This window comes from Mesoplodon mirus (genome assembly GCF_964341445.2).
Source record: "Mesoplodon mirus genome assembly, chromosome: 14".
Classification (NCBI taxonomy): Eukaryota; Metazoa; Chordata; class Mammalia; order Artiodactyla; family Ziphiidae; genus Mesoplodon; species Mesoplodon mirus.
Window position 1 is genome coordinate 44,916,078 of NC_138990.1, and position 144,179 is coordinate 45,060,256.

At 41.5% G+C, this 144,179-nt stretch overlaps 2 protein-coding genes and 1 long non-coding RNA gene across 3 annotated transcripts in view; 2 read left to right on the forward strand and 1 right to left on the reverse strand.

The window, feature by feature from the left end:
- Window positions 1–34,396: 34,396 nt before the first annotated feature.
- LOC309815474 lies at window positions 34,397–38,195 on the reverse strand. The gene is made up of 3 exons (XR_014295884.1): window positions 37,907–38,195; window positions 35,206–35,275; window positions 34,397–35,070 (listed from the first exon to the last, which is right to left on the reverse strand). It is a non-coding gene; the product is annotated as an uncharacterized lncRNA (long non-coding RNA).
- Window positions 38,196–38,303: 108 nt separating this feature from the next.
- On the forward strand, window positions 38,304–115,926 carry RAB10 (RAB10, member RAS oncogene family). Its single transcript, XM_082642344.1, has 6 exons — window positions 38,304–38,923; window positions 90,156–90,216; window positions 103,991–104,129; window positions 108,152–108,241; window positions 108,587–108,688; window positions 113,443–115,926. The coding sequence occupies exons 1-6, from the start codon at window positions 38,797–38,799 to the stop codon at window positions 113,524–113,526; spliced, it is 603 nt and encodes a 200-aa protein (XP_082498470.1). The 5' UTR covers window positions 38,304–38,796; the 3' UTR covers window positions 113,527–115,926.
- A 22,409-nt stretch (window positions 115,927–138,335) lies between these two features.
- Window positions 138,336–144,179, forward strand: part of GAREM2 (GRB2 associated regulator of MAPK1 subtype 2) — a gene marked incomplete at its 5' end in the record, with an annotated part of 13,529 nt that continues 7,685 nt past the window's right edge. Inside the window, 2 exons of the mRNA XM_082642521.1 lie at window positions 138,336–138,447; window positions 141,423–141,563. Of these exons, the coding sequence (XP_082498647.1) occupies window positions 138,336–138,447; window positions 141,423–141,563 (253 nt within the window). The remainder of the gene's footprint in view (window positions 138,448–141,422; window positions 141,564–144,179) is intronic.

The window sequence follows — 144,179 nt, forward strand, 5'->3', positions numbered from 1 at the left end:
TGAAGAGTTTTGATCAAATATAGAATTGCGCAACCTATTTTTAAGAAAAATATTATACTTATTATTGACTCCTTTTCCTCTTCCCCTCTATGCCATCCATCAAAAAAATCCTATCTGGGTTCTATCTGCAAAATCTATTGATTCTGTCTCCAAAATGGCCATTCTAGTCCATGCCACCTCACCTTTTGCCTGGACACTGTGGTAGCATTTTAACAGGAATCTGTAATTCCACCCCGCCTAGACTCCCTCCTCCACAGGACAGCCAGAGTCTTCCTTCTAAACTAGATACCAAACCCTACCACTTCTGGCTCTCAACCTTCCAATGGCCTCTCATCACTCTCAGAGTAAAATCTGAAGTCCCTTGCAAAGCTGCATTGGCCTTCTGTGATGGGTCCCTCGTTACTTCTCCCGTTTCGTGTCTTCATCTTCTCCCCCTCTCTCACTCTGAACTAGTAACACTGGTCTCCTTGTTCCTTAATCCTGCCGTGCTTTCCTCTGCCACAGGCTTTTTCTCCCATGGCTACACATGGTTTCTCTCTCTCACTTCATTCAGCTGCGTTTTCAAATGTCATCTCCTCAGAGAAGCCTTTCTTTTTTTTTTTTTTTTTTTTTTTTGCAGCACGCAGGCCTCTCACTGTTGTGGCATCTCCCGCCGCGGAGCACAGGCTCCGGACGCGCAGGCTCAGCGGCCATGGCTCATGGGCCCAGCCACTCCGCGGCATGTGGGATCTTCCCGGACCGGGGCACGAACCCGTGTCCCCTGCATCGGCAGGCGGACTCCCAACCACTGCGCCACCAGGGAAGCCCTCAACGTGGTTTTGATTTGGACTTCCCTGACAACAAATAAAGTTGAACACCTTTTCACATGCTTATGACATGGCACTTCTGTGTCTTATTTTGTGAATTGCCCCTTCAAGTCTCTTGGTCATTTCTCTACTGGGTCACTTTTTTCTTACTGCTTTATAAGAGTTCTTTTATATTTTGGCTTTGAGCCTTTTATTGCTTCCATGCATTGCAAGCATTTTCTCTGTGGCTTGCCATTTCATTCATTTTTTTTTTAAATTTATTTTTGGCTGTGTTGGGTCTTCGTTGCTGCGAGCAGGGGGCTACTCTTCGTTGTGGCGCATGGGTTTCTCATGTGGTGGCTTCTCTTGTTGCGGAGCACCGGCTCTAGGCTCGTGGGCTTCGGTAATTGCCGCACACGGGCTCAGTAGTCATGGCACGTGGGCTCTAGGGTGCACAGGCTTCAGTAGTTGTGACTCGCAAGCTTAGTTGTTCCGCGGCATGTGGGATCTTCCCAGACCAGGGATCAAACCCATGTCCCCTTCACAACAGGCGGATTCTTAACCACTGTGGCACGAGGGAAGTCCCCATTTCATTCTTTTTATTTTATTTTATTTTATTTATTTATTTTTAAATTTTTAAAATTTTTTTGCAGTACGTGGGCCTGTCATTGCTGTGGCCTCTCCCGTTGCGGAGCACAGGCTCCGGACGCGCAGGCTCAGCGACCATGGCTCACGGGCCCAGCCGCTCCGTGGCACGTGGGATCCTCCCGGACTGGGGCACGAACCTGTGTCCCCCGCATCGGCAGGTGGACTCCCAACCACTGCGCCACCAGGGAAGCCCATTTCATTCTTTTGGTGGTAACTTGTTATAACCAGGATTCCTTAATTTTCACATAGACACATTTATCAAATTTTTTCTTTGATTAGCACTTTTTGCATTTTACTTAAAAACTCTTCCTCTACCCCAAGATCACAAAGACATTCTATATTATTTTCTAAAAGCTTTATTGTTTTGAATGGCTACTTGAGTTTATAATTTATTTCAGGTCACTCTCTGTACTGAACAGTTAGGATGTCTCTGATTTTTTTTTTTTTTTAACTATTATAAATGTCGTGGGAACAACTCCCATCACTCTCCTCCGTCTCATTCAGCCCCTCGGGGACTCAGGGAAAGGAAGTGGAGGTTGTGGTGGGGTGGGAGGTATTGCCCTCCTGGTGGGCTATCCTTCTAGCTTTGCTCTCCTTCTTAAATTTCAGATCGCATCTCCCACTGCCTGCCGCCTTCCCTCTGGAATGCTCGCCATCATCACCGACTTGAGGGGAGGCGCCTACAACAGAAACTCGGGACACCTGAGTTGAGGCCAAACTGGGACCACCCGGGCATTTGACCTTGACAGGAAAAACAACCGAATCTCTTTGCCTCCTCGGGCTCTGGTGTAGATCAAGGCGCAGAGTCCCGCATCTCGAGACTGCCCGTCTGGTGCCCTTTCCCCTGACTCACACACCACCAATCAGCAGTCAGACCGAGGGCCTGGCTTTCACATCCTGGAATGCTGCAGAGGCGCTTTCCTGGTGTGATTCACGAACAGCAAGAATGCTTCAGTCTGACTGGAGACCGACTTAGGGGAGGGGGACCGGGTGTCCTCAGTCAGGAAGCTGCCTCGGAGCCTCCCAGTCCCCAGAGGTCTCTGTCTTTCTGTGCTCATACTGTCTTTTATCCAGGAGGGTCATCGTGTCGCCCCCTTGAGAGGGTATTCACGCCGTCCTCTTTGCTGTTATTTCCCGAGCGCTGCTGTTTCTCCAGCTGTGAGCAACTCCTGGTCAGGGAGCAGGCCTGTGTTTCTGTGCTCGCCCTACCCCAGAGGCTGGACGGGGCTGACACTCCCTGGCTGTGAGAATGAGCCATCAGATGATGTTTGTGTGGCACTAGGTCATCAGCACACTTTGTGGTTAGAATCACACCTGGAGGAAGGGTTCCAAAATGAGCCAAAAGACCCACCTCTGTCCTGATGGTTGGCTGACCACTGACACAGAGGAGTGACAAAGGAGCCTGGGCAAACTCCCAAGGGCCCAGGGCGAGTAGATCTTCAAAGACCAAGCCTGTCTCACTGGCAAAAGCTCAAGTGTCCCCTGATATAGCCCCACCCAAAGGCCACGATGCCCGCCATGGGGAAGTTCATCCCCTAAGAAGACCCTGCCTGGACCCTCTGTAGGTTTAGAATCTAAAGGAACAACATCAGTACATGCTGGAAGTGGAGCAGGCCCCACACTGAGGTCAGGAAACCTGAGCTCAGGCCTGGCTCGGCCACATCATGCCTGCCTGGTGACACCGGACCTTCTGGTGACTTCACCCCTCTGAGCCTCTGCCCTTATATGCCCAGCGAGGGGCAGCCCTGCCCGGCCCCTGCACAGGGATGGTGTCAGAACAAATGACACAATATATATTAAAGTACTTTGAAAAGCGTAAGGTGTTATAATGACATAAAGGATTATTAGAAAGAAAAGCGCTGAGAGATGAAAGGAGGGGCCCTCTGACACTTCTCAAGGTAGTTTCCTCAGTAGGAGGAACAATCCCTTATTTGTTCAGTGCTTGATCATTCACAAAGGTTTCTAGGCTCTTTATCTCACCTGAGCCTCCCAGGAACCCAGTGAGGCAGGGCAGGTTTTCTCCTCCCTGACCACTGAGCAGGTGAAGGAAAGGAGGCTTAGACCATGATTTTCCCATGGTCCTATAGTCACAGACCTAGAACTAAACCCCACCCCCCCTTTTTAAAAATTAATTATTTATTTGGCCACTCAGTTTGGAGGATCTTAGCTCCCCGACCAGGGATTGAACCCATACCCTCGGCAGTGAAAGGGCAGAGTCCTAACCACTGGACAGCCAGGAATTCCCCTTAAACCCCCTCCTTGTAGCTCTGAGTGCTCCTTATGATGGGCCCGTTGTGGTGCTCCCTCTGTTTCGCTTGCTGCAACCCCATGGGGCAATTTCCCACAAGAGCTGTGTGAACACATCCTCTCAGGCCTCCTATGACTGGAAGGGGTGAGGAGGGAGGGGGAGAAGAGGGAGGCGGGATGTGGTTATCCAATGAGCAATGCGAAGTTATTAAAACGTTTTAAGCAGAGAAATACTATGATCAGGGCTGCGCTTTTTTTTTTTTTTTTTTTTGCTGTACACGGGCCTCTCACTGTTGTGGCCTCTCCCGTTGTGGAGCACAGGCTCTGGACGCGCAGGCCCAGCGGCCATGGCTCACGGGCCCAGCCGCTCCGCGGCATGTGGGATCCTCCCGGACCGGGGCACGAACCCGTGTCCCCTGCATCGGCAGGTGGGCTCTCAACCACTGCGCCACCAGGGAAGCCCAGGGCTGTGCTTTCAAAAAAAAATGCTTTCCTTCTCCACCTCCTCCTTCCTTTCCTACTCCTTTTCTCCCTCCCCCATCTTCTTTCTCCTTCTCCTCTTTATTCTTCATTTACTTTATATAATTCCCTAGGAAGAGAAAGAAAGGAACATTCTGAGACCTTCCATCACCAGAACCCTTGGGGTTCCCTGACGGGCTGGCTCTTCGACTTTATAGGGTGCCAGTGTTCAGCCCAGAACTCAGGGTCCCGCCCAGAGACTCCCTTCCTCATGGGGACAGTTCTAGGAGTTTCATACTCCAGGAGCAAGGCCAGGATTCAGTGAAGGAGTATCATGTAGCGGGCACGTGCCCAGACTGCTTGTCTCCCCAAAGGCTGCAACCAGTCCCTTGGGTGCCTCCCTGGCCCTCTGGGAAGGGTCTTGCTTCGAGAACTGCCTGGAGTGGCCAGAACCTGAGATCCTGGCCATGTGCCCTTCTCTACTGGGTGCCTGCCATTCAGAGTTACACACTCCCCAGGCCACTAGCAAATGGCCAGGTGATGATGTGTACATCCTGGGGTGCCCCTCCAGGCCGTCTGGCCCCTCTTACTCCCCAGCTTCCTTAGGCTACTGGCCTAACTTCCTTCCCATTTGTCTGTGTCCCTCAAAGATCACATGCCTGGCAGCTGAGTCCCTAGTGGGAAGCTCTGGGGAGGATGTAAGCAGAAAAAGCAAGTGCATTTGCCTGCGTGCGTGTGCGTGTGCACGTGTGCATATATGAGCATGTGGCGTTTGGGAGGAAGAAGTGGACACTGTCTCTGTAGAGAACTTCTGCCTAATAGATCTTGCTCAGGATCGTACCTCCAGCACAGGCAAAGTAGTTGGCTCTTAACAAATATTCTTTGAATCAATGAATGACTGAACAACAAATGAATGAAACAAGATTAGAGCTGGGGAGTATCTGCTGCCTGGATACGGCGACCAGAAAGTCCTTGGAGACCTTGCTAGCACACTTCTAAGGAGAGCCAACAGGGCAGGCATGGTGCTGAGGGTGGAGGAGTGTGGAGGAGGTGAGCCAGGAAGCATGGGCAGCTTTTAAGGAGTTTGAACGGAAGGAAGGGAGGTGGAGGGGAGCTGGAGGTGGGCTGGGGATGGGAGAGTCCGCTTGAGCTGAAAGGAAGAGTCCGGTAGAGAATGTTACTGGCCGCAAGGCCTTCTAGCACCCTTGGACACATCAGATCTTAACCTTGCTGCTTCCCTTTCCCAGGCTAAAACCAAGCTCTCTTTTCTGTGGCTTTCCTTGAACACAGACCTTACACCTTGTCCACATCAGGAACTGTTCGTCACCCGGTTGGTCACTTCTAGACGTATTTGACAGAATTTCCATTGGTGCCTTTACTCAGCTTCTTTGACAGTGGCCTTGCCTCCCTGTGGGGTTCGCAGGGCACTCCAGCTTCTGCCAGGTGTGCCCTCCCTCCGAGGAAGCAGAAGGACCTTGTCGGCAGATGCAGAGAAGAGCAGAGGAAAGACCACATGTGCCCCAGAGGTACAGAGGGATGAGCCTCCATTTTTGACTTCCCAGTTCCCCACTCGAGCTAACTCAATGAAGCTTCTGTTCCTTCCAACCAAATGATATTACCAACCCACAGTTTGTTTCCTTTTCTTTGGCCTCACCTCATGGCATGCTGGATCTTAGTTCCCCAACCAGGAATCGAACCCGTGCCCCCTGTAGTGGAAGTGCAGAGTCTTAACCACTGGACTGCCAGGGAAGTCCCCAGACCCACAGTTTGGATGTTCCCACCTGAACAAGTTCAAAATGTAACCACATACACGCCCCCTTAATATTCCCAACCAGGTCCTTCCCTCTCAACCACCCTGTCTCTGTCATCAGTACCAGTATCTGGAGCTATATTTTTCTCGTGCCCTCATTCACGCAGGAAGCATCTCTCACCTCTCCACCCGCCTCCATCCGTATCCCTACTGCTCTATGCCGTCCTTCCTTACCCTAAGCCTCCATCTCACTACCAGCTTCCTTCCTGCATCTCTGATGTCAAGGTCTCTCTTCTCCATTCCATTCTGTAATCATCACCTCCACATTATTTATTTTCTTTTTCATTTTTCAAAGGTACACATTATATCATGTTTTTATACAGAAGAGAGTAAAAAACATATATGCATAATTTAGAGTGAACGTATGTGGGCTATAACCATTTCCCATGTTGAGAAACAGAACATTGACTGTACCAGTATTTTCTGTAAATGTCTCTTTTCAATTGTTCAAGAATCTTTTTTTTTTGTAGCATTAAAAAATATTTATTGGAGAAGGGTTGATTTACAACGTTGTGTTAGTTTCACAGCAAAGTGAATCACTTTGTATATATGTATACATATACATATATCCACTCTTTTTTAGATTCTTTTCCCATATAGGCCATCACAGAGTATTGAGTAGAGTTCCCCACGTTATACAGTAGGTCTTTATTAGTTATCTATTTTATATATAGTAGTGTGTGTATGTCAATCCCAGTCTCCCAATTTATCCCTCTGCAACCCCTTTCCCTGCTGGTAACCATAAGTTTGTTTTCTACATCTGTGACTCTATTTCTGTTTCATAATTAAGTTCATTTGTTTCATTTTTTTAGATTCCACATATAAGCGATATCATATGATATTTCTCTCAAGAATCTTCTGAGGCTCCCTATTCCTTGTCTAACTTCCTAGCATGTCTTTCAGTCAGGCCCTACCAGGCTGACCACACCATGCGTAATAATCCTTTTCCACACTACCATCACTCCAGTTATTATACTTAGTTTAAGAGCACAGGATCAGAATTTAAATATATGGTCTAAGCTTTCTGAATCAGCCAGGACTCTGTTAGTAGCAAGTAACAGAAATCAGATTCAAACTGGCTTAGAACAAGAAGGGAATGTAATGGCTTACCTCTCAGAAAAATCCTAGGATAATGCTGGCTTCAGGCACAGCTGGATCTAAACACCCAAACACCCAAACAATGTCAACAGAAAATGGTCTCTTGGCTCTGCTTTCCTCTGCATTGGCTTTATTCTCTTCCCCAGTTTTCCAGCAAAGGTTCTCGATGTGAGTCTCATTGGCCTACTTGGGTCACATGCCCTGAACTACTGTGGTGGTAGTTCAGTAGTAGACCAGGTCTGGTTAGGTCCACCCCGGATTCAGGGGTGGAGTCAGAACACTGGTTGGTCTGAGTGGAGAGAGATGTTTTTCCGAGGAAAACCAGGATGCTAGATGCAGAAAATGGGAGAGAGGGAGGCTGAGCAAACAAAATCAACAGACTCTCTCCAGTTTTCACTTTTTTGTGAGTGGGAATCTCTGTTCTGTCAAATGCTTGAGGCTGCTGAGATCAAAAAAAGAGCAGGGCTATTAAGTTTCTTTGAAAACTTTAAAATTCAATGGAAATGGGAGTGATTTTGAGGGTGAATATTTCTTTGCCTTTTCCTCACACTGTTCATCTGTCCGGAATGCCCTTTGTTTGTTTATCCCAAGCCTACCCTTCCTTCAGGCTCTGTCCAGCAAGAATTGTACATTTCCTAGCAGCTGGAGCCTCTTGGGTACATGTGGATCCCCTCAGCCCACATAGATTAGCATTTAATTAGATATGGTCTTTCATTATCTTGTTTATTCATTTTTTTAGGGATATTACAGTTTATTTGATAGTTCACACATGGATCATCAACACTTATGGATGAACTGGAAACAGTTCTGAGTCCCAGGATCAGGACAGCTCCTCCCTGCCTCCTGGGATGCTTCACACGCTCACTGTTGCCCAGCTGGTGTCTGCTCAGGGAGTTCATGCTAATTTTCATTTTGGCTTAAAATAGAAACACAAAATCATATCAGTTGTACTATTCCTTAGGCATTTCACATGCCTTATTCTCCTCTCTCTGATTACTTAGTAGCCTCTTTGAGGGGAGACCCTGTGTCTCTTGTTCTCTGTTCCTCATAAGCCTCAAGACACAGGGAACACATTTTAAGTGTGTACCCCTGTTGATTGATTTAAAAGTTGACCTTGGGCTTCCCTGGTGGCGCAGTGGTTGACCGTCTGCCTGCCGATGCAGGGGACATGGGTTCGTGCCCCGGTCCGGGAAGATCCCACATGCCGCGGAGCGGCTGGGCCCGTGAGCCGTGGCCGCTGAGCCTGCGCGTCCGGAGCCTGCGCATCCGGAGCCTGTGCTCCGCAACGGGAGAGGCCACAACAGTGAGAGGCCCACATACCGCAAAAAAAAAAAAAAAAAATTTCACCTTGTGGGAATTCCCTAGCTGTCCAGTGGTTAGGACTCCACGCTTCCACTGCAGGAGGCATGGGTTCAATCCCTGGTCGGGGAACTAAGATCCCGCATGCCACACAGTGTGGCCAAAAAAAAAAAAGTTGACCTTGTGAAGAAGCAGAAAAATAAGCCAAAAAGCTAGGTTGGAATGGTATCTATTCATATCATAGTTAACTTAGTCCCAGGGCCAAATCTCCAGTTGACGTCTGATCTCACCATGTACACTCTAGTCCCAGAGTTCTGGTGCAACCATGGAACCTTTCCCAGGTTCCTTGCTTTGGTTTTTGTCTCCTTCTGAGGAGGTGCCATCTTACCACATCTTTCTTTCTTTCTTTCTTTTTGTTTTTTTTGTGGTACGCGGGCCTCTCACTGTTGTGGCCTCTCCCGTTGCGGAGCACAGGCTCCGGATGCGCAGGCTCCGGACGCGCAGGCTCAGCGGCCATGGCTCACGGGCCCAGCTGCTCCACGGCATGTGGGATCTTCCCGGACCGGGGCATGAACCCGTGTCCCCTAGCATCAGTGGGTGGACTCTCAACCACTGCGCCACCAGGGAAGGCCCTCTTCTTTTTTTTTTTTTTTATACTGCTTTACTGGGGATGTTCCATCTTTTTTGCCTGATTAATTTCTAATAACATTATCATTAGTTTTTGCTATTCTTCTAATTCAATTTATTTTTATTTTATTTTTTAAACTTTTTATTTTATATTGGAGTAGAGTTGATTAACAATGTTGTGATAATTTCAGGTGTACAGTGAAGTGATTCAGTTATACATATAAATGTATCTATTCTTTTTCAAATTCTTTTCCCATTTAGGTTACTACATAATATTTTTTTTTTTTTTTTTTTTTTTTTGCTGTACGCGGGCCTCTCACTGCTGTGGCCTCTCCCGTTGCGGAGCACAGGCTCCGGACGCACAGGCTCAGCGGCCACGGCCCACGGGCCCAGCCGCTCCGCGGCATATGGGATCCTCCCAGACCGGGGCACGAACCCGTATCCCCCGCATCGGCAGGCAGACTCTCAACCACTGCGCCACCAGGGAGGCCCAAGGTTACTACATAATATTGAGCAGAGTTCCCTGTGCTATACAGTAGGTCCTTGTTGGTTATCCATTTTAAATATAGCAGTGTGTACATGTCAATCCCAAACTCCCTAACCTTACCACTTACTTCTCTAGAGCTACTCCCTTTTTTGCCGGAGCCAAGAGAGAGTCTCGCTCTGTCATTCCCTGGAACCCTTCCATCAGTCCCAGTTTCTACTTTAAGGGATATATTGTCCAAGTACTTTTTGTCCGAGTAACTGGAAGAAAGGCAGAGCTTGAACATGAACCTCTCCTTCCAGAAGAGACCCTGCCCTCTCTGACAGACGGTGGATAGTTCCTTCTAAACCAACAGGTAGCCCTACTTTAACCATTTAATGCCCTTAACAAGCATACCACACACACACACACACACACACACACACACACAAAGTGTAATGAGGGCTTATAGACAGAGTGTCGACCCAGAAAGTATCATTCTTTCAGAGGGATACCCTTCACTCTGGCAGGTCATGGGGAGGTATGTGGGGGAACTGGGATGTTCCTTTCACTTTCTTGTGCCTTCAGAAACCACTTCCAGTGCCTCAATGACACAAACCAAGGTGTTAGGTAGGTGGGCACAGCGTCCCATCCAGAGTTACCAATTTTCCCAGGCACAGGAGTGTGCTGAGGCTGCAGGCGAGAGGAAGCCCAACATAGAGGAAGGACAGGGCGTTGGTTCCTCAACTTGCTGAGACCAGAGTCGTGTAGCAAGACAAGCTGGAGCACACTCAGCATTTCTCCTTCCTGGCTTGGGTTTCACCCCGGCCCCACTTCAGTGGCAGCCCTGTTGGCTCAGAGGCTGAGGAATCCAAGAGGAGGAAGCTTGTAAAATCCCTCATCTAGTAGGGGTGGGGGCAGGGTGGAGTTTTAAAGTAAGCCTCTGTCAAAATCTGAGTCAGTTATATTGTCCCAGTTCTGGATCTGCTTCTCCTGATTCTCTACCCCACCCACCCTGCCCTCCAATCACAGCAAATTTCGTATCATCCCTGACCATTATAGGCATGGCTGCTGTGTACAGATTGATGAGTTGTGCACTGCATAATTCCTGGAGGTGCCATTCCCACAGACAAAGAGTGAAGAGCAATTCTAAGAATCATGTACAATTGTACCAGGTAGCCCTGAGCCATGTCCTTTCATGACTTCCTTTCCATGTATTGCTTTCTTTGCCAAGAATGCCCCTGTTTGCCTTCCCTCCCACCATATTTTCACCTGGTGAATCATCAAACACTTAGCTTTCAAATTCCACTCAAATAATGTTGATGAACACAAATGTAACAACCGAATGCTTTTAGGAATGCTCAAAGCCATTGAGAAGAAAACCTTATATACAGGAGTCTCAAACTGGCACACTGTTAGCTCATTCCACCTGGTAGTTTTATTATGTCTGTAGCGTGTTCTGAAAGGCAGTGTAAGTAAAATCCACCAGAATGGCTAAAAAGAAAAAGACATAATAGCAAGTATTGGTGATGATATGGAGCAACTGGAGTTCTCATATAAACCTAGAAGGAATGTAAATTGGGATAACTACTTTGGAAAATTATTTGGTGGTATCCACTAAAGTAGAAAAGATGCCTCGCTTATGACGCAGCAGTTCTACTCCTGAAAATACATACATATGTACACAAAAAATATGTGCAAACATGATCATAGCAGCACTATTCATAATAGCCCCCAAACTCAAAATAACTCAAATGCCCATCAACAGTAGAATAAATAATGTGGTATATTCATAAAATGGAATGTTACACAGCAACGGAAATGAATTAATTATTGCTTCACATAACAACATGGATGAATCTGACAAACATGTTGAGTGAAAGAAGCCAGACATAAAGTACATACTACAGGATTCCGTTTATATAAAATTCAAAAACATGCACTGTGGTGCTACAAATTAGAACAGCGGTTATTCTGGGAAGAGAGGTAATGACTGGAAAGGAACATGAAGTTTCTGGGGTGCTAGTGATGTCCTATTTATTAATATGGGAGGTGGTTACACAGGTGTGTTTATTTTGTGGAAGTTTATGGAGCCATTCACTTAGGATTTGTACATTTTTATGTATGTTTGCTATGTTTCAATAAAAAGGATCACTTAAAAGAATAAAAGCAATGTCTACTTTTGGCTATGATGAAGTAGCAGGACCTAGATTTATCCTCTGCCTTAGTCAATTATAAAATTGAACAAAAGATATAAAACAATGGTTTTAAGACTTTGGATAACAGGCGGGACAGTGATCCCAGAGAGAATGAAAACAAATGAGATGAGTCCTACCAATGTCCCCGCTCACTGTCTGGAGAGAGCTTCCAGGCTACCACAGAGAGAGAGAGAACTATTGAAGAGCTGGTGTTCCCACCAGCCGGAATAGAAAGACCTCCCAACACACTGGGCATAGATACCAAGCCAAATTAGCTCCCATCTAAGAGGTGTTTTGGACCCACCTAACAAAGCTTAAAAGCGCACAGTAAAAGGATTAAATTGTTTCCAAGTAACAACTGCATCCCATATTAACTACCCAAATATCTAAAAGAAAAAATCCTAAAACAAAAAAAATATACTAGTACCCAACAACATAAGATTCAAAATATCTGGCATCCAATTAAAAAATTACCTATCATTCAAACAAGCAGAAGAAAAATCAACCAATAGAAACAGATCCAGAAATTATACTGCTAATTGTAGATAAGGACATTAAAACAGCTACTATTAATACATTTCAGATGTTCAAGAAGGTAGAGGAGAGCATGAGCATCATGAGAGTGAAGTAGAAGATATAAAAGAGGCCGAAATCAAAATTCTAGAGATGAAGAATACACTGAATGGGATTGATAGCAGATTAAACATTAAATAAGAAAAGATTATTGACTGTGAAAACATAGCAATAGAAACAATCCAAAATAAAACACAGATAGAAAAAAAAAAAAGACTGGTTAAAAAAATGAACAGAACATCAGTGAGCTGATATAGCTTTAAGCAGCCTTACATACATATAACTGGAGTCCCAGGAAGAGAGGGTGGGGTGGAGGAGAGGACAGAAAAGATATTTGAAGAAATAATGACTGAAAATTTTCCAAATTTGATGAAAACTAAAAACTCACAAATCAAAGAAGCTCAACAAACTCCAAGCAGAGAAAACATGAAGAAAACCACGTCAAGGCACATCATAATCAAATTGCTAAAAAACCAATGATAAAGACAAAAATGTTGAAAGCAACCAGAGGGGAAAAACAGATGATGTGCAGAGGAACAAAATAAGGATGGTAGCAGACATCTTGTTGGCCTTGATGCAGACCAGGAGGTAGTGGAGAGACATCTTTAAAGCACTGAGAGAGGACTTCCCTGGTGGCTCAGTGGTTAAGAATCCGCCTGCCAATGCAGGGGACACGGGTTCGAGCCCTGGTCCGGGAAGATCCCACATGCCTCGGAGCAACTAAGCCCGTGCGCCACAACTACTGAGTCTGCGCTCTAGAGCCCGCGAGCCACAACTACTGAAGCCCACGTGCCTAGAGCCTATGCTCTGCAACAAGAGAAGCTACTGCAATGAGAAGCCTGTGCACCACAATGAAGAGTAGCCCCCGCTCACCACAACTAGAGAAAGCCCACATGCAGCAACGCAGACCCAGTGCAGCCAAAATAAAATAAATAAATAAATAAATTTATTTTTTTTTTAAATGAAGCACTGAGAGAAAAACTGCCAACCAAGAACAAAAATATCTTTCAAAAATGAAGGTGAAATAGAAATAACAAAAGCTGCGACTCTGCTTCCAGGTGTGACAGATTAAGATTTTACCACATGAATCTTCCCTACAGAAAACAGTGGTAAAATCTGGGCTCAATACCAAAAGGAACTACCTGAAGATACTGGAGACTCTCTACCTACCTCTCAGACCCACCTCGCTGACTCATGAATGGAGCACACAAAGTAGCCCAGCTAAAGGCAAACTGAACTGAGGCTGGAGCTGGTACTCTGCCGTTAGTGGAGAGTAAACAGAAGCAGATAGACTGAGCCCAAGGCCAAGTGTGTCCCAGGTTGCACACAAAGGGCAGATGGATTCACAAGGAAAAACACACAGTCCTTATGGCCTGGGAAACCAGAAAAAAGAAGCCAGGAAAACAGTGAAGACTGAAGACAGTAGAACTTCAGAAAGAAGAAAGAGAAACAGAGAGGAGATCTCCAAACTCTCTCTACTCATATCTCTTACTGATTCTTGAACCACATATGCATGGAACAGACTCAAAGTAGCTCAGCTAAAGACAAATGACATGAACAAAGGATGAAGATGCTGCACAAGAAACAGGATTTGCCATTCCAGCCCAGTCAAGAAAATTCCCTGCTAAAACAAAGGAAATATACTCATTGGAGAAAAATAACTGTACCAGTCAGGGCTCTCCAGAGAAACAGAACCAACTGTGTGTGCATGCATGTGTGTGCAGTATCTATTGAACAGACACTTCATAAAAGAAGATATGCAATGGCCAATAAGTACATGGAAAGATACTTAACCTCATTAGTCATTAGGGAAATGTAAGTTAAAACCATAAGGACATACTGCGTCATTATGACTCACTAGAAATGTTAAAAATAAAAAGGCTGACAATACCGAGTGTTGGCAGGACTGTGGAGCAACTCTCAGTTTTTGCTGGTGGAAATGCAAAAATCATACAGCCACTTTGGAAAAGAGTTTTGCAGTTTCTTATAAAATTAAACACACATTTACCCTAGAGAAATGGAAAAGTGTGTCTTACAGAAACATGTACATGAAGGTTTGTAGAAACTTTAGTTAAAATAGCCAAAACCCAGAAACAACACAAAAAGTCCATTATTAATGGAGGGATAAGCAATTGGTGGTATGCCCATTCAATGGTATGCAATTCAAGAAATACAACTGATACATGCCCAATAGAATGAATCTTACAAGCATTATGCCAAGAGAAAGAAGCCAGACACAAAAGACTATAGAACGTATGGACCCATTTATATGAAATTCTGGAAAAGGCAAAACAACAGTGAGGGAAGTAGATAAGTAGTTGCCAGGGGCCAGAATTTAGGGGGAAAGGATTGACTGCTAAGGGCCACAAGGGAACTTTTGGTGTAATAGAGATATTCTATATCATGATTATGGTGGTGGTTACATATCTGTATGCACTTGTCAAAAGTCATTGAATTGGTAAATTTTATTGTATGTAAATTACACCTCCATGAAGCTTACCCCCCAGAATTAAATACATAAAGGCCCACATTATACACGTAGATTAACTCCTTGCCTCCTGTCTCCAGCATGCATACGAGTTTGCAATCCCTGACTAGTACTTTATGTTTTCAAGGCTCTTTCACGTGCTTTATAAACACCAGAATTTGCCTTTCAAAACTTGTCTCCTTGGAACCCAAGAGGAAGCAGAAGTTATACAACTTGTTAAGATGTAAAAAGAGGGGAGGAAATACATAGGGCAAGGCCAGGGCTGCCCCTAGGTTCTGCAAGTTAGGAAAAGTGTCCCCTTCCTCAAGTTAAAAACATTTTAAGCTAGCACATTGTTTGCACAAGCCATGCAGTAGCGTGTGCTGGCTCAAATCCTGGGCTTGGCCCAGGCAGCCGGTCAGGGTCCTAGCATGAAGCATCCGTGGCTGCATTCAGGTCTACTCACACCCTTGCTCTTTCACTCATAATCTAATGCTACTTCTTTCCCTTTGTCAACTTGTGAGCCCACCACAACTTCATCCTTCCCCCTGCTTCCTAGGTGAACTATGTCAAGTTTAGAGTTGGGGGAGGAGTGAGTGTTAGAAGTTGGGCCTCTGAGAGCAGCGAGTGGTGAGAAAAGAGACCTCAGGTCCACCCACCATGCACTTGAGACAGACATGGCTGGGCACTGGCTGTATGTGCAAGCGTTTGCTGTCAAGTCTGTGCATGGCTGTGTATGCAAGTCGGGGTTTACACAGCAACCCTCCTGGGTTGCTCCAACCAGGAGGCCTAGAATGTCTGCAACTGCTTGCCTATTCTCATTCAGGTTGGTATATGCCTGTCTGGCCATGAAAGTTGCCTCCTTCAATGCGGTGCCTTTGTGGAGTGCACTATCTGAACCACTGTACCTGGTGGCCCTGGGTAAAGATTCCTAAAACCTCTCCTTTGGGCTTCCCCGGTGGCGCAGTGGTTGAGAGTCCGCCTGCCGATGCAGGGGACGCGGGTTCGTGCCCCGGTCCGGGAAGATCCCACATGCCGCGGAGTGGCTGGGCCCGTGAGCCATGGCCGCTGAGCCTGCGCGTCCGGAGCCTGTGCTCCGCAACGGGAGAGGCCACAGCAGTGAGAGGCCCGCGTACCGCAAAAACAAACAAACAAAAAACCTCTCCTTCTTCCTGAGGAAAAACCCCTCCCAGTCACCTGAGAAACAATAGGTAGAGGTATCAAATCTATTTTCTTTCCACACCTTCCTGAATGCTAGTTATATGATACATGTCTCAGAGTCTCCCTGCCAACTTTTCCACACAGCACCAGGAGGAGCTCTGTGGGCGCAGATGAGCAACCCCTACTGGCTGCCTACATCCCTGCGGCCAGGCCACCTCCTACAGCAGTCGGAGCCTCCTCCGTCCCTCATACCTGACCACCCAGAAGCCTCCTTCTTCCTTCTGACACCTTCTCTCCCAGGATAGCACAGTCGTCAGTCTTTGTATAGTTCACACTGTTGCTAACAAGTGACAGGAGACCTCAGCCTAGCGCAGCCCCTTCCTAGGACCCTCTCTTTTCCATTGTGCAGATGTTGGGCCTCAAAGAAGGAACTGCCTTTTATGCTTTAATATTCAAAGGCTCATCTTTCCATTACATCTTGTTCCTTTATTTTTTTAACTAACAAATCTATGTTGAGCAACTACTGTCTGTCATGTGCTGGCTAGATGTCAGCAATATTTCAATGAACAAAAGATACATATAAATATATACTGGACTTCCCCGGTGGCACAGTGGTTAAGAATACGCCTACCAATGCAGGGGATACGGGTTTGAGCCCTGGTTCGGGAAGATCCCACATGCTGCAGAGCAACTAAACCTGTGCACCACAACTACTGAGCCTGCACTCTAGAGCCCGTAAGCCAAAACTACTGAGCCCACACACCACAACTACTGAAGCCCGCATGTTCTAGGGCCCACACGCCACAACTACGGAGCCTGTGAGCCACAATTACTGAGCCCACGTGCTGCAACTACTGAAGCCCGCGGGCCTACAGTCCCGTGCTCCGCAACAAGAGAAGCCACTGCGATGAGAAGCCTGCACACCACAATGAAGAGTAGCCCCTGCTCACTGCAACTAGAGAAAGCCCGTGGGCAGCAACGAAGACCCAATGCAGAAAAAAAAAAAAAATATATATATATATATATATTTTTTTTTCATGTCTTTATCTATTACATCAGGTTTTTTCGTTTTTGTTTTTGTTTTTTGCGGTACGCGGGCCTCCCACTGCTGTGGCCTCTCCCGTTGCGGAGCACAGGCTCCGGACGCGCAGGCTCAGCGGCCATGGCTCACGGGCCCAGCCGCTCCACGGCATGTGGGATCCTCCCGGACCGGGGCACGAACCTGTGTCCCCTGCATCGGCAGGCGGACTCGCAACCAATGCGCCACCAGGGAAGCCCTACATCAGGTTTTTAAAACAACCTAAGGACAATTGCCTTTACCAAATATTTTCTCCTCCCTGTGTTCACTGTCAAGGTAAATCTTTGCCCTCCAAAACTAAGTTCAAATAGCAAAGAGATTGGAAGGTACACACCAGCAAATTGTTATCAATGGTGTCTTTATGGGTGGCTTTAAACGCCCTTTGTTTCTGTATTTTCTCAAATTTCAACAATTGTTATTTTTGTAAAGAAAAAAATAATAGAAGTTACTTTAAAGCAAACAAAACCTCAGTTTAAATATCCCCTCCTCAGAGACACTTTCCTGATCACCCATCTCTCCACTATGACTTAGGAACCCTCTTCTGGACACACAGCACCCTGCTCTTCCCTCTCTCCTCACCCACAGGAGAAGCACAGGGATCATTAGTGTGCGCCTCCTCCCTTGGACTGTGAACTGAAGGGCAGGGACCACGTCTTATTCATTTCTGAGTCCCCAGCCCCAAATTATTGGTGCCCAGGAGGAGTGCAGAAAATATCTATTCAGTGAACAAATGGATGAGGTTATCAAGTCATGGCCTAGGAAACACCACTGAGGTCCAGGGGCTAGACCTCCAGCAGTGAAGGAGGCAATGGATCTCACTGAAACACACCCTCTCAGGGTCCAGGTCAGACTAGAAAGGAAATTTGATGTTGAACCCTCTGAGATGGGGCTAAAGCCTCTTAAGTCTTCCAAGTGAGTATGGGAGGAGGAGGTTTATAGAACTTGAGGTATAGTTGAGCCTGTGGGAAGGAATTCAGTAATCCTAGGTGGGGAGTGTCACAGTTTGAAATGATCTATTGATTTGTTTGCTTTTCAGTTACATGGTAGCCCTCATTAGTGTGTGCACTCCATGAGGATAGGGATCTTATCCGACTTGTATCACAAGGGCTTGGACCAACGCCTGCTGCATGGATGGCACTCAATAAATATTTGTTGAATTAATATTGAATGAATAAACTCACTCTAAACCAGACTCATGAGGGAGAGACCAGATACAGCATTATTCATTCATCCTGTAAAATATAATTGACAATAGGCCTGAAGAAACCCCAGTCAGCACGTTCTTTACTCTGTGGGAAGGCGTAGTTTAGAAGCCAAAAGTAGATCTGAGAGTTGCTTGGTAAATAGAGTCGGACAAAGTGACTTGGAAGATCTTAAGAGATTGTGTCACTGTGCTGTGGCACCCCGATGAGTCATGCTTTCCCACACGGGGACAGACCTCCCTTGCCAAACAGGATCCTGCCTTGCCCAATGCTGCCATCCCTTTCCTGTCACTGTAGGGGAAACACTGACAGTCTGTCCTCCCCCATTCTTCCTTCTCCGTGTTCCTTATCAGTAATAATGCCTCAGTCCTTTAGGCTTGACCTCATGTTACAGTGTTGAGGATTACACAGTGTCCCTTATTGGTTACATTTTCCATTGTGGCTTCCCAGGGAGATTTCAGCCACAATTTCACATATCCTGCTCAAGATAAACAATCCTAGACCCCAGATCAAAACTTTCCACTAACTGAGCTGCATAGTCACTGGACCTCAGTTTCCCTATCTTTAAAAGATGAAATAATAGAAATTTTTCATGTATCTCACAGAGCTGTGAAGCCAAAGAAATTGAAGACTATGAATATGAGAGGCTTAGAAGTTGTGCTTTGACCCTTGCGATTAAAGTTCTATACCAGATTTGCCGTTAATGAGCTACATGACATTAAGTCATTTTTATGAGGTACTTAGCCCAGTGTCATGTTCTTAATAAGCCTTCATGAGATATGATATGATAAATCATATTACATGGCTCTATGACCATGGGATGAACTGAGACACCTCCCACTTTCCCAAGGAGAATGCTTGAGGAAAAGCAGTCGGTTGCTTTTCAGGTAGCTATTGTACTATTGCTTTGTTGAGTGTGTATAAACTTGAAACCAGGGACTTCCCTCGTGATCCGGTGGTTAAGACTCCTTGCTCCCAATGCAGGGGGCCCAGATTTGATCCCTGGTCAGGGAACTAGTTCCTGCATGCCACAACGAAGGATCCCACAGGCCGCAACGAAGATCCCACACACGGCAACGAAGATCGCACCTGCGGCAACTAAGATCTGGCACAGCCAAATAAATAAATAAATAATTAAAAAACCAAAACCCAAAACAAAAAACCTTGAGACCATAGTTGAATGGTTTGGGAAAAAAGGAGGAATTTCAAATTAAGTTGTATAGTGGGAGAGATGCAGAGAAGAGACCTGACAATAGGGTAGCAAGGGAGGAAACTTTGGGCAGAAGAACAGGTCTAGCTAGTCAAATGGAGGGATATAATTAAGTTTTTCATTGTGGTGTGTGAAGTAATCCTCTTCTACATCTTCCCATGAAGCCTTCAGTAAAATCTTATTAATCATAAGTATTGTTGAATTTGAATGTATTGGGGAGGATACAAACAAAGTGCTCAGGCTGGCCTTGATGTTTAGAGGGAGTGAGAGCAAAGCCAGTCATCAATTTAAAAATGAGGAGGTGAATTTATGACCCTATGGGCTCTTCCATGTCTACTGTTCTATGATTCTATACGTGTAAGAGACAGAATGTTCCCAGGAAATTCTGATGCAGTAGGTTGGGGTGGGGCTTGGGCATTCCCATTAAAAAAAATTTCCTCAGGTGATTATGATGCACACCAGCATTGGGCATCATTGTACACATGCTCATCATCTTCTAGTCAAATGTTTAATCACCCACAGAAAAATCACCCTCATCCCCAATCTCCATCCAGCATGTCACATTGCTGACAAAAGCAATTGGGGTATGATCAGAGAATATAAATTTACATTAATATTGCTCTAAGTAAAACATGTTTACAAAAACAATGTTGTATCCATGGAGGAAAGCATATAACAAATGGCGCTGGGACAACTGGATAGACACACACAAAAGAATGCTGTTGGACCCCCACCTCACACCATATTAAAAAATTAACTTAAAATGGATCATATAACACACATTGTAAAGCAATTATACTCCAATAAAGATGTTAAAAAATAAATAAATAAAATGGACCATAGACTTAAATGCAGGAGCCAAAACTATAAAGCACTTCAAAGACAAAATAGGAGTAAATCTTCTTGACCTTGTATTAGGCAATCCTTTTTTTAGACATGATACTAAAAGCATAAGTGAGAGGGGGGAAAAAAAGGTAAATTTGACTCTATCAAAATTTAAAATGTTTGTGCTTCAGTGGATACCATCAAGAAAGTGAAAAGAGTGCTTCCCTGGTGGCGCAGTGGTTGAGAGTCCGCCTGCTGATGCAGGGGACACGAGTTCGTGCCCCGGTCCAGGAAGATCCCACATGGCGTGGAGTGGCTGGGCCCGTGAGCCATGGCCGCTGAGACTGCTCGTCTGGAGCCTGTGCTCCGCAATGGGAGAGGCCACAACAGTGAGAGGCCCGTGTACCGCAAAAAAAAAAAAAAAAAAAAAAAAAAAAAAGTGAAAAGAAAACAGAAAATAGGAGAAAATATTTGCAAATCATATATCTGATAAGAGACTGTATAAATAACTCTTACAATTTAAAAGGACAACACAAGTCAAAACTAGGCAAAGGTTTTGAATATACATTTCTCCAAAGAAGATACATAAATGGCAATAAGTACATGAAAAGATGCTCAACATCATTAATAACTAGGGAAACACCAATGAAAACCACTGTAAGATATTACTTAACCCATTAGCATAGCTAAAATAAGAAAGACAAAATAACGTGTTGCTGAGGATGTGGAGAAACTAGAATGCTTATATGCTGCTAGTAGGAATTTAAATGGTGTGGCTACTTTGGAAAATAGTTCGGCAGTTCCTCAAAAACAGGAAGTTACCATATGGCTCAGCCGTTCCATTCCCAGGTATGTACCCAAGATAACTGAAACACATGTCCCACAAAAACTTGTACGTAAATGTTCACAGCAGCATAACTCATAATAACCAAAAGTAGAAACAACACAAAGGTACATCAATGATGAATATATAAATAAAATGTGGTTATTTCCATAGAATGAAATATTATTCATCTGCTACAACATGCAAAAACCTTAAAAATACTATGTTAAGTGAAAGAAGCCAGTCACAAAATTCCACATATTGTATGATTCTATTTATATGAAATGTCCAGAATAGGCAAATTCATAGAGACAGAAAGTAGATTAGTGGATGGTAGGGGTTAAGGGAAGGTTGTGGGGGGAATTGGGGCTGGGAAGTGGTGCTTAATGGATACAGTTTCTTTGGGGGTGATGAAGATGGTTTAAAATAAGATGGTGGCAATAGTTGCACAACTCTGTGACTATACTAAAAACCACTGAATTGTATATGTTAATAGATGAATTTTGTGGTGTATGAATGATATCTCAATAAAGGTGTTTTTAAAAAATGTTGCCTATAACATATGACCATACAAAAAGTTCTTATACAAAATGGAACATTTTAGATTATGCATTCCATTGCTCAACCAACAACACACACTCTATTAGTCAGGACTTCTTTTGCAAGTGACAGAAATCCAGTTTAAACTGGTTTAAGAAAAGAATAGAATGTATCGGCTCATGTAGCTGAAAATTACAGGGGTTGCTGGCTTTAGGCATAGCTAAATCTAGAGACTCAAATGATATAATCCATCTTTCCATCCCTCAGCTCTGCTTTCCTCTGTGTTGGCTTCATTCTCAGGCAGACTCTCCCCAAGTGATGGCAGGATGGCCACCAGTGAATATGGGATTACAGCCTAATTTAGCAGGGAAAGAAAATGTGTTTCCCAACAAAAATCCAGAATTAGACTTTGACTGTTGTGGCCTGGGTCATGTGTGTGGAAAGGGGGACATATTGCCCCAGCGTTATGGTAGGGGACAAACTATAGTGAGTTACTGTTGATGCTTTCAATTTCAGAATTGGATTATTTAGAACAAGTCACCTTTGGGTGTTTTGGAAAAGAAAGATGGATACTTGGAACTAACATTAATTCACTTAAACAAATGGATCAAAGCTCTTAATTTAAAAAAATAGATTGCTAAAGTGGCAGTTAAGGGTAATGCTTGGCATTTTGCATTTTGATCATTGCAAGGCACTAGACAAGTTTTGTTTGTTTGTTTGTTTTGCGATACGCGGGCCTCTCACTGTTGTGGCCTCTCCCGTTGCAGAGCGCAGGCTCCGGACACACAGGCTCAGCGGCCATGGCTCATGGGCCCAGCTGCTCCGCGGCATGCGGGATCTTCCCGGACCGGGGCATGAACCCGCGTCCCCTGCATCGGCAGGCGGACTCCCAACCACTGCGCCACCAGGGAAGTCCAAGACAAGTTTTTCATGATATCTCTGTAAACAAAGACTGGATAATTGAGTTAGTTGGAGTCATGTTTCATTGATCAGCCATTTCCAAAAAGAACTGATGAATGAGTCAACCTAGTAGATCTTGGTGGGTCACAGAGATCTGCCCTTAGTGCTGACCTGGTTGACCTGTTTATTAACTACTTAGATACAGATACAGAAATCATGCCTATTAGATGGAGAGAGGTTACAGGACTAAGAGCAGTTAATATGTTCGATGACAGAGGCAAGACTCTAAATAATTTTCTTTTAATTTTTCTTTAGGATAATTTCAAACCTTCACAGATTTAGACATTATAGTATAATAAACCCCATTTACCAATCATCCAGCTTCAACAATTTTCAACTCATGGTCCATCTTGTTTCTCCTATTCTCCCACTCCAACTTCTCTTCCCTCATTTTATTTTGAAGCAAATCCCAGACATCTTATTTGTTAAAAACAAAACTCTAACACTATTATCACACCTAAAAAGAAAACTCAATAATTCCTTAACATAATAAAATATCCATTTTTCAAATTTCCAATTGTCTCACAAATATTTAAAAAAAGTATTTTTTGCAGTTTATTTGTTCAAATCAGGATCTAAACAAAGTCTATACACTGTAATTGGTTGATATGTTAGGTCTCTTTTATTCTACCAGTTGCCCTCTCTACCACTTCTTACCTTGCAATTTATTTGTTAATGAACCAAGATAATCTTGATAACAAAATGACAGTTAGTAGAGATAAATAGATGTAATACTAAAATTAAATCTTATAAAGTCAGCTGTAACAGTACAAAATGCTGGAGACACCTGCAGTTCGTGAATAAAGGTCTAGGATTTTCAGTTGGCCACAAACCTAAAATAGTCAACACTATGATATAGTTGTCAAAGTCCCAATATATACTTAGGTTACATTAACCCCAATATATATGCACACCACAAGATGTGGTGGGTCTTTTCTACCATACCAGGTCAAATCCTGCCTGGAATATTGTCCTGATTGTTGCTCCCAACCCAGTTTTTCAGAGGGACTGAAAACTGGCGCACTTAGACAGAGCCCTGATCCTGGTGAGAGAGCTGAAACACACTTCCTTTGGCCAGAGAGCAGCAAGGGGAGAAGGGAGTGGGAGAGCTAGCTGTTTATTTGGGTGTGTGACTCAAGGAAGAGAGGGTCATTAGAAACTGGGTATCCACAAGGAGATGGTGCTGGGAGAAGGAACATTCTTCTGGAACATTCACATTCAGGAGTTTTGAAGCTAAAGAAAGGGAAGAAGAAGCTCATTAGTTAGTGGGCGACACAGAAATAATCAGGTGTGACTGCATGGTGGTAGCCAAGGGAACAAATTGAGTGTGTAGAATCATGGCGTCAGGACAGTGGTGTAGTGTGGTCTGGGCTGGCAGATGATCAGAAAACGACTGGCCCATGTGGGAATTATGGGAAAATAGGTCTGAGTACCCAGAATTGAGACACAAGAGCTGGGGCAGCACTTGGTTTCAGGCCTGAAAACTTTGATGTCAGTCCAATTTGAGCAGAAGCCAATCCCCAGGCAGAGTGAAGGAAACTGATGGGTGTTGTGCACCTACTAAGTGCTATACATACAGAACATTGTCTGACCCTCACAATAAACCTGCAAGGTAGGAATTTATTCCTACTTTACAGACATAAAAACTGAGGCTTGGGACTTCCTTGGTGGTCCAGTGGTTAAGAATCCACCTTCCAGGATTTCCCTGGTGGCGCAGTGGTTCAGAATCTGCCTGCCAATGCAGGGGACACGGGTTTGATCCCTGGTCTGGGAAGATCCACATGCCGTGGAGCAACTAAGCCAGTAAGCCACAACTACTGAAGCCCACGCACCTAGAGCCCGTGCTCTGCAACAAGAGAAACCACTACAAGGAGACGCCCGTGCACCGCAACGAAGAGTAGCCCCCGCTCATCACAACTATTGAAAGCGCGCAGGCAGCAACGAAAACCCATCGCAGCCACAAGTAAACAAATAAAATAAATAAATTTAAAAAAGAATCCACCTTCCAATTCAGGGGACGCAGGTTCAATCCCTGGTCGGGGAACTAAGATCCCACATGCCGCGGGGCAACTAAGCCTGTGCCGTAACTACAGAGCCCACGCACCACAACTAGAGAGCCTGCATGTTGCAACTACTGAGCCCGTAGACCGTAACTACTGAGCCCACAGGCCCTGGAGCCTGGGTGTCACACCTAGGGAGAAGCCCACGCACAGCAACTAAGAGCCCATGAGCTGCAACTAAGACCCGACGCAGCCAAAAAGAAACAAATAAATAAATATTTTTAAAAAACAAAAAACTGAGGTTCATAGAGGTCAGTTACTGGCCCAAGGTCATGAATGACTAAGTGGCAGGGCCAGGATTCAGAACAGGTGGCCTGGAGGCCAGAAGGATAGAGCTGACATGGGGGAAAAGGTACCCTTAGTGACTTAGCCATGGGGTCAATGTCTGGATCCTCCAGTTGCGGTGCCAGGGCACCAACACCTGGGGAATGTATCGTGTCAGCACCTGCTGTAGCTTCACATCTAGACCAAGAAGTGGGTATAGTAAGAGGACAATGGGGAGGGATGGGCTGGGATTTTGGGGTTAATAGATGCAAACTGCCATATATAGAATGGATAAACAACAAGGTCCTACTGTAGAGCACAGGGAACTATATTCAATATCCTGGGACAAACCATAAGGGAAAAGAATATAAAAAAATGTATATATATGTATAATTGAGACACTTTACTGTACAGCAGAAATTAACACAACACTGTAAATCGAATATACATGAATTTAAAAAATTAATTAAAAAAAAAAAGAGGACAATGAGCATTCTCCACAAAAACACAGACCAAGAATTTGGTCTCCATATTGCCCCAGCCCTGGTCTCTTCTGGGTTTGAGCCTAGGCGTGGAATCCTCCTCTATAGGAGAGGGGAGGTGTCTTTGTATTTTCCTCCGCTTTCCTCCTAAAGCAAATCCCAGTCACCAAGCAAAGGAAGACTATCTTTGGTAGATGGTGGGAGATGCTGAGGCCCAGCTCATCCTTTCTACCCAGGCATAGATTCCTGAGCCCTGTCCGTATCTCCAACATCTCGGGGGGTGGTCTTCAGCTCCCTTCAGAGCTGACAGGGGCAGTGCAAGGGTGGGAACCCCAGATGAGAGTAAGGGAGCAAGAAGCCACCCACTGAAGAGGATGCTGGGACGGGGCAGGGCTGGGCTGGCCCAACCAGTTCAGCCCAGCCAGGAAAGGGCAAGTCAGATCTGGCTCAGCAAGGGGGACTGGGTGGGGGCGTGGTGCTGACTCAGGGCCTGGCAAGTCAGGTGACAGCCAAGGACAGCTGTTGCCTGGGTGTTTTTAGAAAACTGGCTGCCAAAGGCTCTCTCATGGGCTGCTTCTGCACCTACTCAGAAGCAGGCATAGAAAACGGGGGCATCTTCTTTATAATAAGCTGTAGGCATGGGGAATTAATAACCCGACCATACCCTGTTGATTCTTGCTTTAATGTACCTAGAGAACAGGAGCAGAAATTAGTCGAGTCTTCTGAATTCCCTCTGAATCCTTCGAAATTCACTAATCTGTTCCCCTTAGATCTTTTTTTTTTTTTTTTTTTTTTTTGCTGTACGCGGGCCTCTCACTGTTGTGGCCTCTCCCGTTGCGGAGCACAGGCTCCGGACGCGCAGGCTCAGCGGCCATGGCTCACGGGCCCAGCCGCTCCGCGGCATATGGGATCCTCCCAGACCGGGGCACGAACCCGTATCCCCTGCATCGGCAGGCGGACTCTCAACCACTGCGCCACCAGGGAGGCCCCCCCTTAGATCTTTTTAGGTACCTTACCAGGAATCCAGTGCAGAAGTTAAGAGAGCAGGTGCAGAAGTCAGGAGGGCCTGGGATCAAAATCCAACTTTATCACTTATTATTTGTATGACTTTGATCAAGTTTCTTTTTTTTTTTTTTTTTTTTTTTTTTTCTTTCTTTTTGCGGTATGCGGGCCTCTCACTGTTGTGGCCTCTCCCGTTGCGGAGCACAGGCTCCGGATGCGCAGGCCCAGCTGCCATGGCTCACGGGCCCAGCCGCTCCGCGGCATATGGGATCCTCCCAGACCGGGGCACGAACCCGTATCCCCTGCATCGGCAGGCGGACTCTCAACCACTGCGCCACCAGGGAGGCCCTGATCAAGTTTCTTAACTTAAAACAAAACATACTTTTAATTACGGAAAAATTCAAATATATACAAGTTAGACATAACAGTATGAATTTCCATATACCTGTTATCCAGCTTGAACAATTATCGACCCATGGGCAACTTGTCTCATCCACATCCTACTCATCTACCTCCCTCCAATTATTTTAAAGGAGATCCCAGGCATCATCTCATTCCATCCCTCTTTATTCCTTTAAACTCTTGTTTCCTCATTTGAAAATGGGAATTATAATAATCCCCACCTCAGAGTATTAATGTGAGGTTATGCATGTAAAGGGCCAGCACAATGTAGGAACTCAGTAAATGACAACTTATAGTATTAGATTAAAATATAAAAATAAGAAACGTCTCTGCTACCCTCTCATCTCTCTGCCTGTGCCCTTCTTCCCTCTTGGTGACCCTTCCTTCTATCTGAGGACTCTCTCCCCTGGTCAGTACTAGGTCCAGTGCTGACATCACAGAAGGGTTAGGATGACTGCCCAGCTGTCCAGGCCTCAGGATGGGCTGGGAGCACAGGGTGCTTGAGCCCTAGGGAGGGAGCTGGAGGAAGGTAGTGGAGACACAGGAAAGAGGGATCAAAAGTTCAGCAGGCTGGGAATTCTCTGGAGGCCCAGTGGTTAGGACTCTGTGCTCTCACTGCTGAGGGTCAGGGCTCAATCCCTGGTCGGGGAACTAAGATCCCACAAGCTGTGCTGTGCAGCCAGAAAAAAAAAAAAAAAAAGTACAGCAGCCTTGGGAGAGAGACTGGCAGACAGGGGCAAAGTTTGAGCAGGTCCAAGTGGCAAGGGCAGCAGAAGATAGGAAAGAGAAAGTGGACATGGTGAGAATGTCAGGCAAAGCTGGAGTCACCCTAGGAGTTCTACCAGAAACAAGTGTGTCCGTCAGGAATCTTGGTTGCAGCACAGACTGACTTTGGCAAATAGAAGCAGAAAATAAATTTACTGAAGGGCTATTGGGAAGCTCTCAGAATTACTGGGGAGGCTGGAGAACCAGGCTGAGGAATTGGGGCACAGAAACAGGCCACACATGCAGTCTGTTGAGGCCAGACAATGAGGTCATCACTGCCCTCTCTAGACACTAAAGAGATTCTGCAGCCGGCAGCAGGGCCAGCATTGGACGGAGGATACACCTAGCTCTGGGGCCCACAGGTGCTCTGGAAACCAGGTGCTCCTGCTGTACCCCACTGCCTTCTCAGTACACACCCCACTGTGCCTGCTTCTTTGTGTCCTAAGCCCCTGTGTCAAGATTTTGGGCTGGCGCTTGAGACTGGTAGAGCCCCACTCATGTCCCCACAGCCTAGGTGTGTGTTTGGGGGTGCAGTGGGGGTGGGTGCTGGGGAGGAGAAGATAGTGGGAGGAGGGCTCTGCATACTGAAAACTCACGTGGAGAGTTTCTTAGGCAAAGAAGGGGGTTCAACGCTGGGCAGCCAAAGACCTGTCAAATGTCCATTACACAAGGAAGGGAGTGTGAATATGGGTGAGGGGTGGCGGACTGGCACTGGTAAGAACAAGGCAAAGAAACAGGATCTCCATGTGGCTGTCAGGGACACCAGAGCCCTGAGGGAGGGCAAAGGGTAGCGGAATGCTGGATGCACAAGCTACATGGGAGAGAGCCTCGCTTCCTCCTGGGGGTATTTTGGACAAAAGAGATGGCTGAGCTCAGATATTATCTTGGCAGTGTCTAATTCAATTGGTATGTAGCATGAGGGCTTTTGATACCCTGCGCTTCTACCCTCTCTCTGGCTCTGGGAAAGAGGTGGGGCAGCCTGCAAATAACTGGGTGCTTAGTCTGAAAAGCTGGGACCAGACAGGGCTGGGCAAGGGCTGACAGGGACAGCTGAGAGCAGAGTACAAGCTTTGTGAACAGGCAATTCCATGAAGTCTGAGCTTCCGTGATCAAATTAATCTGCCACAAATTTTAAAATCTGCATGACTATTGTTATGCTATGTGTCAGGCATAAAAGCAAACAGCCAGAATCTGTGTTCTTTTTATCAAACCAAACCAAATATTTAGGGTTTTTTCCCCTCACTTTACTATTATTCTGATATCTATAAGGAGTATCAGTATCAGTTTCCTCTATCTCCATGTACAATGTTAATCCCTTCCTCACTTTTTTCTAAAGTCCTTGTTTATTTAATATTATTATTATTATTATTTTTGCTGTGCAAACATCACCACCATTTATTTCCAGAACATTTTTATCACCGCAAAAAGAAATCCATGCCCACTAAGCAGCTGCTCCCATTTCCCCCAGCAATCATTAATCTGCTTTGTGTTTCTGTGAGATTGCATATTCTGGATATTTCATGTAAATGGAATCACACTTTATTCCTTTCCATACATGTGAAAATAAAATATTTTCATACTTATGAATCATATAATATGGCCTTTTGTGACTGGCTTCTTTCATGTAGTGTAATGTTACGGTTCATCTGTGTTGTAGCATGTATCAGTACTGTATTCAAATAATATTTTGTTTATCCATTTGTCCGTTAATGGACATTTGTGTTGTTTCCATCTTTTAGCTATTGTGAATAGTCCTGCTAAGAACATTTATGTACAAGTTTTTGTTGAACACCTGCTTTCACTTCTTTTGGATGTATACCCAGGAATGAAATTATGAGGTCATATGGTAATTTTATGTTAATTTACTAAGGAACTGTTAAACTGTTTTCCACAGTGTCTGTACTATTTAACATTTCCACCAGCAATGAATAAGAGTTCCAATTTCTCCACATCCTTGTCAACACTTGTTATTTTCCCTTTATTACTAGAGCTATCCAGGTGGATGTGAAGTAGTGTCTCACTGTGGTTTAAATTTTCATTTCTTAATGACTAATGATGTTGAGCATCTTTTCACATACTTGTTGGTCATTTGTACATCTTCTTTGAAAAAATGTCTGAAAAGACATTTTCTGACATGAAATGATCTGAAGAGACATTTTTAATTTTTTAATTTAGATTTATTTTTTGGCCGTTCTGTGCGGCTTGTGGGCTCTTAGTTCCCCAACCAGGGATTGAACTTGGGCCATGGCAGTGAAAGTGCTAAATCCTAACCACTGGACCGCCAGGGAATTCCCCCTCTCGTTTTATCTCATTTTATATTTTTCCCTTCTTCCCTTCTCAATGTCCTCTCCCTCCACAGGTTCCCTCTCTAATGTTGGATGGGTGTTATTAAATACCTATGAAACTTCATAAAATATAGTTTTGCATGTTTTTAATTTACATGAATGGCATTGTACTATAAATCAGTTTGTTTCCTTTGTTTCACTTTTCTATGTTGCTGAATGTGTAGCTAGTTAGTAGTTTAATATTGCTATAAGGTATTCAATAGCATGTGGGGTAAGCCATGGGCAGGCCTGCTATAGGCCCAATAGTACGACAGGAATTTTCTTTTCTTTTAAAGTATTATTAAAAAAAATATTTGTGTATATATGTATTTATTTATTTGGCTGTGCCAGGTATAAGTTGCGGCATGCGGGCTCTTAGTTGTGGCATGCAGGGCCTTAGTTGTGGCATGCGGGATCCAGCTCCCCGACCAGGGATCGAACCCAGGCCCCCTGCATTGGGAGCACGGAGTCTTAACCACTGGACCACCAGGGAAGTCCCCAACAGGAGTTTTCTTACATGGTAGATGGTAGACCCTTGAATGCTGACCCAGCCCCGCCCCAAGCCTAATCTTACAAAAACTTAGTCCTGACTGAACTCATTAGACAAGTTTTTTCCCTCTGAAAAGCCTGCTCTGATCACCAGAATTAGGGCATGTTTCTGTGGGGAACTAGGAAGGCATTGTTCTTTGCAAGTTTGCTAATTTATTAGTAAACTGAAGTGATAACAAAGTTGACTTGGGTCTGAGTTGTCATATTAGCCAATTTTCAAACCCAAGCCAACTCTTTATCATCTGGACTAACTCAATTTGCATCCACAATGTTTTATTTACTCATCCCCCTAGCAAAAGACACTTAGATTGATTCCAACATCTAGCTGCCACAGAGAAAGCCGGTGATGAATCTATGTGAGAATTTCTCTTGGACACACCCAAGAGTGGTATTGTTGAATCACAGGCATATATATCATTTAGTAAATATTGCTTGATTGCTTTCCAGAATGGCTGGACCAAATTTCACTCACATCAGCTATACATGAGAGTTCTTGTCTCTCTACACCCTCACCAACACTTGGTATTATCCATCTTTCTAATTTTTGCCATTCTGATGGGCAGAAAATTTTACCTTATTGTTGTTTTAATTTGAATTTCTCTGATTACAAGCAAATTTGAACTTTTTAAATAATATATTCTTTTCTTACATCTGTGAATTGCCTGTTCCTCTCCTTTGTCTATTTTAGATTTGTATATGTAAAATGTAATTTATATGATAATTTATTGAATGGCTTTAGTAACTTAATGGTTACAATGCAAGGTTGATCTGGAAGGCAGTTTCTTTTTTTTTTTTTTTTTGGCCGCATCTTGCAGCTTGTGGGACCTTAGTTCCCCCACCAGAGATTGAACGCAGGCAGTGAAAGTGAGGAGTCCTAACCACTGGACCACCAGGGAATTCCCCGGGGAAGGCAGTTTCCTCTCAGTCAGGTACCAAACCACCTCAGCCTTACAGAGTATCCCAACTGGCCCTTACTACTATAATAAGGTAATAGCCTGATCTGGGCATTTTCACAGAGTTACATTATCAACTCAAGCACAGTGTTCAATTATGGATGCCACGTTCGAAAAGGGACATGTGCATATCAGAATGGTGGCACTAACAGTTATCTGAGGGTCATCTAATTTGAAGAGGGTTAGCTTGGAGCAGTTTAGAGGAAAATACCAATGCTATCTTTAAATAGTTGAAGAGTTGTCAAGTGAATATAGGGGAAGGTTTATTCTGTGTTGCTCCAGAGGACAGAATTAAAACAAACTGATGATATAACATGGAAGCACACTTAGACTCAGTACACTCTTCTGTCAGAAATATCCAGCCCTGCAATCAGCAATCAGCCCTGCAATCAGCCTTCTTGGCATCAGCAAGCTCACTGGCAGTGTTCACACAGAGGCTGGACAGGCCATAGGTTGGTTTCGGCATTTCTTCACAGAGCAGAAATCAGTTTAGATGACTTCCAAGCTTTTTTCTAATGCAGACACAATTCAACCTAATTAATATTTATTGAGCCCCTATTACATGCAAGATACTGGGCTGGGTATTATAGGAGATACAACAGTGCTTCCTTAGATGGTTTACATCTTATGGGGGAAGAGAATCAGTATTTAATGAACTGATTGGAATGCTAAGAAATGGTCTAAGATGACCCAGCTAAAATGAGACGGAACAACGATTCAAGATCAGATCACTGTGGGGACTTCCATGGTGGTGAAAGTGGTTAAGTGGTTAAGAGTCCACTTGCCAATGCAGGGGACATGGGTTCAAGCCCTGGTCCAGGAAGATCCCACATGCCGTGGAGCAACTAAGCCTGTGTGCCACGACTACTGAGCCTGCGTGCCACAACTACTGAGGCCCACGTGCCTAGAGCTCGTGCTCCACAACAAGAGAAGCCACCTCAATGAGAAGCCTGCGCACTGCAACGAAGAGTAGCCCCTGCTCGCCGTAACTAGAGAAAGCCCGTGTGCAGCAACGAAGACCCAACACAGCCAAAAAAAAAAAAAAAAATCAGATCATTGTGCCTCCATTACACCATGCCATGAATCTACGAATTTATGTTAAGTGTAGCTTCATACTTCTTGTCTTGGCAAAGGGTTAAAGCATTCCCCTCTTGTCATTGTCTTTTTAAGTCTGATGAAATCCTCTAGGTCTTGATGCTTGAGATACAGTTTTCTGGAGAGATATCTAAGTTTCTGTTCCATTGGGGTTCCAAGTCTTTCCTTGCAGACCTCTTTCCTCACTTTGCCAATGCTCCCCTGGGTTCTGCCTTTAGGAAGTGCCTTTTTTCTCCAACTCTATTCTGTCCTAACTTTTAGTGGCTTCTAGGGTTTTTTCCAATCGTCTCATGCAGGTCAAGTTGCCATAACCTGTGCTCTCTGCCCTTTTCTCTCTCCCAGTTTACCTAAAGCCTTTTTTGCTCTTTAGAGCTCTGACCGCTGCTACAATAAATATCCCAGTTTGCCTTTGACAGTGGGAGTGTGCCTTATAGCCCTCTTTTGTATTGATCCATCTGGGGGTTTACTATGCACCTCTTCATGTTAAAAGAGAACCACTATGTTTGTTCATTTCTTTTTTTTTTTTTTTTTTTTTGCGGTACGCGGTCCTCTCACTGTTGCGACCTCTCCCGTTGCGGAGCACAGGCTCCGGACGCGCAGGCTCAGCGGCCATGGCTCACGGGCCCAGCCGCTCTGCGGCATGCGGGATCCTCCCGGACCGGGACACGAACCCGTGTCCCCTGCATCGGCAGGCAGACTCTCAACCACTGCGCCACCAGGGAAGCCCTGTTTGTTCATTTCTTGGTGCTCTCCATTTTCTAAGTAAAAAATGAATGCGCAGTTATTACTTTAATATATAGTTGAATAGCCAATTATTAGCAAATAATTATCCTTTGCCTTAGATGATTCTTTTGTTTTCCTTTAGACATTAAAAAAGAGATTAACTTACATATTTATATTTTAATATGTAAATGTAAATATACAGTTCCTAGTGTGGTTAGGGTTCCTGCTTGACCTATAATCACTTTTAGAAGAGACATAGAGTTGCAAAGATGGATTTAGGGGAAGTTTTTCCCTTCTAGGAGATCACTATAGATTAACAGAATGCATTACTTGTCTCAAAAATATGTGATTTTTTTTTAACTTATGTCCCTCTAGATTTGCTTTTTTCAACAAGCCAATGATCCCCAAATGGAAAAAGTTTTCTCAGTTCTTGTGGTGGTAATAACATTTCTGGACACTAACTAAAGGCCAAACATTATGTCTCATTTCATCCTCACTCAACCCTATAGTAGTTTTTATCTTGTTCCTACTTTACAGATGAGGAAACAGGTTTAGAGAGATTAAGTAACTTACCCAAGGTCTCTAACAAAGTGACAGATATAGAATCTTAGGTCCCGCCACCTCAAGGCCCATGTTTATAACCACTGTGCTGGACCAATTGCTCCAACAGAAGTGAGTAGAGATTCATCTGCTGGAATTGATGGTGGGAAGATTTTTTTTTATCGGGGGAAGGTGTCTGCTGCCTTCAGCCATTGTATTTCTTTCTTTTGGTCTCCTTTTGATGATTCCATTAAATCTTCACAGCTTGTCAGTTCCAATTCTTGTTTCTCCCTGTTTTAACCTTTCATTCTCCTTCTGACCTATTCCTGTTCTTAGTTCAACTTCCTTTGGCACCATTTTTTGTCCAGGATGGCTTGTTGCTTTGATCATTTTTAAGTATTCTAAGTTTACTTGTAATTTTCTGCTTTCTTTTTCCTTATGGTGTAATTCATTGCTCTTATCTCTTAGTAATAATAGTAATCATTTATATTTGCATAGTGTTTTACACTATATAAAGTACATTTATTTGCATTATCTTATTTAATTTTTTTTTTTTTTTTTTTGCGGTACGCGGGCCTCTCACTGTTGTGGCCTCTCCTGTTGCGGAGCACAGGCTCCGGACGCGCAGGCTCAGCGGCCATGGCTCACGGGCCCAGCCGCTCCGCGGCATGTGGGATCTTCCCGGACCGGGGCACGAACCCGTGTCCCCTGCATCGGCAGGCGGACTCTCAACCACTGCGCCACCAGGGAAGCCCTCTTATTTAATTTTTAAAACAGTTTCATGAAGTACTATATTCTTTTGATGTATGAGGCTTAGTGAGGTTAAATGATCACAGAGCTAGTCAGTAGCACAGTTGGGTTTTTAAAAATTTTTTAATTTATTTTTGGCTGTGTTGGGTCTTCCTTGTTGCGCTCTGGCTTTCTCTAGTTGCGGCGAGCGGGGGATACTCTTTGTTGTGGTGCACGGGCTTCCCATTGCAGTGGCTTCTCTTGCTGGGAGCATGGACTCTAGACACGTGGGCTTCAGTAGCTGTGGTTCACAGACTCAGTACTTGTGGCTTGCAGGCTCTAGAACGCAGGATCAGTATTTGTGGCGCACAGGCCCAGTTGCTCTGTGGCATGTGGGATCTCTAGCTTTCTCTAGTTCCGGCGAGCGGGGGCTACTCTTTGTTGTGGTGCATGGGCTTCCCATTGCAGTGGCTTCTCTTGCTGGGAGCACGGACTCTAGACGTGTGGGCTTCAATAGGTGTGGTTTGCAGACTCAGTACTTGTGGCTTGCGTGCTCTAGAGCGCAGGCTCAGTATTTGCGGCACACAGGCCCAGTTGCTCTGCGGCATGTGGGATCCTCCTGGACCAGGGCTTGAACCCGTGTCCCCTGCATTGGCAGGCAGATTCTTAACAACTGTGCCACCAGGGAAGTCCCTGGGAAGGCTTCATTCTTAACAAGAACAGAGAGAACAAGGGGCAGAGAGATTAAAGAGGAAGAAATCAGGGAGAGAGACTGGGAAATATATGTGGGAAGAATGATAAAGACAATCCTGAGTCAGTATCTTTTCATGCAGGGATTTCTTACATGTTGTAGAGGCGGGTCCTGAAAGTTGAAGCTGAAGACTGGAACCATGAACTGGCCAGCTGTGCACTTTCTAGAAAAATATAGAGACAATACCTTAATTACTGGTATGAACATATATATATACCTATTTTCTTTCTTGGCTTTGCAAATATTTGGACTAGATTCTGTACAGAGCAATTTTTAAAAACAGGTATAAGCTCCAAGCTACTACTACTAAATTGGCATTTTCTTTCACTGCTTCAATTATTATCAAATATTACTTCGCAACTCTAGGTATACCTTTAGGCTTACATAGACTCCCATTTTATTCTTATTTTCTAGAGTGAGAGATCATGCCTGATCACTCTAGTGGCCTTCAGTGGTAGACAGGGCTTGAGGTTTAGGCCTCACTGCAGCAAAACCTTTAATTAATTTTAGGGAATCCAAACATTAAGTACTGGCTGAGCCTTCCAATTCTCACCTTCTTGCAGTATGATGTCCTGTGGAGGTGTTCTTCCCTTTTCCCTTGCGCATATAGTGGCCGGCTCTGCCACTGCCAGTGTGACCTCTGGCAAGACCCTAACCTCCCTGAGCCTTAGACTCATCTGTAAATTACGTGCAGGAGTTGAATTATGACTTAAAAGATATTACAGCTCTAAACTTCTAGGATCCTGATCCAATACTAAATAAACTTCATTAATAGTATAATTAATTACTAAAGTTCCAGAATATTGAGTGCATGGAGAAAAGGCTCTAACTGATAAAACTGTTGGAAACAACTGGGATAAACAAAGAAGTTAAAAATAAATTATTTTTCATTTTTAGTTGCCCACTGTCCCCAACATTTATGTAGTAGAACTAATTAGGCTTTCTATGTTTAAAAATCATAACTTTCTAAAATGCTTCACAACATTGGGGCTTGAGTTAATCGTAGTTCTTTTGAAAGGAAGAATCACATTAATACTGATGATTTTCCTGAATGTTATGACTCTGAATTGATGACAAACCTGTGAAGCACTGATCATAGCTCATTTTGTGATTTGCATGGCTAGGCTATTTTAGAATTGTGGCATTATTCCTAATAAGGCATTCCCAATTGGAGAAAGAATGATTCTTAGAGGATAAGGTTTAAATGACAAGAGCAATCCCAGAAACAAACTGGAGAGTGAGATTAGAGAAGACAGGCATCTTCAGAAACGAAGCTTTAGGGGTAGTTGGAAAAGAAGAATGTAAGACAAGTCTCCAAAGAATGGGAGACTGAAATACGATTACCCTACTGCCTAAAGAGTAATTTTAATTACATATTAAATACACAAACATTTTGGTGGTGGTGGGGCGTAAAAATGTAGTTTTTACTTCTCTCGCAATCCCTGTTTCTTGGGCTCTCACTGTTGTGGCCTCTCCCGTTGCGGAGCACAGGCTCCAGACGTGCAGGCTCAGTGGCCATGGCTCACGGGCCCAGCCGCTCTGCGGTATGTGGGATCTTCCCAGACCGGGGCACAGGACCCGCGTCCCCTGCATCGGCAGGCGGACTCTCAACCACTGCGCCACCAGGGAAGCCCCGATCCCTGTTTCTTGCTTTCCAGATGTCTCAGGGTTTTCTCCTGTATCGGGTTGAACCAGCCCACCAGGTTCAACTACTCTGCCATCACATCCTAGGTGGGCTTCGGAGCCATGACGCACACTAAGAAAGGTAGGGCAGGAGTATGAACATTTAAACTACAAAAAGGAAGAAGAAAGGAAAGAGAGGGAAGGAAGAGTGCTAAGCATATGAAAAGAAAGTGCAAGGAAAAGGCAGCGGGGTTGGGGTTGGCTTCACTATCTCTCAATTTGGTACACTGGTGGTTCGATTCTGGCAGCAGGGAGGGGCCCCGCTTCCTCAGCATGGTGCTCTTGGGCTCTCCCTATTGCGAAAGGGCGGCCAAGGGCTTCTCCGGTGGCACAGTAGTTAAGACTCTACCTGCCAATGCAGGGGACACGGGTTCGAGCCCTGGTCTGGGAAGATCCCGCATGCCGCGGGGCAACTAAGCCTGTGTGCCACAACTACAGAGCCTGCGCTCTAGAGCCCGCGAGCCACAACTACTGAGCCTGCGTGCTACAACAACTGAGCCCGAGTGCTACAACTACTGAAGCCCATGCGCCTAAAGCCTGTGCTCTGCAACAAGAGAAGCCACCGCAAAGAGCAGCCTGCGCACCGCAACGAAGAGTAGCCCCAGCTCGCCGCAACTAGAGAAAGCCCGCGTGCAGCAACGAAGACCCAACGCAGCCAAAAATAAAAAATTAATAATAAAAAAATTAATTAATTAAAAAAAAACGTGTCCAAGTTCTGGAGCCGGTTCTCCACGTAGAGCACAGCATCGGCGCTTCCACTTGGCGGGGAGGTTGGCCCTGCACCCAAGTGTTCCTCGGCCCTCTACTCCTCGCCCTGCAGGGCAGATTACATCATCCAACTTGAGCAGCGTGGCCAGTTTTTCCCATTTCAAACTCCTGCTCTCTTGAACGCCAACTCTGGTTCCTTAAGAAAACCGGGACGGAGCTTAATGTTTCCCCCGCCCCGACTAGCCACGAGAGAGGGCACTCAGGATGCGCCTCATTTTAGCCAAGAGGCTATTAAATGACCCAGGGCGCTACTTTTTCTCGCATTTACGAGCTACAGCTACACAGGAACACACGGCGACCCAAGCTCTTGGCTGCGCCAAGACTCTCAGCGAAACACACGCACCAAACGCGGCCCGAAGCATCCTCAGCTGAGCCCCGAGAGCAACCCGAGGAGGAAAACGGTGAGTGTCAAAGGGCTACGCCAGCATGCCGCGCCTGCGCAGTCACTAGGCAGCGCCCCCCCGCGGGGCGTGCTCGAAACGCCGCGCACCCTATCAGACGGCCGCAGGGAGCGCGCCCGCGGCCTCGCCCTCTCTCGCCCCTCCCCTCTCTAGTCTCCGTCGGGGCTTAGACTGAGGCTCGGAGACCTAGAGCTCCACTCTGCGCCCCCGCGGGCCCCCACGCCCTCTGGCGCGCGTGCGCAGAGGCGGCCCGCAGGGCGAGGGCGCGAGGGGAGGGCGGGCGTACGTCCTTGCGTGCGTCTCAGGCAGCGCGCACGCCGGCGTGAGAGGGCACGGGGAAAAGGTGGCTCTGGCCGGGGCGTCTCGGCTTCCTGTGGCTATGTAGCTGAGCTCGTCGGCTCCGAGTCCTCCTTCGCTGCCATCGCCGCGTCCTAGCTCGGAGCGGCTGCTCGCGAGGGATACTGTCTTCACGCCCGCCGCTCTCCCTCGACGGCCGAGCTTGCTTGCTCGCCCGTGGGAGCGTCCCGGCCGAGCAGCCCTGAGGGGGGAGGGGAGGCCATTTTGTCCCGACCGACTCCCCGGAACCGGGCGGAGCGGCTGGGAGAGGCTGCGGAGCCGCGGTCGCCGCCCTCGGAGGCACCGGACGCAGCCACCGTCGGGGCTTCCTCGACGAGGCCGTTCCTAGGTCGCCCGCGCCTTCTCGAGCCCTCCTTTTTCCCACGCTTTCCCGGTCCTCCGGCCTGAGAACGCCCGAGAGAGGAGGAGTTGGCCGTAGTGAGAGGGACCGATCCCTTGGGGCCGCCGGCGGCGAGAGCCTGTGCCGCTCCTCCCAATGGCGAAGAAGACGTACGACCTGCTTTTCAAGCTGCTCCTGATCGGGGACTCGGGAGTGGGGAAGACCTGCGTCCTTTTTCGTTTTTCGGATGATGCCTTCAATACCACCTTTATTTCCACCATAGGTAAGACCTGTGGGAGGGTGGTGTGCGGTCTCTGCATTTGCAAACCGTTTCTTTTATTCCAGACATCTTGCTTCCAGTAATATACGCCTTTGTTTCAGTGATTCTGATTCCAGGCGACAGACCCAAGTTACTGTTTGAATCGGCATCGAGCTTTCTGGGGCGGGGTCTTCCCAAGCTTTGCATCCGGTCTTTTGCTTTCAAGTCTCTCACTCTGCTCAGTGCCTGCTGTTACAAAATATGCAGCATTAACAGCGTTCCAGAATCCTATTTCTTTAAGCGTCTGGATTGGGTTTTTCCATGTTTGTGTGGCGTTACTAGCTGTACGATATTTGTAAGGGATTTATTTTGGTGGTTGGGACTGAAGCACTAGGAGTCATTTGGTAAAGGCCTGGATTCATACTTCAGGGCAAAGAGAAGATTCCATATGGTCTTAAAGTAAACTTGAGGATTTGTGTGAGGAATAATTAAGGCAAATTAGAAGGGAAAAGTGAGTTGCTCGGCGTTGACTAATCCATTGATGTGTCAAACAATCGGAGGCTCTTCGTGCTTGGGGTGGGACTCTCTGGCATGTTTGCTCACAGAGCTGTTCGAGACATCAACAGAAGCAGTAATCTAATGGAGACGATCAGCTTCTGTCCTCGAACCCGAAAGAATGAAGTTCTCCCTTCTGTTTTATGCTAGAATTTACGGGGAAGTGTCTTGCCAGTCATAGCCTTGGGACTTCTAATGTACTTTTCACCTCATGTTTCAGAATTATTTAGTGTGAAAGTAAGAGCTAAAGATTGACCTTTTAAATCGGTTTCCCGTTTAGGAAAAGAAAAGGGAACGCTCTAGGAAAGTCCCATTTGACTCTGCTGAGACAATTTAGTGCATTAACACGAATTGTGTTAAATGGGTTGTATGCGAAATCCGTTTTTGCCCCCCCACACAATAAATATCTTAAAGGACACATAGTTGTCTCTGTCACTTGGGGCCCAGAACACAGCGTTGGGGCAGTGCAACGAAACCCATTTTTAAGTGTAACTAGTTTTATATTAAGATGATTTTTTAAAAAAGCAACTGTAGTCTTTGAACTCTGGCAATTGTCACAATTAAGCTGATTTCAAACAGTTTATAGCATTTGGAATCGTTGATTTGGATTTCTTGTGATAAATATTTGTCAGCTACTTAATTCATTCTCATAAAACAAATTTTACTGAATTTAAATTGGGCAAGTGATCATTTTAACTACGTTTTGATTTTACTCCCTTTTTTGGGGGGAGGGGGTCATTGTAATCATCATTTCCTGAGTGTCATACTGCTCTCTAGACCTGTCATAAATTTCACGAAACTTAGAACTTGTTCTCTGCCTTTGGGTTAGCACTTCCTACCACTATGTTTACTTTTAATATTCCACTTTTAGCTGTATCTGGGTGCGTCAGGTAGTTAAGTTAGATCAGTAAATATTTATTGAGCACCTAATGCTAGGCATTGTTTTAGGCACTGGGGATAGATAAGTGAACACAATAGACCTCTTAAGGAGCAGTCTAGTGAGGACAATCACAATAGAGTGTGGAAAGTGCTACAATGGGGGTAAGCATGGGAAGGAGGGGTGACTAGCCTAAATTAGGCGGTTGCATGGAGATGATGTCTAAAATGAAGTCTGAAGGACAAATAGGAATTGGACCACAGAGGTGGGGTAGGGCCTTTCTGGAAAAGGGAGCATAAAATAAACCTGTAGTAAGATCAGGGATTTAATTCACGTGGTCAACTTTAACCTGTCGTTGAGAAGGGTAGGGGGTGGAGGGTAGGAAGCAAAACATTAACTCCATCTACTCTTGTCTTTTTTAATGAGTGCATACCCTCAACTAAAGCCCAATCCTGTAAGATAATGACATAATCTTTTGTGTAGTCTTTCGTTTTTACTTTTTTTTTTTTTTTTTTTTTGGCTGCCCCGCAAGACTTGTGGGGACCTTAGTTCCCTGACCAGGGATTGAACCTGTGCCCTCTGCAGTGAAAGCTGGGAGTCCTAACCACTGAACCGCCAGGGAATTCCCTTGCGTAGTCTTTTTACTAGGGAAAATGTATAGTAATTTGGGATCAAACCTGCTGGGTTGGAATCCTAGTTCCACAGGTTACTAGTCATGGAACTTTGGCAAGTTAATTAATCTGTCTGTTTGTTTCTTCTTTAAATAGTGTTAATAATAGTACCTATCACATAAGGTAGTTGTGATGATTTTATGGGTCATTGAGAGCAAAGCACCTAGGATGGTGCCAGGCACACTGTAGGAGCACAGTGCATGCATATTAGCTGTATATGGAACTTGTGACCCTTCTGCTGCTGAAGTGAGGCAGAACAAGTTCCTTTATGGATTGAATGCCCTGCGTGCAGTGTTCACACAAATATTTGTTAGTGCTCTGCTAAACAATGTCACTTTAGATTCTGAAACTTTCATATTTTGATATAAAAGTGTTGGATATGTGTGATATTTTGATATATAAGATATATTGAACAGTGTAACCTGAGAAATGGATAAATACATGGGTGTAAAATTCTGAGTACAGCTCCAACACATTGCATGTATTAGCTCTGTGTGCAGGTTTAGAAGTCTGCTGGCATCCAAAAGAAATATAATGTGAGTCACATAGATAATATTTTTTCGTAGCCACATTTAAAAAGTAAAAGAAGTATTTAATACTATATTTTAACTCATGTTATCCAGTCTTATAATTTTATTATGTAATCAAGATTAAAATATAGTTGAGACATTTTACCTTCTTTTTCTCTAGAGTGTATGTTACATTTACAGCTCATCTCAATTTAGATTAGGCACATTTCAGGTGCTGAGTGTGGCTAGTGCTACCATATTGGACAATGCATGTTTAAACCGTATAAACTCACCAGTTGGCTGATGTGCAGATGATTAGAGATACTTGGAATGTGTACTACTTTTAGGACATTTTAAATTTCATCAGTTGACTAGGATGTTTTTTTGTCTGCTTTGCTTTTTAAAAAATCTACAGCACTCTCTAATTATGAATGAGACTGAAATTTGAGTTGTCACTTGATTGTTAAAACCTCTTGAGGTTTGGACAGAAGTAGTTACCTTGCAGGTGTTCAGGAGGGCCAAACTGCCAGTATAACGCTGGCCCTCATTATTTTAGGCACAGTCATTTCAGTTACTTACTGGTTCTTGATTCTTGGAAGAAATAATTTTTATAGGCTTATGGTGCTTACTTACAGTGCTTACACAGACTACCGTATTTAAATTTTTCTGTATATTTTCACTTCCCACACATCTGTGTCAGAAATTGTGTATGATGTTTATGGTCAGATTTATTGCAGACAGAGTTGTAAAAACAAATGACTGGTATGTTCCACACTCACCAATCGCAAAGTGAATCCAAGGGCACTAGAATATAAGCTGCACAAGGGCAGAGGGCTTTGTCTTTTGTTTTTAGCTGATAGATGCTAAGCACCTAGAAGAGTGCCTGCATTTAATGGGTGCATGGTAAATAGTGAATGAAGGCAGGCAGACAGACAGGTAGTAAGTGTAATCAGCATCCTCTAGAATTGGCTAGTTTTATTTTAACATTTCTTGTCTACCTACTTTCTGAGCATTAAATATGTGAAGTAGATTGAGGTCAGATTTTACTTAAGAAAATCAGCTGTTTGGTTAATAGAGTAATTTTAGGGTAAAACTGGTCTTGGAAATTGAGATTGTTGAAGTATTTGCTAAAGAGAGTTACTGGTTTTGGATGAGCAGATTTCATTGGTTTATTTGGCTATAACCCTGTTGGCAGTATGAGCTCAGGAAAGCATTACCCTTTTCGTGATATGGTAGTTACTTGGACTCGTCCCAAAGCAGAAGGTTTTAGTGGGCTGTTTTACTGAAAGTGCTATCTTTTGGTGTTGTTAATCCTCCCTCCACCCCTCGACTTCATATTACTTTTTCTGTTAGGACTGTCTTTCACTGGGAAATGGAGTCTCTGGGTTCCATGTAAAAAATTAAATTGGTGGGCTTCCCTGGTGGCGCAGTGGTTGAGAGTCCACCTGCCGATGCAGGAGACATGGGTTCGTGCCCCAGTCCGGGAGGATCCCACATGCCGCGGAGCGGCTGGGCCCATGAGCCATGCCCACTGAGCCTGCGCGTCTGGAGCCTGTGCTCCGCAACGAGAGAGGCCACAAGAGTGAGAGGCCTGCATACCACCAAAAAAAAAAAAAAAAAAAAATTAAATTGGTAAAGGCTCTTGCCTCTGGGAGAGGTATAATGAACACACCCTTTTTGTTGTCCTTCTGAGTGTTTTTACTAAGCGTTGGAAGAGTAGGATGGTTCCACTAACATGCAGTTAAGAATTGGTTTATTTAATTGAAGTGAGCCCATTTTATATGGAGAGGCTGCTTTTTAGAGAATTGAGCAAAACCTTTTTCATATTAAATGTGACAGGACTTTGCTGTGACACCCAGGCAGTGGCTCATGCTGCAGGAATGCCAGCGTGCCTAAGGAATTTCTTTCTGTTTTTTTAAAAAAATTATTTATTTATTTATTTATTTTTGACTGTGTTGGGTCTTCCGCTGCGGTGCGCAGGCTTCTCATTGAGGTGGCTTATCTTGTTGCAGAGCTCCGGCTCTAGGTGCGCGAGCTCAGTAGTTGTGGCTCACGGGCTCTAGAGCGCAGGCTCAGTAGTTGTGGCGTACGGGCTTACTTGCTCTGCGGCACGTGGGATCTTCCCGGACCGGGGCTCGAACCTGTGTCCCCCGCATTCCCAACTACTGCACCACCAGGGAAGCCCGCCTAAGCAATTTCTTTCATTTGAACCTGTATTTTTAGATTGATTAAGAACTATCCCGAGATTTTCCCAAAGAAGATACACAAAGGGCCAGTAAACACATGGAAAGATGTTCAACATCACTAATCATTAGGGAAATGCAAATCAAAACCACTGTGTGACGTTACTTCACATTCATTAGGATGACTGACATCAAAAATTAACTTTGGGGGCCTCCCTGGTGGCGCAGTGGTTGAGAGTCCGCCTGCCGATGCAGGGGATACGGGTTCGTGCCCCGGTCTGGGAGGATCCCATATGCCGCGGAGCGGCTGGGCCCGTGAGCCATGGCCGCTGGGCCTGCGCATCCGGAGCCTGTGCTCCGCAACGGGAGAGGCCACAACAGTGAGAGGCCCGCATACCGCAAAAAAAAAAAAAAAAAAAAAAAATTAACTTTGGGGAAAAAAAAGAACTTTGTCGTAGACTTACCTGTTCGAGTCCCTGCTTTCAGTTCTTTTGTGTATATACCTGGAAGTGGCATTGCTAGATCATACCATAGTCCTATTTTTAAGTTTTTGGGAAACCACCATATTGTTTTCCACAGTGGCTGCACAGTTTTATGTTCCCATAACACTGCACCAGGGTTTTATTTCTCCACATCCTCATCAGCACTTGTTATTGTCTGTTCAGCAGCATTATTCACAGTAGCCGAAAGGTGGAAACAACCCAAATGTCCATAGACCAATGAACGGTTACACAAGATGTAGCATATACATACAATGGAATATTATTCAACCTTAAAAAGGAGTGAAGTTCTGATAGATTTTACAACATGGATAAACACTGAAAACACTATGCTAAGTGAAACAAGCCAGACACAAATAGACAAATACTGCATAAAATCATTTATGTGAGGTACCTAGAATAGGTCAATTCACAGAGAAAGTAGAATAGTGGTTACCAGGGCCTGGGGACTGGGTAATGGGAAGTTATTGGCTAATGTGTACAGAATTTCAGTTAGTGGGGAATTATTGCTTAAAGGGTACAGAGTTTCAGTTTGGGAAGATGAAAAAGTTTTGGAGTTGGATAGTGGTGATGCTTGCACAGCAGTGTGATGAATATATTTAATACCACTGAATTGTATACTTAGAAATGGTTAACATGCACAGAAGGACAAATACTGCATGATTCCATTTATATGAGGTATTTAAAGTTGTCAAATTCATAGAAACAGAAAGTAGGATAGTAGAAAGTAGAATGATAGTCTCCCAGGGACTGGGGGGAAGGGGAAATGGGGAGTTGTTTAATGGATATAGTATAGTTTTAGTTTTATGAGATGAAGAAGTTTTGGAGATCTGTTGTATATCAATGCAAATACACTTAACACTACTGCACTATACACTTAAAACTGGTTAAGTTGGTATATTTTTATGTTTTTTTTTTTAACTGCAATTAAAAAAATGGTTTAAATGGTCAATTTTATGTTATGTATATTTTACTACCAAAAAGCCCGAAAAGAACTCTGCCACTTGACACAGCTCTCTAAAAGAGCATTTAACCACAGACAGCCCCTCACTGTTTCATGTGATAGCTACTGTTAACCAGTGGTCATTGAGTCAAGAGGATCCTTTAAGGTACTTTCCCATGCTTTATTATTACCTGTCTGTACTTTCAGATACTGAAGGCAGGTTTTTCTTTTTGTTGTGTGTATCTGCATGGATCTCCTTGGAATATTAATACAGGAAAGTACCCTAATATGAATTTTTTTTTCCTTTTTTTTTTAGTGCGTTGGGTCTTAGTTGCTGCGCACGGGCTTTCTCTAGTTGCAGTGAGCGGAGCGGGGGGCTTCTCTTCGTTGCGGTGCGCGGGCTTCTCATTGCAGTGGCTTCTCTTGTTGCAGAGCACAGGCTCTAGGTGGGCAGGCCTCAGTAGTTGTGGCACGTGGGCTCAGTAGTTGTGGCTCGTGGGCTGTAGAGCTCAGGCTCAGTAGTTGTGGTGCACGGGCTTTGTTGCTGCGCGGCATGTAGGATCTTCCTGGATCAAGGATCAAACCCGTGTCCCCTGCATTGGCAGGCGGATTCTTATCCACTGCACCACCAGGGAAACTGAGTCAGGAAACTGAGACTGATGAGGGGAAGTAATTTGCAGAAAATTATATGGCTAATTAGTGAAAGAGTTTTGACTAAAATCCACATCCAATCCTGTTCATGGCTGTGTTTCTCATCCTGAGAACTTCATTGTTTTGTTTGAAAAAATTAATGATAGGATCATTCTCCTACTCATCAATTTTAATTTGAAAAGTGGAGTTACAGTGGTTTATTGTTGTTTTGTCTTTGTTTTGACAGAAGTGGGAAAGTAACAAGTCTCAGCACCAAATACCAAGGGGTTTGTTCAGGTTACTTGTCTTTTGCAAACAGAGCATAACACAGCAGAGCTGAGCTGATGATGTTAGAAATAATTATTTTATTTTCAAGAATTATGGTGTATAATGGTATACGAGATGTGGCAAAGGAAATACTGATATTCCTGTTTGGTTTGTAAAGGGAAAGAATGATAGGAGAAATACTGTCAATCTGTTTCAACTTTTAACAGTACAGAGTTGCCCAGCCAGTGCTGGGATAGCAATTGTGATGAACAGAGAAATAGGGGCTTGTTGAGTTGATTTACAAATAAGAGACCGTTACTTAGCACAAAATATAAATTTGTGAATAGCTAAGAGATCTGCATGGGAAGACTGCTTATGGAGATGGTTCAGTCATAAAGGTAGAGTGTAAAAGAGCTATAGAGAGTGTTGAGACCATTGTCTGAACCCAAAGACTGATAAAAGTCTTGAAAAGGTCATGGATTTGCTTCCTTCAAAGAGGTGAATATTGGGGGTTAATGGATTAAGTCCTTTAAATTTGGGTTATAAGAAAAGGAATTTGAAAATATGACTAGAGTAAAATTTTGGTGAAGAAAACTCACCTGAAGGTAAATCTCAAATGAGAAAAAACATTATATTTGAAGATAGTAGTACCATATATTTTGAGTTACAAGCAAAAGTGACTGCTTGATGTTTATCCTTCTTTCCAGAGATGAAAAGTCATATTTTTGGGGAAAGCAGCAACTGGTGATGGAACACTAAGTTTCCAGCATGACCCAGAAACAGAGCATCCAAGGTTGTAAAACATTAGAAAATGGAAAAAAACATTATTCTGGAGACCCAAAAAGTACAGTGTAGCAAAATCAGAACAGAGGACAGTATTGATTTGTTTCTTTCATACCAGTAGCAATGCTTATGCAGTGTTTTTTTAATTGACATTTTTATTAAGGCAGTTGTAGATTCACATGCAGTTGTAAAAAACAATACAGAAGGACCCCTTGTACACTTTGCCCAGTTTCTCCTAATGGTAACATTTTGTGAAACTGTAGTATAATATCACAACCAGGATATTGTCATCTGTTACAGCACACCAGTCTTACTCAAATTTCTCTAGTTTTACTTGTACTCATTTGTGTGTGTGTGTATGAAATTCACTACAGTTTTGTCATTTCTGTAGGTTCATGTAGCCACCACCACAGTCAAGATACTGAACAGTTCTAAGGGACAAGGATCCCTTGTGTTCTTTTTTAACTATACCCCTTTCCTCCCTCCACCCCGCCTTCTCTCCTCCAAAACTTTGTCCTCCATTTATAAAATTTTGTCGTTCACAAATGTAATATAAATGGAACCATATACGATGTAACCTTTTGGGATTTGCTTTTATTCAGTCGGTTTAATTCCCTGGAGATTCATCCAAGTTGTATGCATCAGTAGTTCCTTTTTTATTATTGAGTAGTATTTCATGGTATGCATTCCCCACAGTTTGGTTAACGACTCACCCATTGGGGAACACCTGGGCTGATTCCAGTTTTTGGCTGTTATAAATAAAGCTGCTATGAATTTTTGTGTAGAAGGTTTTGTATGATCATAAATTTTTGTTTCTCTGGGATAAATGCCTAATAGTGCAATTACTGGGTCACATGGTAATTGCATGTTTAGTTTTATAAGAAACTACTGAACTGTTTCTCGAGTGGCTGTACTATTTTATATTCCTTCAGTAGCGTGTGAGTGATCTTGTTTCTCTGCATCTTCACCAGCATTTGGTGGTTTTACTATTTTGTGTTTTAGCTATTCTGATAAGTGTGTAGTAATAATCTCATTGTTGTTTTAAATCGCATTTCCTTGATAGCCAGAGGTGTTGAAAAATCTTTTTATGTTCTTATTTGCCATCTGTGTGTTCTCTGGTGAAATATCTGTTCACGTCAGTTGTCCATTTTCTAATTGCATTCTTTTTTCTTTTTTTTTTTTTTACTATTGAGTTTTATGAGCTCTTTATACATTTTATTTTATTTATTTGTCTGCGTTGGGTCTTCGTTGCTGCATGCGAGTTGTGGTGAGCGGAGGCTACTCTTCGTTGCAGTGCGTGGGCTTCTCATTGCCGTGGCTTCTCTTCTTGCGGAGCATGGGCTCTAGGCACGTGGGCTTCAGTAGCTGGGCTTCAGTAGTTATGGCGCGCAGGCTTAGTTGCTCTGCAGCATGTGGGATCTTCCCGGACCAGGGCTTGAACCTGTGTCCCCTGCACTGGCAGGCGAATTCTGAACCACTGCACCACCAGGGAAGTCCCTTGAAAGCTTTTTAAAGTTAATTTTTATCAGTGATATGTACACATATTTGAAGTTAAATAAACTGCTAAAAGATTTATAGTAACAAAAAAAGCAGTTTCCTGACTCATTTCCTCTCCATCTTCAGTCCTTTTCTTTAGAAGCATCTTCTACCTCTTCTGTTACATACTCCTATATTTTCAAAAGATAAGGTATACAGCCATCTCTTGAGTATTAATTCAATATTAGATGAAAATTTTAACCTGTTATAATCTCATCCCACTTTTATCCCAGGTTTTTTTGTTAAATTGATATCCAGTGGTTACATTAATATGCCCATGTGAATATTCCCTATCAAGCCAAATAGTCTGTTATGACTCTGTCTCCTATTCTCTGAAGTTGAAAGTTCTCTTTATTTGATTAATTTCCTTTACCCGTTATCAAGTCTTCCTACATCCTCCAATAACCTCTCAGAATGAATTTCTACACAGTCAAGCCATTACAGATATATATATATATATTTCTTCCTGGATACCTCTCTTCTAGGTCTTTCTCCTTCTTGCTTCCGTTCCATTAGCCTCTCTCATGTGAGATAATGTTGTTAATTTATTGCCCTGGATCATATCATTCTCTAGTAGCTTCTTGCAAAAAGGGTACATGGCAAAGGAAATTTTTTGAGACTTTCCATATTTGACAATGTCTAAATTCTTTCCTTTCACTCAATTGAAAGTTTGACTGGGCCTAGGGTTCTGTTTTGAAAATAATTTTCCCTTAGGATTTTGAAAGTATTACTTTTGTCTTTTAGCTTCTGATGTTGTTGGCAGGTACAATACCATTCTGATTCTTTTTTTTTTTTTTGCGCGGTACGCGGGCCTCTCACTGTTGTGGCCTCTCCCGTTGCAGAGCACAGGCTCCGGACGCGCAGCCTCAGCGGCCATGGCTCACGGGCCCAGCCGCTCCGCGGCACGTGGGATCCTACTGGACCGGGGCACGAACCTGTGTCCCCTGCATCGGCAGGCGGACTCTCAACCACTGCGCCACCAGGGAAGCCCCCGTTCTGGTTCTTTATCCATCGTTTATGACCTAGTTTGTCTCTGGAAGTTTTTAGATTTTTAATTTTTTTGAATTCCTGGTAACAGATCATGTACCTCAGTGGGTGGGTCTTTTTTAAAATAAATCTATCGTTCTCTATACTTGGTGGGCCTTTCCAGGTCCTTAACTTCTTCATGTTTTCTTACATTTTTCCCTCCTGTGATTTTCTTCCCTTTATTTTCTGTTTTTAGTTGGATGTTTGACTTCCTGGATTGATTGTATAATTTTCTATTTTCTAGCTTTGCTAATTCGTTCTTTCTGGGAGAATTCTTTGACTTTATCTTTTAACTTTTCTATTGAAGTTTTTATTTCAGCTGTAGTATGTTTAAATTTCTAGTGCTTTTTCTGGTTTATTCCTTAAAATTTGTTTTTTAAGCATTCTTTTCTTGTTTTTTAAATACAGTCTTTCTTGGAAGATAGCTTTTTTGACATTTTCTTGACTCTCTTTTTCCTTCAAGTTTTCCATACCCATGTTTGTTTTATTCTGTATTTTATTTTAGAGGCCTTTCTCAAATGATTGGTGATTTCAGGACATACGTTCATAATTAAGAATGGGTCATTGAATCAGCTGGACTTCAATAAGATTTTTTTAAAGTGCCAAAAAAAAAAGAAAAGAAAAGAAAAGAATGGGTCTTTGAAAAGATGTTCGTGAGCTTTGTAAACATGGGTGGGGCTTTTTAATCTCCCTGGTTTTAGTTTCATCTCCACACTCCACTGAACCTTTTGTTCCTAAATTCAGAGTGTGTCAGTTTTAGATTTTCTAGAGAATAAATCTTTAGACTCCTGCTAGGTCTTGAGGAGTGGTAATATCTGGGTATGTGAAATGGAGGCTAGGTCTTGGGGTGTCCTTATATAAACCTTCAATCAAGCCTTTACTTTCTGCCTGGTACCTAATACCTCCTGTTGCTAAACCTCCTATTTAGATGTGAATTGACTTGCTCCTCATTGGTATCTTCTTCAGTGGGTTCTGAGGTCATCAACTTCTTCATCTATTGTGGTTAGTTACAATGTCTATCCATTGCAATGAAGGTAAACTCTTTATATTTCTTGTTTTCCTTAAAGTTTTGGTGTGATTTTGGAGAGAAGGGATCAGAAAGATTTTTCTCTTCTAGTTTAACTGGAATTTGAAGTAATTTTTGACTCCAAATGATTTTTTAAAATTAATTAATTTATTTATGGCTGTGTTGGGTCTTCATTTCTGTGCGAGGGCTTTCTCTAGTTGTGGCAAGTGGGGGCCACTCTTCATCGTGGTGCGCGGGCCTCTCACTGTCGTGGCCTCTTTCGTTGTGGAGCACAGGCTCCAGACGCGCAGGCTCAGTAGTTGTGGCTCACGGACCTAGTTGCTCCGCGGCATGTGGGATCTTCCCAGACCAGGGCTCGAACCCGTGTCCCCTGCATTGGCAGGCAGATTCTCAACCACTGCGCCACCAGGGAAGCCCCTCCAAATGATTTTTGACTCTACTTTTTAACTCATAAATAACATCCAGTAGGATTAGGGATGGATGATACTTTGCTACTGTTCTTGTAAATATCTAGTCCATCTTCAAAATACTGATACTTTTGTTATTTAGGATAGTCAAATGAATGTAGTAGGGAATCAGAGTATTCACAAGAGCACCATTTAAAGGAAAGAGCTTTAATTTAGATGGATAATTCTTGGCTGATTTACCTGGGGGGAAGGGAGAGTATTTTTTGCTTTTTGAACAAAGTATGACTGTAGTCTTAAATTTCAGTCTTTTGCTCTCGATGTATACTATTTTATAGAATACTGACCACAAATGATTCAGCAAACTCATAATCTGTCAGAGGATTGCAGTGGGTCCTATATATTATAGCACTTGGCATTGAATGATAAGGTATCGCCTGCTTGATTTTTAGCTGGTTTGAAACCTACTAGTAAACATTTTTCCTTACAAAGTGTGAATAGAGTTATTCTACCTCTTTGTATATTCTCAGTCTTACTAACTTTGCCTTCCTTAAATTAGACATTAATGGATACGTGTGAATTTTTAAAAATCCAGTAGTGTCTTTTTGCATATTTTTGTGTGTGGGAATATATACTCAGCATAATAAATGGACAAGAGTGCTGTGGAAGGTAAATATAATATCAAAATAACTGTTCAAGTGTTAGCTCTTTGCTTAAGTGAGTAAGAATTCTGAAAACTTTTTTCTTCTTTTGGAAAGTTTCAGACCCACAGAAAAGATACTTATTATAATGAATCCTCTTATATCCTTCCTCTAGATTCACCAATTGCCAATATTTTGCTACATTTGCTTTTATGTCTCTTTAGATAGTTAATTTTGTGTATGAAGTGGTGTCTGATTCAAAATAGATTAAAGATTTGTATGCCATAGTCATTTTTCAAAAATAAAGTAAGAAATTAAGCTATAAGACTGCACTTGCCGTTGAGGTTTTACAATGTGTCAGGCACTCTCTGTGAGCACCAGAGATGCAGTAGTGAGTAGTACAACTTGGTGCCTGTCCTTGTGGAGTTTAAGTTCTAGTGGAGAATTTTGAAAAGTGCACCAAAATACCACTACTTTCTTAGCACCTAAGTTAGAATCTGATTCTCAATATCTTTGCTGCTCTTCTAAGACATTTCATATTTGTGGGAAATACAAGCTTTCATGCCCCTTAAGACACCTTATTTTTCTGTTCTGTTTTCTTGTCTTACAAAGTTATGTTTGCTATACCTCATGAAAGAAAGTTTTGTTTTGTTTTTTTTAAGATACAGAATTTTAGACAGTCAGGTGGTAACACTTACATGTATCTAGAGATTAGTCTTCCATTAACCTCTGAACATAATCCAGATGAAAACAAATAGTATATTCACAAATCACCTAAATTAAAGCCACACATAGTACTTAGTGTTTTCTTAGTGCCTTACTGACTTTGTTTTTTAATTCCATTTTATTAGACCCTGAAGAAGCAGCAGACTTTTGTTTTTATGCAGGTGACATGTCCAGCCAGCAGAAATGAGACGAGATAGACATTTAGGTAGGAGACCTGAAAACTAAGACAAAGATTAAAGATTGTATTACCATATGATACAGTTACAGGTTTGTGAATTGATGATTATGGCCAGTGAGAAGTTCCTTTTTTTTTTTTTTTGGCCGTGCCGCACGGCTTGCGAGGTCTTAGTTCCCCGACCAGGGGTTGAATCCCGGCTGTGGCAGTGAAAGCATTGAGCCCTAACCACTGGACCGCCAGGGAATTCCCTAGAAGAAGTTCTTTTATCTTCAGTAGTCTCTGTTGAGGTAGAAAGTTTGATATATTTTGGAGACATAATAAAAAATGAGTTTTGGTGCCTTATGTATGTATAATCAGTTTAACTTTTGTGGAATAATTTTTCCACAAGATGCTGGATAAATGCTTTATTATAATAAAATGAAATTATTTCTTGTATTCAGAAAGAATTTTAGAAATTGGGATGCATTGATGGAAAAGTGAAGCCTGAGGGTGAATATAATCCAAACAAAATTATGAGCTTGGATGAGGTAAATTTAAGATTTACTCACTAGTTCTCAAGTATTAGGATTGTTGGAGGATTATCCTTTAAAATGTGAGTGAACCAGTTTTGGGGGATAAACATAAGGATTTTTTTTTTTCATATTGAATGAAACATTTACAGAAGTAATTTCTCTATTTTAAATGGATTCAAAAAGGGTCTGCACAGATTTGTGAATGTCAGGACCATAAATAGCATCTTAATGAGACTGGCTTAAACCTAAACTCTAAGATGGACTTCCAGGAAGTCAGCCATGCTCTTAACTTAATATGACTCCCTCAAGAATAGTGGGCTTTTTGGATAAGTCAGACAGGGTTTAGCAGTTTGTATTTCTCTGTACAATAAAATATTCTAATAAAAGTATTTAATAGTAATATCTTATATAACACAGGTAACTATAAATTAAACAACAGGTGGACAGTTTGCTTTGTGGGGTATTTGTGACTGATGATCAATGGGTGCTTAAAGGAATAAAAATAATTTCATTGTTAACCTGATATACTCAAATGACTAATTTTTACACTACAATATCACGACTTCCCCCTATAACTTTTTTTTTTCTTTTTCTTTTTTTAAAAATACGCACACAGTCCTCTTGGGTGTGTATTTAGGGTTGGGATTGCTGGGTCATGGTGTACGCATATATTTTAGCTTTGGTAGGTACTAGCTTTCACAGATAGTACTGAACAATTTTACAAGGTGGTCCTATCAATTTTGGTTCATCTTTTTTTTTTTTAATTTATTTTTATGTATTTATTTTTGGCTGCCTTGGGCCTGCATTGCTGCGCGTGGGCTTTCTCTAGTTGCAGTGAGGGGGCTACTCTTCATTGCAGTGCTTGGACATCTCATTGCGGTGGTTTCTCTTATTGTGGAGCACGGGCTCTAGGCACGCGGGCTTCAGTAGTTGTGGTGGGTGGGCTCAGTAGTTGTGGCTCACGGGCTCTAGAGCGCAGGCTCAGTAGTTGTGGCGCACAGGCTTTAGTTGCTCCGCGGCATGTGGGATCTTCCTGGACCAGAGCTTGAACGCCTGTCCCCTGCATTGGCAGGCGGATTCTTAACCACTGTGCCACCAGGGAAGCCCCTTCCCCCTCTAATTTTTCTTCAATTTCTCTTCTGAAAAACTTTCTTTAATAAGATGTCTACATGTGGGTGCCACAGATTACAGGACTTTTTTTAAACTTTCTTCTTTAGCCCCCAACACATTTTCTTGAGCTGATGTTTACTTTTTTTCTACGTTATGCTTTTTAGCAGGCACTGTTTAAGTCATTGGTGATGAAGATACATATATATATGAATGCTCTTACTCTTTGCCCTAGGTTGTGGTCTTTCTATTAAATGATGATTTCCAACTCCAGCAGTGATTTAGTTAAGCACAGTTTGCCTTTTAAAACTTGCCTCAGTCTCAGATAACATCCTCATCCTTGACATTCTGTCTCCCTTGGAATGCGTGAGCCCCCTGGAATACTTTAGCCCCTGCTGAATGGATTTGTTTCTTCAGACATTTGCCTTTTATCCTGATCGTCTATTGAATTTTAGCAAATCTACTGAGTTTAAAATTGCTTCAGTTTAGTGAGAGTTTTTTAGGGAACTGTATTTTCAAATACAGTTTGTTTTATCATCTCTTGTTAGGTGCATTTGTTGGTTGATGGAAATGAGTGGCTAGAAGGGAAGAAATGGAGGTCTTAAAACATTAATTTTAAGGAAGGCATTATAGGTAACTTAATTTCAAGAGTAAGTAATTAAAAATTTTTGTTAGTTTGTTCTTGACTCTTCTACTGTAAAAGACATCTTCCTGAAAGCTATGGTGTCAGTGTGCCTGCTTGGTATTGTATGATATATGCAATGCAATTGTACATATGTTGTTCTGTAGATTTTGAAATGTGCCATGGAGTACTATTACAGCTTGGCTCATCCTCCTTGCTGTTTGTCAGTTAAATTTTCTCACATACCTGCCATGATCTGCTTCAGTGGATGATTTTCTTTTAAGACCATATTTCGCTTTCCTGAACCACTGAATTTGAACAATCTGTGGTGGGTTGATTTTCTTTAAAGATGATAAAGAATTATCCTTTTTAAAAAAATACCTTTATTGGAGTATAATTGCTTTACAATGTTGTGTTAGTTTCTGCTGTACAACAAAGTGAGTCAGCTATACATATACATATATCCCCATATCCCATCTCTCTTGAGCCTCCCTCCCACCCTCCCTATCCCACCCCTCTAGGTCATCAACAAAGCGCCGAGCTGATCTCCCTGTGCTATGCAACAGCTTCCCACTAGCCATCCATTTTACATTTGGTAGTGTATATATGTCAGTGTTACTCTCTCACCTTGTCCCCTTCCCCACCATGTCCTCAAGTCCATTCACTATGTCTGCATCTTTATTCCTGTCCTGCCACTAGGTTCATCAGTACCGTTTTTTTTAGATTCCATATATGTGCGTTAGCATCTGGTATTTGTTTTTCTCTTTCTGACTTTCTTCACTCTGTATGACAGACTCTAGGTCCATCCACCTCATTACAAATAACTCAATTTCCTTCCTTTTTATGGCTGAGTAATACTCCATTGAATATATGTGCCACATCTTTATCCATTCATCTGTTAATGGACATTTAGGTTTCTTCCATGTCCTGGCTATTGTAAATAGTGCTGCAATGAACAAAGAATGATCCATTTTTTGGAATACGCAGTGACTGTGAAGACACTGGTTCCAAAGTGTGGACCTCTTCACGGCAGCACCAGCATCACTGGGGAACCTGCTGGAAATGCAAATTCTCACGTTCTACCTGTCAGCTGTTGAACCAGAAATTCCTTGGATAGGACTCAGCCATCTGTGTTTTGACAGAGCCGTCCAGATGATTTGCATACCAGCTGAAGTCTGAGAACCAAGGTTGTACTATTAAATACATCACAGAAATAGTTGTATTTTACTTTTTTCCTCCCTCCACCGTGTATCTTGGAGATCATTCCTCATGATTAGTTTCTTCATTTTTTAAAAACTGCTGCATAGTGTTCCATTAGATGTATCACCATTTAGTTAACCAGTTCCCTGTTTATCAACCTTTTGGGTCTGGAGCATAAAGTGTTTAGAAATTATGTGGTGCCGACTGTGAAGGGCCTTATATGATCTGACAGTAAGCTTGTACTTCGTCCTATAGATGGGGTAGTGAGTGGCAGGATTAGATCCATGTCACATAATCCTGATGCTACCACTGGCTGGGCGAATCGGTGCCACTAACTTACGGAATATGCTAGTTAGGAGCATGTCTCACAGGCATGATGGTAAGTTTTTTTAACCAAAATGCGAAATTTGATAAGTACATGGTAAATATTCCAGAGGTTTATTGGGGCAAAAACCGTGAGTACTTTAGGATTACGATTATCATAACTAGTCAGATAATTTAAAAAATAGAACTACTGTATGGTTCAGCAGTCCCACCTTTGGATATAGATCCTGAGGAATTGAAAGCAGAGTCTTGAATAGATCTTGCACACCCGTGTTCATAGCAGCACTTGTTACGGTGGCCATGAGGTGGAAGGAACCCAAAGTCCGTTTGTGCTTATCAGGAGCTGGGGGAAAAGGGGCAAAGGAGCGTTGTTTAATGCACGTAGTTCTGCAAGATGAAAACGTTCTGGAGATCTGCGGCACTACAGTGTGAATATGCTTAACACTACTGAACAGGGCACTGAAAAATGGTTAAGATGGTAAATTTTTTTTTTTTTTTTTTTTTTTCTGTACGCGGGCCTCTCACTGTTGTGGCCTCTCCCGTTGCGGAACACAGGCTCCGGACGCACAGGCTTAGCGGCCATGGCTCACGGGCCCAGCCGCTCCGCGGCATGTGGGATCTTCCCAGACCGGGGCACGAACCCGTGTCCCCTGCATTGGCAGGTGGACTCCCAACCACTGCGCCACCAGGGAAGCCCAAGATGGTAGATTTTATGGTACTTTAAAAAATTAATTAATTAATTAATTATATTATTTATTTATTATTTATTTATTTATTTTGGCTTCGTTGGGTCTTTTGTTGCTGCGGCTTTCTCTAGTTGCGGTGCGCTGGGGGCTACTCTTCGTTGCAGTGCGCTGGCTTCTCATTGTGATGGCTTCTCTTGTTGTGGAGCATGGGCTCTAGGCATGCGGGCTTCAGTAGTTGTGGCACACAGGCTCAGTAGTTGTGGCTCATGGGCTCTAGAGCACAGGCTCAGTAGTTGTGGTGTGTGGGCTTAGTTGATCCACGGATCCGCGGCATGTGGGACCTTCCCAGAGCAGGGCTCGAACCCCTGTCCCCTGCATTGGCAGGTGGATTCTTAACCACTGCACCACCAGGGAAGCCCTGGTACTTGTTTTTACCACAATAAAAAAAAAAACAAACCACATCACAGCTAGGTTGGGATTGTATAGCATACATAGTTCAGGCCATAACAGCATGGTCATGTCCAAAGTGCACTTAGTACAGGCGTACCTCATTTTACTGTGCTTTGCTTTATTGTTCTTCACAGATTCTTAACTTTTTACGAACTGAAGGTTTGTGGCAACCCTGCATTGAGCAAGTCTGCTTTTCCAACAGCATTTGCTCACTTCGTGTCTCTGTCATATTTTGGTAATTCTCATAATATTTCAAAAACTTTTTCATTATTACTGTGTTTGTTATAGTGATCTGTGATCAGCGATCTTTGATGTTACTATGACTTACTGAAGGCTCACATGATGGTTAGTATTTCTTAGCAATAAAATATCTTTAAGGTATGTACATTTTTTTAGACCGAATGCTATTACTGAATAGACTACAGCGTTGTATAAACATAACTTTTACATGCACTGGGAAACCAGAAGATTCATGTGACTTGCTTTATTGTGGCATTTGCCTTATTGTGGTGGTCTGGAACAAACCTCCAGTACTTTGAAATATTTCGAGAATTATCAAAATGTGACACAGAGACAGGAGGAAGTGAGCAGTGCTGTTGGAAAAATGATGCCAACAGACATCCTTGACACAGGGTTGCCACAAACCCTTCAATCTGTAAAAATGCGCAATGTCTTTGAAGCACAGTGAAGTGAAATGCAATAAAATGAGGTATGCCTGTACATTATTTCAGTTCATTCTCACACTAATCCTCTGAGGAAATTTGTATTATCCCCATTTTGTTAATGAGAAAATTGAGGATTAGGAACATTAAGTAATTGAGCCAGGAAGGTCACCCAGCTAGTAAGTGGTGAAACTAGAATTGTTAATCCTGGTCTCTCAGACTCTAAAGCCCATATTCTTTCCAGTACATTATACCAGAGAAGCTGGAAATACAGACTTTTACAAAAGTGAAATCATTTAAAAAATACCTAGAATGAAACAATACTGGCCAGACCTGAAATATTGGTACAAGGGCTACCATTTTGTGACTCATAAAAATTTACTTGAAAGTATCTTTTTGGACTTCCCTGGTGGCGCCGTGGTTAAGAATCCACCTACAAGTGCAGGGGACACAGGTTTGATCCCTGGTCTGGGAAGATCCCACATGCCACAGAGCAGCTAAGCCCACGTGCCACAACTGCTGAGCTTGTGCTCCAGAGCCTGCAAGCCAAAACTGCTGAGCCTGTGCACCACAACTACTGAAGCCCATGCGCCTAGAACCTGTGCTCTGCAACAAGAGAAGCCACTGCAGTGAGAAACCCACGCACCGCAATGAAGAGTAGCCCCTGCTCGCCGCAACTAGAGAAAGCCCGCACGCAGCAACGAAGACCCAACGCGGGCAAAAAATAAATAAATAAAAAATAGAAGTAGTTATCAAAACACACACACAAATGAGAAGAAAAATATATTTTACAAGAGTAATTTCTTTGGGTACATAATTTTGGGGATGGTTATAAACAGATTAGATGTAGTTTCTTTATAGACAAAGAATTTGACTTGCTTTTCATATTTTTAGGTTGAAAGAGCTGATACGTAGTTGAGATTTGTTTTCCCATTTATCTCTGTTGATAATTTTAAGCAGCCATTGCTCTTCCCAGCATCAAACATCATACCCCTTAAATGGGACTCAATGGAATGTCAAAATCTAACTACCACCAGCCTAAGGTTCTAGGAGCTTTCAGAAAAGGGATGGAGTTGGTTTCTATATATGACATTTTCTTTGGTTTAGAATGTTTTTATCGTGTGGTAAATCACTGTAGTAAGTGTCTTTACTCCTGGGTCAGGAAAGTGATTTCCAGTGACAGGTGCATCTGTTTTTATTTGAATAATATATATATTTTAATATTATATTTAAAGTAATGCCTATTAGCTTAAAAACATAGCATTAGAATGTGTAGCATAGAAAGGATAAGTATTGTGATGTCCCTCTTCTTTGCTGCTAATTCTTTGTTCCTCATCCTTAATGTAATATTGATGGCAATACTTTTTTTCAGTACATTTATGTATTAGGAGGTGACAGCTGCTTGCTTTTCCCTGCCCCCCCGCCCCCCAACCCAGCTGGCTTAAACAACAACAAAATGTTTGAAGATGTGTCACTTTTAGGGTTAGTTTGTTAAATGCTCAGCATCCTCACCAAGAACCCAAGTTATCTTTACATCCTGCCACTCAGTCAGTTAGTTTGTCCTCAGGCTAGTTCTCTTCATTGGTATAGAGATACATGCAGCAATTTTAGGCTCCACACATACTGAGTCATAACATCATCCAGAGGAAAAGGGACAATTTCTTCCTCGTGTTTCTTTTTCTCCCTTCCAGCTTTTTATTTTAAATACTTGCAAATGCACTGAAAATTTGAAATAGTGTAACTATTCACATATATGTCCTTCATGTAGATTTTCTATATTAACATTTTTTTTGCGGCGAGCGGGGGCCACTCTTCTTCATTCATTCATTCATTCATTCATTCATTTATTTATGGCTGTGCTGGGTCTTCATTTCTGTGCGAGGGCTTTATCTAGTTGCGGCGAGCGGGGGCCACTCTTCATCGCGGTGCGCGGGCCTCTCACTGTCGCGGCCTCTCTTGTTGCGGAGCACAGGCTCCAGACACGCAGGCTCAGTAGTTGTGGCTCACGGGCCTAGTTGCTCTGTGGCATGTGGGATCTTCCCAGACCAGGGCTCGAACCCATGTCCCCTGCATTGGCAGGCAGACTGTCAACCACTGCGCCACCAGGGAAGCCCTATATTATTAACATTTTGCTGCATTTGTGCACTCATACCATTTGTATTTGTATTTCTTTTATTTGCTAAGCCATTTGAAAATTTGTAAGTAAGCTACAGATATCATGACACTTCATCCCCTAAATACTCTAGTACATATCTCCTCAGAACAAGAATGTTCTCTTATATAACTACAATCTCATAGTTACACCCAAGAAATTTAATATTAGTCAGTAATATATGCTTTATAGTTCTTACTCAAACTGCCTCAACATTTTTGCCTTTTTTGGGGAGTGGTTGGTGGTGTAGGTGTCCAGAGTCCAATTCAAGATTATGCATTGAATTTAGTTGTCTTGTCTCTTTACTTTTGTTAATCTAGAATAAATAAGATAGTGACATTGACTTTTTTTTTTTACCTTGACTTTTTTTTTTTTTTTTTTTTTTTTGTGGTACACGGGCCTCTCACTGTTGTGGCCTCTCTCGTTGCGGAGCACAGGCTCCGGACGCGCAGGCCCAGCGGCCATGGCTCACGGGCCCAGCTGCTCTGTGGCATGTGGGATCCTCCCGGACCGGGGCACGAACCCATGTCCCCTGCATCGGCAGGCAGACTCTCAATGACTGCGCCACCAGGGAAGCCCCTACCTTGACTTTTTTGAATGAGTCTAAATATTTTATTTAGAATGGCCCACATTTTGGATTTGTTTCCTCATGAATAGATTCAAATTAAACATTTTGGCAAAAATACTACCTAGGTGATGTGTCTTTCTCAGTGCATCACATCTCAGTGCATAATGTCATTTTTTCCTATTATTGGAGATACTAAGTTTGAGCCCTTGGGTAAGATAGAGCCTGCCGGATTTCTCCATTAAAGGTACTTTCCCCCTTTGTAATTAATAAATGATAGGTAGGGTGATGCTTTGAGATGGTGCAACTATCTTATTCTCTAGTAACATTTTACCTGTTGGTTTGATCTATGAATGAATCAGTTATTACATTTTTGGTTGCAGAAACTGTTTGTCTTTCTCTCATTTCTTTTTCTCTTTTTTTTTGGGCGGGGGGCACACCTTGCAGCTTGTGGGATATACCTCGCAGCTTGCAGGAAATTAGTTCCCTGAGCAGGGATTGAACCTGGGTCCCCGGCAGTGAAATTGCCGAGTCCTAACCACTGGACCACCAGGGAATTCCCCCACTTTATCTTCTTTTAGGAGCATAAAATCTCTGACCAGAAGCCCTTTGGCCGGCTTACTTTCACATTTCATTAGTTAGAATTGTGTTAACATGGCCATGATTAAACAAGCATTTTCCTGACTTTTTTTTTAAAAGTCATATTTCTAAATCATATGATTATACTTCTGTTTATTTATTAATTTTAGACATTATTTGTTGATTTCCTATTGTGGAATATGAGAGTTTGAGTCCAGACATTCTGGAGCCAGAATATATAGGAATATAGGAATGGAGGAGTCATTGGTACATGGTGTGTTTGGGGACTGCAGGTAGTACGTAGAGGCTAGAATTCGAGGCATGACAGAACATAAATTGGGGCTAGATTGTAGAAGACCTCAAAAGTCTTGTTAAGGAGTTTGGATTTTCTAAGATATCATCAAGTAGGGGAATGACTTCAGATTTAAAATATGACATTTTTCTCTCTTTAAAAAGTGTGCTGTAGTTGGCCCTCTGTATCCGAGTTACAGAGGGCCAGCCATAAGGGACTTGAGCGTCCACTGATACCGAGGGATGACTGTATATATACTTTGATGTGTGTGTTAAAAAGAACACAAAGAGGGGCTTCCCTGGTGGCGCAGTGGTTGAGAGTCCGCCTGCCGATGCAGGGGACACGGGTTCGTGCCCCAGTCTGGGAAGATCCCACATGCCGCGGAGCGGCTGGGCCCGTGAGCCATGGCCGCTGAGCCTGCGTGTCCGGAGCCTGTGCTCCACAACGGGAGAGGCCACAGCAGTGAGAGGCCTGCGTACCGCAAAAAAAAAAAAAAAAAAAAAAAAAAGAATGCAAAGAGATATATACCAAAATATTAACATGGGAATTAATGGAGGCAGAGAGACAGATTTGCAAAATGCTAGGTAGAATCCAAGAGAGAGAGATGATGAGAGTCCGAGCTGGGAAGGTGAGAATTAAGATATTAAAGATTTGGTGTGATTCGTGTTGGGGACAAGATTGGTGAGATCAAGGGACCTAACTTAGGTAACTAGTAACTGATATCTTGAACTGAAGTAGTTAATGGTAGGGCGGGGATGGGGATTTCCTCCCCTTATTTGTGAATTCATTTATGTGAGGTCTCTACTAATCCATATAAACTCTATTGGAAAGATCAAAGGGATGAGCTCTTCAATAAGTTGGCAAACATGTATTCAGTACTCACTACGGGCACTGTGCTAGGTTGGTGGAGAGTGAACAAAATTGAGTATGCCTAGTGGCTGGAGTGACCATGTAATTTATCATCCAGACTGAAGTCCTGAGAGTAAAAGGGGTGCTGAAAATAGTTACATAATTTGTTGAAATATTTGACACTGTTTTTATTTATTCCAAAACGTATTTTTAAAAATAAGAATTTTTAATTCTTAAAAATGAATGTATTCATGAAAGTAAACTCTTTTTTTTAGTATCAAGTATTTGATTGTTAAAAACATGATCAAGGCAGAATAGTCTTTGTGTCATAGTCATATACCTTTATTAACTATTAACTGTGTCTCTAATGCCATGTCCCTTGTATTTCTGTGAAGAATGTGTTTTTTCCAGCATGGTTGTGTTTTTAAATAGAGTTCTCTGAGTTGTATTTTAGGGTTTATATATTGCAAATACATAATTGGAAATTTCATTTGGCACTTCCCTGTTTGCAACCTCTTATTTTCAAGAACTGCAATTTGCCAAAGGCTTCAAAGCCTTAAGATGGGGCTTCCCTGGTGGCGCAGTGGTTGAGAGTCCACCTGCTGATGCAGGGGACATGGGTTCGTGCCCCGGTCCGGGAGGATCCCACATGCTGCGGAGCGGCTGGGCCCATGGGCCGTGGCTGCTGAGCCTGCGCGTCCGGAGCCTGTGCTCCGCGGCGGAGAAGCCACGGCAGTGAGAGGCCCGCATACCGGAAAAAAAAAAAGCCTTAAGATGTTTTTGGCATTTCACTTCATTAAATACTTTGATTAAATACCTCCAGCTGATTTTTAAAAATGCAACCTAAATTTAGAAGACTCATTTATTTAAAAAAAGTTCAATACCATTGTAGGATACTTAGATTCATGAAGTAGTTCTTTAAAGGCTCAGACACTTCTAAAATATGATTGAGGACATGTAACAAATCACATACTGCCCGTTCATTCATATGTATTATTAACAGCTTGATCACAGGTTTTAGTCGAGTCACTGTGTGTATTTCTAAGGTTTAACATCTAAAGCTTGTCTTTCAGTTGGTAGAATATTGTAGCCTTTTTGTATGCAGTTATTTATTTATTTTATTAAAAAAAATTAATTTATTTTTGGCTGTGTTGGGTCTTTGTTGCTGCGCACAGGCTTTCTCTAGTTGCTTTGAGCAGGGGCTATTCGTTGTTGCGGTGCGCGTGCTTCTCATTGTGGTGGCTTCTGTTGTTGTGGAGCACAGGTTCTAGGCGCGAGGGCTTCAGTAGTTGTAGCACATGGGCTCAGTAGTTGTGGCTCGCCAGCTCTAGAGCGCAGGCTCAGTAGTTGTGGTGCACAGGCTTAGTTGCTCCGCAGCATGTAGGATCTTCCTGGAGCAGGGCTCAAACCCATGTCGCCTGCGTTGGCAGGCGGATTCTTAACCACTGTGCCACCAGGGAAGTCCCTGCAGTTATGAATAATGTGTTCCACAATCATTCCAAGTATATTTTTTGTTGTATAGGTGTTTTTTTTTAAGCTTAGTGGAAATACTGTCTTACCATGACATCTGTACTCCACTGGAATTTGTATCCTCATTATTACTAAGAGAAAAAAAATTGTCTTCAATGTTGCATATATTTTTAACTCAATTCACAGTAGCATTCACAGTAATATCAGATGTTTCACCTTCAACAGAACGAACCTACAGAAGCTTTACTCTTACTATTATTTATTTACCCACAACACTTTATAGGGGAGAGGTGTGCCTAGTAAATGGGAGTATGGCAAAACCAATAGTTGTTCAAGTTCTAATTCTCTAGTGTTTTCATGATGAGTCCACTTGTGAAACAAAACCTCTTTAGAATAAAGTCTCCAGTTTTTTACCATGTGCCTTAAAGTGATTTCTATTCTTGTTTGTTGCTCAAGTAAAGGCTTATTTGGTGTTTTTAGAAAGCACTTGTAATGACCCTGGGACTGACTTTGAAAATACAGTATTTTCAAATTTTAAAAAAGTACAAATAACCATTTTGCCATAGTGTTCGTATATAACTAACTTCTTAACGTAGTTTTCAAATTACATTATTTTGTTTTCAGTGCCAAAAGCTTAATTTTCATTCCATAAATTGGACGAAGTAAAACATGCCATTAATAGGATGATGGTTTTTCTATTTGAAACATGACTATCTCTTTGTCAAGTTATTCTGCTAATGAAGCCAACAGATTAATAATTATTGATTCATTAAAATTTTTTTTGAGTGACAAGAAACTTGGAATTGAAAAATGAAAAATTAATTTAGAGGAACAGTCATTTGACCTAAATTAAGTCGTGCTTCGCAGAATGTTTGTAATGGCATCTTTTGTAGCTGCGTGTGTTATTGTCATCTTCAGACACAGTGTTACAGTAACTACTACCTTATGAATTAAATGCTGATGCTGCGTCAGATTTGTTTCTTCTTGTCAGTATTATCACTTTAAACATAAACTTTTTCTGAGTAAATTGCTGCCTAGAGGGCTTACTGCAAAATATATATATTGATTGTACATATACATTGTATAATATAAAATTATCGTAGCAAAAACATTTTTACTCTCTGTATACTTTATAAAAGAACATTTCACATATACATATAACTTTCCATGTTTCCCATTTATCCCACTGACTGGTGACCTGGTGACTTCTTGCATCTTGTTGAGGCAGCAGCTTCAAACATTCTCTTCCCAGCATCTGTTAAAACCAGAGGGAATTGAGGACTTCCTAGGTGGTCCAGTGGTTAGGACTTGGCACTTTCACTTCCATGGCCCTGGGTTCAGTCCCTGATCTGGGAACTAAGATCCTGCAAGCACAGCGGTGTGCCACCCCCCTACCCCCCCCCCAAAAAAAAAAAAACCCAAAACAAAACAGGGAACTGGCTGCCTTTTATTACTTTTATTACTTTGTCAGCTTGCTATGCTGGAAAGGGAAATGTCAGTTATTTTGCATTTGTAAAGGGTTGGGAAAGAGCAACAGGTTATCACTGGTTATCTTTTTAGATGCAACCATGTGTTAAAAAGTGATAACTGGGCTTCCCTGGTGGCGCAGTGTTTGGGAGTCCGCCTGCCGATGCAGGGGACCCGGGTTCGTGCCCCGGGCAGGGAGGATCCCACATGCCGCAGAGCGGCTGGGCCCGTGAGCCATGGCCGCTGAGCCTGTGTGTCCGGAGCCTGTGCTCCGCAGCGGGAGAGGCCACAGCAGTGAGCCCATGTACCGCAAAAAAAAAAAAAAAGTGATAACTGGGGCTTCCCTGGTGGCGCAGTGGTTGAGAGTCTGCCTGCCGATGCAGGGGACAGGGGTTCGTGCCCCGGTCTGGGAAGATCCCACATGCTGCGGAGCAGCTGGGCCCGTGAGCCATGGCCGCTGAGACTGCGTGTCCGGAGGCTGTGCTCCGCAACGGGAGAGGCCACAACAGTGAGAGGCCCATGTACCGCAAAAAAAAAAAAAAAAAAGTGATAACTGGTTACACTGCACATTAGTGTCACATAACTACTTGGTAAGACCTTGGCAGAAGTTAGTACCAATTCAAGGTCTGCCAAACCCTCTCCACATACTTTAACGCAGTTTTGTTAAAAATATGAAATCTGAGACATAGTAAATTTGGATAGGACATTGGGAAACATGACAAATGAAGACTGTTTTGGTCAAACAGACTTAATGCTCACCATACTTGCAGCAATTTGGTGGGGGTGATGTGATGCATATTCATCAAACATAAACACCAAACCAGAGTAATCTCTAATTAGATAATTACTATGAATACAAAATATATTGTGAAATCAGAATAAACAGGTTCTTAATCTGTTTCAGGGAATGGGGAGGCAGCTCATGGAATTCGGTCCTGAGGAATTGGAATTTATGCTGTTATCTGAGATATTATTAGAAGTTAGGTAGGAGAAAAGAGTGAGGAGAGAAGGAAGAACATTCCAGACAGAGGAAATAGGAAAAGGTCCTTGGTGAGTAAAGAAGCTTATCTAGTTCAAAGAACGAAAAGGTCTGTGTTGCAGGTATGAGTCAGGTAAGGTGAGCAGAGCAGTAGATGTTGAAGAGGTAGGCATTGGCCAGATCATCCGGAGCCTGGTAGTCCATGCTAACGATTTGAATTCCAGTGAAGGTCTAAGCAGGTATGTGATGTGGTCAGATTCAGCCTTAAAAGGATGATTGGCCCAAACAATGTGCAAAATGTATTGGAGTTGGAATTTTCTAGTGAAAGACTTAACATAGGTGTGTTTAAACTCGTTTGTATATTAAGTGATTTAATCTTTAAGGATCATGAGAGAGTATATGTGAACGTGCCTATTGGTGGGTGACAATGAGCCTTTAATTTTTTGGAAATAATCTTTTAGTGCCCAAGTATATGTGACAGAATATTGAGCCGGGGGACAGAATTCTAATCATGGTTAATCTGCTTTGTGAGCTTGAGCAAGTAATTTAACCTCTGAGCCTCTTTCTTTATCTGTAAATTGGGCATGTTAGAGAAATGTGTGTTTAACCTAATTGTGTTAATCGCTTAACTCATATGGGCTGAGTCTTGCTGAGTCATTTTCTCAGACTGACTATGTGGGCAAGGCTTAATAAAGGCCAGTTAAACTTAATGATATCTCATATCTCATCTGTAGAAGTCAGGGGAAAGAAAGAGTCGTTGTGTGTATGTTTTATTTACTGTTTTTTAATAAAAGGGTTTTTTGCAGAGCAGTTAGCATATCAATTAATGCAGATTCATTGTTGAGGAGAGAGAATACAGTACACTATAGCTAGGGAACAGGACTACTGAGGCAGCTCCTTGTATTTTAAATTTAAGAATTTCTGATTTGCCTTATGCCTATTATGTCTATAATCTCATATATTTTTTTTAAAAATTGAGCTGCTAATACATTCATAGTGTCTAATACAGCCTCTTTTTCCCTCTAAACAGCATTGAGATGCTTTGGAATTTGTTTGCCCCCAAAATTGGCTTTAATAGAAGTGGTTTAAATTTTCTGCAGCAGGACCGTGGTTGAAGCTAGTGGTCCTGTCACCGGTAGCAAGAACCTACCTAGTAGCATCAGTAAAACTGCATCTTTGCCTCTGTAAATAAAAAACATAATCCTAACTGTCCCTGGAACTGTTGGATTGCAGTGTTCCAGCATTTACAGATTTATGTTTTTCCATAATGTAAACTTTCTGAGGTATATCTTGAAGATATTAATGTATTAGATAGCAAACAACTTTGAGTGCTCAGATAGCTTTGTTGGTAACAGTCTTGGTGTGGAGCATTGTACTTCACTGCGTGTTAGTCTTAGATTTCTCTTTACTTTTCATTGCCTGTTATACTGAGCCATAGTGGATGTGTAAGCTACAAGTATTTTATGAGGGCTCCTTGATTTTTAATGCTTGGGCCCTTGAACTTGAAGCTACGCATCCTTGGCTTTATCATGGAAGTTGGTCTTCTTGGCTTTAAGCTTCTCTTTTTCTGTGTTTGACTTCCTGGCTTTTTCACAGAGTGTAGAGGACTTGTTTTTGGCTCTTCTGAGAAGTTCAGAAATTCGAGCTTGCTTCAGAAGGATAGGCTAAAGAGCTCAATAAGATATGGTGGGGAAGACTAGATCAAATCATGAAGTTGTGATTTGAGCAAAACAGTATTAAATCTGGTTTTATCTGTTTGTGTTTTACCATTTTAAAAAACGTTAAGTTTTCACAGTCACTTAATAGAGTGACTGCATCTTTTTGAACCTCAAGGATTTATTTTTTCCTTTTTGGAATTAATTTTTTTATATATAAATTTATTTATTTTATTTATTTATTTTTGGCTGCATTGGGTCTTCATTGCTGCACGCGGGCTTTCTTTAGTTGCGGTGAGCGGGGGCTACTCTTGCAGTGCACAGGCTTCTCATTGCGGTGGCTTCTCTTGTTGCGGAGCATGGGCTCTAGGCTTGCGGGCTTCAGTAGTTGTGGCACACGGGCTTCAGTAGTTGTGGCTCACGGGCTCTAGAGCGCAGGCTCAGTAGTTGTGGCGCACGGGCTTAGTTGCTCTGCAGCATGTGGGATCTTCCCAGACCAAGGCTCGAGCCCATGTCCCTTGCATTGGCAGGCGGATTCTTAATCACTGTGCACCAGGGAAGTCCTCCTCATCTGTTTTTTTAAAAAAAGGAACCAGTGAAATACATAATGAAAGCGTCTAACATCGTATGGCATGTAAATTATCAACAAATGTTAGTGTACCTCCATGGTTCTCAAAATTTGGATCTCCACTGACCCCACCTGGGGATCTTTTTTGACAGATAGTCAAAACTATTTTCATATTAATTCTAAGATGTTATTTGCCATTTTCATCATGGTACAGAAACAATGGTATGTAAAATTGCTGGTCTTAGTGTGGCACAGTGGCACCAAGCTGGCCTAGTTAGTTATTGTATTCTTCACCACCATGGACTCAAACAGGAGAAAACAAAGCTTAATTTCACTTAAAAATGTCCTTGATGAAGCGGAAAGAATTTTCAGTTTTATTAAATCTTGACGCATGAGCACACATCTTTTTTCTGTGACAAAATGGGAAGTAAATGTAAAATACTTCTGCCTCATTCTGTGACAGTGATGGTTGTCTCAAGGAAAAGCACTTGTGAAATTGTTTAAATTGGCGACCTTTTTCAGGAACTCGATTCATACTTGAAAGAAAACTGGCATCGTATGGTTATTCAAACGAGGATTTGGCAGATACTTTCTCAAATGAATGAAATGATAGTATTTGTTGCCAATGATAAATTCATGCTTTTAAATGAAAATCAGAATTTTGGAAAACTTGGGTCTGCCTCCATGAGCTTGACAGCTTTCCAGTTCTTAGAGATTCTCCTGATGAAGTCCGTGGTGATATTAATGGATATGATTTTTTTATATTGTGTAATGAGATGTGTCAACATTTGGAACTTACGTTCTTAAGCTTAGTGAACTGATGTTTTCCAAAAAATTAATGTTTTACATCTTATAAAATCATTCATGGATAAAAAGATCCACTCAAAGTGTAAAGCAACTGATGGATTTAATGTAATAGAATATGAAAAATTCATTGACATGGTTTTAGGTTCCACATTGCAACTAATCTTTAAGAAAGTACCACTTGTTGAGTTTGGTAATGTCAAAGAAGAATATTTAGGGTGATCTGAGAAGGCTCTTAAAATATTCTTCCTTTTTCCAGCTACATATCTGCATGCAACTAGACTTTCTTCATATACTTCATATTCTTCATGCATTTCAATCAGAAGAACATATTGCAGCAGACTGAATGCCGAAGTAGTTGTGAAAATTATGGTCTGTTAAGCTGGACATTAAAGTTACAAATCTATAAAATCATGCCACTCTTCTCACAGTTTATTTTTGTTTTGGAGAATATAGTTATTTTTCATAAATATGTTATTTATGGGTTTGTTGTTATTTTAAAATATATTACTAAATATTTTTAAATGTTTCTTAGTTTTAATATCTAATGTGGTAAATATAAATTGATGTAATCCACATAAACAAAAGCTTGTTGGGCTCTTTAGTAATTTTAGAAGTATAAAGGGTTCCTCAGCACAAAAAGTTTGAGTCCTGGTGGTCTACCTCTTTCATTGCTTCTATGTATCGTCTACCCTAACTCAGTTTATAATCTAGTAGGATAGACTGACACAAAATGAAAAGTCAGATGGTAGGATAATGTATGAAATAATGGTACTGAGGAAAGTCACTTAAAGGGAATCCATTCAAAACAGTAAAAGGAAGTTCCTAACAAGTAATGGAAAACAGACAAAAATGTTGGGAAATTGCTGAGAAATAAAATTAAAACTTATGAAACCTAGTTTGTTTTGTCTTGTATTTGACAAAATTTAGATTATAATTTTGAATCCTTGTTACTATTTAGCACTGAGAAAAAGAATCTAACGTTGGAAGTGTTGGCATACTTTTTCTGACAAAATTATATAAATAAAATCCTTGAATCTTTTGACTTTTATAGTATGAACATAAAAAGCCATTAAAAACACATTTAAACAATATGGAATAACAGGAGATTAAAATAGGGCAGAAGGCTCCAACAAAGAAGCTATTCTAACTATGAAAAATACATTAAGTCCATGGCAGTATCTCAAACTGTTTTATTTTGAAGTGATATTACCTCAATTCGCCCAAAAAAGTAACACAATAACATACTGTTATGATTACAATTTGTTTAAAAAATAAACATACATAACACCTTCAAAAACAAAAAAGTTTGAGTCTTACTCATTTCTTCAAGGGACTCTCTTAATCCTTTGTTCATATAATTTTTAAAATATAAATTTATTTAATTTATTTATTTTTGGCTGCGTTGGGTCTTCGTTGCTGCCCACGGGCTTTCTCTAGTTGCGGTGAGCGGGGGCTACTCTTCATTGCGGTGTGTGGGCTTCTCATCGCGGTGGCTTCTCTTGTTGCAGAGCATGGGCTCTAGGCACGCGGGCTTCAGTAGTTGTGGCACGTGGGCTCAGTAGTTGTGGTGCACGGGCTTAGTTGCTCCACGGCATGTGGGATCTTCCCGGACCAGGGCTTGAACCCGTGTCCCCTGCATTGGCAGGTGGATTCGTTACCACTGCGCCACCAGGGAAGTCCCTGTTCATATAATTTTAATTTTAGGCCCACTTGTGCTGCCATCCTTATCTATTTCTGTTTATATGTTAACTATCCACTCCTTTGTTTGTCAGTGACTTATTTCTTCCCTATCATTTTTCAGTGCATCTTTTACTGGATTTCCAGTCTCTCTTTATAATTAAGTTTACACTATATTATTAGAACATCTTGTAAGAGCCATACCAACGATGTCTATGTGATGGCTGAGGGATAGATGCTAGTAAGTTGTGTATTTATTAGTATTTTCATGGTGTTATAACTTTAGCTTCTTTTTACAGCCTTTTGACTTGGAATCTATCAGTAGATAAGGAAGACTTCCTTAGGCATGCATGGAATCACACATGTTTCAGGAAATGTAAAGAGCAAATGAGGGTACTCCTTTCAGGAAGTTTGGAATTAATGCTTTCTATATTGTTATTACAATTGTTAATTTCTGTTTGATTTAGAAATAGTTAATTTTAACAGTGTATTAGTAGAATGTTTTTAGCAGTCTAGGAACCCTCAAATAGAAAAACACTTCCTTATTCTGTGTTTGCAGTGAAAGAGAACCAAGGTAACCAATTAATGGGAGGTAATCTTTTGGTAGTATAGTAGTAGACAGAACTTTGTACTGGAGACAGAAAACTAGCTTTGGTAACAAATTTTTTTAATAGGCAAATGACTTCATATCTTGGCCTTCGTTTCCTGTCTGTAATAAAAGTGATATGATCTAACACTTAGACTAACTAATGTGCTGGGAACTGTACTAAGGGGTTTAAATGGATTGTCTTTGTGGTTCCTGTATTAGCATGGTCTGAGGGATGGTTTGTGCAGTCCTACATATAGAGAAATAGCAGTGTACCAGCAGTAGTGCCTCTGAGAGAATAAAGCAACATTTCTTTAAGAGATTTGGAGGAAAGTGACTTAACTGATATGCAAAATAACTTATATACTACTTTGGGGCTTCAAAAGGGAGCAGTAAAGTGAAAGGCTGTGATAGCAATGGTAATGTTACATTGATTGGATCTTGAGGACTCTTAAATCTTTCCACCTTTTCTTTGTCATCTGTCACCTCTGGAAACAACATAAGATTGGTCCTATAAAGGAGGGAGAACCATTGGTCTGATTTCTTGCACAGGCATTCTGTAAGTTACAGATTTTATTTTTCAAGGTAAAAAACGGAAGCGGTGGCATTCATAGTTAAGAGCGTGGACTTTGGAGTCAAACTGACGGAGTTAAAAAGCCAGTCTTAGTAGCCATGTGTAAACTAGCCTTGGGTAAATTACTTATCCTCCTTGTGCCTTAGTTTTTCTCAACCACAAAACCCTAAGAGCTACTATGAGGATTAAATGAGTCAATGGGTGTAAAGTGCTTGTGTCTGGCACATAGTAAGCAGTATATAAATGTTAGATAAAACAAAAGTAGTAACAAAAGCCAGGGACCTCTGGGAGGAATAAGAAGTTGGGGCCAAAGGCAGAGGTTCTTCTCCCATATTTGTTGTGAGTGGAAACTGAGATTAATTTGGAGGTCTTGAAAAGGCATGCCTGGTTCTAAATTTTGAAGCAGATACATGCAGCATCGTGAGAGTACAGGCTTCCTAGACAGTAGAAGAAAAAAGATGCCAAGATGAGATAATTGAAAGTGGAATATTGCTAAGGAATTAGAGAACATTATGCTTAAATTTTATTAGTACATCCCCTTTCCCCACATCAAACATTCTTAACAAACCATGTCTCCTAAATTCTTAAGTGCCAAAAGTAGAACTATTCTTTATTTTCCAGTAGGGAAAACAGTCCTCATCCCCTCCATTAAGTCATTTATTGCCTGATGCCATTTGAAGATCCTTCCCATTCACCTCCTCCCGGTTCTCTGTTGGAATTGAAATGGTTTTGTGCTTTGGCTGGCAGTGTCCTGAGTGGATCAGCACAGATTTAACTTGTTTAAGCAGATGTTTTTGTCTCTCTGATAAATAAGCTAGAGAAGAGGGTTACTTGAAAGTTTTTTTTGTTTTTGTTTCTTAAGACTAAAAAAAGGAGGACTTCCCTGGTGACGCAGTGGTTAAGAATCCGCCTGCCAATGCAGGGGACATGGGTTCGAGCCCTGCTCTGGGAAGATCCCACATGCTGCGGAGCAGCTAAGCCCGTGCGCCACAACTACTGAGCCTGTGCGCCTAGAGCCCGTGCTCCGCAACAAGAGAAGCTACCGCAACAAGAGAAGCTATTGCAACAAGAGAAGCTACCGCAGTAAGATGCCTGTACACCGCAAGGAAGAGTAGCCCCTGCTTGCCGCAACTAGAGAAAGCCCGCGCGCAACAGCAAAGACCCAATGCGGCCAAAAATAAATCCATTTAAAAAAAAAAGACTAAAAAATGAAAAACATTAAATAAAACCTCATCTGAAATCTAAAAGGGAGGAGGACTTAAAGATTTGGGGAAGTCAAGTGAATTAGCAGGAATTTAAAGTGGCTATGTTTCATCTAATACAGAATAAACAAATGCCATTGCAAAGTATTATTCTGATGTAAAAATTTCGTGACTAAATAACAAGTTGTCATATTACTTAGAGAGTAAGTATTATGCATTAATAAGCATTATGCATTAATAAGTTTGAAACAGTTGATCAACAAGTCCTAGATTCTGAAGATTTGGTGGGCTTTAAAGATAGTATATGAACTCATTTTAATGATTTAGAAAACCTTTTAATACTTGAAAAGTTGCAAATATCCATAAAAGGGGAAGGAAGATAGAAAGCACCAAAGGGTTAGAAGATGAGTGAGCAAGTTCTGGAAAAATTGAGAACAATGTTGCTGACTTGAGATGCTGCTTGGAATACAGTTTGGTCTGGATCAAGGAGGTATCAGGAGAATAAGGGCAGGCCAAAAAGAAGATAGACAGTTTGACTCACTAATGGCAAAGTGTTAAGACTGGGAGAAGGCTGAAATTGGTTAGCTAGAGTAATGTTCAGAACCAGTGTAATAGCTTAATTGAGGGCTTTTTATGTGCCATCCTAGACTTTTTACACATTAATCCTCATGTAATCCTCACAGCATACTGGTGATAGAAATTTTAATTCCTGTTGTGGATGAGCGAAACAGGTCTAGAGAGGTTAAAGTTCCACCCAGTGCAACACAGCTAGTTCATGGCAGAGTCAGAGAGCATGTTTGTCTATATCCTCTTAATCACTGTGGTCCATACTGCCTTAATTCCTAAAGTTAATTCACTGTCAGCCCTAACCTTATATTTGCTTATTGATGTGTAGTGTACAACCTAACCGATCATCAGTATGATTGGAGTCGTTTTGGAGGGATCATTGATGGTTATTTGAGGCAGAGTTACTCTTGATGCCGTGGTACCAAATAAGAACATAAGAAGATACCGCCATGTTCTAGAGAACACTACCTTCTGGAAGGTGCCTCCAAAGTTTTGAGTAGTGGAAGTAGCAACAAAAGCAGCTAATGGTGTTTTATCACAGAATCTACTTGCTCTGTTCTTTGACATGAAAAAAGTTTCTCTTTCCTTTTTAGAAAAGTGTCAAAGGAGCATTATAAAAGAAGCTCAGGAATAAAGGAATGGAGGAAGTTCATTAGGGACTCAAGGAGTTAACTACACAGGCCAAATTTAAAACTACCTCTGGAAATGTATGACTCCAATGAAACAAATCTTATGACTTCTGTGAAACAGAGCAAAGCTTATTAATTTCTACTACACTAATTTTGAATTCAAAATAATTAAGACATAGTAAGTGGGTTGTGTTTTACTTTTTCAGAGCGTTTGAGTTTTCAGAAATTGTGTGAGATGTACGTGTGAATTGGTTATATTTTTTTCATTTTTACCAAATTTGGTAGGTGGTAAAATGCAAATTCTAAGTAAATATTTAAAATGCCACATGGGTATTACAAATATAGGTATTAAAGGAAACTTTAAATTTTCAAATAGGAAAACTTATTCTGGCAGGTCGAGAAAAGGCATCACATCTTTTGTTCATAGAGAAACATGTTAATTTTCTGTTTTTGTGGTATTGCTTCTCTTGCTTTTATATTACTGTCTGTTAACTGATGTGGAATTTGTCAGATTTCCCAGCTGACTTTTCCAACTATATTACTTGTGAGAATCCTAATGGCTTTATGAATTAGAGGAGTGTCTCTAAAATTAGTGCATAACAAATAAGACTTTCTTCATCCTGACTTACAGATACAGCAGTTCTTGGGCTTTATTATATATTACCGTGTGATGTCAGCTTCTTTGGTTTACTTGGATGAAATTATTTTTTGTTAGAATGACTTTTGTTGGCATTTGTAATGTAATTTTAAGGTAATATAATGTACAGATACTTTAGCTACTTTGGTTTTTAAAAGTCTATGAATGAGATATAAGAGCAATATGCAGAAATGAAATGTATTTATATACACTGGCAATGAAACATCCAAAAATGAATTTAAGACAATAATTCCATTTACAGTGGCATCAAAAGAAACCAGTATTTAGGAATAAATTTGACAAAAGAACTGCAAGACTTGCACACTGAAAACACTGTTGAAAGAGCTTAAAGAAGATCTAAGTAAATGGAAAGATTACCCCACTGGGCTTCCCTGGTGGCACAGTGGTTGAGAGTCCGCCTGCCGATGCAGGGGACACGGGTTCGTGCCCCGGTCCGGGAAGATCCCACATGCCGCGGAGCGGCTGGGCCCGTGAGCCATGGCCGCTGGGCCTGCGCGTCCGGAGCCTGTGCTCCGCAACGGGAGAGGCCACAACAGTGAGAGGCCCGCATACCGCAACAAAACAAAACAAAACAAAACAAAGAAAAGATTACCCCACTGTTCATGGACTGGAAGACAATGTTAAGATGGCAGTACTACCCAAATTGACCTACACATTCAGTGCAATTCCTATCAAAATCCTAGCTAGCTTGTTTGCAGAAGTTGACAGGTGGCCCCTAAGAGTCATGTGGAAATAGAAAGGACCCAGAGTAGCCAAAATTACCTTGAAAAGAAGTACAAAGTTGGAAGACACACTACCTGATTTCACAACTTAAAGCAAAGCTACAGTAATCAAGACAGTGTGGTACTAGTGTAAAGACAGACATACAGATCAATGGACTAGAGTGGAGAGTTCAGAAATAAGCCCTTACATTCTGGTCAATTGATTTTTGTTAATTAGATGTTAAGTACCCCAAAATACTGTCCTTTCCAATTCACCCTTCTGTCTCTACCCCCTCAACTTTCTTCCATTACTTAAATCAACAGGTGTTTATTGTGAGTGCATAGGACTAGGGTGACTTCTGAGGTGATTTATTCACATACATCTGGCCTGACAGAGCTGGCTTGTACTCTAAGGACTTGTATGCTAGAAGAATGCCAGCTTTTAACAGCAGTTAGAGAAGAATGGTGAATAAGTATGTATATGAAATATATATATATTTATAATTCAGTATCAGTGTTGCCTTTGCTGGTGGCTAGATTTGGGATAGTAAAAGAAAATAATTTGCTTTTTAATAATTATATAATGAAAGAAAGCTGATTAGGAAATCGGGTACAAAATCCAGATTACTCTGGCTTTGTTTCTTCACTCTGTAGTGTCAGACTGCCAGTATATCATCATGAAGATACGTGAGAAATATTATCTGTCACAGGTGGAGAAAGAATAATAGCTGGATTGTTTCTGAACTTTGTAATAAACTTTAAAAAAAAAGCGTCTCATTTGATTTAAAAAAAATTCCTTGGCTCAAATACTTTAATTTCAGACTTAGTAAGTTTTCAGTAAATAAAAATTGGCCCTAAAACTTGGAAAGAATGATCGTGTAGTGTACCAGTACTATAAGTTACAACCCTCTGGAACAATAGAAGGTGGAGGGACTGGGGCAGAGGCTGTGAACTCCCTGAAATTCTCCTTTTACAGATCTTGTATGTACGCACATTGGTGTGAGGGCATGTGCAAAGGATCCGTGATTTTCATTAGGTTCTCAAATGATTTGGAACGTCTCCCAGAAAAGATTAAGGATTGCTTAAACCTTTAAAAGACAATAAAGCTGTTGAGAACTTTTACTTCTGGACATTACAGAGTAATTTACTGGTACCAGATTAGCCCTCTGGCCGTAAATAAGGAGGAACCTGGACAAAACACATACAACAGGCAGGGCGGGAGCATTCCCTGAGAGAAGGAAAATAAAATTCAGCCCTGCGAATCTCACAGGCTTTCTTTCTGAAACTAGATTCCAGTTAGAATCTAAGTTAATCAGAATCTAAGCAGGGTGAGGCAGTCTTGTTGGGCCAAGGAGGTAGAAGTCAGAGAATAGACTTGGGAGGCTGGAATTTGCAGGGGTGATTACCATAGAAGATGGGGTTACACAGACAGTGAAACCCAGAAATCTGCAGAGGAGTTCCTTTGACTCTTTGGCTGGATACTGAGCTGGGTGGCGCTCCATAGGCTGGGCAAAGAACAACTAACTGTTAGAGGAAGAACAACTACCAGAGACTTGGGAGAATTATTGGGACTTAACGTTGGGTTGTGAGACATTTCTAGTTTTAACCAGCCAGAATGGAGAGACCTTGTGGAATATCAGAACCATTTGGGAGAGTCCCCAGATATGGTACTCCTTAGGAGTAGGGCCAAAGTAACTTTAGAAAAGAGGCTACTCAAGTCCTACCTTAAAACTGTGCTGAAAAATAGGCCTCAAAAGGATTAAGCTGATTCTCAACTAATTTAGCTGCCCACCTGAACAAAACTCAACATGTAAGAAACCCATTGAAGCATTTAAAGGAAGCATGAACGTGAGAGAAATGTAAGATGTAAAAAAGACCTATTAGAACTCCTAGAACAGAAAAACACAGTATCTGAAATGAAAAATTCAGCTGATGGGCTTAACAGCAGATTAAAAGAAGAAAAGACACTGCAGAAGAAAAGATCAGTGTAAGATAACAGAAACTGTGCAAAATGAAACACAGGGGGAAAAGTCTGGGGAAAAAAGGGAGAGAGCCTCAGTGATGTGTGGACATTATCAAGTAGTCTCATGCATGTGCATTTGGACTCCAGGACGGTAGGTGGGGGTCCTGTGGTTGCAGAAGAAGTATTTGAAGAAATAATGGCTGAAAATTTTCCAAGTAATGATGAGAACTATAATCCCATAGACTTTATGAACCTAGGTAGGATGAACATAGAGAAAATCACACTGAGACACGTGCTAATCCAGTGGCTAAAAACCAGTTACAAAGAGAAATCTTAAGAGAAGCCAGAGGGAAAAAAGACCACATTACATATACAGAGGGACAAAGGTAAGAACAGCTGTTGACTTTTCATGAAACAATATAAGCCAACAAATGAGCAAATAACCACACTGAGGAGGAAGAAAAGAATAATCAAAATACCTTTAGAAAACAGTATTTGATTAGCTATTGTAAGACTAAAGATAAAAGGGACTGTAAACATGCATTTTGGTGAATCTGATTTCTCACAAGGGTATGGGTTAGCAAGTTGGAAACTATGTATATACTAGGAATGAACATGTAAGTAAATATATTTTAGATAATGAGAGCCAGGTTTCTATTGTTAGAGAGGTTAAGGAAAGGAAGAAGACTAGAAGGAACTCTGTGATGTTGAATTGGAATCAGAATTATCAGTATGAACTCATGGTTTTATATATTATATGTGCAGATGGTTGTGGAAATACAGGTGTGTGTATATGCATGAATTAGTGTACATAAATATATTTTCTCACTCTGTCCTCTGGGAATGCCTAGAAGAAGCAGTGAGCATGCCTAGTGCCCAGATCTTGGACTCTACATTCAGTTTTTCAACAAAAGGAACCAGGACTCTTAAAAAGAACTGACTGATTCCAGAACTGGGATATATGGGAGCATCTTTGGTGCCAGAAAATGAAGAAGTGCTCAGAAGGGGATGGGATGTGTCAAACGTATGTAAGAACTGGGCTTCCCTGGTGGTTCAGTGGTTAAGAATCCGCCTGCCAATGCAGGGGACACAGGTTCGAGCCTTGGTCAGGGAAGATCCCACATGCAGTGGAGCAGCTAAGCCTGTGCGCCACAGCTACTGAGCCTGTGCTCTAGAGCCTGTGAGCCACAACTACTGAGCCTGTGCTCTAGAGCCCTCGAGCCAGAACTATTGAGCCCGCGGGCCACAACTACTGAAGTCCACGTGCCTAGAGCCGTGCTCCGCAACAAGAGAAGCCACCACAATGAGAAGCCCGCACACCGCGATGAAGAGTAGCCCCCACTCGCTGCAACTAGAGAAAGCCTGTGTACAGCAACGAAGAGCCAACACAGCCAAAAATAAATTAATTAATTTAAAAAAAGTTTGTAAGAACCAACCTGAAAGAGCTTCTAATGTCCAAAGCTGTAATGAAATAATTATAATATTGCATTGCTACCAATAGAATAAAATAGCCATTAGTCCATATTGGTATGTATAAAACAAACAGGTAGGTTGGTAGGTAGAAGGGACAAATCATAAATGAAGAATTCCGATTAATAAGTGTAAAACCGTGACTGAAACAAAATCACCATTAGGCAAATACTGCAGTAACAGTTGTCACAGGCAGTCCAGTGGTGGAAGGTAAAATCAGTGGGTGAAGGTACGATGAGAAACGTTTGCATAGTCTCAAAGTATTTTCTCCTAGAAATTATTGATTACAAAGGGAAAAACGGCAAATTTACAGTGGAGAGAAGCTCTGTAGACACCACCTTAACTAAGTTATTACGGTTAATATCATAGAAAGAAGACATCCACAATATATACTTGATATAATGAACCAAGAAAGGCAAAACATGACATCTGTGGTGTTTTGTGGTATTCTTACCAAAAAATGCAAAACCTTACTCTAATTATGAGAAGACAGCAGACAAACCCAAATTGAGGGAGAATTCTACAAAATACCTGACAAGTATTCTTGGAAAGTATCAAGGTCAGGAAAGACAAGAAAAAACTGAGTAACTGTCACAGATTTGAGGAGACTAGGATGGATGACAGCTAAATACAAAGTGGGAATCTGGATTGGATTCTGGAATACAGTGACATTAGTAAAAAAAAACAAAACAAAAAAAAAAACTGGTGGATTAGGTCTGTAGTTGGCATTGTACCAGTGTTACTTTCTTGTTTCTGATAAATGTACTATGGTTATGTAAGTGTTAACATTAGGAGAAGCTTAGATGAAAGGCATATGTGAACTCTGAGCTATTTTTGCAACTTTTTTGTAAAATAATTTCAAAATAAAAAATTTCTTAAATCTACAGTTTTCCCCAAATTGGGGAGTTGGAGAAAGAAACAATGCAAGCCAGAAGACAGTGAAATTACATATTTAAAGTTCTGAAAGGAAAAAACTATCAAGTTAGAATTTAATCCTAACAAAAATATCTTTCAAAAATGAAGTCAAAATAAAGACATTTTCCATACAAAAGCTGAGACAATTTCTTGCCAGCAGTCTTGCACTATTACAAATGTTAAAGGAAATTTTTCAGGTTGAAGAAAATCATTCCAGATGGAAACTCAGATCTGCACAAAGGAAGGAAGAGATTAAGAAATGGTAAATATGTGGGGAAATATAAAACACTTTTTTCTCATTTTAGTTTATTTCGAAGACAATTGACTATTTAAAGCAAAGATTTTTATGTTTTATAGGATTCATAATATTTAGAAAATGTAGAAGTGTAACATGTAGAAGAAAAAAGGTTTTTTAAATAGCCCAGTAATAGGCTAAAATGGAAGTATATTGCTATAAGTGTCTTATATTAATACCAGAAGTGGTATAATACTGTTTGAAGGCAGACTGTCCTAAGTTAAAAATGTATATTATAAATGCTAGTGCAACCACTTAAAAAAAATTAGGTATATCTAATAAGCTATTAATCATAAAAAAGCTCAAATGACTATTAATATTTGACGAAATAGATATCAGAGTGAGGGATAAATACAGACTTTACAGTAATACAGACTTTTCAGAACAATAAAGTTGTCAATTTATCATATTTATATACCTAATAACAGTTTCAAAATACCTGAAGCAAAACCTGACAGAATTGGAAGGAGAAATAGACAATGTACAATTACATAGCTGGATGTTTCAACATTCCTCTTTAGTAATTGATTAGGTAGACATATATTAAAGAAATTGAGGAACTTAACCTGGCGGTCCAGTGGTTAAGACTCCACGCTTTCACTGCAGGGGACACGGGTTTGATCTCTGGTCCAGGAACTAAGATCCCGCATGCTGTGTGGTGTGGCCAAAATTTTTTTAAAAATTAAAATAGTAAAAAAAATAAAAAGAAACTGAATCTTAGTTTAAAATTCCCTGAAAGAAGCCTCAAGGCCCAGATGGCTTCACTGGTGCATTTTATCTAATGTTTAAGAGAGAAAATACCAATCTTAAACTACTTCAATAAATATAGGAGGAGGGCACACTTCCAAATCATTTATGGGACCAGCTTTATCTTGGATACTAAAACCATATAAAGATGAGACCTATTCCTAATGATCATTGACATGTCTTTCATGAACATGTATATAAGAACTCTTATCTAACTTGCAAATCAATTCCAGGAACTTATAAAACGAATAATATGTCACAACCAAGTGGGATTTACTTCAGGAATCCAATGTTGACTTCACATTCAAAATCAATTTTAATTATCCACCTTAATGGAATAAAGAAGAAAAATCATGAACATCTTTAATACGTATAGAAAACCCTTTGACAAAATGCAACCTCATTTTGCATCATGATACCTCAGCAAACTAGGAATAGGACATTTCCTCAACCAACTAAATGATGTACAGTTAACACGATACTTTAATGGTGAAACTTTCAGTCTAAGCTTTCTCTTTTGAGGATCCAGTACAAAACAACAATATATTAGAGGTCCTAGCTAGTACAATAAGGAAAAGGAAAGAAGCAAGTCATAGAGCTTGAAAAGGAAGATGATACGGAAGTGCCTTTATACAGACTACCTGATTATATACATTGAAATTCTAAGCCACCATCACCCCCCCCGAAAAAAAAGAGCAACTGTAATTAATAAGTGAATGTAGCAAGTTTGCAGGCTACAAGGTCAATACAAAAATAAATTGTATTCTATATTTAGCAAAAAAAAAAAATTGGAAAATGAAACTTAAAATTATCAGTTACGGTATTATCCACAAAATGAAGTAGGGATAAATTTAACAAAATATGTGCAAGACCTAGGCACTGAAAACTACAAAATACTGTTGAGAGAACTTAAAGAAGACCCAAATAAACAGAGAGCTCGGGCTTCCCTGGTGGCGCAGTGGTTGAGAGTCCGCCTGCCAATGCAGGGGATGCGGGTTCGTGCCCCGGTCCGGGAAGATCCCACATGCCGCAGAGCGGCTGGGCCCGTGAGCCATGGCCGCTGAGCCTGCATGTCTGGAGCCTGTGCTCTGCAACAGGAGAGACCACAGCAGTGAGAGGCCCGCGTACCGCCAAAAAAAAAAAAAAAAAAAAAGAGAGCTAGAGAGCTCTACCATGTTCATGGATCAGAACACTCGTTATCACTGTACCCAAACTCCTACTTATCTTTCCTGAACATGCCAAGCATATTTCTACCTCAGACCCTGTGCACTGTTTCCTCTGCCTGAAACACTCTCCTCACGTATTTTATTTTTTTTTGTCTCCTCTCCCTGGAATGTAAATCCCCTCAACAGAGGATTTTGTCTGCTTCATTCAGTGTCAAGTATATAGTAAGTGTGGTTTATTCTTCTGTAACACACATTACTATAATGTGAAATAGCTTGTAGATAATACATATATATTACATTGCACTAGAAATGCTTGTGTTATCCCTTTATTACATCTTAGGATGTAGTTGGAAGAGTTGAAGTTAGCTTTGGTTTTGTCAGTAATTTCTCAGTTCCCAGGAACTTATCCTGTCTCATTCATTTCAAAAATTAAAATCAGTAGTTAATGCCATGCAGCAAAAGAAAAAAATAGATCATTTAATTGGACTTCATCAAAATTAAAAACTTTGGGGCTTCCCTGGTGGCGCAGTGGTTGAGAGTCCTCTTGCCGATGCAGGGGACACGGGCTCGTGCCCCGGTCCGGGAAGATCCCACATGCCGCGGAGCGGCTGGGCCCGTGAGCCATGGCCGTTGAGCCTGCGGGTCCGGAGCCTGTGCTCCGCAATGGGAGAGGCCACAACAGTGAGAGGCCCGCGTACCACAAAAAAAAAAAAAAAAAAAAAAAAAAAAATTAAAAACTTTGATGCATCAAAGGTAATTAAGAAAGTGAAGACAGCCTATAGAATGGAGGAAATATTTGCAAACCATATTTCTGATATGACTCTGTTTTCCAGAAGATATAAAGAACTCTTACAACTCAACAACAAAAAGATAACTTGATTTAAAAATGGGCAAAGGACTGGAATAGACATTTCTCCAGAGAAGGTATACAAATGGCCAACAAGCATGTGAACCGATGTTTAGTATCAGTAGTCATTAGGGAAATGCAAATCAAAACTACAGTGAGGCACCACTTCATATGCACCCCCTAGAATGACTTACAAAAAGGAAAGTAATAAGCATTGGTTAGGATGTAGAAAAATTGAACCCTCATACATTGCTAGTGGAAATGTAAATGGTGCAGCTGCTGTGGAAAACAGTGGTTCCTCAAAAAGTTAAACAAAATTACCATATGACCCAGCAATTCCACTTCTTGTATATACCCCAAAGAATTAAAAACAGGTACTCATATAAACACATATACATGCATATTCATAGCAACACTTTACCAAGGCCAAAAGGCGAAAACAGCCGAAATGTCCGTCAACAGATGAGTGGATAAGCAGATAATGGTGTATATACATATGATGGAATATTACTCAGTCATAAAATGGAATGAGGTACTGACTGATACATGCTACAATGTGGGTGGACCTTGAAAACATTATGCTAAGTGAAAGAAGCCAGACACAAAAGGTCACATGTTACTTGCTTTCATTTATATGAAATATCCAAAATAGGTAAATCTATAGAGACAGAATGCAGACTGGTGGTTTCCAGGGGAGTGGTGGGAGGGGAAATGGAAAGCCACTGATTAATGGGTATGGAGTTTCCTTTTGAGATGATGAAAATGTTTTGGAGCTGGATAGAGATGCTGGTTGTACAATATTGCGAATATACTGAATTGTTCACTTTAAAATGGTAAATTTTATGTTATGTGAATTTTACCTCAGTAGAAAATAGGTTAAGAGCATGTATGGTTTGCAGTCAAACAGACATGGAATTGAGTCCTGGTTTTTGCCGCCTATTAATTCTGTGACCTTAAGTAAATTACTGTATATTTTGTCTTCTATAAAATAGGCATATTAGGGGAATTCCCTGGCGATCCAGTGGTTAGGCCTTGGCACTCTCATTGCCGGGGCCTGGTTGCGATCCTTGATCTGACTAAGATCCTGCAAGCTGTGTGGCACGGCCAAAGTAAAATAAAATAAAAAATAAAATAAAATAGGCATATTAGTACTTTCTCAGAGGATTTTTGTTAATATTAAATGAGATAGTATATGTGAAATGCTTACAATATTTAATTATCCAGTGAATATTAGTGTTAATTGATTTTTCTTTTGCTGCTGCTATTGGTTTTTATTTCACTCTTCATTTGTAGAATGGAAATAATAGTATGGACTAGGATTGTTCAGATGACTTAATGAGTTATCTATGCAAAGGGCTTAAAACAGTGCCTGGGGGCTTCCCTGGTGGCACAGTGGTTGAGAGTCCGCCTGCCGATGCAGGGGACATGGGTTCGTGCCCCAGTCCGGGAAGATCCCACATGCCGCGGAGCGGCTGGGCCCGTGAGCCATGGCCGTTGAGCCTGCGCGTCTGGAGCCTGTGCTCCGCAAAGGGAGAGGCCACAGCAGTGGGAGGCCTGCGTACTGCAAAAAAAACCCAAAAAACAAAAAACAAAAAAAAAACAGTTCCTGGCACATTGTAAATTCTCAAAGTGTTTACTAAGCTATTACTATTAAATGAAAGGATCTTCAGAGGGAACTTTCTTGCATTCTCCATTTTCACATCCATATGGAGATGTCCATTATGGAAAATGGCCTTTTCAAAATTTGTGCTGTTAATGACAGAGCTAGGACTAGACCTGGTCTTTTAAATTTCAGACTAAGCTACATGCAAAGGATTGTAAGTATGCGATTCCTATTTCCTCTCCTGGTGTGGTGAAAACACTTGATTTTCACCTGTTAAAAACCACAGATATTGATCATTTAGCTATAAGTTGTTGAACTTTGGTTGTCTGGAGTTTATTATATTGTTTCTGCCTGCATTAATTACTATTGGTGTGTCATCAGAAGCCAAGCTTTGGCGAACTGATATTTATAGTGACTAGAAGTTGCAGTTACTTTTCTTGCCACTTGACGATGCAACATCATTAAGGCAAATGTTTTGCCTGATATTGTTTCTCACTTTCCTGAGCAACTGAAAATTGATAAATGAGTTAGACTGTGGTAAATTGAAATACTCGTTTGAACTGGGTCCCAGGAATCTGTAAAAAGTGGGGATTTCCTCTAGTATATTTTTACGTAAGCAAAAGCTGGAAAAGAATCGCTGGTTGGATCAAACCCTATGATTTTGCCCTAGTCTGTGGTAATTTAACAAATGATAGTGTTGCAGGAGAATCTGATTCTTCCTGGCAGAATCTTAAAGGGTGATAGGTTCTCCTAGCTTCTCTTGGCAGCTGAGTTATTGATTTTGCCCTAATCTTTAAATTGTATCAAAAACTTTTCTACTCTATCTTAAATATAGGTTTTTCCAACCTATGTTTGAGGGTGTGGAAAGTACATGCTGGAGTGACTAAGGTATTTACTTGGGAAGGTGCACAGTTGTAAAAGTTGTTTTTGAGAGTGACTGTAGAAAGAAGGCTGGAAGGAATGAGACTGTAGGGGTGGCTTGGGACCATGCTAGAAGTCCGGTGATCAAGTCGGAGTGTTTGTGTCGTGGAGAGAACATTTGTAAACATACCTCCTCCTCTCTTAACCTAACTTTTGTTTCTATTAATGTAATAGCTACAGAGTTTTAGAAGTTAGTACTTTAAGGCCTATGACCACAGCAGCAGCAACAATAAATCCTTGCCCCATGCTCACTTGTTTGTTACCTTTCCCAAACACTTTTTGGCCTTTACTTCTGATATTCAACCCCATATTCCCTAGCCATATGTTTTTAACTTTTAAAAAGGCTAACTTGAGAAATTTTCTCTTGTTGTTATGGAAGATGAGAATTGGAATACTCTAATACCATGAGGCATTCTTGGTGCCTCTCCCTTCATCTTCTCAAATAGTTATAACACGTTTTGTTAACTGCTAAACCAAGTAGCGTACTATAATTGCATTTCCTTTCTTGGACAGCTCTCTGTTTTTACTGAGTTTACAGTCCCTTCATTGTTACATATGCTTAGATTTCAAGGCACTATTCATACTTTATCCCAAACTCTACAACAGAATTGCCAGACCCTCTGAACTCTTCTTTTCATTTAAATTCCATTAACACCATTTCATCCCCTCCCTCTCTTAGGAGGCATACCTCTTGGCACTTTCTCTGCATTTAAGCATTTTATTCTGTCCTGTTGTTTTCTGTCCTCAATTCTCTCCTGAACTGGTTGCTTCTCTAGGCCAGTTTGAACTGCCCTTTACATCACTCTTTTTTGGGGGGTGGAGGGGTGTGCTGCATGGCTTGCGGGATCTTTTTTTTTTTTTTTTTTTTTCAGTACGCGGGCCTCTCACTGCCGTGGCCTTTCCCATTGCGGAGCGCAGGCTCAGCGGCCATGGCTCATGGGCCCAGCCGCTCCGCGGCATGTGGGCACGAACCCGTGTCCCCTGCATCGGCAGGCGGACTCCCAACCACTGTGCCACCAGGGAAACCTGCTTGCGGGATCTTAGTTTCCCGACCAGGGATTGAACCCAGGCTACGGCAGTGAAAGCACTGAGTCCTAACCACTGGACCACCAGGGAATTCCCTGTATCACTCTCTTTGCTGGACTTTTTTTCTTCCTATTCTTGGTAAAGCAATCTCTCCTAGTAGCTGTCTTAGAAAAGATGCACGAGAGCTAAATATTTTGAGATCTTTCATCTTTAGAAATGCCTTTTTTTTTTACTCTTATTTGATTTTGGCTGGATATAGGTTGAGAATTTTTTTTTTAATTAATTTATTTTTGGCTGCGTTGGGTCTTCGTTGCTGCGCGTGGGCTTTCTCTAGTTGCAGTGAGCGGGGCTACTGTTTGTTGCAGTTCACGGGCTTCTCATTGCAGTGGCTTCTCTCGTTGCAGAGCACGGGCTCTAGGTGTGCGGGCTCAGTGGTTGTGGCACACGGGCTTAGTTGCTTCACGGCATGTGGGGTCTTCCCGGACCAGGGCTCGAACCCATGTCCCCTGCGTTGGCAGGCGGATTCTTAACCACTGTGCCACCAGGGAAGCCCAAGAATACTTTTTATTTACCTTTTTGTATTCTGGATTCTAGTGTTGCCGTTGAGTAGTTCAGAGTTGTTATTCTTGATTGTTTAATATGGCCTGGTTTGTTTCTCTGCAAGCTTTTATAATATTATCTTTATTCCTGGAATTTATCTTTAGCCCTGAAATTTCATGATGATATAATTTGGTATAGATCTTATTTTATTCATTATGCTAGGCACTAGGTGAGTCTTTCAGTCTAAAATAGATTCCTTTGATTCTGTTAAGTTTTCTTGCATAATTTTTAGATTACTATTTTCTGTGTGTCATTTTCTCTGTTCTTTCTTGAACTTCTATGAGTTAGATGTCAGATCTCCTGGTATGATCTTTTGACTTATCATATCTCACATATATTCCATTCTTTGTCATTTTGTTGTATTTTTTGAGGGATCTTAATTTTCCCTTATAGCCTTTCTGTTGAGTATATTATTTCTGCCTTTTTAATTTCCAGGAGTTTTCTAGTTCAGATTACTGTTTCTTCCCCCTACTCCCCCAGCTCGTTCTGAGAAAATAAAAAGAACTATATCTTTTCCTTTGTATTGCCCCTGTTTCCTCCAGGTTTCCTTTTTTGTTTGTTTTTTATTTTGATATCTCATTGGAACTTTGTCCTTCATGCTTTTGCCTGAAGCTCTAAAAAGGTGACTGGAAGCTAAGTAGGCAAGTGTGGAGCTTGTCAAGTGATGAGTTTCACCCTAAAGGTGAAGTATCTGTGTCTTTTCTCAGGGACCCTTTTATTTTCTCTAGAAAATGTCATTTATCTGTTTATTCAACAGTGATTTCTTGAATGCCTGCTTATATGTCAGGCATAGCTCTAGGTGCTGGGAATTTAATAGAATTGAACAGCTAAAACTCCCTACCCTTGTTGGATCTTATATTTGGCAAAGGGAGGCAGAAAAAGAAAAGGAATAAGTAAATATATACAGTATATTTAAGGAATGTTAAAGATTAAAAAGTAAGGAATAGGGTTAAGGGAGTATTAACAGATAATGGACATGGGGTAAGGGGCATGAGGAAAAGTTGCAGCTTAAGATATGTTAACTAGGGGAAGGAGCTCTGATGGAGAAGAAAGTATTCCAGGATGGGAGGACAGTATATACAGTGGCCTTGAGGTGGGAATCTGCCTGACCTGTGTGTGGAACAACTTGTGGAAACCAGTACCGTTAGCTAGATCAGAGTAAGATGATATAGAAAAGGCTGGGACTCCCCTGGTTGTCCAGTGGGTAAGACTCCACACTCCCAATGCAGGGAGCCCAGGTTTGATCCCTGGTTGGATAACTAGATCTTGCATGCATGCCGCCTGCCACAACTGAGGAGCCCATATGCTGCAACTAAAGATCTTGCATGCTGCAGTGAAGGCCCAGTGCAGCCAAAATTTTAAAAATAAATAAGTAAATATTTTTTAAAAAAAGATGATATAGAAAATGCTGAGGTCAGAGTGAACAGGGGGAGGTGGGCAGAATGTGTAAGACCTTATGGACTATTTTAGGGACTTTTGCTTTTAGTCTTTGTGAAAGATGAGATTTGGAGATAGCCAATAAGCAGTTCGGTATCTTAAGTTTGGAGTTAAGGGGAGCAGTCTGGGCTATGATATAAAATTTGAGAGTTGCCAGTGTGTACATGGAATTTAAAGCCATAAAATCAGGGGAAAGAAGTTCACTCTAATTTTTAGAAAAGTTGGATGAGGAGAAACCAATAATGAAGATTGACGAGTGGCTGGAGAGGTAGAAACACTAGCAGAGTTTTTGTGCAGAAAAGAATGAAGAACTGCTTCAGCTGCTGCTAATTCTTTTGAGGATAGACAACATGAGATGGAGAGGGAAACTCACGGAGTCTAGGATGAGGTTTCTGTCTTGAACAGTTAGGTGGATAGCTTAAAACAGTCTGAATTCTTGGAAGTTTTCCAGTGTTACCTGGTTTCATCACAAAGGGTTTAGAGCTTTCAGACTGTCCTAATTTCACTTCTATTCAGGAAAGTTTTCTGAAATAGTATTGGTTGTCAAGTTTGTCATTAAGATTAATTAACAAATTCTATGCCTAACTGGGATTGTTCCGTCCTGTTCAGAGTTGTTCTTGACAACCAGGTCATTTTAGGACGATTTTCTCAGTAATTCCTAGAGAAACAAAAATATGGGCTGTAGACATAGTCTGAGGTTTGTAAGTGTCAGACAAATGGCCCTCTTTTTTTCTTTTAATCGGGTACGGGAAACAAACTGAAAGGGCCAAGTTGAAGATTTTAGTTAGTTAAAGAGCAGACAGATCCTGGGGAACCTATAATACTTTTGCTTCATGTACTGTGACACACTGTGTTACTAGATGCATAAACATCTAGTACTTTTACACTTTCTAATTCATTGACCTGTTCATCATTATGAAATGACCCTCTTTATCCCTGGTAGTATTCTTTTCCACAAGCTAATGAAGCCTATGTTTTTTGCTAATAGGAAACATCTTTTTATTCTTTTGCATTAAAATATTAGATATTAAAAAATTTTTTTTTCATTTCCTAATTGTAAAATATCTCTGTATATAACTGTTTCTTCTACTGTCTTGGATCTTATATCACACAGGTTTACAGTTGGAAACTTTTGCTCAGAATTGCATACATAGTAAATTTCCAGAACCAAACAAACAAATTTTGAAAGTGTGTTTTTACACCAATTAATTTTAGTATAGCCATGTTCAGAGCCATAGATACAACTTACCTTTTTTTTTCTATGTTGTAGGAATAGACTTTAAGATCAAAACAGTTGAATTACAAGGAAAGAAGATCAAGCTACAGATATGGTAAGTAATGCTAATTTATTCACTTTATGTAGTAGAATGTTAAGTTCCTGAAGGTTAGGCAATGAAATCCTTCCTTGTCAACTGTTTAAATTCTAGGAAACTTCCCATTCTAAGCCAGTAGTCAGGTGACCTTCTTTCAGTGATGTAAAAAAAAATTGTTGCCATGGACTTCGGAGTCCGTGAGATCTGGCTTGAGTGTTTTACCTTTTCTACTTACAGTATGAACTTGGGTAAGTTACATACCACCGTGAGGCCCTTATATCTTCATATGTAAAATGGAGATAATATCACCTATCTCAAAAGATTGTTATAAGGATTACATGAAATAATCTAGGTAATGCTTTTAGCACAATATTTTGCTCAGAAACACTATATAAAAACTAATATAATCTTTTTGTTGTTTGGAGAGTCTTAAGCTAAAAATGTATTTAATGTGTTTATAACTTTTTATAGGCATTATTAGTTTCGTTAGTTTGTATAGCATTTGCCCCATAGAAGCACAATAAAATTCTTTAAATTTGTATTCAGGTATGAATTATAGAGTTTAAAATTATAATAGCAGCATTTTTCAGTGAATATTAGGTGATCACAATGACCGTGAGAGATATATTATTCCTTTTTTTTTCTTTTCCTAAACAGCTTTATTGAGGTATAACTGGCATACAATAAACTACACATATTTAAAGTATACAGATTGGTAAGCTTTGACATATATATAAATCTGTGAAACCATCACCACAGTCAAGATAATGAACATATTCATCACCTCAGAAGTTTCCTTAAGCCTCTTTGTAATTTGCCTTCCTATCCCCAGTCCCCAGGCGACCACTTTTCTGCCTTCTGTCACTATAGACCTGTTTCCATTTTCTAGTACTATATACAAATGCAGTCATATAATGTGTTATTTTTCTTTGTCTTTTTTGAGGGGAGGGGTCTGGCTTCTTTACCTAGCGTAGTTATTTTGAAAACTATCAGTGATTTTATGTATATCAATAAGTTCATTACTTTTTATTGCTAAGTAGTTTTCCATTGTTAAAATAAATCACAACTTGTTTATTCACCATAAAGCTGCTACAGATCTTTGTATAGGCAAATGCTTTCTTTTCTCTTGGGTTATTCCTATTTTATAGATAATGAAATGGAGGCATTTTGAAATAATTTAACCAAGGTCATCCAGCATGTAAATAGCAGAGCTGGGATGCATTGCATGCTCAGAATGTAGGGTTGAGAGTGACATTCTTAATTGCTATACTGCCTCCTATAAATAGTAGTTTGTCAATTGATTTTGCTGCTCTTTCCAGTAACTATCATTTTTCTTTCTTCATTGCCAGTCAACAGTTGTGGTAAATATGAATTCATGTTAATCTTTGGTTTTACTGTAATAGGACATATCATAGAGTGGTTATGAGGATTAGTGATACAGGTAAAGCACTTAGAGCAGTCTCCAGTGCATAATTAATGTTCAAGAAATCGTAGGTATTATTATTTGGGGATCTCCCATGTTGAGGCTAGAGCCCTAAGAATGGTAACATATTTGAGCAGAGGAACAAGTTAGCAAAGGAAATTGCAAACCCATAGTTGGAGAGTTAGAAAGGAGAATTAGGAGAGAACAATGTCCCAGAATCCAAAAGACAGTTTCAAAAAGTTAGGTATAATTAGAAGTCGGGTATGTCTAACCAGAATGTCTTCATTACCTGACCATGTAATTAGAAGTACAATCTTTATAACATCTTTAAAATTTAATACAAATTTAAATAAAATCTAGACATTTTAAAGCATTTCCTAAATTTAGTGATTCTCTTTGAAGCACAACCCACTTCATGATCATTGATTTTTTCTTTTCTTTAACTGGGAAATAACCCAGCAAATGAAAAATGCCTCATATTCTATTTCATTATAATTAAAGTGATCTCAAGGGAAAGGATGTCAATTACTTATTCTGAATTTCAGCCAGCCCCTCACGTCTTATTCCGACCTTGTCCCTATGTAACATTTGTGTTTCAAGCCCCCTCCTAGGCCTTGCCAGACTGATTGGCTCTCCTCTTAACTGTATCCCCTCTGTATAGGGGATACAATTATTACTTAAGCCAATAATTCTCAAACTTTTTTGACAGTAGGTAAGATACATTTTACATTGTGACTCTGTGACTCAATACACATGTACATGTATATGTGTGTGTATGTAACAGAAACAGGAGCATACAAAACAATATATTTTTTTAAGATATATTTTTCTTTATACAATATATAAAACCTTTGCCCTACTGAATATGTCCTGTTCCTCCTCCTACACTCTGTCCTCCACAGACTCTCCCTTCTGTTTCTTGACCTGTGGCTTTAAACACTTTTCCCTCCTCTTACCATTTTAGTTTCTGTAGCTTTTAGAAGTAAAGAGTAACACGTAACTAACGCTTGTTTTTAAAAAGAGAGCCTTCCTCAGAAAGTGCTCTTTTGAAATAATAAGTCCTCCAGTGTAGCCTTCAAGATTAATCTAGAAAAGATTTCTAGTGTACCTATAAAATCAAGGATAGCACAGAAATGGCAACATTTATAATTTAGAGTTTATAACACTTTAGAAGGAAAATGTGATGTAGTTTAGGTTTTCATGTATACAATTGACTGCTTTTATTTATTTTTTAAATTATGATTTATTTATTTATTTATTTTTGGCTACATTGGGTCTTCGTCACTGCATGCGGGCTTTCTCTAGTTGTGGCGAGCGGGGGCTGCTCTTCGTTCTGGTGTGCGGGCTTCTCACTGCGGTGGCTTCTCTTGTTGCAGAGCACGGGCTCTTAGGCACGCAGGTTCAGTAGCTGTGGCTCGCGGGCTCTAGAGCGCAGGTTCAGTAGTTGTGGCGCATGGGCGTAGTTGCTCCACGGTATGTGGCATCTTCCCGGACCAGGGCTCGAACCCGCGTTCCCCACACTGGCAGGCAGATTCTTAACCACTGAGCCACCAGGGAGGCCCTGCTTTTAATTTTGAATATCCGTTTTCTTATAAAGATTAGGAATGAGTGCCTGGTTAAAATTTGTGATTAATAGTTTTCAAGAGGTTAGCATAATGCCAGCTGATTTTGTTTTCTTTGCTTGAGTTGATATGCATGTTAATATTCCAGGGAGAAAAAAAGTCATGTAGCTCCAGGTTAAGAGATCTGCTGGGATATGCTGCAGTGATTCAAGAAAGCTTTTAGGATGAAAAACCCCATTACTCTTAACTTATGATGATACCAAAATTCAAAATGCTATTCTCAACTTCAGTGCTTTGCTTCCAGTTGCTACTAAAAAGCACAGTGAGTTTTATCTCTCTTTAGTTTGAATGAATATATTCAGGTTCTTGTTTCAGCATGAAAAATTGTTCTGTGATTGAATATTAGTTTTGGAAACTTTCTTTTGTCTGTGCTAAAGCTTTGTCTTATTTTTCTTACTCGAATGGTCTTCACTCATTTCTTTCTAGGAATCTTTTAGTTTAACTGTTGCATAAGCGTCTCAGCTGTCCAAGGCACAGGTGTGTGGGCCTGAAATTAGCTTGTTTGGCTGATAGAGAAGCAGCTAGCTATGGTTTTTAAAATCCCAGATCTCTAGAAAGTTTCTACCAAAGTATCTTTTGCTATCTACATTTTCCGTAGAGTAGTGGGTCCTGCCAGGAAAACAGTCATAGTGAGTTACTTTAAGTCTGCCTTTTCTTTCTGTTTTTTTCGTTTTGGGGGGGTGGGGTCAGAAATGTTTGCCACTGCCAACATCTGTATCTTGTACCAGCAGCAGATTTTAATATCTGCACAGTTACCAGAAACCAGTTAGTATCATATTGTAGAGAAATTAATCATTTACCTACATAAAGTGCCAGATACATGGGAGCCATCTTTGAGTTTTCCCATTCCCTTAACCCCAACATCCAATTTAGCAAGTCTTATTTTTTCTCTCTCTAAAATATGTCTAGAATCCAAATACAATCTGATGTCTCCGTTGTTACCCCCTAGTTCAAGCCACCATTACCTCTTCTTTGGACCATTACAGTAGGCTTTTAATATTCCAACAGGTCCTTACTTCCCCTTTTGCCTTCTTCCAGTACTTTTCCCAGGTAATAGCCTTAGTAACCTTTTTCAAATATAAATATGATCATGGTTGTCATTCCTTCCCCTATTTATAACCATTTTGACTTTCCATTGCATTTCGAATGAAAGCCGAAATTCCAAATCCAAACTCCTTTCCACAGTTTACAGAGTGGTCCCCTGCCCGCTGTTCTGACCTCCTTTTGTGCTCCCTGTATATATAGTCTCTACCGACAGCTGATCTCCTTTCAATTCCATGAACATGGCAAGCTCTTTTCCAGTTTAGGACCTTTGTACGTACCCTGTAGGTACCCCTTAACCCACCCAAGTGTAGATAGACTAAGCATTCTGAAGTACCACTCCATTCCAGAGGCTTCCCATTTCAACAGAAATAAATTTGAAAACTCCAGGTTCTGGCTACTGCCCCTTCTGACCTCATCTCTTACCAGCTTTGCTCCAGCCACTGTGGTCATTTTTTCCTCTCCTGAACATGCCAAGCATATTCCCATCTGCGGGCCCTTGCTATTCACCTGTTCCTTCTGCTTGGAATGCTTTTTATCAGATCTTTGTGTTGCTGCCTTCTCTCATTCAATCTCAGTTCATTGTTAGCCTCTGAGAGAGGACCTGCATGATGACAAACTAAAGCCACCCCAGTCCTTTAGGCACTATCATGTTTATCTTAGTTTATGTTTGTCATAGTATTTTTTTTAGTATCTAAATTTACCATATTTAAAAAATGTGTTCATTGTTGTTCCCCTCACTAGAACGTCGGCTTTTTGAGGGTGGGGATGCCATCTGTCTGATTTGTGGTTATGTAACCACCCCCTACAGCAGACCCTGGCAGATACAGATGCTGAATAAATATTTGTTGACTGAATGACTTTGTTTGATTGGTTTCTGTTCATACTTCACTTCTCACTGACCTTAAACATCACCTCTATAGAGAAGACCTCCTTGATCATACTATCAGGATTACTGCCTCCCTCCCCTTTACGTCATTCTTCATCACTCCACCCTGTTTACCTTGTTAACATTTATCACAATTTGGAATTACATATTTATTTACTTGTTTGTTCCTGTCCCCACTGTAATGTAAGCTCTGCAAGGGTAGGTATCAGGCTTTTGACTTTTGACCCGTTTGGGGCGATGAAGATGAGCATAATTTAAACTCACGGTATTTTGGGTGTAGAGAAGTTGCATATCTGTGAGGAAATCCAGTCCTTGTTAAAATAAAACTCAATGTGAGAAATTTAACATCCTAATTTATAAAGTAAATAACTTCATTATGTTACCAAAAGCACAAAGTTATGAAATTTGGGGTCTCTGCCTTGCCGAGCAGCTTGATGTTGTCTCTGGCCTGTTCTGGTACTGTCAGTGTCCAGACTAAAAATAACTGTCATAATAGCAGCCAGAGCACGCGGCTTCTTTGACCCTGTGTGTGGGACTAACAATTAAGGAAATAAGCTCTTTTAGTTCCTAGGAATATATCACTCCTTTCATTATATGTCAGTGGGAAAAAATAGGATTTTACAACATTCTCTTAGCTGTGCATCTGTCATTTTATGTAAGGAATATTCTATTGCCATTGATTCATAATTTCAGAAATCTGATTATACTACATAGGCTGAGAAGAAAAAATTTTTAATAGGAGAGGAAAACCAAGTGGTTTTGAAAACAGGCTCTAAAACCTGTAATATGGGACATAAAAAGATAATGTGAATATATACAGTGTTTAATTGCTCTTCAGATAATAAACACCTGCTTTTGCTGATTGGAGTCAACCTGCTGTCTTTAGACCTGGGTGTATGTGTTTTAGGTTTTATGCAAACCTAAAAAAAATTTGACCATGAATTAGCAGCTGTGGCTATTTTTAGCCCTGGGCAGAGGGTCACCAATTAGCCTAGAGGTAGTGAGGCAGGGACTCCCTCTCTGGTTTGAAATAAATTGTTGATTGCATTAACAATTGGTAGGGATTGGTATTAGGAGGAACCAGGAAAAGGATAATTTTAAAAGACTTAGCAAAGAGAGCATATAAAAAGAAGGAAGAGGGGGTGTAAGAAGTTTTGGGAGATGGAGGAGACAAAAATCAAAGAACAGATGGAGTAGTATGCCATCAATCAAAACAAAAACTCTGATTTTGTTTTGAAATCATGATTACTTTTTCAGAAGGGCCATTAATATTTCAATATCTTTTATATCAGTATTTCATAACTAAGCAGCATAGTAATATAAAAATAAAATTTCCTCTCCAGGTGCCATTGATTTAGATTTAGCTAAGTAGTTTCTTTGCAGTGTGTTTTTTCTTGGTGGAGAATTTAGTCATAGATTTGACACTGAAGTGTGTATATAATTTGCTAATTGTGTAGTGTGAATGAATGGGGACGTGAGCCATATAAATACCTGGGTATAACAGTGTTCCAAGAATGTTAGACAGTGCTGGGGGTGGTATTCATAGCAGAATGCTGTGGAAGATTTTTTCCCTAAATTGTTATTACTTATGATAAAAATTGAAATGCAAGTTTTCTATCCCTCCTGCATTATAGCTGTTAGACACTACTGGAAGCCCGGTATGTTCTTTGTCTTGGATAAGTACATTTTTAGCCTGGATTTTAGGTAGGAAACTTTAACCCCTCTCTAATGGGATAGAATTATTAGTTAATTTATACTTTTTTTTTTGCAATTTACAAAAGAACTAAACTATTTCTACTGTGATAGGACAAATTTTTATCGTTTTTTCATGAAAACATTTATAATTACATCTATTTTAAGGCAACTTGTAACTAAATAGATTAATAAAAGATAAAATAAGAATTTGGAATTGAGAAAAATGGAAAATGTAAATATGCTGTCTCTAAAGGACAACTCATTTGCTACGCTTAATTTGTAAAATTTACCTATAAACTTCTTGGCGTCCAACACAAAAAGGGCAGGGAGGGAGTGCTACCAACAAAAAAAGTAAGTTATTCTTTTCAGAAATAATGTAAAGAAAGCAGGAAAGAACAGGTCATAACTAATACACAATAAGTTTTCATAAAGCTATTTGTAATGATTCTAATTTGTTGACATAATATTGAGATAATGGAGATAAAATTGTGGTCTAAGAAGGTGTATAAATACATAAATACAAATGCATAAATGTGCGTGTCTGTGTGTGTGGCCTCTTAGTAGTCTAACCTAATTTAAGGATGCAACATAGAAGAATTGATAGCAAGTCTATTAGATGGTTATTCTTAAATGTCATTTTTTGGGATAGGTATTACATTACCTCCTAACTCTGCTTTTGCACACACACCCATTTTTAACACAGTAGACAGAACAATTTTTTTTTAAACCCAGATTAAGTTATTTCTTTTCGTAAAACCCTCCAATAGACTTCCCATCTCACTCAGAGGAAAAGCTGCGACGCTAGCCGAGGCCTATAAGATCCTACACGGCCTGCACTCCCGCCCTACCACCTCTGTGATCTCCTACTAGTCTGGCTTCACTCCTTCCATTCCAGTCACATTGATCTCCTTTCTATTCCTCAACCATGCCTCAGGACCTTTGCACTTGTTCTTTCCCCTTCTTGGAATACCGTTGCTCCCACGTATTTGTATGGCTCACTTCCTTATTCCCTTCACTTCCTCTACTCTGTTTAAAATTTCACTTGTTTACACCATCCCCAGCATCAGCCCCTAGTCTCTTTACTTCTTGTCTTGGCACTTTTCACCCTCTGAAGAAATGTAATTCCAGAAATTAGTATGACAGGGCTGAGATTCTCTTAAGAAAATTGAAAAATCCAGCCAAATCTTTAACTTGGCTAAATAAAAAAACATATTATATTACTTTCATACAGAAATAGGCTTCAGGCAAAGCCAGGGTTTTGCTTGTGAAGCAATTTTGATTATAGCTTAAACACACACAACTATTAACTTGAGAGAGCTCTGAATACCGTAGACATAGAGCATCTCTATAGAGATGGTTTTGACTTAGGACATTTTAAAAGCACAATTTGGGCTTCCCTGGTGGCGCAGTGGTTGGGAGTCCGCCTGCCGATGCAGAGGACATGGGTTCGTGCCCCGGTGCGGGAGGATCCCACGTGCTGCGGAGCAGCTGGGCCCGTGAGCTGTGGCCACCGGGCCTGTGCGTCCGGAACCTGTGCTCCGCGGCGGGAGAGACCACAGCAGTGAGAGGCCCGCGTACCGCAAAAAAAAAAAAAAAAACAGCACAATTAAATTTTGGGTCACATATAATGATATTATTACATGTTTGCATATTTTTATACTGTAGATTCTTTGGGGTTATCTGTAATAAATACAAATTAATTATAAAAATTTACTTTAGTTATCCCTACTACTTTGTTAAAAAAAAACCCAAAGATCCAGGGAGGTTAAATACCTTCAAGATCACTCAGCTGGAAGAATTGGAACCTGACAATAAAGTTGGATCTGACTCCAGACCCATGTTCTGTGTGTGTTCTTGCATAATGCCTAGCATATGGTAGACCCTCAGAATTGATGGATAAATGGATAGGTGTCAGATATATGAACATATAATGCACACTGTGATTAAATGTAAGGAATATTAATGTATTGGTAGTTCTTTTACATTCCTTGCTACTCATATTTTTAGACATATAAGCACTATTTTTAAAAATGTAAGTTTTTAAGGGTCACGTAACTAAATTGGAATGCCTTGATTCTAAAATACAATAAAGGACTGCTAGGTAAGATTCTGAAATACTGACTCATTAACAAACATTTGAGTGTTTATTCACCATGTAGATACTGTGGATTCTGCAGTGAACAAGACAGACAAATATCTGATGGAACCTACATTTTAGAGGACATGGGAGACAGTAAATAAATCTGTAATAAGTGCTTTGCAGAGAAGTAAAGCAAGGAGATGGAATAGAGAGAGACTGGATGACTATTTAAATTGGATGGGCAGAGAAGGCTTCTGATAAGGTGATGGTTAAAATGCAAAGATGAGGTGCCAACCATGTACAGGACTGTGGGCACAGCTAGTACAGAAGCTCTCTGGTGAGACCAAGCTTGTGAATTTGGAGACATGAAAAAAATGTGGTTCTAGCTGTCAGGGAAAAGAGTGCCTCAAAATATGGGATGGGGGGCTGGTGAAAAGTACAAATCCTGTAATACTTTGTAAACTTCAGGGCAAGGATTTTGGGATTGGTTCTGGTTATAATGAATTGCCATTGGAATTTTTAGTTTGTTTTTTTAAGCCTAGTCATGTTTTCCATTTGTTTACTTGTTTTGTAATGGCTTTATTGAGACATAATTCACATACCTTATAATTCACCCATTTAAAGTATACAGTTAAATAGTTTTTTAGTATATTTGCAAGGTATATTCACCATGATCACAATTTTAGAACATTTTTATACTTCTGGAAAGAAACCCGTACCCTTTAGCAGCCTCTTTCCATCCTGCCCAAACCCTTCATCCAGGGTAACCACTAACCTACTTTCTGTCTCTGTAGATTTTCCTATTCTGGATATTTCATATAAGTGGAATTATATTACAATATGTGATCTTTTGTGTCTGATTTCTTTCACTGAACATAATGTTATGAGGGCTCACCCATGTTGTAGCATATATCAGTACTTCGTTCCTTTTTATGGCTGAATAATATTCCATTGTATGGATATACTACATTTTATTTACCCATTCATTAGTTGATGAACATTTAGGTTGTTTCTACTTTTTGACTGTTATGAATAATGTTGTTATGAACATTCTTTTATAAGTTTTTGGGTGGGCATATGTTTTCATTTCTCTTGGTAATATACCTAGGAATGAAATTGCTGGATCATTTAGTAGCTGTATGTTTAACATTTTGAGGAACTGCCAGACTGTTTTCCAAAGTGGTTGCATCATTTTACATTCCCACCAACGTTAGAGGGTTCCAATTTATGTACATGCTCACCAACATGTGTTATTGTTTGGTTTTTGATTATACCCATCCTAGTGCCTGTGAAGGGGTTTTAATTTGCAACTTCCTAATGATGTTGAATATCCTTTCATGTGCTTATTGGGCATTTGTGTGTCTTCTTTGGATAAAAATCATTTATCCTTCATTGTTAAGTTGTAAGAGTTCTTTATATATTCTGCATGTCCAAGTTCCTTATCAATATATGATCTACAAATATTTTCTTCCATTTTGTAGGTTTTTTCCCCACTTTCTTGACAGTGTCCATTGAAGCACAAAACTTTTTAATTTTGATGAAGTCCAGTTTATTTCTTTTTTCCATTGCTTGTGATTTTGGTACAACATGTTTAAGAAACAGTTGCCAAATCTAAAATCATGAAGATGTTCTCCTGTGTTTTCTTGTAATAGTATTATAGTTTTAGCTCTTAACATTTAGGTCTTAGATCTGTTTTGCATTCATTTTTATATAGGGTATGAGGTGGGGTCCAACCTCATTTTTTTGCATAAAGATAGCCAGTTGTTTCAGCTCCTTTTTTTCCCCACTGAAGCTTTTGGAAATTTTAAGCAGAAAACTGATATGGTCAAACATATATTTAAAGATCACTCTGCTATTGTGTAGAGAATGTCAGCTCCTACTTCTCTAAATGTTAGAATGCCAACAAAAGATACTGCGAATTGAGCAGAAACATGGTTTCTGAAAAGTCACGAGAATAAAATGTTTCAAGAGAAGGTGGTCAACTGTGTAGAATCCTACTGAATGATTACTGTATATGTAAGGGAACTAAATACTGGATTTGGCCATTAGGCTTTTTGAAGAAGAACAGTCTTGGTAGAGTAGTAGTAAGAGCAGTTGGATTAGCATTGGTTGAGGAATGAAGTTGGAGAGACAGAAACTAGAGATAACTCTTTAAAGAAGATTGCCAGGAAGATTTTTTTTGTCAGTGTAGACAAGCTTGTCCTAAAATGTGTATGAAAAGGCTAGAATAGCTAAAACAACTCTGACAGAAAAAGAAGTGAGAGGAATCAGTCTGCCCGATTTAAAGAATTTATTTAGTTAAAGTAATTAAGACAGTACAGTATTGGGGGAGGCACAGATACACAGATCATTGTAACAGAATAAAAAACCCAGAAATAGATTGAACCGTGGCCTACTGGTTTTTGCCAAAGGTGAAAAGCAATTCAATGAAGAAAGGATATTTCCTTAACGTTTTCAACAAATGGTGCTAGAGCAGTTGGGCATCCATGAGTAAAAAGGTGAACCTCTACTCAAAATTCACACATTGTACCAAAATTAATTCAAACTCTATCATCAGTTTAAATGTAAAATGTAAAACCATGAGACTTTGAGAAGAAAACATAGGAGAAAATCTTTGGGACCTAAGATTAGGTGAAGAGTAGATATAACACTAAACCACAATCCATAGAAGATTTTAAAAATTAATAAATTGGATTTCAACAAAATTAAAAATATTTGCTCTACAAAAGACCCTGTCAAAAGAATGAAAAAACTAGTTACAGACTTGGAGAAAATATTCCCAAACCACATAACCTGACAAAGGACTTACATGTAAAAAGAACTCTCAACACTCAATAGTTTAAAAAAAAAGGGGTGGGGGGAACCATCCAATTAGAAAATAGGCAAAAGAGGGAATTCCCTGGCGGTCCACTGGTTAGGACTCTGTGCTTCCACTGCAGGGGACATGGGTTTGATCCCTGGTTGGGGAACTAAGATCCTGCATGCTGCACTGCGCAGCTAAAAAAAAAAAAAGAAAGAAAATAGGCAAAAGACACGAATAGACATTTCACCAGAGAGGATATATGGATTACAGATAACTACATGAAAAAGTGCATAACATCATTAGCCGTAGAGAAATACAAATTAAAATGATGATGAGATATCACTGCATGCCCTATTAGAACAACTAAAATAAAATATAGTGAGAACACCAAATGCTGATGAGGATGCAAAGAAACTGGGTCTCTCATACATTGCTAGTGGGAATGTATTAAAGTAGTATAGCCACTCTAGAGAAGTCTGGCAGTTTCTTATAAAGTTAAACATATACTTACCATCTGACTCAGCAGTAACATTCCTGGGTGTTCATCCCAGAGAAATGAAAACTTATGTATACACAGAAACTTGTACATGAATGTTCATAGCAACTTTATTTGTAATAGCCAAAAACTAAAAACAACCCAAATATCCTTAGATGGGTGAGTGATTAAACAAATTGTGATGAGTCCATTCAGTGGAATATTACCCAGCAATAAAATGAAACAGACTAGTATTACATACAACAACTTGGGTAGATCTCAAGGGCATTATGCTGGGAAAAGTGAAAACAACCGTTTCAAAAGGTTGCATTATGCATGATTCCATTTATATAACATTCTGGAAATGGCAAAAGTAGAGAAATGGAAAACAGATTATTCGCCAGGGTGTAGGGATTATATAGGAGGTAGAGGAGTGAGTGATACAACAGTTTTCTGCCTTCTTTGTGGCACTGACTACACAAATCTATATATGTGATAAAATTGCAGAGAACAGTACTTTCATAATGTCTGTAGATTGTACCAGTGTCAGTTTCTTTTTGTACTATGATGTAAGATGTTATCATTGGGAAAAACTGGGTAAAGGGTACACAGAACTTCTTTGTACTGTTTTTGAAATTTCCTGTGGCTATAATTATTTTAAAACAAAAGTTTTAAAAAGAAGTTTGCTGGGAAGGGGAACAGAGAAATGCAGTGTTAGTTGGAGGGATGTGGGGTTGAGAGTGGGGTTTTTTGTTTGTTTGAATTTTGCTTTTTTTAGAAAAGATAGGGGAGGGACTTCCCTGGTGGCGCAGTGGTTAAGAATCTGCCTGCCAATGCAGGGGACTCGGGTTCAAGCTCTGGTCCAGGAAGATCCCGCATGCTGCGGAGCAACTGGGCCCGTGTGCCACAATTCCTGAGCCTGTGTTCTAGAGCCCGCGAGCCACAACTACTGAGCCCGCATGCCACAACTACTGAAGCCCATACGCCTAGAGCCTGTGCTCTACAACAAGGGAAGCCACCGCAATGAGAAGCCCGCACACCACAACAGAGTAGCCCCCGCTCGCCACAACTAGAGAAAGCCCGTGCACAGCAACAAAGACCCAACGCAGCCAAAAATAAATAAATTTATAAAAAGGGGGGGGAAGAGACTTAAACATGTACATATGCTAATTATAATGATCCATAAAAAGAAATTGGTGATGCAAATGAGGGAAAAATTACAGGAGCAAAATATCTTAAATCTTTGGCTTGAAAAATACTACTATTTACGTATTTCTGTCCTGTTATTTATAAATGAGGTTATCTTTACAACTTTTTGTAAACGATTCTACAGATAAATGTGGCTGTACTATGGTGTAGTCCTTTAATGTTCTAAAAATTCCACAAGCTTTTGTATTACATTATGGAACTAGATCACTAAATAAATGGAATTCCAAGAGTTTTTATCACACTTGCTGGTATTTGTCTTTAAATAACTTAAAAAAGAATTTTATGTCACTTTGTACTGTTTTCCCTTTCAGATTTTCATCCAGTATTGGTAGGTTGTTAATTTCCTTAGACTAAAAAGTATTTGCACATATATATGTTTATGAATAACCTTAATTGTTTACTATTTAAGAATTAAATGAGTGGTGGTTTTATTTTGTTCTGTGTCATATAGTGGATTTTAATCTCTATTTTACCAAACTATTCTCCTGTTTTGCCCTTTATCTAGAACTTAGTAATATCAAATGCTCAGTGCAAATTATTGGCTGTTTATTTCAGGGATACGGCAGGCCAGGAGCGATTTCACACCATCACAACCTCCTACTACAGAGGAGCAATGGGTATCATGCTAGTATATGACATCACCAATGGTAAAAGTTTTGAAAACATCAGCAAATGGCTTAGAAACATAGATGAGGTAAGACCTAGAAATTGCGTAAACCCTACATAAACACACATTTGTGTGCTTGGTTAAGAAGAATAAATATTCCAGTTGATCTTATAGTGTTTGCTATCATTAGTGTTGAATATTTCTACTTATTTACAGGGTAATGTTATTTTTTGCCTACCTTTTTCTTAAAATTTTGGGCAGATCTGTTTTGAACCCCATCCAAGGCAATTACCAGATTACCCAGAAACTCTATACAGCCATCTTGTAAGATGGCCCCAAATAGAAGCTACCAGTGGTTTTACACACCTGTCTAAATGAATTCTTTCTTGGGGAATTTTTATTGAATGAATGAATTACATTTTCAATAGTAATTTTAAAAATGTATTTTTGGGAATTCCCTGGCAGTCCATGGATTAGGACTTGGCACTTTCACTGCTGTGGCCAGGGTTCAATCCCTGGTCAGGGAACTAAGATCCCACAAGCCAGGTGGCATGCCAAAAATAAATAATAAATAAATAAAAACGTATTTTTAAGTTATGTAAATACTGTATCACTTCTAGGCATTTTGAAAGATACAGAGTACTAATACAGTAAAATGCTAACCAAGAAAATAGTGCCATATCATTGCACGTGAAGATGTCAGTTTTTATAAGGTAGTGTGTCAAAGCATGTCTGTTTCTGTGCTGCAGCATAGGTAGCTTCTTGTTGGAATTATTTTTCATGTCTTATTTCTACCTTCTATGCTTTGAATTTCATTAAGACTAACTCTTGGGAATTCCCTGGCGGTCCAGTGGTTAGGACTCTGCACTTCTACTGCAAGGGGCCCGGGTTTGATCCCTGGTCCGGGAACTAAGATCCCGCAAGCTGTGTGGCACGGCCAAAAATAAAAAACCTCTTTAAAGCAACTTTAGACTGGAAACACAAAGACCAAGTCTTAAGCCAGTATTAGACCAAAGATAATAATATCTTCAATGGTAACAATCCTAAGGGCTTACTACTGACTTTTCCGTTGCTACAGGAAGTCTGTTAGTATTTAATAATCTGTTAATGAGACAGATTTTGAAACCAAAGACAAAGCCTCCATTTAAAATTTCCTTAGCCTTTATTTTATTGTTTGGCCAAGTAGCATGTGTAATAAGAGCAATTTATGTAGAGAGACTATGCAGTGTTCCAGCAGCAACCGATTTTCCAATTCTGTGACATCAACTGGATGTCCTACAATTCAATCCTGTTCTGACACTAATTAGCCTTAGTGTCAGACTCCACAGGTTTAAGGACTCAGTCCCACAAGACTGCTCTTCCTTCGAATGCAAATCCTGGGTCCCCCCAGGCTACCTGCACTTCTGTGTGACTTGGCTACAAATTTGGAGGTTCCCATGACCCATTTTGGGGTTCAGTAATTTGCTAAAATGACTCACAGAACTCAGGAAAGAGCTATACTTACAATTGTATTATAAAGGACACAACTCTGGAACTGCTAAATGGAAGAAATGCATAGACAGTGTATGGGGGTTGGAGAATGCAGAGCTTCTAGGCTGTCTCTGGACATGTAACCCTCTTGGCACCTTGATGTGTTCACCAACACAGAAGATACCCTAACTTCATTGTTTCCAGGTTTTAATGCAGGCCTCGTTACATAGTCATGATAATTAAATCATTGACCTCTGGTGATTGACCCTAATCTCTAGGCCCCTTCACCTTGTGGCGGGTGGGGGTTAAAAGTCTCAACCCTCGGTGTTTGGTTCCTCTGGTGACCAGCCTCCATTGTGAAACTCTGTAAAGGCCCTGCCGAGAGTCCTCTATTAGCATAAATTTAGGTAAACAGAAAGAGGCTTGTTATGAATAACAAAATACGCTCCTATCACTCAGGAAATTAGGAGCACTGTGCCAGGAATAGGAACAAAGACCAAAAATATGTTTCTTATTATACCACAGGCTCATACATTTAACTTGGTAGGCTGGATGGCTTAAGTTTCCCAGCATGAGAACTAACATACGTAAAACCCAGCCATTAAAAAAAAATCTGTTTTTCTGATACATAAGAGATTGACTTTGTCTAATTTTTAATGTGTTGTAGAAATTTAAACTTTAACAGCTGAATTGATCCAGCAACGTTTAAGAAAAGATTATATATATCATGGTCAAGAGAAATTTACCTAGGAATGCAACATATGAAATAATGTAATACACCGTATTAATAAAAGACAAAAACCATATGATCTTGTCAACAGACACACGCAAAAAAACCCATTTGGCAAAATCTAAAAGACGTCTGTGAAAATCCCACAGACAACATCATCCTTTCCCCTACAATCAACATGATTAGGATGCCTGCTCTGGCCACTACTGTTTAACATTGTACTAGAGGTTCTAGCCAGGGCATTTAGGCAAAGAAAAAAAAGAGCACCCAGATTGGAAAGTAAAATTATATTTGTAAATGGTGTGATCTTGTATATAGAAAATCCTAAGGAATCCACACACTTCCACCAAAAAATAAAATGATTAGAACTAATAAGTTCAGTACGGTTGTAGGAAGCAAGATTAGTATACAAAAATCAGTTGTATTTATATACATTAGCAGCAAATAATCAAAAAATGAAATTAAGAATATAATTTTATTTATAATAGCATCAAAAAGAAAAAATAAGAAAAATTTAACCAAAGAAGCACAAGGCTTTGAAAACCATAAAATGTTAAAAGAAACTAAAGAATATCTAAATAATTGGGAAGACATCCCATGTCCATGAATTGGAAGATTCCATATTGTTAAAATGGCAGTACTGCCCAAAGTGTTCCACAGATTTAGTGAAATCCCTATCAGGATCCCAGCTGCTTCTTTTGGATGGTGGTGGGGGTTGACAGGCTGATTCTAAAATTCATATGGAAATTCAAGGTACCCAGAATAGCCAAACAGTCTTGAAATAGGCAGTGACGTTTAAGCTGAGACCTGAAGAGATGAGTAGAAGGTATCCAGGTGAGGATGGGGCTGGTGGAAATAATATGATGGATTCAAATTTAAGACAAACCAAGTCTCATAAATTACTTTTGGTGTCCAGAGAACATAATTGTGTTGCTGCAGGGATATTTCAGGGAAAGGTGCATTGGGCCAAAGATAGACAATTTGAGATATTTTCCCCATCCCATGGGTTGCTTTTTCATTCTGCTGATAGTGATCTTTAACACACAGAAGTTTTTAATTTTGATGACGTACAATTTATCTGTTTTTTCTTTTTTGTTGCTTATGCTTTTGGTGTCATATCTGAGAAATCATTGCCAATTCCAAGGTCATAAAACTTTTTCCCTATGTTTTTTTCTAAGAGTTTAATAGATTTAGGTCTTCTGTTTAGGTCTTTGATCCAATTTTGAGTATGGTGTTGTAAGTTAAAGGTCCAACTTCATTCTTTTGCATGTTGATATCTGGTATTCCCAACACCATTTGTTGAGAAGACTGTCCTTTCCCCCATTGGATGGTCTTGGCACTCTTGTTGAAAATCATTTGATGGTGTACTCAAGAGTTTATTTCGGGTATCTCTATTCTGTTCTTTTTGTCCATGTCTGTCCTTACGCCAGGAGCACACTGTTTTGATTACTGTAGCTTTGTAGTAAGTTTTGAAATCAGGAAGTAAGTGTGAATCTTCCAACTTTGCACTTCTTTTCAAGATTGTTTTGGCTATTCAGGGTTCCTTGATATTCCACATGAATTTTAGAGATGGATTTTCCTATTTGTGCAAAAGATTTCATTAGGATTTCAGTGGAGCAACATTTATTTTTAACTGATTTTTGTGCATGGACTCCCCTAGCAATGTGACTTTTTGAGACTCTAAGGGTTCTATAGAATTTTAAACTAAGGTTTCTTATAGGGTAATACACATTATCTAAAATCGTGATCCAGCTTGGATTTAGACTGTGTAAGAAATTACAGTTTCAGATCTTTTGCATGTCCTCTCTTGTTGAGAATGTTTCTAGAAACTAGACAGCCTCCTATAAAGTCATTTTTATTAAGCCATAATTCATGGTAGTGTGTAAATTAAATTTTTATTTCATTTTAGCATGCCAATGAAGATGTGGAAAGAATGTTACTAGGAAACAAGTGTGATATGGATGATAAAAGAGTTGTACCTAAAGGAAAAGGAGAACAGGTAAAAATCTCTGAATGAGACTAATATGCTGCCCTTTCTTTGTGAAGATGGTGTTGCATTTGATTGTTTTTACATTAGTGGTAGTGGAGTGCACTTGAGCTATTCGCATCCTTTTAAAAATGCTGTTGGAAATGATAGCTTATCATTTGAGTGAATTTTTGTTTGTTTTCTAAGGAGCTTGACCATTTGAGTCTTGACCCATTGAAATAATCTGTTCATTTTAGATAACCTAGTTGAGATTACTACCTTTAGAATAATATTACTGTTTCCTTTAGGATGCTAAAGTCATCAGTTGGTAACCTATATACTTGATAATTCTATGATGATATTTTGCTTCTATTTTAGATTGCAAGAGAGCATGGTATTAGATTTTTTGAGACTAGTGCAAAAGCAAATATAAACATCGAAAAGGCGTTCCTCACATTAGCTGAAGATATCCTTCGAAAGGTAAATTTCTTTTTTCTTTTTCTTTTCTTTTCTTTTTTTTTTTTTGACTGCTGAGGTGCCTGGTGTCACATTTGAACATTTCATGTTTTCTAAAGTACTAGATTTACATACAGAAATTGGGTTTGGGTGGTATTGTTTCTGAACGTTTACCCATCACCAATATATAATCCTCCAAAGTAAAGAAAGGAACTGGAAGGAACAGGCAGCCATCTAGAAATCTCTAGGATCTAGTCATTGTTAACAGTTGACATTCTGAGCTCCAGTACTCAGTCTCTAGCCTAATTTCATACTCCTTTTTCCAACTTTTTGTCTGGTACCTGGTGTTACGGCTCTTCTGTTTCATTTCTCTTATATATCCTTTGCATTCCCATAGATAAAAAATTTAAGATAAGAGGTGAATCTATGATGTAGTTATTGGTACAAAATCACTATTCTTCTACATAGTCGTTTCTCAGATGTGCCAGTGAAGGGCATGTATATACTATATACTGAATAAATAGAGTAAGTCTGCCCCCAAATTTCATTTACCCAATCATTTCAACCTGTAAGGTAAAAAAAAAAAAAAAAAAAAAAAAGCTGAAAATTGATCTTGGGGAATTTTACCTTGAGGTTAGTTTCTGTGTTTAATTCGTGAATCCCCAAATTTGCCAGTACAAGTAACTTGTAGCAAAATTGGGAAATCTGATTTTCATATTTTCCCCTCAAATGACTAGATAAAATACACAGTTATGAATTAAGATTATGAGTCCTAAATTCTCTATTCAATCTTATGGTATATTTAAATGCAAATAAAATAGAGAAAATCTGACACAATCCTGAAGGAGAAGCAAGCATTGTATAGGAGAAAATTTAATTGCTTCTGGTAACCTTTCTGTTTTTATACTTGAGATATCAGTATTCCCCCCCCAAAAAAAACCCCTCAAATTTCATACACACACACATATAAATCTAAGCTGTAATAGAGGTGGTATTATCAAGTGTAAATCTAATGAAATTTCTGAGGAACCAAGCAACTTAATTTTTTTGAGGGGAGAGCTATCTGTTTACTATAGTGTCCAAACTAGAAAAAACAGTTATCACTTATTGCTGTTTAGAGTAACTACAAAAGTTGTGCCTGTCCACATCTGCTGACATCCTGCATATCATGTCTGATATCTATAATGTATTGATATATTGAGTAATAAAAAGCAAGTGAGGATATAACATGTGAGATAAATGATCTTTTAAAAATTATATATGATACCAAAAACACATGTACACATACACACACACACACATTTGGTTATGCTTAGCAAATAAGGATCTGGAAGGATATATACCAGACTCTAAGTAGTGAGTACTCTAGTGTGTTGGTGGGAAGGGGAAGGGGATACAGGACAGAATCACTTTTACCTCATGTACAGTTTTGTTTTGAAATTTTAACTTGCTTCTTTTTAAAGTTATAAAAACAATTTAAAAAATATTTTTACACAACTGGATATAGGTAAAAACCCATTAGAATTCCTTGAGGAAATATATTTTTATTTTAAAATATTCCTGTAAGAAACAAAAAGTAGAACAGAAAAATACTAGGTAGACTACGAAAAAACATTTGTATTTTTAATTAAATGAAGGGAATAACAGATAGAAAAATACTTTAATTGGTGGGAAGTATAATACTTTGTATTTCTGAGATTGGTGGGTTACAGTGAAAAATTATTTCAGTACTTATAGGAATTATCACAAAACTTACTGAAATACCCGTGTTCTCTGTGTTTTTTCTCTTTCTGGAAATTTGGTCTTCTCCATTGTTTCTGACTTCTTTCTGTATTATATCCCTTGATCTTCTTCCAAATCTTTGCATTTCAAAAAAATAGTGCTATATAGGCATATAATTTGTGTGTCAGTGAGGTAGATCTTCCTTGTCATATTAAAGGTTAAAAGGTATGGATGCACCAATAAATAAAGATCTCAGTCTAGAGGCTTCCCCAGGTAGGCAGGCCCAATTGTGAGGCAGCATTTTTTCCCCATACACATACATGCACTTTTCAGTGTGATAAAGTTATGAGTTAAAACATCAAACATAAACTTGCTTTAAAAGATGTAGGGCCTCCCTGGTGGCGCAGTGGTTGAGAGTCCGCCTGCCGATGCAGGGGATACGGGTTCGTGCCCCGGTCTGGGAGGATCCCATATGCCGCGGAGCGGCTGGTCCCGTGAGCCATGGCCGCTGGGCCTGCGCATCCGGAGCCTGTGCTCCGCAACGGGAGAGGCCACAACAGTGAGAGAGGCCCGCATACCGCAAAAAAAAAAAAAAAAAAAAAAAAAAAAATAAAAGATGTAAAATACGGTAGTGATTCCTGACTAGCAACCTTCTGTGCAGTGCTTTTTCTCCTGAGTTGATAAAAGAAAAAAGAACTTTAGAATGAAAGCAGTTTAAAACATTTAAAACTTAATTATTTGAATAGATAATTCATTCCCATGATTCAGACATTTAAAATAAAAAGAGTAAACATACAGAGAAGTTTCTCACTATATTCCCCCAACTCCTCATCCTTACCCCATGGGTAACCAATAATTAATTTCTTAGTTACTAATATATGAGTAAATATGAATATATATACATTTTATTCCCATCCTCCCCCCCTTTTCTTTAAAAGAAAAAAAAACACGTAAGGCAACATGCTCTGCACTGTTTAGCACTTAATATAAGTAAAATAGTTCCATTTTTAAAATAACTGAGTGCTACTCCTTTGAATAGTCTATTATAATTAAACAGGTTTCCCAATGAGGGACATTTAGGTGATTTTCAGCCTTATGATCTCATAAACTCTGTTGTAGTGAATAATCTTTATATTATTTTACACATGTGCAAGTATATTTGAAGGACAGATTCCCTGAAGTGGCCAAAGAGCATACAGTACATTTATAATTCTGATATATGCCTGCCACCTTCTGCCTGAGGGCTGTACCCTTTTATACTCCTGCCAGCAGTATATGAGAATGTCTGTTTACTCAAACTCTTGGCCAACATAGTGAATTATAAGACTTTCAGATGTTTTCCAACCTGACAGGTGAAAAACACAGATTTACTTTGCAGCTCTCTTATGAATAAGATGAGCATTTTAAAAGATATGTGTAAGAAGCACCTTTGTGTTTCCTTTTCTGTAAACTTTTTTATTCTTTTGCCCACTTTTGCTATTTAGTTATTGGCCCTTTTTTTGAGAGTCTGTTTCAAGGGTCTAAGTTAAATTGTGCAAGGACGGACTGTGAGTGATATGCTAACTGAATAAATGTAGTGACCTCCCTGGCTATAAGCACCCATATATCTTTAACTGACCCACACCCAGGAGTCCCAGAGAAAGAGTACTTCCTATGCAGCTTTTCTTGCTGTGGCCAGGTGCTGAGCTGCCTATTTCTCTTCTGTGCATTTTTCACAAAGACCTTTTTAATGCAAAACTTGCATCTTTAACATACAGTGAAAAGAAGAATTTCATAAGGCAGTGAGATTAGGTGGGTTAGTTCAAAGTGCAAGTAGAAATTTCACCTCAGTATGATTTCAGCAGGCCTCTCTTGGGCTATGTGAGTTTTAGAAATTATTTTAATTTTTTCCCCTTGAGCTACCTTAACTTTATATTGTTTCCATGAGAAAATAAGTTCCCACTTATATCCTAGCTTTTAATTCCATTCATGATGAACATTGTTACATACACAACAGCATGGATAAATCACATAGGATGAATTGCACAGGCTGATACTGAGTAAAAGGAGGAAGAAATCAGATACGAAAGAATACGTAACATACGCTTCCATGTATATGAAGGTCAAAAACAGAAAACACTAATCTATGGTGGTAGACGTCAGAGTACTGGTTACCTTTAGGAGGGTAGTACTGACTGGAAAGGGACACAAGGGAGCCTTCTGGGGGCGTATTATATATGTTCTATATTTTGATCTGGTGGTTTCACAGCATATATTAAAAATCCATCAAGCACAGTTAAGATTTGTGTACGTTACTGTAGGTATGCTACCCCTAAAATGAATTCTGCTTTCATACATATAGTATAGGCTATCCACGTAAAATAGTATATTCTTCTGATTATACAAGTAATATTTAGGATGTTGGGGTAATACAGGATTATACAAAGAGGAAAATAAAATAATTCATAAACCCACCACCTAAGGGTTACTACTATTAACATTTTGGTGTCTCATTTTGATTTTTTTCTGTATCCATTTTTAACATGAATTATATACAACTTTGCATTCTGCCCCACCCTATTTCCTCCACTTAATGTTAGTGTATCATGGTTAAAATTGCCTTTTTAAAGCAATGCTATGGAAATACAAGCTCCGATCTCAAAAGGCAAGTAAAACTAAACAGAAAAGGGCTGTTTCACTTCTCTGAAGTTAGACATGATCCAACATTGGTTTTATACATATGCTTGATGATGCTTTTTAAGTACTAAGTACTCAGGGGTCAGGCCAGGAGATACTATACGTCTCTTCACAAGAGTTAGGGCAGAGAAGATTTCAGAAGTTCTACAAAGGAAAGCCAGGAGGCCTCAAGACATTTCACAACTTGGAAGAAAAAGGCAAAATGAAGATCAAAAACAAAACTTCCATTTCTTTACTTTGCATGGGAGAGAAAACCTATCTCATGTGACTGTAATTGCACTGTTACATAAATTAACATTTATGAGAATACTGCTGTTAAATCTTGATTTATCCATGGCAGTGTTTTTTCACGGGTTGCTTTCCTTGTGTGTTTGTTCCAGACCCCTGTAAAAGAGCCCAACAGTGAAAACGTAGATATCAGCAGTGGAGGAGGCGTGACAGGCTGGAAGAGCAAATGTTGCTGAACGCTCTCCTGTTCCATCAGTTGCCATCCACCACCCTGTTTTCTCTTCCTGCTGCAAAATAAACCACTCTGTCCATTTTTAACTCTTCAACAGATATTTTTGTTCCTCATCTTTTAACTCCTAGTCCACCTGTTTTATTTGTTCTTTCATCTGTGACTGCTTGCTGACTTTATAATTTTCTTCAAACAAAAAAATGTATAGAAAAATCATGTCTGTGAGTTCATTTTTAAATGTACTTGCTCAGCTCACCACTGCATTTCAGTTGTATTATAGTCCAGTTCTTATCAACATTAAAACCTATAGCAATCATTTCAACTCTATTCTGCAAATTGTATAAGAATAAAAGTTAGAATTAACAATTTTATTTTGTACAACAGTGGAATTTTCTGTCATGGATAATGTGCTTGAGTCCCTATAATCTATAGACATGTGATAGCAAAAGAAACAAAAGCCAGGAAAACACTCATTTTCGCCTTGTGTATGTAAATGGGGTTAATTTTGTCCTGTGCCTTATGTGGAAAGGAACTTCTTTGGTTCTTCCTTTTTTTGTTTTGGTGGAAGCATGTGCAGGAGACATATCATCGAAACATAAAGCATTAAAATGTTTGTGGTTTGCTTGGCTGTAATTTTCAAAGTAGTTAACTGAGGACAAAGGATAATGCAGAAATGATAGCTTTGGTTTGTGGAGTCTCATTTCAAGTGGCCTTTATATTTAAAACTATTCCTGCCACCGGTTCTTTTCCTTGGCCACTTTTTCCTTGTGTCTCTTCCTGCATGCTGCTTTATTTGCTTCTCCCCCACCACCCTGTGGTATGATTTATTTAAAAATGAAAGGGGTAAACTAGCAGGTTTGTCGAGTTTAACATAAAGCACTGATTTAACTTGCTAAGTAAACTGAAAGATAAATTCTAACTGCCTGTTATCAAATGTCAGTTAACTGTGTCCTCCCCTCATTTTCTCTCTCCCCTAAAGCTTCTGTCCCAGATTCCTTCATTTGCTGTTCGACTTCATGTTCCTCTTCTCTTTCCCTCTTTGTTCCCTTCCTGTCTCTCCACTGAGTTTATGAAATGGAAGAGTTAATTGCATGCACTAGTGTTTGGAGGGTGTTGTGGTTTGTCTTTCTAATTAGGTGTATAGCCTATTCACTTTCCTAGAATAAATCTCTTAACCTAAATTTGAATAGTCTCCATTTTGGCAACTCCTCTAGCAGTTTGGTAGCCCAATCAAGGTTGTTTCAAAAAGGTGGGAAGGAGGAGTGAAATTTATTAACATGTTTGCCAAATATATTGAGATTTGGCCTTTGAAGAACATTTTTTCAGTGTTAAGTTGTCTTTACCTTAAGATTTAGAAGTACTTTCGAATATTATTAATTTTAAGTCCTATCTTCACATCCCTTTGGAAAATTTGTATCACCATGGATTTGGAAAAAGGACAACAAAGGCTTTTCATGTGAAGATAAGATACTCTAGCTCTCTCTCACCCTGTCATTTTTTCACTTCATTTTTCTAGTTTTGCTTCATTGCTTATCATTAGGATAGGGTAAGTTAAGTTTGCTATGCTGCTAGCATCCTAAGATGATACCTTTGTTGAAATAATTGTGAATAGCATGATTCATTTCTAGCAGAGGCTGAGTTTAGGACAGCAGCTTCCATTGAAAAGTCTTTTTGTGTCGTGGATAGCATTTTAATGACCTCTTGGCTCACATAAACAACATAGGGACGTATCTGCTATGAACATCCATGAATTTTCAGATAGTGCCCTAAAAGTGATTTTATATGCCTCACTGGTGGTGGTTGTTAGGTTTTTTGCCTCACTTGACTTTATCATTGTTTACTTCTAGTAAAAGCAGCATTGCCAAATAATCCTTAATTTTCCATTAAAAATAATAATGAAATGATGTTAAGCTTCTCAAAAAGTTTTAGGTTAAACCTACTGTTGTTAGATTAATTTTAATGTGTTTGTTGCTTTCCTTTATCTGGAATGTGGCAGTAGCTTTTTTTATTTTTAACCCTTTTTAATCCTTATTCAGTTCAGTGACTTAAGGTTTGAGAGCTAAACACTGGGATTTTTGGGTAACAGACTGACAGTTTTGTTGTTTGCATACTTATAATTGGCATTGTACATAGAAAGGATATGGCTACCTTTTGTTAAATCTGCACTTTCTAAATATCAAAAAAAGGGAAATGGAGTATAAATCAATTTTTGTATAATCTGTTTGAAACATGAGTTTTATTTGCTTAATAATAGGGCTTTGCCCCCTTTTCTGTAAGTCTCTTGGGATCGATCCTGTGTAGAAGCCGTTCTCATTCAACACCAAACAGTTAAGTCCATTCTCTGGTACTAGCTACAAATTCGGTTTCATATTCTACTTAACAATTTAAATAAACTGAAATATTTCTAGATGGTCTATTTCTGTTCATATAAAAACAAGACTTGATTTCCAACTGCGTGGCTTGGTTTTCATTTATTTATGGAGTTTAAGATGGAGGATTCCTTCTGAAAATAGTGCAGAATAGCAAACTGGGTATTAGAGGAGCAGAAATAGAAGGAGAATAACTTTTTCAACTAGGGAATGCTGGGAAGGCAATTTCAAGGGCCATCATTGGAAGAAACTGCATTTTAAAAGAATCATCCTGGCATCAAGTGCACAACCGTAGTCACTCCCCAGCTAACACTTGCTAGAATGTGCCAGAGGCCAACTACAACTGAAGTCAGCTGATTACCCGGGGGCACCAAGGTAAGGCTGCCATGCTGGAGGATGAATCCTTGTTTTAGCAGTGACTGTCCTCTTATCTGAAAAATGTAAAGTGTTTCCTACTTTTTTTGTGAACCATAAAAAACTACTTGGGCTTTTTTTATATGTAGTATTGATGAAAGAAATGTTTGATCCTGTATTAAGGCCTTATTAGTCAATAAATAAAGATAAATATTTGTTAACAAGATTATCTCTGCTGGAAGGATATATAGAGGTTTTCTCATAGTGCAGTTTTTATAAGGATCACCTAGAGTGATGTTAATGCTTCCCCGTTCACTCCCATCAGCACAGAATTTTGTGTCTCGGGTGGGGCCTGTGATTTCTGCCTTTAAGATTGGCATAGGAAAACAGACCATGGCCTCTGCCTTTACATTTATGATCTAGTTTAGAAAGCAAAAGGAATTAGTGATCAGGTAAACATATACAAGAGCCAAATAGTTGTGATCCAGATTCAAGTGCTGTATTAATAGAAGAGCAAGTTCAGTTGGTGTGGTGTTTGAGAGAGGAGGGAGGGACATGAATTGGTCTTCAGATATGTGGATTGAATGGCTAGGGCTAAGGGGAGGTTAAGAAGAGACCACGAGCACATTAGAAACAAGCTTTGCTTTTGTGGCAGACTAGAAGTCCAGCTGGACAATGTGATAGGCAATAGGAGTCCTGGTGAGCCCTGCAGAGTGGTGGGAGCAGCGTGTTTGAGGAAAGCGAGTCTAGGTGGGCTGGAAGAGGAGAAACGGGTTCTAGAGATCAGACAGAAGGTTGCTGAATTATTGCGATATGAATAAGACCAGACTAAAATGATGGCAGAGGGCAGGCTTAATATACAGGGGAGTATGTGAAAGAGAAAGACTGTCTCTTGCCTAGTAGGAAGTGGATTAGGTACTTGTGGCACTGTTCTTTGGGTTATGTCATCAACAACCTGGTGGAGTAGTATCATTTGTACAAAATAAACTCTCAGGGTTAAGTAATTTGCTTCAGGTTGTACTGCCAGTTGGTGCTGGAGTTGGATTTTGAAACCAAGCCAGTGCTCAAGTCTATTTTCACCTTCTCCATATCACAGTTTCTCAGGATAAGGTCCTAAGGTTTGGTTATACTGATTATAATGGGGGTAATAAAACAAACATGTGCCAGAGCCAACAGAGAATGCTGGAGTGTAACCTTAGCTTATCGAGTTAATGTAGCCATTTAGCCTAACCTTGGTACCTCGAACAAAGAACAATGCCCTTGAAAAGTACTTAGCACATTTTACTACTTCTTTTCTGGAAACCTATATTACCCCTTACCATCTTGTTAATTTTGTTTCCTCCTAGTTCACACCATCTCTTGGCTAGAAGTAAATGATGATGAAGTTGCTTTTCACGATTCTCTTAATTGGCTTTCTGAGGCTATGTACTTTGAGGGGGACTTTTGTTACTTAATAATGGCCACAGCAGTGAATAATAGTAATGAAGTAAGTCAAAATACAGGGGCGGGGGGGAAAGGCAGCTGGGTATAAGTTCATGCCAACTTCCTAGGTGGATTTGAGATCAGTATGACTCCCTAAGATCAAGAGCCATGTGGGGGATGTGAGTGCTCCAAGTCAAAATGTTTCGCTGGGACATCGTATTTAGGTCTGAAACTTCCAGCACCAAGATAAAAAGAGGTGGTGTGTTCCTGTTGCATCTAGTCAAAGGGAGAATAACAGTTGCTTAGGAAAAAATCTGTAGCAAAAAATTCAGGAACTTCTAACATTAACTGTCATTGAACTACAAAGTGAAAATGTCTCCAATGCAAGTTCAGAGAAATCCAGACATTTTACGTATCTTCTGACAAAGAACACAATACTTTATATGCTGAGGCCATGCCAAAAAAAAAGATCAAACCTCAGGTCAAACTTACCTAGATCCAACTACCAATTTTACAGGAAATCTAAGGACAGAGGAATATATTAAACTACATCAGTCAACAAAATCCAGACTGGTCAATTTTACAGGATAATTGATCCAGTCTCTTCAACAATTAAGTTCCAATGGAGAGAGAGATTGTAAATTAACAAAAGATGGAAAGGAAAAAAAAAAAAAACAGGCAAAACTAAACCTTAATGTGTTTAGGGAAGTACAGAAATAATAGAATATTAAGGAAACGATTAAAAGTCAGGGAGGGGTATTCTTAGGGAGGGAGGAGTTATACATTGTAGGGGGACATGAAGGGTTTTGGGGATAGCAAAATCCTATCTTATGACATGGATGTTGTTTACAAGGGAGTTTGCTTTATAGCAATACATTAATCTACACATTTGTCCTATGTGGGTTTTAAAGTTTGTATTTAACCATAAAGGGTTCCGTGTGTGTGTGTGTGTGTGTGTGTGTGTGTGTGTGTGTGTGTTAAATGATACCACAATTTTCAGGACTATAGAACCAGTCTGAGAGGCTTTGCAGCCAAGACCAATGCTCAAAATCAAGCTTAGCAGAATTGGTCTCCTAAGGCGCTACAGTCCCTGCTGCTGAGCATCAGGCCCCAAGAATTGTCACTGAAATAGGGACTTCCCTGGTGTTCCTGTGGTTAAGACTCCACACTCCCAATGCAGGGGGCCCGGGTTTGATCCCTGGTCAGGGAACTAGATCCCGCATGCCCCAACTAAAAGCCTGCATGCCGCAACTAAAAGATCCCTCGCAGCCAAATAAATATTAAAAAAAAAAAAAAGAATTGTCACTGAAACAATATAGCTGCCACCAATGCAAAATCTTTGCTAAGTCTGTATAGTTCAGCCTCTGTTTCTTTGTTTTCAGTAGCTTTCGCTGCAAAGTCTGGGTTGGTTGGTGGAGCCCAAATTCCAGGCAAGTGAGGGAAAGGGAGTATCTCTTGTTTTCAGCTTCAAAAGTGGGGGTGGGCTCTGACTCTAAGGGTCGGGGATTCAGGTGCTGGGCAGACAAAATGAATGATAAATGCCCCTGGTGTCAGTGATGCTCAAACTTTACTGCACATTAGAATATCTGGGAAGTGTTTTTAAAAATACCAATGTTAAGGTTGCACCCCAGGTCAATTACACAGGATCTCTAGGGTGAGACTGTTAGTGGTTTTCTTGTTTGACTTCCTGTGTGATTGCCATGTACAGCCAAGTTCATGAACCAGTGCCTACACTTGCTACTCAAAGTGTGGTCTTTAGGTCAGCCACATTGGAATCACCTGGGAGCTTGTTAGAACTGTAAAATCTTAATGCCAGGCAAGCGCACGCGCACACACACACACACACACAATATGGCTGTACTGAATTAGAATCGTATCTTGAAACGAGCCCTAGGTGATGCTTGTTATGCACATTCCAATTTGAGAAGGACTGATCTACACTGTTCTTCCAAGGCCAGCCTAAGTCCCACCAGCAAGGATATTCCCTACTCCTGAGCAGGGAAGTGACCTTGCCCTTCTCCATCCATTCTGTAGCAGTTCTGAGCTACATTTCCACTGGGCATGTATTGCAGACTTCCTTGGTTGGGGTTAATTGTCTTCTGTTGGCTCATCTCCTTACCAGACTGTAAGCTCGTGGGCAGGGACCCTGTCTCATCTCCTTTGTGTCTTCACAGTACTCCGCGCACTGCCATCCAAGCGGCAGGAGCTCAGGATGTGTGATCAGTGAACCAGTGACAGCCTTCTCCATCTTTTCTCCCTCTGCACTGGCCTCCTTGTTCCCACCCCGACTTTCATGCATTCACATTTGTATTCCAATTTAAAGGCAACTTCAAATATAACCATAAAATAACCTTAAAATTCAAGCCCAATCTATTTCTACGACTACCTCCAGACACAGGATAACTGGATGACTCCGTGGATCTCCGTTGCCTTGGAGGAGGTGGGCTAGGGAGCCCTCGGAGTGTAAGTATTCTCTGATTCTGTGGTTCCCCTCTGCCTGATTAACCAAGACTCAAAATACTCTAACTCTTGCGATTTGGCAGGGATGGCTATGGAGAAATTATAAATTAAATGGAGCCACTGAGCCACCTTGTGACCATTCTTGGGAACTGCATTTCTTCATTGTGCACCGGAAACTTCTCCAGAGCCCATCAGGCTGAGATCCGTCATCAAGAATTTACGGTTAACACAGCCACACAAAATTAAAATCTCTCTCCCAACCTCCAATAAGATGGGAGTAAAGGAATTTACAAAGTATAATCAATCCTACAAAAACCAAATAAAAAAAGGCAAGAAACATCTGTAAGAATAAAAAATTTTATTTATGCAAATATTGACCTAGGTCTTTAAAAAGTGGGAGATGGAAAACAGAGCTAACTATTCTAGAGCAGAAGTTACAACCTAAGTGTTTTCAAAGGTGGATGCCAATAAAAAGTGAGCAGATTCACCCTGAATCCCACGAGTTCCAGAGTTTAGTGGTACCAGGGACCATGGAGAAGATAAACATGTGGCGATGGGTTAAAAATGGGGATGGGTAGAAAGTCTGTGTAAGAAATAATGGGATCCCCAGGTGTCCCCTCCCACCTCTTGCTTCCAGGAGTTGCTGCCACTCTTCCTGGAGACTTATTATTTGCAGAAATGGAATGACAGAACCTCCAGACGAGGACACAGCATGGGGAAAGGTGGAGGTGAGTCAGAGGGTCGAACACCAGGAGTTCAGTGAATATCTGCATTGGTTTTTTTTTTTAGTTTATTTATTTATTGGCTGCATTGGGTCTTTATTGCTGCGTGTGTGCTTTCTCTAGTTGCGGCGAGAGGGAGCTGTTCTTCATTGAGGTGCGCGGGCTTCTCACTGCAGTGGTTTCTCTTGTTGCGGAGCACGGGCTTGAGGCACGCAGGGGCTTTAGTAGTCATGGCTCACGGGCTCAGTAGTTGTGGCTCGCGGGCTCTAGAACGCAGGCTCAGTAGTTGTGGCGCATGGGCTTAGTTACTCCGCGGCATGTGGGATCTTCCCGGACCAGGGCTCGAACCCATGTCCCCTGCATTGGCAGGCGGATTCTTAACCACTGTGCCATCAGGGAAGTCCCAGTATCTGCATCTTGAATGATGAGCTCCTCAGATTCCTTCCTTCTCCCCTCCCTTTCCCAGAATTTTGGCAGCCAGACACACATAGCCAGGCCAAAGATTTGGAATGTCCTCTCTGGAAAACCTGTCCCCAAAGAAAAGACTCACAAATACTGGAGATTCACCAACTACAAGTTAGCCTCATTGCAGATTATTCTATGTTGAAGGTCTCCAGGCATCAAGATAGATGAATATACATAAAGTTTCCAATCTACCTAGAATATATATATGAGATCATTTAAACACAGAAACATATAGACAAATTAATAAAAATCCATGTTCCTGATCCTCAGACTTAACAGATATTTGCCTTCAATCAGATATTCAGTTCCTCACATTAACATAGATGAGAGAATAAAACAACAAACAAAAAATAGAAAAAGGAAACAAAGGGAAAAAAATGCAGAAAATCAAAGAAAAATCCCAAACTCACTTTCGTTAATGTTCTTGGATATGCGATGATATTGTATCCAAAAAGCAAGATTAGGATGTCATAAAAAAAGAAAAAATGAGATAGAATTCTCTAAAATAAAAACTGTCAACTGAAATAAAAGTTTCAAGAGAATTAGAAGATAAAAGTCAAGGAAATCTTCCTGAAATTAAAACACACACAAAAAAGAGTGAGAAATGGAAAACAGGAGGAAATGATAAGAAATTTAGAAGGCTAATCTAAAAGCCAAAATTTGATTAGTTGGAGGTCTAGAGAAAGAAAATAGGAAAGCTGAAGGAAGGTGGTTATCGAAGAGAGAATGTAAGAAAACTTCCTAGAATTGAGGGATTTTAGTCTCCAGATTGAAAAGGCCTAGCACGAAAAACAAAAAAATTACCTGCACCCAGGGATGTCATCATGACATTTCAGAATTCCAAAGATAAATGATTTAAAAAAAAAAAAAAAAAACAGAGAAAAAGCAGGTCACATACAAAAGAATCAAGGACCTGAATGATTTAAATGTTCCTAAAGTAATACTGAGACCTCGAAAACAATTCTGAGTGAAAAGGATATTCTATGTAGAATTCTATACTCATTCAAATTACCTGTTAAGTGTGAAATGATGTATTCAAATATGCAAAGAGGTAAATGTTTCCTTCCCTTACTGGCCTTCTCAGGAATCTATTGGAGGATATATTCTAGCAAAATGAAAAAGTACACCAGGAAAGAGGGAGACCTGAGATCCTGCAGGGCGGTGCCGCTGGCCTAGGAAGCAACCGATCTCGAGTGGACCCGGAGGACGTGGTCTCCAGAAACGCAAGTGGGAGAAATAGTATTGATAGGTGATGGACATTACAGAGCTGATGGAGCATGTGAAAAGAGTGAGGAAAGGGACCAGGCTAGGGACCAGGCTGTCTGAGAGCAGGGATGAAATCTGCCTGGTTTGCCACTGGATCTCCAGTGCCTAAGTGTTCCTGGCACATAGAAGGTGCCCAGTAAATCATGTTAAAGGAGTGAGCGAAAGAACGCATAAACGAGAGTTGATCAAGCTTCACGTATGTGCTTTGAGCCAGGCAATACAGCAGACACCTAGAAATACAGGATAAATGTAATTTTAAATGCATAGCAAAATTCTCAAGAAAGCAAGGATAACTGAGGGACAAACAGGTCACTTAGAAATCATTGCAGGGCTTTAATTTACAAATGTCCAGAGATGCCACATGGCAGGCTCAGGATCACACAGCTGACAGTAACTGAGTGGGCGGGGAGCCCAGGTGGCCATCCTCCCAATCCAGGCTGTTCCCACTTTATCCCTCCCGGCGCCTCTCCACTTACTTGAGAACTAACGGAACCAAGTACAGGGGTTGTGGCCATATTAAAACCTCCACTGCTGGGCTGTGATAAATCCACACACTCAGTGGGATGTAGAAAGCAGGGGTGAAACAGCCCCTTGAGTTTCCCTTTTTAAACCGGTTACAATAATTAAAGAGAACAAAACCGAGTGGAGAATTCTGAAAGAAAATGCTTTCCAGAGAAGTGGTTCTGAACTATTTAGAATAGGGGAAATCTCTTTTAACGTTTCACACAAGAGTAGGGCAAACAACAACTTGAAGCATGCTGGAAGATCTCTAATACTTGCCAAAAAGAAAAGCACCCTCCCTTGATTCCCAACTCCACATCCTCTCCAGCTCCCACCCATTTCTCTACTCCCTTTTATAGCAAAACTCCCTGAAGGGCTGTCTATATGCCTCTCTGCTCTTTCTCCTCTCTGCTCAATTAAATCAGGGCTGCATTCCCATCACCCCATCAGGAAAGCTCTTGCCGAGGTCAGAACCGTGCTGAATCTGAGATGATGACTCATTAATCTCACTCCTTCCTGAAACACCTCCTTCACTTGGATCCCAGGACACTGCTCTCTCCCTCCCTCCCTTGCCCTCCTCATTGTCAGAGCCGGTGTCCTCTTCATCTTCCCTTTTTCTTTTTGCGGTATGCGGGCCTCTCACTGTTGTGGCCTCTCCCGTTGCGGAGCACAGGCTCCGGACGCGCAGGCTCAGCAGCCATGGCTCACGGGCCCAGCCGCTCCACGGCATGTGGGATCTTCCCGGACCGGGTCACGAACCCGTGTCCCCTGCATCGGCAGGCGGACCCTCAACCACTGCGCCACCAGGGAAGCCCTTCCCTTTTTTTAAAAATGGAGTATAGTTTATTTACAATGCTGTGTTAGTTTCAAGTGTACAGCAAAGTGAATCAGTTATACATATACATATATCCACTCTTTTTTAGATTCTTTTCCCATATAGGTCATTACAGAGTATTGAGTAGAGTTCCCTGTGCTAATCTGATTTCAGCTAATCCTGAGTTAGGATACATACTCCATGAGGTATGTGTTGTTGTCCGCATTTGGCAAGTGAATAAATACAAGCTCAGCAAATTATGTAGCTTGTCAGAATCACACTAGCAGAAAGAAAAACTCAGGCCCATTCCCAGGTGGGTCTGACTCCCATACCTGGGCACTTACCTTCCCTGGAAGTCCATGCCCTAATGGAGGGCCACTTTCACTCCTTGATATCTGTTGTAAAAATAGAGCAGTACTTTAGAAAATAATATGAGGCGTGGGTATACTATAATATCATCACTGAGTATGGGACTTGACCCTGCACCACATAGAGGTATATTATACACAACTGACTAGAGTTTACAAGTCCTTTTTTTTGAACTGATTAAATGTCTTTTATTAAAATTTAAATTCCCATAATATTGTAATAATAAGTGCTCACATAAAAAGCAAATAGAATAGACTCTGGTCATTTATAAAATAGCATTATATGAAACGAGTCTCAATAAATTTTAAAAGATTGAAATATTTAAAAGTATCTTTTCTGACCACAATGGAATGAAACTAGAAATCAATAATAGAAGAGAAACTGGAAATTTTACAAATATATGAAAATTAAGCAACATACTGTTTTTTCAGTGAAGGTATAATTGACATATTATATTCATTTCAGGTGTACAAAATAATGATTCAATGTATGTATATATTGCAAAACGATCACTACAATAAGTCTAGTTAACACCCATCACCAGATATAGTTACAGATTTTCTTTTCCTTGTGATAAGAATTTTTAAGATCTACTCTCTTAGCAACTTTCAAATATACAGTACAGTGTTATTAACCACAGTCACAGTGCTGTACATTACACCCCCGGACTTATTTTATAACTAAGTTTGTACCTTTCGACTATCTTCACTCATTTCACTCCATCCCCCAGCCCCCTGCCTCTGGTAACCACCCATGTGTTCTCTGTATCTATGAGCTCGTTTTTTCATTTGTTTTTTGGTTTGTTTGTTTTAGATTCCACATATAAGTGAGATCATATGGTATTTTTCAATTAGCATAATACTCTCCATGTTGTTGAAAATGGCAGGATTTCCTTCTTTTTTTATGGTTGAATAATATGCCATTGTGTATGTATGTGTATATATTTCTATCATATATATATACATATTTCACATTTTCTTTGTCCATCAGTGGACACTTTGGTTGTTTCCATATCTTGACTATTGTAAATAATGTTGTAATGAACATGGGGGCATAGATATCTTTTCCAGTTAGTGTTTTTCTTTCTTTCAGATAAATACCCATATGTGGAATTGCTGAATCATATGGTAGTTCTATTTTAAATATTTTGAGGGACCTTCATACTGTTTTTCACAGTGACTGCATCAATTTACATTCTCACCAACAGTGCCCAGGGGGTTCTCTTTTCTCCACATCCTTGCCAACACTTGTTATTTTTTATCTTTTTTACAACAGCAGTTCTAACAGGTGTGAGGTGATATCTCACTGTGGTTTTGATTTGTATTTCCCTGATGATTAGTGATGTTGAACATGTTTTCATGTACCTGTTGGCCATTTGTATGTCTTCTTTGGAAAAATATATATTCAGATCCTCTGCCAATTTTTAAATTGGGTTGTTTGGGGTTTTCAGATATATGATTTGCAAATGTTTTTTCCCATTTGGTAGATTGCATTTTCATTTTGTTGATGTACAGCATAGTGACTACAGTTGATAATACTGTATTGTATATTTGAAAGTTGCTAAGAGACTAGACTTTAAAAGTCTTCATCACAAGAAAAAAAATAGGCCACTATGTATGGTGATGGATGTTAACGATACTTATTGCGGTGATCATGTCATAGTGTATACAAATATTGAATCATTATGTTATACACCTGCAACTAATAATGTTATATGTCAATTATACCTCAGTAAAAAAACAAAAACAAAACCCCAAAGCAATATGGTCTTGGCATAAAGACAGACATATAGACCAATGTAACAGGATAGAGAGCCCAGAAATAAACCCTCACATACATGGTCAAGAATCCAACTTCCCCAGAAGGCATTCCTACCAACTGTTCAGTCGCTATGTGAGTGACTGAGTGGGAGCTCTCCCACAAGTTCTGGAAGCTTCTTGGCTTGACAGTAAGCCCAGGGCTCTCAGTTGCTGTCTTCCATCCCTGATGCCTGGTTGGTGGCAAGAAGACTGGTGAAAACAGCAGCAAAGCAAGTGGTAAGGGTAAATCTGTGATCTGTAATAAGTCAACTTGCCCGGTTATAAAAATATCAACCGTGTTGTGTTGCCATCTTCAAAACGTCAGATCTTACGTCTGGAGAAGGAAGCTCACATCTTTCAGACCCATGAATATTATCCAGACTCTATTGCTCAGATGGGGAGAGCAGAGGTTTTAATTTTAATGAAGTCCAACCTACCAGTTTTTTCTTTTCAAAAGTGTGGATCACGCTTTTGGTGTTGCATCTAAAAAGTTATCCCCCAACATAAGGTCACTAAGGTTTTCTCCTATGTTATCTTCTATGAGTTCTATAGTTTTGTATCTTACATTTAAGTCTATGGGCTATTTTGAATTAATTTTTGTGAAGGGTATAAGGTCTGGGTCTATATTCTCTCTCTATCTCTCTTTTTTGCATGTGGATGTCCTGTTGTTCCAGCCCCATTTGTTGAAAAGACTATTCTTTCTTTTACCATTTAATTGCCTTTGCTCATTTGTCAAAGATCAGCTGACCATATTTGCCTGGGTCTATTTCTGGACTCTCTATTCTCTTCCATTGATCTATTTGTCTTATTGCTCAGATTGGAATTTCAGTGGAATTATTGGACAGTCTGTCTCAGCAGACAAAAGCAAAGCTGTAGGAGCCTCAGCTAATTTGTTGACTTGATTCACAGAAAAGATGTTGGACAATTTCTACAGTTTTGCTTGGTTATTTGCTGTCGCTTGGGCCCAGATGACACCAAGGCCATCTGAAATGTTTATTCAGGCAAGTGTGGTTCTGAATGGTATGAAAAACAAGTAGCACAAAATCTCTTTTTTAGAAAACAATTTGAATAAAGTCATTTTTAAAGGATTCTGAAGCTTATGTCGTGAACATAAACAGCACCATTTAAAAGCAAGAGATGAAAAGGCTAATGAAGCTTCAGTTTAAAAACATCTTAGTGATGGTGAAGCTTAATTAGAAGAAATTTTACAAAATGAAAAATATGGAATAATGAAAATAATGAAACATGTTGATATTTGTTACTTCTTTCCTAATATTATTTAAAATACTATTTAGAGTCAAAATGTTTTATTTGTTTTGGATAAACATGTATTATTTACTTGAAAAAAAAGTGTATCAACTAACAAAATACCCAACTTATAAGACGTGTAGTTTGATTTACTGTGTTCATTATTGACCAAAACTTAAAATTCTAACTTCCCGAAATAAATATTTCATGAGTTATTTATTTTTTGGAAGGAGCATTTCAGGAACAACCTATAGATAAGGATTGGGTTCCAATTCCTCTTTATCCCTATAACATTCTCTCCTTTTATGATAAAATATAAACATGCAAAAAAACACACCCCTTGAACAGGCTCCTTTCTACATTTTTTTGCCTAATGAACTACATTAGGTAAATTACAAAGGTCAACCAAACTGTGGTTCTTTCCTACTTCGCAGGATTCTAAGACACTTTTTAATTCACACCACAGAAATAAGAAAGAACATCGTCAATGAATTCTTCTTAATTGTAGAGAACTTATGAGAGGGAAATTAACACAGTGTTATGCGATGACAAAATGAGGGCTGAAAGTCAACAAATTGAGCTCATTTTAAAAATGTCGGGCTGGGCCTCCCTGGTGGCGCAGTGGTTGAGAGTCCGCCTGCCGATGCAGGGGATACGGGTTCGTGCCCCGGTCTGGGGGGATCCCATATGCCGCGGAGCGGCTGGGCCCGTGAGCCATGGCGCTGGGCCTGCGCGTCCGGAGCCTGTGCTCCGCAGCGGGAGAGGCCACAGCAGTGAGAGGCCCGCATACCGCAAAAAGGAAAAAAATAAAAAAAATAAAAAAAAAAAAATAAAAATGTCGGGCTTCCCTTGTGGTGCAGTCGTTAAGAATCAGCCTGCCAATGCAGGCGACATGAGTTCGAGCCCTAGTCCAGGAAGATCCCACATGCCGCGGAACAACTAAGCCCGTGTGCCACAAGTACTGAGCCTGTGCCCTAGAGCCCACGAGCCACAACTACTGAAGCCCGTGTGCCTAGAGCCCGTGCTCCACAACAAGAGAAGCCACTGCAATGAGAAGCCCGTGCACTGTAATGAAGAGTAGCTCCTGCTCACCGCAACTAGAGAAAAGCCCGCTCAGCAACGAAGACCCAATGCAGCCATAAACAAACAAACAAATAAATAAATAAAAAGAAAAAAGTGAATGGCTTTAAAATAAATATTCCCAGCCCTTTATAAGAACACACGATGACATGGGAATTCCCTGGTGGTCCAGTGGTTAGGACTCCACGCTTTCACTGTCGAGGGCACGGATTCGATCCCTGGTCAGGGAACTAAGATCCCACAAGCTGCGTGGCTCGGCCAAAAAAAAAAAGAACACACGGTGACAATATCCATATGGTGCTTCAAACATCAACAGGAAGACTTCCAGACTGTTCTTTGGTCTATCCAGCCTGCTAGCAGAGGGGGAAGTGATTATGGTGTTCCAGCCACAGAGCTATGTAGCAAGTGGACAGAATCGTGGACATACTTCCCTCAGAGGACAACACAGACTTCTTAGTTGTTTTCAACTCTGAAAAGCCTCTATCACCTGGACTCTACAGATGGTGCTGCCGGGAGTACAGTCCCCAAATCACTAAAAGGAAGCAGTCCTTGAAGAAATGGCTGAATCCAGAGCTGGGCAGGCAAAGGGCAGAATGACCCTGGAACATCCTGTTGTTTCAGAAAGTAAGGAAAATTCCAAAGAATTATGGCTGCATGCCAATGGCACACAGGATCTAGCTGAAAGATGCTCCCTTTGGTCAAATATAGGACAGTTTGAGCATCAAACTAAATAATTTAAAAGAATTCATGAATTGATAATAAATAAGGGGCTGAGGGCAAGCTCCTCTTTGTAGTGGAATGCCAACTAATACATGTTTAAGGAATGACAGAGTTAGAAAATCACCATTTAGTAAACATCACAGTAATAATTGACTCAGGCAAGAATCAGCAATGGATGCTATCATTGGGTGCAAGTGTGCTGGGGAACAGGATGTTGTGAACAGTCACAAACATCTTCCCACCAATTCTCTGTTAATCACAAAGGGAAAAAAGGTGCCTTTATAGTGCGGACACCGGGCAAACACAACCTGAACCAAGTGATCCAAGTTAGCATCACAAAAAGTGGGACAAACTGACATCACTTGCCTCCTGGTATGATGCACTGAGTATTCCTGACAGTGATGCATCAGGCAAAACTGGTCATTCTACAGAACAAATGGTCTATATTCTTCAAAATACCAATGTCTTAAAAGCAAAAAAACAAACAAACAAAAACAAAAAGGCTGAGAAAATGTTCTAGCTTAGAGACGGTAACTAGATACAGTGCATGATTCTAGATTAAATCTTGGGAAAAGATGCTATAAAGGACAATACTGGGATAAAAAATTGAATGTTGACTGAATATTATGTATCAATATTAAATTTCCTGAATTTAATAATTGAACTGTGGCTGTGTAAGAGAATGTCCTACTTCTTAGGAAACACATACTGAAGTATTCATGGGCAAAGGAGCATGATGTCTTGAACTTGCTTTCAAATGGCTCAGAAAAGAAAAGAATAATACGTATTATATTGTGAATCGAGGTGAAAGACACATGGGAGTTTGTTATAGTATTTTTACAACGTTTCTATAGGTCTAGCTCTTTTCAAAATAAAATGTTTAATAGAAAAATAAGGTTGGGGCACTTCCGCTTCTGGTAATGGTTGAGTAAATCCTATGAAAGCAAGCTCCACAGGGGGAGAAATTAAAAAAAGATAAACTCTGGATTTTATACAAAAAATCAGCCAAATAAAGCCCCTAGAGAGTGAACTATTTAGTTACCAAATAAAAGTGAAACAATATCTCTAAAGGCTGAAAGAAAAAGAAAGTCAACCCAGAATTCTATATCCCCTGAACACATCCTTCAGAAAAAAGGGAAAATAGACATTCTCAGATAAAAGAGGGAAAATAAAAAAAAGACAATTCATTGCCAGCAGATTTGCAGTACAATAAATGCTAAAGGAACTCCTACACGCTGAAGGTGTATGATACCAGATGGAAACTTGGGTCCTCAGAGAGGAATAAAGAGCATCAGTAAGTAAATATGTGGGTAAATATAAAGGTCTGTGTTTTCTTCTTCATTTTATTATAATACGTATGACTCTTTACACCTAAAAATGACAACATTGTCTTGTGGGGATAATGAAATACATGTAAATGTGTGTACATACATACAATGTATACATACAGTGCTATGTATATTGGAGAAGGGATAAATGGATCTATATGTTACAAGCTTTCTATATTTAGTATACTGCTAACTCTATATAGACTGTGAAAATTTAAGAATGAATAATGTAATTCCTGGAAAAAACACCAAAAAAAAAAAGTGGAAAGAAAAAGTATAACTAAAAAGCCAATAGAAAAAAATGAAATAGACTTCTTTAAGAGGCAAGGAAGGAAGAACCAGAAGAACAAAAAGTGGAGGAGGTGAACAGAAAACAATAAAATAGTAGGTAAGAAAGGAACTTCTCAACCTGATAAAGGTCATCTACAAAAAACCTACAACTAACACCGTCCTCAATAGTGAAAGGCCAAAGACTTTCCTTCTAAGATCAGAGACAAGGCAAAGATGTCCACTTCCACTTCTCCTATTCAACATAGGACTGGAGGTCCTAGCCAATGCAGTTAGACGCAAAATAAAAGGCCTACAGATTGGACAGGATCAAATAAAGCTGTCTTTATTTGTAGACAACATGATCTGGCACACAGAAAATCCCAAGGAATCTACGAAACAGCTATAATAACTAATAGATGAATTTAAGAACAGAATATGCAGTTGATTTTTATATATTGACCTTCAACCTTATTAAATTCATCTGTTTCATTGCAAAATGGGTTTATTCAGGAATTGGCAAGAATTGCAATTTGGGGACTTCCCTGGTGGTGCAGTGGTTAAGAATCTGCCTGCCATTGCACGGGACATGGGTTCGATCCCTGGTCTGGGAAGATTCCACATGCTGCGGAGCAACTAAGCCTGTGCACCACAACGACTGAGCCTGTGCTCTAGAGCCGGGGAGACACAACTACTGAAGCCTGCGTGCCTAGAGCCCATGCTCTGCAACAAGAGAAGCCAATGCAATGAGAAGCCTGCACACCGCAAGGAAGAGTAGCCCCCGCTCGCGGCAACAAAAGAAAGCCCGTGCGCAGCAACGAAGACCCAACGCAGCCAAAAATAAATAAATAAATTTATAAAAGAAAAAAAGAATTGCAATTTGGGACATGCAATCTACAGGGAACCACAGGCAAGTCTGGAGAACAAAGGAGAGAAAACTCTTTTATAGAGGAGAAGGGGGAGTTGGGAGGAGCTATTATAAATAAAGAGTCCATTGGAGGAAACTGGGAATTCAGAGTGTAGTGGCTTTTCATTAGCTGAGTTGAGACAGTCTCTCAACGGCTAGGCTATTTCCTGGCAGGGAGAAATTCTTCCTTCTGCTAGGTAGTAAAGTGGTAACCTTCTTCCCATTAGAGATACAAAGGTACAGTCTCTTCCTGTTGGGTCTGCAGTTGACAGTGGAACGGTAGGGCGTGAGAGCTTACCCCTCTGGCTTCCCGACTCCATTTTAAATGAGGTTTCTGTTTATTAACTTTCATAGCACAATTTTTAATGAGTGTGTAGTACTCCATGGTATATTTGCCTTAGAAATGCCTAATGAAAGTACAGCTCCCCTTAGCTCCCCAGTCCAGAGATGGGATGAGATACCAGTAATAAAATTTATGACTACCATTTATTAAAATGTGTATCTGAAACTGTGCCAAGTGCTTTATGTACATCTTACATGAAGTGGGTACTATTTTTATCCCCATTTAACAATGAGAGACAGTGGTGTACTGGTAAATGTTTTATAACCACTCTCTAGGGAAAAAAACCGGATTCATAGCATTTACCAATTTCCATGGTGTAAATAATCCCACTATGGCCAATTTCGAGCTATCAGCATGACATCACCGAACACAGAGTTGGGAAGAGATGAACAGTAGCACACCATTATATAGTTTTGCCACCATACAGAAACAATAGACAAAAATAACCTTTAGAGCATAGAAAATAGTAAAATGTAATAAAATGAGGAAGTAATGAGTTTTAATTATTTATTATGGTTGTTTAATATAAGGTGTTTATTTGTAACTTTTTATAATTTAATTTTTGATAATAGCTGTGTTTAATAACCCACTTGTGAAATTCTTGAAATTTTGACAGTTGGCTCTTGCCACCACTGAAAAGAGATTAAGTCACTTGTACAGCCATTGGACTTCAAATGTCATCCTCTCAGCTCTAGGACCATTTTGCCTTATCTGTTGATGCCTGCTGTAAGCCAGATACATATTAGTCCCTGTGGAGAATCACATGTGAATAGATAAAATGCGGGAGGTGTATTTAATAGTACAACGCAATACATTCTATGGGGTGGTGTGGTGTGCACACTGAGAAAAGATGAGTCAGTCCTATCTTGGGAAATTAGGTGTTTTAAAGGGAAGGTGACACTTAGGCAACTATCAACAATGGCTGCTGACATCACGAAACAGAGACAACCTGACACTGTGTGCCTCCTGACAGAAGGACCACCACCTCCTATAACATAGTAATGCCAAGAAAGCAAAACTCAAACCTTCTGAATTTGATTTACTACCTACAGTCTACTACCAATTTAGAGAAAATCAAAAGACAAAGTAACAAATGAAATTACCCTACAGGGACTGAATCAGCAAAATCTAGACTGTGAGAAACACTATAGGACAAAGAGTCCAATTTCTTCTACAAATAAATTGCAAGGAAAAAATGTATGCATCTTACTGGGAACTTGATTTAAATAAATTGTAAATAAATTCTCCAACAAGACAGTTGGGAAAATATGAACACCGACCACATATTTTGTGATACTAAGAAAATATTGTTAGTTTGTTAGTTGTATAATATCACTGCAGTTAAATTTTGTAAAAAAAAAAAAAAGGTTCCTATCTTTAGATATACATATTGAAATATTTATAGAGGAAATGATATCTAAGATCTTTTCAAAGTTCTATGAGGACATGTATGTTCAATTGATCTTTAACAAGGGTGCCAAGACAATTAAATGGAATAAAGAATAACCTTTTCAACAAATGGCGTTGGGACACCTGGATATCCATATGCAAAAGAATGAAGTTGGACTCCTACCTCGCACTGTACACAAGACTTAACTCAAAGTAGATCATAGACCTAAATGTAAGAGCTAAAACTATAAACTTCTTAGAAGAAAATACAGGAGTAAATCTCTGTGGCCTTGAGTTAGACAATGTTTTCGTAGATATGACACCAAAAGCACAAGCAACAAAAGAAAGAAATGGATACATTGGGCTTCATCAAAAGCAAAGACTTTATCATCAAGTGAAAAGACAACCCATCAAATGGGAGAAAATATTCACACACCATATCTGAAAAAGGACTTACATCCAGAATATAAAAAGAATGCTTGCAACTCAACAATAAAAAGACAAATAAAGGCAAAGGATTTGAATAGTCATTTCTCCAAAGAAAATGCAAATATCCATTAAGCACATGAGAAGTTACCCAGAACCATTAGTCATTAAGGAAAATATAAATCAAAACCACAATGAAGGGCTTCCCTGGTGGCGCAGTGGTTGAGAGTCCACCTGCCGATGCAGGGGAACGGGTTCGTGCCCCGGTCCGGGAAGATCCCACATGCCGCGGAGCGGCTGGGCCCGTGAGCCATGGCCGCTGAGCCTGCGCGTCCGGAACCTGTGCTCAGCAACGGGAGAGGCCACAGCAGTGAGAGGCCCGCGTACCGCAAAAACAAAAACAAAAACAAAAAAAAAAACCGACAATGAAATACCACTTCATATCCACTAGAATGGCTAGACTTAAAAAGACAGACAATACACTTTGGCAAGGATGTGGAGAAATTGGAACTCTCATATTGGGTTGGCTAAAAAGTTCGTTTGGGTTTTTCCGTAAGATGTTAATGGAAAAATCCAAACGAACTTTTTGGCCAACCCAATATATTTCTGGTGGTAAATGGTGCAGTCACTTTGAAAAACAGTTTGGCAGTTCCTCAAAATGTTAAACATAGAGTTACCATCTGACTCAGCAATTCCACCACAAGGAAGAGAAGTGAAAACATATGTCCACACAAAAACTTGTACACAGACGTTCACAGCAGCATTATTCATGAGGCCAAAAAGGTGGAAATAACCCAAATGTCCATCAACTTATTAATGAATAAATAAAATGTGGTTATCCATACACTGGAATATTATTCAGCCATAAAAATAATGAAGTACTGATACATGCTGCAACATGGGTGAATCTTGAAACTTCTGCTAAATGAGAGAAGCCAGTCACAGAAGACCACACATTTTATTATTTGTATGAAAATGTATGGAATCAACAAATTTATAGAGACAGGAAGTAGACTGGTGATTGTTTACAGATAGGAGGAGGGCTGGGGAAAGGACTGACTGCTAATGGGTAGGGGTTTCTTTTAAAGGAAAGATGAACATGTTTGAAAATTAGATCATGATGATGGTTGCACAATATGGTGAGTATACTAAAAACACTGAAATTGTACATTTAAATGGATGGATTGTATAGTATGTGAATTATAACTCAATAAAGCTGTTTTAAAAAAATTCTATAAGGAGGGGAAATAAACAGAAATAAGATCAGCTGTAGGCTGGTAAGTGCTAAAGCTGGGAGATGAGTACAGGGGGATTCATAATACTATTACCTCTAGTTTACATTTAGAATTTTCTGAAAGAAAAATTGGATACAACATTTCCTAGAATTTTCAGAGGTGCTTTCCAAATGTTTTCTGGCCTCCTCCAGCTCATGGGCTCGGAGAAGGCCACCCGTCCTTCTAGGTGGGGTGGAGTGGGTTTGTTTTACACATAACCTGAGCTGCTGCTGGCCACTTCCACCATCTTTCTACTCCATTGACCACTCTGCCCACTCACGGGCAGCTTGGCCAACCTCTGCCACAGCCTGGTCTCTGGACCAACAGTGGGCCTCTGCCAGGGCCGTGACCCCCTCCCTGCCTCCTCCTTCAGACCACTGACCTCTTGTATGTCTTCCCTTCTACTTGTCACCACCAGCCCTGTCAGAGGGGGAAGCCACAGCAGAGCAGCTGGGATCCCAGTGACCCAGCTCTTGCCTCCACCCCTCAGCCCTCTCTGTCCCCCACACAGACTCTCCCAGAGGGTGAAGCTCAGGCACAGCTTCACACATCACCTAGGCCCCCAGGTGATGCTCCCTCTGGCCTCTCTGTTAAGCATCCTCCTCCCTCCGGCTGCTTCCTGTGCTCTCTGTGCTGCCAGCTCTCTTCCAGCAATCTCAGCCCAAGGAAAGATCTAAGCAGTTCTGACTCAAAGTGAAGCTGACTTCCTTCCTACGTGGCTCTTGAGCCCTGAACAAATCAAGGGATGTATGTATGTGCACATAGAGGTCCCTGGAGATTTGCCACCAGTTAAAAAGCCCTAGAAAGGCTCTGGAACATTCTACAACATTTAGGGGGTGGGTCCAACCAGTTAGGTAGCTCTGCTTGATTTCTCACACCTGTGTGGTCCCTGACTCAGCCAAAATCCAGAGTTACACGGGTTTTGGCATGAAATATGAAGTGTGGCCTGGAGGAAAGATCAGAGGAGGAACTGAAGTCCGGCTGGGACAGCAGGGTTGGAGAGGAGGAAGGGCCACATGACAAACGGCAGAAGCAGAATTGCCAGGACTTGGTGACCAGTTGCATGTAAGGATTAAGAAGAGTTCCACATATGATCTTATGGCTCTATAACTGTTACTCACTGCAGAATCTAGTTGGGATCAAGTCCATAAAAAGGAGATGCATTCTGGACATTTTATATAGATAGAATCATATACTATGTGGCCTTTTGTGACTGGCTTCTTGCACTCAGCATCATCTGTTCAGGGTTCATCCATGTTGTATCATGTATCAGGATTTTATTTCTTTTCATTGTTGAATAATATTCCATCTTCTTGACATATGACATGTATTTATTCATTCATCAGTTGATGGAGAGAAAGGAGATTAGTGGTTGCTTAGGGCTAGGAGTATGGGCGGATTGGAGGGTGATGGCTAAGGGGTGTGGGGTTTCTTTTTGGGGTAATGAAAACATCCAAAAATTAACTGTGGTTATGGTTGCATAAATCTATGTCTATACTAAAAGCCATTGAATTTTGTACACTTTAAGGTGTGAATTGTAAGGTGTGTGAATTATATTTCAGTAAAGCTGTTTAAAAAGGAGTTGTAATCCTAGATCACTAAATTTGTGTTCAAGGGAAAATGTGCCATATTTCAGTGCTTCTAAGACATACTGCCACCTCCCTTCATTTTGATTTATATGTGTCTCAAATCAGGGTGGCATGTCATAGTTTAATTGTCAGTGCTTTTTCTCTCTTGGTGGTTCCTAAAATAATACTGCATTTTAAAACCGATGGTATCTTAGATGCAATGAAATATATAGCAAGTAAGAATATCAGGAGGAGGGGAGAATTAAACTAACTATTTAATCCAAAAAAAAAAAAAAAAAAAGAAGAGTTCCAGGTTGGGGGACCAGGTGAAAGGTGATGTCCTTAGCTGGGATAGAAAAGGAAAGAGGACTGGGTTCAAGTGTGATTGTTGAAATGGAATGCCTGTGAATGCCTCGGTGGGGATAGAGGGGCTTAGCTGGAAACTGAGGTCTAGAGCTGAGGTGAACCAGCAATACTGAGGACTAGAAGCTGCAGGCGTGGCATCTACATCAGGGCTCAGAGGCCTCTCTCAGAGATAGGGTGAACGAGTGGTCTGGTCCTGGTTTACACCCTCTGTCCTGGTTTATGCCTATAAACCTATCCCTGTTAGCACCTCCTGCACTCTCAAAAGTGTCCCAGTTTGGATGACAAACTGCCTTCCAGTCACAGCTCTGCTTCTTTCCCACTGTGTGACCTTGGAGCAAAACATTTCTGCTCTTGGAGTCTCCGTTTCTTTCCTCTGCAAAAGATGGAGATTGAACAGTGATCTGAAATGTCTCTTCCTCTGAGAAGTTGTGTCCATCTTATCTGGTGCCGTTTCTCTTGGGGTTCAGGTCACCTGATGTGGGATGTCAGTCACCTCCGAAGAGAGCGCTTGTGTGTGTGTGTTGAGAGGGGATCTCTCTGGGGTACCGAGGCTGAGGACGAGAGTCCATGGAGCCCTTTCAGCACCAGCCTATGTCTATGCTGGAGCTATCTGGCTCACGGACTGGTGGCAATCGGTGAGAAGGCGCCGGGAACTTGGAAAGTGGGGGCAGATGGGGGCGGTATTAGGCTTCGGCGACAAGCTGGGAAGGCAGTGGGATTTGAAGTTAAACCTAGCTTCAAATCAAGCTGCTACTTGACCTCTCTGAGTCTGTTTGCTCATCAGTAAAATGGGGTTAATTAGGCGGCGTTGCCAGGATGTGTGAAGCTGGAGGTGATATACGTCCTAGAGGCAGCAACCGCTGCCGGGATCGCGGCAGCAGAAGCTTTGGGAAGTGAAGCAGGACCCCGAGCGGGACCGGAGGCGATTCCCGGAGGCCGGGGCACCAGCGGGCGAGGAAAGGGGGATCCGAACACACTCGGCGGGGAAGGGGAGGCCGACCCCCGCCACCGACCCTGGGGATGCCGCTTCGCGTCCACGTTTTTCCTCCTGGCGCCCGCCGGGGGTCTCGGTCCCCGGCTGTCACCTGGACGCTCGGGAATGGGGCGGGCGAGCCGGGCGGGCGGGGAGGCGGGCCTTGGCGGCGGCTGCGGGCGCGGGCCGGGGGGTGGGGCGAGGGGCTGGGGGCGGGGGCCGGCGCCCCGCTGGGAGGCCGGCCACGTGACGCCCGCAGCACCGGCTGGGCCGCCAGGCGGGGAGCGCCGCGGCGGCCCCAGGAGGTGGCGGCGGGCGCTGAAGCCCGGGCCGCGCGGGACTGGCCGTCGGGGCCCCGGGACGGCGGCCCCGGGGACGCCCATGCTATGGAGAAGTTGGCGGCCGGGCTGGCGGGCCTGCGCTGGAGCATGGGCGCCTTCCCGCTCGACCTCATCGTCAGCCGCTGCCGCTTGCCCACACTTGCCTGCCTCGGGCCAGGTACCGGGGGTGTTGGGAAGGGCGACTGGGGGACCATCGGGGACTCTCCCGGGGCCGTGAGGATGCGACCCCTGCCCTCCCGCTCCTCGGCGCGGGCCCCGCGCTGCTCCCGGAGCGCCTCCCCTGAGAGCCGGGGCCCACGAACCGAGGGGCCGCCTCCTTCTGGGCCCCACGGACGGGCACAGGGACAGAAACCTGGGACAGGGACTGGGACCGGGCCCGGGACAGAGTTCTTCGGCCCAGCTGGAGCCCGGAGCGCGGCGGAGCCGCCAAGTCCGCGCCGTCGGTGCACCCCCTTCCCTCGCCGCCCTCAGACCCCCGCCCGGGCCGCGCCCCCCTCTATCCTTTTGTCTCCGGCCTCTCACCTCGATCCTCCCGTATCCCTTGGGCCTCGGACTCTGTCTTCCCACTGCTGCCGCCCCCCAGCCCCGCTCTGTCCCTCTTGGGACCCTTCTCGCATCCTCCTTTCGCGGCCTGGGGAGCAGCCTCCGGTCCCCGGGGGCCGGCAGACTACCTCTGGGCCTGAGTGAACGCGAGTCCTCCCGCCGGGCGGGCCCCCGAGCCCCCGGACCTCCCCACATCTTGCCCCACTTCTCCTTGGGGCCCGGGGACCCGGGCTGCTCTGCTGATGCTTGCGGGCCCGAGAGGGGCGCCCGGAGGCTGCGCCGAGCAAGTGGACCGTTTGGGGGAAGAGGGGCTGCTTGGCTGGGGGAGGGGCAGGAGCCGGGGCTGGCAGCCAGGCCGGGGGTTTTGTGTGTGAGAAGAATAGGGGTTTGGCCCGCGTTGGCACACTCGCTTCCCTGAATGCTAATGGAGCCCGCGGCCACAGGCTCCTCTCCTCTCCCCTCCGCGGGGCCAGCAGCCACTCCTCCGACCCGCGGCGGCGAGGAGTGGGCACAGTGAGCGTCACCGTGTCCCAGGAGCGGGCTCGGTGAGAACGTCTATGCCTGGGCCGTGGGGCAGGGTTGCCCGGCAGTCCAACGTCTCGTTTTCTGGATCGTCGGCGTGTGATGCCGAGACTGCCCATGTCAACAGCAAGGCTGTGTGTGTCTGCGTGTGAATGGAATATGCTGGCCCTAGGTTGTGCCTGGCCACTTCCCACACATCCTCTTTGGCATCTCCCCCACCCCCGGGGGTCCTTTTTGAGCTCCTCAATCTGGCAGGCCTCCTTTGGGCTCCCTTGACACCTCTGGCACCCTTGTCTTGTCTCCTACTGTAACCCGTTGTAATGGTCAGTTTATTGTCCTTCTGGGCTGCAGGCTCCTTGAGGTAGGGCATCCTGCCTAACAAAGATTATGGAAGGAGTAAATGAATGAGGGAATGAGCAACTGGTGTGACGGCCCAGTTGCCTGGTGTCTCTCTGTGACAATGGTGGCTATGGCTGTGGTCACCTTATGTGATCAAAACTGTGAGTGTGAATATGTGATCAAAAGTACGTCTTGAAGTCTTGAAGGTCCCTGTGTGCCTGTGCATTTGGGAGGGGCCCCTTAGTGGGACCATGGGACTGAGTTGTGTCATTGGGGTAATAAGCAAGCCCCTATCACTGTGGGCCAGGTGGCTGTGCTGGCTCAACTACTGGTGACCATGACCCATGGTTGTTGGTGTGTGTCCTGTGTGACTGTGGCCTGCATCCCTTGGAAGGGCAGCCTGGGGCTTAGGAGAGCTCTAAGAGGAGGTTACAGAGTAGGAAAGCCTCCTGTGCCTCAGGTGAGGAATTGAGGAGAAAGGCTCCTCCCTCCCCCCCACCCCATACACAGGGTGGAAGCCAGGCCCTTCCTGCAGGTCCTGAACACATCCTCCCCTCCCCCGACCAAATGCACACACTTCAGGGAGTCCCCAGCCATCAGAGTAAACCATTTCCCATTTGGTTGGGTGGCAGATATTTATTAAGTTGCGTCTGAGCGGGCTGGGAAGGAGGCATCCCTCACCCACCCTACTCACCAGCTGCAACCAGGAGACGGCTCAAAGGCCTCCTGGAAGCTGGGCCAGCCCTTCTGCTCTCCTGGAAACCGGTGCTGGGTTTGGAGCCTCTGGGGCCCAGGCCCCTCCCGACGGCTTGGCCCCCATGCAGCTTCCCCCGGGGCTAGCCCCCAGCACTCTTCTAAACCCACCCCTCCCTCTGGCCTTCATCACTGTGTTCCAAAGACTGGGGGGGATGAAGGGCCGAGGGAGGGAGAGCCAAGAAGCAGCTTCTCTGAGGTGGCATCGGGGGTATCTGAGACTTTCTCCTCTCTCCTTTGAGGTCCCTCGTGGGCAGGAGACTGTCTGTGGCAGTGGGTGAGAAGAGAGCCAGGAGTCAGCTCCTGTGAGTCCTGCCGAGTGACCCAGAGCCCTGGGGTTCACCGTGGACGGCCCCTTCTCGGCCCTCTCTGTGCCCCACCAGGGCCCTCCTTTCCTGGCCTAGGAGCCGACTCGGGGGCTGAGAATTCTGCTGGTCTCAGTTCAGGTGGTCTGAGGCCCAGCTCAGGTGTCTGCTGCTCAGCACTGCCTCCCATCCTCCCTCCTGCCCCACTCGGCTAGTTTACTGCCCCTTCTGTGAGAACCCGGACAGCCTCCATTCAACGCCTCAAACTTGGCCTGTGTTCTCTGTTCACATCTCTTCTCACCTCCCCCTGGGCCTAAGGGCTCCTGGAGGGCAGAGGCTGGGCTCATCCGCTGGGAGCCCCTGGCTCCAGCACAGGGCCTGGGACAGCAGGCGGTCCAATCGAATGATGAATGCAGGACGGAGGCTGGGCCGGTTGCTGGGGCCCCATCGGGGAGCCTGAGCCCTGAGAGAGGGGGCCTGATTCAGCCCCGAGGTCACAGCTGGCAGCCTGCCTGTCCCTTGAGCGCTGCTGGTCTGGGCAGGGGTCATGGGGAGCCGTCCCCGGTGGCGTCTCAGTGAGGAGGTGAGCAGGTCACCCTGCCTGTCCTTTCCGCCCCCCCTAATGTTCTCTTTTCTGTCCTTCCTCCTCTGTCCCCCTTTCCCCTCTCAGGGGAGTACGCCGAGGGCGTCAGTGAGCGAGACATCCTGCTCATCCACTCCTGCCGCCAGTGGACAACGGTGACAGCCCACACCCTGGAGGAGGGTCACTATGTCATCGGGCCCAAGATTGACATCCCCCTGCAGTACCCAGGTGTGCCCAGCCAGGGACTGATGGCACAGAGCCGGTGGGAGGTGTAGGCAGGGGGGTAGGGGTGGGGAGGTCTTGGAGGAAACTGTTGGTGACTGGCTTTTCCTTAGAGCCACAGGGGTGAGCAAGGTCATGGCTGGCAGGGTGGTGATTAGGGTTAGAGTTAGGGCCCAGTGGTTTTCATACTGTTTTGTGGAGCCCTGGGTTTCTGGTTGCAAACCTTTGATTCCCATTTTGTTTTAAAATAGACTTGAAACTGTTAAAAAAAAAAAGTACCCACACCCTCCAACTGCTACAAATCAAACCTTAACCCTGACTAGAGACCTTCAGTATGTACCATTTACATACAGGTGGTATCTCTGCCTCATTAACACTTTTTGCACAGACCCTCAAAGAGAGTATCTCCTGCTAGGATCCTCTCAGTACTGTGCAACCAAAAGACTTCAGAAACAAAGGGATGCTCAGGCTGATTATGTGGCTGCATCTGCCTGCTCTAATCCTGTTTTTCCCAATTTTTGTGTTAAACTTATTGTTTTCACTGATTGACTTAAGTGAATGTTAACATTTTAGGCTTTTAAATAAGATTCTGCAATGAATTTCTACTTTTATCTGTTATATATATGATGCTGATGTCCTAAAGATTTTGTTTGAAGAAAGGATTCTGCTGCTGAAAAAAGAAAGTACAGCCCTTTCATTTTACACACAATGAAACAGAGGGCCTAAGAAGGGAAGTGACTTGCCCAGGGTCACACAGCTAGAAAGCAGCAGAGCAAGGGCTAGCACCCAGGTGTCTTGACTCCTGAGCTCTTGCTTGCTGCCACATCAGGAATGCAGGGTTGTTGTCCCCTGTGTGGGAGGGATGTGAGTCTGGTGGCCCCATCCCGGAGACGCCCCCACGTGAGCCCAGGATCCCACAGCTCCTGCACATTAAACACGTGCTGCGTTTCAGACATTGGGCAGAGCGTTGTTGCCATTGCGTCCTCACAGCAGCCCTGTGAGGGAGTTTTATCAAGCTCCAGGAGTTAGTAGTTAGCCCAGTTCTGTGTTTAACTACTAACTGCTCCAGGAGTTAGTAGTTAGCTCAGTTCTGTATTTAACTGCTGCCCACCCCCCAACAAAGGTCGGAATACTTTGAGCTGGGAAGGCTCACGGTCCCTTCCTCACAGGTATGTTGTTCCCCTTCTGGTGCTGCCTGGGTCTCCCCGGAGTCAGTGGGACAGGACTAAACCCTTTACGGGGCTTCTGCTCTTTACAGCGCCCTGTGCACCTTGTACTCCTGTAGCCCCACAGCCCATTTTAAACATGAGGAAACTGTCTCAAGTGTCTTTCTGACCTGGACTGGAGCCCTTGGGGAGACCTGCCCAAGCTAGAAACTTCCCAGCCTGGGTATCTGGCCTTGGTCCAGGGAGAGGTCCCAGGTCTTCTTCTTAGGATAAAAAAAGCAAAGATTGGGGGACTTCCCTGGCGGTCCAGTGGTGAAGACTCGGCGCTTGCACTGCTGGGGGCACAGGTTCGATGCAAAAAAAAAAAAAAAACAAAGATTGGAAAAAGCCTTCACTGACAGAAATATGACTTACTGCATCATTTCGGTTATGTCATTAAAAATCCGGGAAACCAAGGTACAGAGCCTCCTCGGGAACTCTGCGTTCACGAGGCTCCTGGCCCTTTCCCCCTATCTCTTTCGGTGCCCTTGTGTAAGGCGGGTGACAGCTGGCCAGCCGAGGTGTCGCATCCCCAGCTCCATCTTTCCGGTGGGCCGCTCGGGCCCCGCCTGGATGGGGGCTGGGTGGCCGAGGCCCCCCAGGAGGGGGAAGGGCTGGGCCGCCGGCGGGTTAATGAGGAAGCTCTGAGCGCACAGCTCCGAGCTGATTCCTCCTAATGAATTAATAATTGCGCGGGCAGGCGGGCGGGGCGGACCGCGGAGAGAGCCTCGGGAGGCGATGGAGGGAGAGGGGAGGAGGGCTCAGGGCGATGCCCTGCAGCGAGTGGCGTGGGGGCCTCTGCTGGAGAGCCGGGTCTCCAGGCCAAGGCCCACCGCCCGGGGAGGCGGGGAGACCGGACTCCTCCGGGACGACCCCCACCCCGCCAGCTCCCCGCCTTGCCCTCTGCGCGGTGCCTCTCCCCGCGCGGGCCGCAGACCCTGCGGAGCACCGGGCAGATGCGTCCCTTGAGCCAAGTAGTATGCTTCCACTTTACAGATGGGAAAACAGAAGCCTATGGGGATTAAATAATTTGCTCAAGGCCACACAGGTGGTAGGTGGCAGAGCTGGGATTCAGCCAGGTCTGTCCGACTCCCAAGTCCGTGCATTTACCCACCATTCTTTATAGAGCGTCTGTTATGGGTCAGGTGCTGGCAGGGAGGGGTGACAAACAAGACCCTGCTTCAGGCTGGAAGGGACGGTCGGGGCTGCGTAAACGTGCTCTGGGAGTCACGGACAGGGAGGAGGGGCAGGCCAGGGTGGGGCAGGTCCCTAGAGCCGCAGAGGACCTCGGGTCTTATGTAGGGGGAGGCAGGAGAGGAAGCTGCCCCCAGTGGGGCTGCAGAGGGAGGAAAAGGCTTCCAGGGGCCAGAGCATCACCCCCGGGAGGTCTACCTTCCTTCCTCCCGGCAGCGATGAC

Bases quoted from the DNA above. Each gene is read 5' to 3' on its own strand.
- RAB10 (XM_082642344.1), top strand. From the start codon at position 38,797: ATGGCGAAGAAGACGTACGACCTGCTTTTCAAGCTGCTCCTGATCGGG. The intron at 104,130-108,151 runs GTAAGACCTAGA...ATTTCATTTTAG, and splicing joins GGCTTAGAAACATAGATGAG to CATGCCAATGAAGATGTGGA. The intron at 108,242-108,586 runs GTAAAAATCTCT...CTTCTATTTTAG, and splicing joins CTAAAGGAAAAGGAGAACAG to ATTGCAAGAGAGCATGGTAT.